Here is a 104,064-nt window from a genome sequence, read left to right as displayed (position 1 = left end):
CTCCGGTGGATGTGGTCCTGCCGCTGCTCCTTAACCTTGCTCAGTCGGTGATGCAAACAGTTCCAGCAGATTGAGTGCGCTCACGCGTATGCGCGCGAGCACACACACACACACACACACTCCTCCGCATCCATCCTCTGCACATGTTCTTCCCACCCCCTTAGTACTGGTGGATTGCCTGGGCAATTATAGATCTGACATTGTCCTCACCTACAACAGTGATTCAACCAAGTGGTGGGCATCTGACCTGAGCTGCAGGACCAATTCATTCCTTGGGATGAATACAGGGAACCTCAAGAAAGGAGCTCTCTCTTTCCTCTGGGGTTCTAAGCAGGGGCTGCCAGCAGCCATTCCCTCTCAGATATTTGCAATGGTAGAGAGCAAGGTCGACACACAAACAGAAGCAAAGACAAGCAGAGAGAGAGCCAACATCCCCGTGGCAGGGTCCCCAGTTCTAGGCCCTAGGGTCCTGGTTCCTGTGGCTAATACTTTCTGAGTCCTTCCTAGTCTCATAAGCCGTGTGTTCTCTCATCACAACCAGAAGTATCTTGACGAGCCCTCCCTCTTTCCAAGTGCATTCTTCTGGTACCGCCCATCCACCTCTTTGGCTGAAGAAATCCTTTTCATTCTCTGTGCCGTAATTTGCATAGCTCTAAAATGGGGAGAATGCATCTTGTTCCCAACCTCTCTTCACTCCAGGAGCTGTTAGAGGAACAAGAGGAGACTGGACGGCCTAAAAGGCCTGGAACTCAGGAATGTGTCACAGGATTCAGGGAATGACAGAAGTGGTTCATGTGAAGAGAGGTGAAGAGTCAGAAAGGACCCAGCCCACAAAGCTGGCCTGAGGAGGCAAGACAGAGCTGTGTGCCACCGCACCCGGCATTGGTGGGGGGGGCTCCTCCTGGCACCACCAGCCACTGCCAGGCTGCTGCTAACAAAACAATGCATTCAGTTGCTACACAGGGTGAGAGGGCAGCCATACCACTCCCACCCTCCTGCCCCAGCTTTCTCCTTTTCCTGAAGATCTCTGTCATGCGGGGGACCCTGCTCGCTGCGCCATTTGTCGTGCGGGGTCTCAGCTCCCGTTCCCCACATAAGAGCAGACATGGCTAGGCCAAAAAGGAACACCCACGGAGCCACAGATGGGGAATCATACCACTACAGTCTCACGGGAGACAGGATCAACACGACCTCCAACCTGCCATCCACTTCTCTGCCTGCCAACCGACCGACTGACCAACCAACCCAGCCACGGCAGTTATACCAGTGGCCAATGGCTCACTGGTTACAGCTGACGGCCAACTAACCACAGCTGATGGCCATCTGCTACCCGAGCCAGCACCCCTCCGCGTGAGGCCGAGAGCCTGGAAACTGCTCTCTGGGGCTCTGTCCCCACAATCTCCCATTAATAGGCCTCAGCCCTGACTTACAGGCTTTACTCTGAATACCAAACAGAACAAGCTCCAATATGTGAGTGTCCGTATGAGTGTGTGTGTATGTGTGCATGTGTGCCTGGAAAGAAGAGGGAAAAGCTTTTAAACAAGTGGCTTAGAAATATCAAATCAGATGTAGTGAGCCTGAGCAAGACCAGCATGATTCACTCAAGAAGGGTTCATGCGGTCGCTGTGCTCTCATTGTCAACACAATATAGTGTTCGTAAAAAGCTTTACCATTCACAAGGTTCTCCCCTAACTTCAGCTGTCTGGATCCTCTCAACAACCTGTGAGGTAGTAAGGGCAGGTATTACGGCTACATTTACCTTTGAGGAATGCACACTTACAATGAGGAATCCAATAGCCAGAAATGTTAAGTGGTTTGCCCAAGTCACATAGTAGCTTGTAATTGGTAACACCTGAACTCTTCCATGAGCCGTCCCATTGCCTCTGCACCATTGCTCTGGTCTGTGTCCTGGAGGCTGGAGTCCTGCATTCCCGGTCTAGCAGTATACTGTACTGAGCAAACAAACTAGTCCCCTCCAGCCGCCTGAGCAGGTGGAGTGGCGGAATCAGCAGTGCTCAGTGATGGGATTTTATAAGCAATCCTAAAAATTCTCTTCTTCCCAAAAATATCTCAAGCGGAGACTCAAGGTTTACGATAGGCACCACAGGTTCCATTAACTAGTAAAACCTGGTTTCCCATGGGGCCAATACTCTGAGTCACGAACATCTTCCTATTTGATGATATGTCTTGATATTCAGGACAACATCCTCAGAGAGACAGTGGCAGGACTCGCAGGTTGGTGGTTTTCTTTTGCAGGGGAGACTCTGGGCTGCCGGGACTCCCCCCTACCTCCACAGTGTTGCTTACAGTGTGTGGTGCAAACAGCTGGCGGCTCATCAACATCGATAGTTACCGGTTTTTACCCTGGGCACTCAGTCAGACTACAATTCCCAGACTCCCCTGCAGAGGAATCTGGCCACGTGACTGAGTTTCAGCCAATTAAATGAGAACAGAAGTGCTCTGGGCCACTTCCAGGCACAATGAAAATCTTTGTGGGTGGCTGAAGACTACAACTCCAGGGCAACCTCGGAAGCCTCAGTTGATAATGGAAAAGTGGCTGTCATATAGGTTCCTGAATGGCATGTAAAGGACTTTCTCCATAGTCAACCTGCACAAACTAGGGTTTTTACTCTTGTTCACTGTTCCAGCACCAGAACAAAGCTTGGCACATAGTATATATCATCCAACTTAGGACATCACTGAATATAAGGCACACCATTATTTTACATACCAACATCTCAGTGGCAGAGTCCCTAGTTCTAGGCCCTAGGGTCCTGGTTCCTATGGCTATTATTTCAATTCAGAATTCTTTCCAGCTTCATAAGCCAATGTGCTCTGTCATCACAACGACAAGTATCCTGATGGGCCCTCCCTCTTTTCAAGTGCATTTTTCTCAGTTACAGAGAAGTTTAAAATACTGCCAATTAAACCATGATGCTATGCTTCCACTAAAAATTTTTATTTTAAACTTATTGAAGGACCACTTTTAGACTTGGTTAGTCACAGGTTTTCATCATAAATCACTTTTCTGCATAATAAAATGGGAAATAGAAGTGATATAACTGGGCTAAGGTATTTCTTGAACTTCTCATTCCAAATCTGCCTCCTCTCTCTTTGACTGAGAGTGACAATGACCTTTTTTCCCCACATGCTGCCATCCCCTGAAGCATCAAGAGTGCTGATGATACAGCATTTCTCAAAAGAATCCATAAAAGAACTGAGTGTCATATGTGCTGGGCTCCTTAAACCAGCTTTACAATTTTGTGGATCCAATCCTCAAGCCCTGCTATGTTGGATTAAGCAGACTTTCAGAAAGGAAGAATTCTCGGGAAACTGTCCATTACCAAGTAGCTGAATCAATCCCTTAAGAATCCATAATGGAAAAGATCTGAGTAGAGATTCTTGGGGTCTATAACATAGAGGAGCTCAATATATTTGTAGAAGGAAAGAAGAAAGAAAGGAAGGAAGGAAAGAAGGGAGGAAGGAAGGAAGGGAGAGAGGGAGGAAGGAAACTAATGTAATTTACATGGTTCATAAAATAATTTAGATATTAATGTTAATCATTTGCATATTTACATATGCTAGAAAGAACACTGGACTTGAACTCAAATACCTGGACCTCCACTTAGAAGCTGTGTGACCTTGGGCAAGTCCCTTAACCTCTGTGGGTTTCATTTATCTATAAATCAAGGAAAAAAATGTTGTGAAGACAAAAAAGAAATCAATGTAAAAGCGCCCGGTATATAATAGATTCTTAGTAAATGATGGTTGAAGCAGAGATTTTTGCTTCATATCTTAAAAGGGAGCACAACTGGTAGATTCAGCACCAACAATGCAGAAACTCGGGTGTCACAAAGCCCTTCCCTTCCTCTGGGAGCTTCAGCTCCCTTTCCCACTGGAATTTGCTGGCCCAGCTCAGAGCATGCTGCCATCTGCTGGGAAGAAGGAAGAAGTAACACCAAAGCGTTCGTTAACACATGGCCATTATGAGGAACAACGTGGAAAAAGCAAAGCGTAGGACCCAACTCGTCTTCAGCTATGACTCTCTTATCCTTTAAGACAGGTAAGACCCTCACCATTGGCCAACAGTTTGTCAGAAAAATAAGATTTCAATCAGTTTTTCTTTTTAAAAGTAAATGATAGAATATTATTTAGCTTTAAAAAGGAAGGAAATTCCAACACACGCTACAACATGGATGAACCTTGAGGACATTGTGCTAAGTGAAATAAGCCAGTCCCAAAAAAGACAAATACTGTACAATTCCATTTGTATGAGGTACCTGAAGTAGTCAAATTCATAGAAACAGAAAGTAGAATGCTGGTTGCCAGGGGCTGGGGCGGGGGAAATAGGGAATTGTTTAATGGGTGTAGAGTTTCTGTTTAGCAAGATGAAAAGTTCCGGAGGTTGGTTGTACAACAATGTGAATATGCCTTGCATTATTAATCTGTACACTTAAAAAATGGTTAGAATGGTAACTTTTGTTATGCATATTCTACCACAATAAAAAAAAATCCATAAGTGATAGGGATAGTAGGTGCTTGACTTCATGCAATAGAACATAGTAGGTGCTTGACTTCATGCAATAGAATTATGATAAATATTTGTTGAATGAAGATGGAAAGAAGTCACAGATGGCCTCAGCCACCAGGGTAAACATGAGAATGGACATCTTTCCTTTGCGAGGACAACTTTCCAAGAGACCTTAATTAGTCACAATTACCTTGTGGTGATAAACTGATTATGGTTCCTGTTCTCATCTCAAAACTAAAATTTTCTTTTTTCATCCCATCTGACAATGGCACGGCACCAAGTTTGGCCTGAGCCAGAACATTCTCCCAGAGAATTGTATCTTCTTGATGAGCATTGGCAGCAGCAGCCACTTTTCTGTCGATTCCATGGCTGCAAGTTCCCAGATCACAGAACTTGAGAACTGCAAGGGCTCTGAGCAGCCTCATGAGATTTAAGAGATTTATCACCTACCTAATCAAAAATATATAAAATATTTTAAATAGTGACTTTACAAAAGCCACAGAGCCAGGAAGTGGCAAAGCCAAGGCCTGACCTTTCACAATCTTAGAACCCCACCCCTCCCATCCCCCCAGCCTCCTTTCCACCTGCAGCAGCAGGCACATTGGGGGGCAAGTTCTTCCTCTGGACTTCTACAAGGTCACTGCTCTGCAAGAAGAAAGGTTCTCCTTGTGGTCAGTGACCCTCAAGGCCCATCAGCCACAGGATAAAAAAGGGCAGGTTGAGCGTTCACAGCAGGACTCTCACCTCCAAGGCAGGTGTCAGATCCACTAGGGAAAGCAAGGCAGCATGCAAGGAGTGCATGCGCCCCCAAAGGCTCCGGGAGCTGGTTCTGCAAGGACCTGGGGCTAAGCCTTTGAGCAACCTTGACTCCCCCCAACTTCCTTGCCTCACCCAGTCTTCTCCAGAGGGACAAAATGCCAACCGTACAGAAGCATTTGGTGACAGCTGCAGATAGAATTCACCACAAGGGGATTTAGTTGATTGACCCCCACCTTCAGGATTCTTAGGCTTGCAGTGCTTCCTAAACTTCCCCTGAACACCTCTAACTCACCGTGTAGAGAGAGGAGCTTCTTTCTGGGTCACAGAAGTTGGTAGCCATGAGTGGAAGTCCAAGTCCAGGGGTTGGAAGGAAAATGGGATGTGCAGAGTCAAGAACTGAATCTGGAACGTTTGGTTACACCGCACCCGTTCACACCCACTGGGAAGTTTGAATAACCAGCTTCTGCCAGTTGCTTTGGATGTCTGGGAGCGGATTTCTGTTTCCAAGAGTTAAGAACAACCACTGTATCCTCTCCCAAAGTCTTGCAAAGGACATCCCTTCTCTTTACCCTTGATCACCAGGGATGGGGCAAGATAAGTCAGCGACCCTCTCCTCCCCTCTCCCCCGAAAGACACAGGGTTTCTGACTTTGGGGATCCCTTATAGAGACCTTGCAGCGGCTTAGGGGTCTGAGCAGCTTTATCCTGGCTCATTGCAAATGCACAAGTTTCCCAGGGGCTACTGGCCTTTATCTGAGGGCTCCAGAGCAGCTCCCGTGTCTGGTGGGTTTAATAACTAGCTTCTGATTAGACAAAATTTGACACACCCTCAGACTTGAACAAGTTTCTGTTTCATGATTTATCATGGGCTCCAAATTTCACTTGGATTGCACCTGAGCACACATAGTTTGGCCAGGTCACGTGGATCTGGCAGAACAGGATGGGTGAGGACTAAGAATTACATCCTTCAGAGGCAAGAACAGGCAGTGGATCCTTCCCAGGGGCTGGGAGCTGGAGGGGAGGGGGGAGGGGTCAGAACCTGACGGTGTTACAGATCTCCTGCTTCACCTTTAGCTTATCATGGGGGAAAAGCATTACAACCAGTATGTCCCCAGAACTATCATCCAAACTGGGTCGCTTATGATAGCAAAAGTGGACGCCATTAATAATTCTGCGGGAAACAGCACAAACCAGGACAGTCCCAGCTTGATGACAGCTCATCCATCCCAAGAGGAAACAAACCAACTAGGAGAATCCGGTCATTACCAGTTCTTGCTCTTCCTGTGTAATTGTGCAACCAAAGCATAAACTTCTCCTCATAAGAGCAAGTAAAACTGTCGATTTCCATGGGGACAAGGAAACTAGAAGGTCATTAAACTCGGTTCCAAACTTTGCCTCCCTGAGGTTACTCTCAGAGTGGTCTGCTCTCTCCCTTTGGTCCATGCCCAAATCAGAAGAAAATCCCGCTGGTAGTCCTTATTACATGGGATGGCCAGGGCCTCAGGGCGGGAACACAGATTTTTCAGTTAATTATTAAGAAGCCACTCCCAGGAGGTTCAGCAGTGGAGAGGACTTCCTCATATGTAGAGAAACCTGTGTGCTTGTTAGAGTACAAGCAGGCAATCCTATAATTCCACATTTGGCCTGCAAGGGGCAACATCTGTCTAGCAATGACCACACCACACACATACTGCAGGAAACGCATTTAATTGGCCAAGGAATAAGGGTTTTGATTTTTTTCTTAAAAAAAAAAATCAGATCAACATATTTCCAGATCAAGCAATTCCCACTTTTACATATTTTCACATAAGGATTTTGCTCTTTTTCTATTTACAGTGCTAGGTACATAATGTTTTTAATAAATAAATACTTATGAACTGCCTGAGGCATGGTAAGTACAGGGCAAAACAGGAGAAAAGGAACTAGGGATTAGTGAATGTGCATGGAAAACACTTTCCTTTCTGGTTAACAGCTTGCCCAGAAAAAAATGCATTTGAAAATTTCCAAAAGATCTTTCTCCAAGAGTAAACCATTATTACTCTAATTCTTTAAAAACAAAGAAACAAAAAAAATAAACCAGTAATCTTTTTATAAATCTTTTTATAAATCTTCCCCCTCATGTCACAGTCCATCCTACATACATGTGAGATAAATGATTTCCAGGCTTATGCAGGCTTCTATAATACATGTTTAAAGGTTTTACATTTAGACTCGTCCCTGTCAGATGCATTGATTCTGAAGCACCTGCACCCGTCCTCACCTAGACCCTGAAGAGACTCGCTGAAGCCATCATCTACCTATCACTGAGGAGGGACTGTGGAGACTAGTTTTACCGGGCAGGTCTGAGCACAGAGCAGTGAAGTCCAGCCTAGTGGCTAGTCTAGCAGTGGACACGCGTGAGTTTTGAGTCATCACCACTGCTCTACCCACAAAATAGTCACATGCAAATCCCCAGGGACCTACGCCTCTGCTGGGACTTAGCCTGCAGCCATCTGTCCATCTATCAGACTCGGCTCTTCACTGTTTTCCAAGCAGCAGAGAGAAATCAGCACCTTTAATACCACTAGTGTGCCCGAGCCTGAGCACCCTGATCCCAAGTAGACACCCTTTCTGAAGAGACCAATAGACCCAGGCAGCTTCGGAGGCTGGACCTAGAGGGATAATAGCTGGGCAGACTGTCTGTCTATGAGTGAGGGGCACACCCCACAGCCCTCAGCCCCACGGAGGGTGGTGGTCTGCCACAAAAGCTGCAGAGACATGTTTCAGCTTCACCCTTGATGACACGGAGTCAACAAATGACTACTGGCCACTTTACAGGTCCCGGCCCTCATCTTCCAGGATTTGTGGTCACATTGCTTCACGGGGTAAAGCCTCTGCAGGGAGAGGAGGCAGCAAGGCGACTGGAACACAGGCAGCTGGAAGACATCTGTGACCCCACAGACCGGCAAGGTCATGGTAGCCAGAGGGAGCCGCCTCCCTGCCCAACCAGAAGAAAACGCAGGAGCCAGGGCCATCTTGTTCCACTCCCTGACTTGTTTTGCGTCCTCTGGGAGAGCTCTCAGCATCGCTGCTGCCCCAGCTCCCAGCCAGGGCCCAGGGCCCTCGGTACATATGCAGGAGGGATATGGGTGGTGGCGGCGGGGTCACATTGCCCTCATAGGGTGCTGAGATTGCAGGTGGCTGAGCTCACCCGAGGGGAGGAGTAATCAGGTGGTGTCATAGCCAGGGCCCAACCTCAGGAAAGGTGGAAGTGGCTGTATGGTGTGCTGTGAACCCAGAGCTGCTGTGCTAGGTCCCTTTCTTCCCTACCCCATAATGTCGTCAAAATGAGGGCCCTTGACTGAGGGATGTCTATGAGTCTCTGAAGCAAACAGGGGGTTAGGAAGCCCCTGAGGAAGCAAGTGTCAAGGTGGGGAGGGGAGGCCTTCACACACGAGGACAGGCAGGGTGGCACTCACAGAGAGGTACAGCAGGCACAAGAGAGGTGTGTGGTTCCTGCCCGCCCCACTCCCCAACTGAAAAATAGTGTCTACATGCAACCAGGCCCTCTCTGGGCCTCACCATGACAACCAGGAGGCAGCCAGCTTGGGCCTGCATGGGCCTAGTGTAGACACCCAAGGGGAGGGTCTGGGGTGGGAGTGAGGGAGGTAGCGTCCCTGTCCTTCGAAGGTGAGACTGGCTCCGGGGGTGGAGCTCCGGCCCAGAGGAGACCTAAGAGAAGCCAGGTAGACTCAGCCTCCCCCTGCTGTCCCTTCGCAGCCTGACCCACAAAAGATTTGGGAGGCAGGAAGGAAAGCCCATCATTTTCCACCGCGGGGAAGCGCCGAGGGTGGTCCAGGCTGAGTCACCATGATGTGGTAGATGGATTCCCGGAAACGCTGGTCTCGGCTCAGCCGCTTGGCCACCTCCTTCAGCTCCTCCATGTTGTTGGCTTCCAGCTGGGACGTCATGAGGGACTGGGACGGCTTCACTGGGGAGATGGTGGCCCCGCGGGCCCATGAGCAGCCCTCCCTCTATCAAGGCTTGGCCCTGTCCCCAATCCCCACCTTCCTCACTCACCATCCTACCTGCTGTTGAGCTTCTCCCAGCTCCTTCCGGGGAGAAGCCCTAACGCTGGTGGAGCTGGTTCAAGGCCACACTGTCTGACCTCAGAGCTGGGCCTGCCCTTCCCACTTCCCACTCTGCCCTTTTCCTGCCTTGTCACCGACAGCCCACTGGGTACTCAGACAGCGACACTCACTGTCATTCCAGGAGGTGCTGGACCGACGCCGGTGGAAGCGGCAGCTCTTGATGCGGCGAGTGGCCGCCTTGTGGATGTACACGGAGTTCTTCATGATGACCGGCATCTTGGCCTCCAGCTCGGCATTCCGGATGCACTCCTCGAAGAACCCTGCGGCCGGCCGCAGTTCAACAGTGTCCCTCTCTCAGCCCTACCCCTGCCCCGCCTCGCTCCGCCCCTCCCAGGAATCCTAGTGGGCTTGTGTGAGAAACACGTTGACCCCATCCCTTGGGAGACCAGAGCCGCCTGCTGGAGGGGTCAGACATACAGGCTTTCTCCCCTACCCCCAACCCAAGATCCAACAGCCAAAAGGAAGGGGCACAAAGGAGATGTCTGCAGGCAGGAGTCTGGAGAAGAAACTCCATCGATATCTATGAACATCTAATGCACATAAGGCCTTGTGTGGGGTTCTAGGTCCTGTTCCAGCCCCACGGAGCCTGGACTCCAGCTGGGGCTGAGCCCCAGGGCTGAGGGACCCGGCACTGGAGGGCAAGGCTTACTTTTCAAATGGCTCACGTCGGCTCGCATCCTCTCCTCCTTCTCCTTGTTCCGCACCTTGGAGTTGAGCCCTTGTTCCAGGCTCCGCAAGGCCCCCTCTGCCTCCCGCAGACGCCTCTCCAGGTCCATTCGGACCTTCACCTCAGCCTGAGGGGAGAGGGAGGGAGAGAGAAGTGGGCCCTGGGGAGCCGCTGCCATCTCCCCTGGAAGCCTTCCCTGATCACCTGTGGCTCAAGTAGGCTTTCTCGCCTCTGGATGTGGATGGAAGTTACCACCTCCTGCCTCAACCAGATGGCCTGAACTCGGCCCCACACCCAGCCATGATGTCCCACAGAAGTGGCAGGCCCACGGCTTCCCCTCAGGGTGGCTCCATTGCCTGCAGCTGGCTGGTCAGATTGGCAGAGATAATTCAGGTAGCTAGCCCAATAAAGTGCAAGGAAGTGAGGGAAGTCTCCAGGTAAGGAAACGCACCTTGAGCTCCTGCTCAGCCTGCTGCTTCTGTGCTGTCAGCTCCTGAAGCGAGTTTTGTAGTGCCTGGGACTGGCTGGAGTAGAACTCACGCTCCTCTTCCAGGGCCCGCGAGCGCTCCTCATTTTCCTTCATTCTGCCCAGGGTGGAAGAGGCACTCAGTCAGAGGTCACTCACCAAACAGGGTTTCCAGTGGGTGGGCAGCCCCTCGTACAGACCTGGCTAGAGAAACCCTGAGACTCAGGCTTCAGGAACCCCAGAACCTTCTGGGCTCTGCCACTCAGGTGATAAGAGGGGTGCTATAGTCAGTGAGGGGAGCCCTAGCCTTAGAGTCAGAAGACCCAAGTCCTGGGTCCAGGTCTTGCTGGTTCTGTGACCTCTATAACTTCTCTAAGGCTCAGTTTCCTCTGTGAAAAGAGGCTAAGAAGACCTATCCAGCCGGCCACAAACCATTGTGATATGGACAAAATGACTGTATAATTCACACCATTGCAAGAGATAATGATAAGTCAGCTCTGGGTAGTGAATGTTCTCTTTCCATTTGCCTGGTGAGGAAACTAAGTCCTAGGCAGAAGGCAGTGAGTGACCTATCTGGTCAATGCCAACTAGAACCCAAGAGTCCAAGTGTCCAGTTGAAGGAAAGTTACCAATCCTCAATGCCAATCATGGACTCCTAGGCTCCTCACCGCTTCTCGGCCAGGAGCTTCTCCTCCAAGAGCTGCTGCATCTTCTCCTCAATCTGCCTTAGGTTGCTATGGAGACCCCCACTGGGAGAGGGCTGTTCACTCTGATTAGCCAGTGTCTGCAGTTGGTTCTCATTCTCCTCCAGCATTTCCAGGGTTTTCTTCTTCTCTATGGAGAGTTCCTGGCATGGAGGGAGGAAAGAAAGAAGAGAAGGAAGAGAAAGAGCCTAGTTTAGGATCCTCACCATGGCTGCCCTCACATGCCTTCCAATTCTAGGCAATGATGCCCTCCTCTCTCAGTCCTCTATGAGGAACACCTGTAATGTCTTCATTCTTCCCTTGAAGTAAAGAGCCAACCAAGATTTCCTTCCTCACAACAAGGCAAGGACTACCCCTCTACTGAGGGAGTCAAGAAGGAGCCCAATATAGTTTCCAGTGGAGGTGAAACCTACAACCAGGGCCCACGACCCAAGGGCACCATGACCTTTTGAGGTCCTTATTACTCCAGAGGCAACTGAGAGACTGTGTTGGGCTCATGCAAAAAATGCCCAACAGGAACAGCCTCAGAGCAGATTTACATTCTCCCTTCTTATCAACAGGGATCTTGCACTACCCAGAAATTCTGGAGTTGAAACTATCCATGGGAACCACCTCCCATGATGTGAAATGGAGAAAGATAAATAAATAAATGCACCACAAACAAAGTCCCAGTTCAGAGAGAATAGAAACCCTTGCAGTCTGACAGGCAGTTCATGAATTCAGTAAACATCATGATCCCCACGACATGCCGGGCTCCCTCTCGGTGCTGGGCTTGCAGAGACTTTAAGACACAGTCTCGTGAAAATCATTGTTTGGAAAACACCACCTAGTACAGTAAGTGCCATAACAGATGTACAAAGTGCTGTGGGAGCTCACAGCTCAGAGCAAATTCCTGCCTCAAAGAGTCAGGAAAGCTTGGCTAAGGTGATGTCTGGGCTGAGTCTTAGAAAAGGACGAAAGAGTTCTCCAGCAGAGAAGTAAAAGGACATTCTGTGTAGAGTGAACAGTATGGGAAAAGGTGTGGAGGATGAAAGAGTCTGGCTTCCTCGGGGCACATGACCTCAGTGGTTTGGAGTAGGGGTTGGGGTGTCTGTGTGGGGTGCAGGGGAGAAGCAGAGGGAGAGTGGGCAGCAGGGGAGGAGAGGCTGGGGCCAGAGTCATTGGTATGCCATGCTGAAGAGTTGGCACTTTGTCCTTGACACATGCCACCTCCTCCTCCCCGTCACAGTTTCTGTGGTATCAAATGGAGGTGACCTGGCAGTTGATTTCCCTTTGTGCTCAGTTTTCACTTTGGAGCAGCTAAGTGAATGAGCCATAGGAAGGAAGTGGCGGGTGGCCCAGCCACCCACCTTAATCAATCCTCCATGTGGTACAAAAATATAAGCACTGAAGAAGGTGGATTTCCTGAGGTCACGGTCATAGCAAAGGCAGACTTGACTTTGCCCTTCTGGGTCTTGCTTTGGGTCTTATATGTCAGCTGGAGTTCTCAGTGGTCTAGAGAAGAGGCCCTTAGATCAGTGCTTCTTAGTACCCATTCCCCTCTGGGAAACACCGTTGGAAAAAACAGTATCATGTGACACAACTAATCCGCCTGCCTCCCAGTCAACCATCCCACCAGTGGCCCCTCACCTCCAGTGTCTGCTGCAAGGACTCCGTGAGGTGTCGCAGCTCCTTTTTCTCTTGTTCCACACCCTTGAGGCATCTTGCAGTCAGTTCCAGCTCCCTGCAGAGACAGAAGGTACGGGTATGGCAGTGCCCAACCCTCCCAGTTCCCTTCGTACACAGAATAGTTTCTGCTTCACCTCCCAGTAAGGCTCAGAGCAGTCCTTGGAAGACAAGGCCCCTCTGTGTGGCTACACCCTGACAGCAGCTGTAGGGGCCAGGGCTGAAAGAGATCCCAGCCAAGCGGGAAGTCACTTGCTCCAGGTACTCGTGCGTCTGTCAGTACAGATAAACACAGGGCTGCCCCACAGGCAGAGAGCAACACTGGGGGAACAAGGAGGTCCTGGCCTCACGCTGCCTTCCCTGGACACCGCCTGCTAGAACCCACACTCACTCTGACATGGGACATGACTGAGGACCTTCTGTGGGGTGACAAACTCCTTGCTGCTTTCTTAGCAAGCTTGGGCCACTTCAGGCCTTTCTTTACACCTGCTTGGCCAGTGTCTGCCCCTCCTCCTGCCCAAATTTTTCATATCCTACCTATCCTTCAAGGCCCAGCTCAATCTAACCGCTGTTCAAGCCCACAAGGATCAAGCGTATATCTTAATTCCTGTAACACAGGGAGTCTGCCCCTGCCTCCTCGCACCTGGTCATATATTATTGTGTTGATGTTTCCTAGGTGTGAGTCTGGTTTTCCCACCCAGATCCTCAAGGCAGAGGACTTATTTTCTCTATTCCAATGTCTGGCACAATTCTGGAAGTGAGCAGGCGCTTGGTATTTACTTGATAAGATCTTCTGAGATTCTCTCCCTAAAATACATGTCTAATGATGTACTTTATAAGGTTGTTGCAAGGAAAGTCTTCCTGGGCTATCCTTGATCATAAATGCTGCTGAATCCACACCGCCAATAACAGTACCCAGAGCAGGAATCGCCAAATTCCTGGATAGGCTGCATCAGAACGACCTGGGAAGCTTTTTAAAAATACAGATTTCTGGACCCTACCTTCAGGAGATTCTAATTCTGTTAAGTGATTATAATGTTGAACTGGTTTCTAAACCATACACAGGACTAAAGATCCCAAGGGACATCCTTAGCCACAATGAGAAGGTACTGTACAGGACAGACAGGAAATGTTGGGGGTCTTGGCTAACGGCACCTCCAGACCTGCTCGGTCCTGTCTGCGCTGGGTAAGGAGGGTTTGACATGCAGGCAAGAGGGCTTGTTGCTTGGGGGGGATGCCTGTCTGTACCTGCCTATGCCTCATGCCCCAGTGGAGAGAAGTGGCCCATCTGTGGGGTCTACACCTGTTGTGGGCACACCCCAAGGCCTGGAGCAGTGGGAAGACAGACCAACCACGTCATCAAGTGAGGATCCCCTGGGCGGAGGCCTCTTCAGGCCTGGCCGGGAACACGGCTTCTCTGTGCCCTAACCCAGGTGCACCTTCCTCCCTCTCCCTTCCCGAGCAGCACCACTACCTCTTGATCTGCTCCTGCTCCATTCTCAGCTCCTGCACCACCTCCTCAAACTGCTGCTTCTCAGCCTCCAACACCTGATTAAGGCGCTCAAGCTCCTGCAGAGAATCAGACAGAAAAGAGTCATGGGCAGCAAAGGGAACCCCTACTCTAACCTGGGGGGCCCTCTGGGAGTCAGCCCCACAGTCTGGGGCATACACTGGACCAGATCTGAAATTAAGTCCTGTAGTCTCTGGCCCCCTCAATGACACACAGTCGCAACACAACTGAAGTCTGTGAAGAGCTGAGCTCACTTCAAATACACTTAGCGAGCTGAAGGCAGGGTTTAGAAGTGACCCCCGCATTATTTCCTGCAACTGGATGTGGTAATTCTAGATGTCACTCACACCCTAAGGCATGTCGGCTGGCCCTCAAGCCCTGGTGGATAGGGTGGTGAGTGTATATTTCCATTAAAGATCCCTGGAGTGATATCTGTTAGAAGTGACAAAGAAAAGCCATTCCCAGCTCAAAAGTCAAAGAATAAGGACTCTTTTTCTAAAGACATCTGGGAAGCAATGAGCATGAAGGTGGCTGCAGCTTCCTCTATACTCAGTCCCAAGAGAACAGGAGAGCCAGAGAACCCAGGACAGGCTGGCCCAGGGGACCAACCAGTCCCTTCAGGAATGCCAACAAGCACAAGGGTTTTCCCAGCCAGTATGTGCCCTCCAGGGGTCCTGTTTTCCTGGGGTTCAATAGCAAGTGGTGTTGGGGGTACACTTCAAGTGAAGCTTGGCTAGAAGCATTTTTGTGATGACTGCTTTGTTCCTCCACATTTTACACTGTGGGAGGATATTATTTCTAGATCCACCTTCTTATCTTCTAGCTCCAAATTACATTCTCATTTTCACCCGGGGGCTTTTCTCTCAAGGATCATGAAAACCCTGCCATGGAGAGTGGCTGCCTGAAGGGAGAAGTTGCCATTGGCTTTGAGGAGCTGCAGAGAAGGAAAAAAAACCTGAAGGAAAGGGAAGAGTCTGATTCCAAACCCCATGCCCTCCCACTCTAAGCTTAACCCAAATTTGCCCTTTTTTTCCCCTTCTGATCATTTTGGCACTTTTGATGTGACTCACTAATGGTCAAGGGGCACAATGATGCCCCACCGGCACACGGCATGGCCACAGTATACCTGCAAAAGCTGGGGGACGGGCGAGAGCCATGGGACTGGCTAAGGCAAACAGAATGTGAGCAGAAGTATGTCACTTCCAGGCAGATGCATTTAAGAGATAGCATGGCATGCTATGTTCCCTTTTCCCTGCTATGACAGCCAGTATTGCTGCAAATGATCCAGGTTCCATTAGCCTGGATCCCTGAGTAGAGATGTGGAGCAGAGCTCCAGCTGACCCATGTAGCTGAGTGAGAAATAGATGTTTGCCATTCAAAGCCACTAATATTTTGGGGTTGTGTGTTATTGCAGTAGACATAAACATATATAGATATAGTATAAATGTAATTAAAATTTTATTCTTATAGACCCTCCCCTTTTTAACAGAAGAAAAGTTCAGAGTTTTAAAAAGTTTGAAAACTTCTATTTTAATACATTCTCAGTAGCTGATGATATTGCTAATGATGATAAACCTCTCTGTGCCCTCAGATGAAAAAAAACCCGCCTTATTTCCTCTCTCTGATGACCTCTGCCTGCTGTGGCAGGGCTGTTCAGGGGACTGGGGCAGTTATAGGCTACAAGCATCCCTGAGCTTAGACCTGAAAAATTAGAAGAGCACCTGGCTTCTGCTGCTTCAGAACAGATCACCCATGATCTAGCTGGAGGATACCATCCCACAACCTTGAATTCTTCCTGGAGAGCTTCTTTCTCCAACTTGCAAATATTTCCCTGTACTTACGATTACACTGGGACATCTTTTTGCAATTGAAAATGGAGAAAGTAAATTATTAAAATGCCATGGAAATGGCCGTATGCTGCTGGTGGGAGTGTAAATTTTCTGGAAAGCAATTTGGCAATATGCATCAGGAATCTTAAAAGTTCTTGCATTTTGACTCAGTGATTCTACCTCTAGGAATCTATCCTAAAGAAATAATTAGAAAGTAGACCAGGATTTACGTACAAGGATGTTCACTGTGGCATAACTTATGATAGTGAAAACAGCCTACGTGTCCAAGAATAGAAGATTAGTTAAATGAAGCATCACATATGACAAAACAGTACACGGTCACTAAAACTAATGTTTTCAAAGAATGTTGAACGACACGAAACATTGCTGAAGGTACAATGTTAATGAAGGTACAACAAAAGGTGTGATGAAAATGTAAGCTATAAAACTGAGTATCTGACATGATCCTGTTATGTTTTAAATACATATAAGAATAATGTATATTTTTAAAAGACCAAAAGAAAAATACCAAAAAGTTAACAGTAGCTTTCTGTCAATTGTAGGATTAAGGATAAAGTGTGTTTCCCAAGTTTTGTACAAGGAGCACGATTTCTACCATTAGTAAAAGGTTGTGTATAAAAGAGGAAAAAGAAAGACAATGTCCTTCCTGGTTTCTCACTTCTTTTCCACCTTTCATTTCACCTGCTTGATTCTTAAATAAAGATGATGTCCAGGTGTAGCCTGAGAATGCTGATTAGAGTGGAACCTACAACCTATAAACTTGGAGCAGCCATAACCTCCAGTTCCTGCAGCCCAGGATAGTAGGAATGTTTATAGCGACCCTGCCACAGGCTGGGGTCAGTCAAGACCTGCTTCAGCTAAAGCCTGTCTTCACCATAGTCCTTCTGACTCTTGAACCTGATTGAACTTGCTGTGTAGGGTTGGAAAGAAATCACCAGAAGGCCAAGTCCAGCTCAATCAAAGGAAGAGCTTTCAAATAGTGCAGCAATAATGCAAAGGTTACCTCCAGAAATAATGAGTTGCTCATCACAAAATCAGAATCAACATCCATCAGGAAGGTCAGCAAAGAGTGTCACCTCGAAGTAAAATCTTCTTTCCTACTCCAAGAGTCTGTGTTCTGACTGGGAGCATCCTAGGTGGCAAGAACCCTGCCTGGCTGGCCCTGGGCATTTCTGATTTCCCCTGTACCCACCCACATGCAAGGCTGAGCTCTTACAGCTCAGCCAAAATGAAAGGTGGGCCGGCTGCCCTCCTCCGGGGTATGAATAAGATGAGGAAGCCGGGGATACTTGAGGTACCTGTGCCCAAGGAAGGGCATGGTCTTCTGGCTCCAAGCAGATGAGCTGCCCCTGCACTCTCTGCTCGTGCCCCAGAGTCCCGGGCCCTTTCTGCCACACGGAGCATGTCAGAGCTGCACCAACACATAGTGCACAACTGCATGAGTCTTGCCAAGTTCACAAAGCGCTCCCCTGCATTCTATTGTATTGAGCTTCACAGCCCCCAGGAGCTAGGCGAGCACAACTATGACTCTTAGCAGAGCATCACAGATAGAGAAACAAGCTCGGGAGAGGTTAACTTGTCAAAGGCCACACGGTCAGGGACAAACACTCTAACCTGGGTTTCCTGGTGCCAGACTCCGAGGCTTCCTTTACACCAGGCTGCCTTTTAGACACCAGAGAAGCTTTACCCCATCATTGGGCCATTTCCCCAAATGCCTTTCTAAGTGGCCCACGGCACATTCAGACAATCTCCATGACCTGGAGTGGAGATGGGAAAGGTGCAGGCGACAGCCAGACCCATTATATGGATGAGCAAGTTAAGGAAAGAAAAACCTTAACAGAATGACTCAGTTCTATTCCTGATCTGGAACAAGCAGCTGACACAGGAACGTGAGCCTGGGCCAGTCCTCTCCCTCCTGTCTGCCCAGAGCAGCCTTCACCGCGGGAACCCGCTGTGCCCAAGTGAATCTCTCACATTTTGTACCATAAACCCAGGGAGTTCACAGCTGACAGGCTTCTCTCCTTCAACACGCTATGGCTTTAAGCAAGGCCTGTGTGCAGTGGGTCTCCGCTGTCCTCATTTCCTGGCTAAAGACCTAGATAGAGCGTCTAAATTTTCCTTTGGCTGACTGCTGCCCCAGATTTAGCCTCTCTGATGGATAAGCCTGTCTCTCGCTCTGACACTGGCTGTGTCTGTCACTCCACCCCATCCCCTGACTTCCTGAATTACCTGTCTTTAAGTTGCTGACAACCCACCAGAAGCCTCACTTCTCACAATGTACAGAACTGTATGAAAAAAAATGTCAGAACTCTAATGTAGGACCTCGAATGAGAGCCTGGAGACACAGGAGTGCTGGAATGCTGCTGGATGGCAGAGGGCTCTGTGCTGTCACTATGCCAAACCTCAAATCCACACAACCCTAACACAAATCCTCAACATGTTTTGGTTTTTCAATTTTATTTATTTTTTATTGTTGTTCTTAGTTTACAAGATGATGCTGAAATTCAGCTAGAAGAATAAATGGGCAGGAATGTCTGATAAAATTTTGGAAGAAGAAAAATGAGGGTGGATTTGTCATACTGGATTAAAATCAAGATGTCATGTAAAATTACAAGGATCAAAAGTGTTCCTTCATTGAGTCATTCCACAAATATCTGAAGTGCTCGAGCTGGACCAGCTGCTGTGCCAGACCCTGGGAATGTCTGGGGGACTACGGGGACATAACTGTAGGGCCTGTTGCAGAGCCCAGGGCAGGGCTGCTTGGAAGGAAAGGAATTAGCAAGAGTCGGGTCGAGAGGCAGGCACTGAGCCAAGGCTGATGGCCCCAGCTCGGTGATTTGCTGGGGAGAAGACAAGGAAAAGCAGCCGGGCAAAGAGAAGGGGGCCCCCTCAGTGGGCTCCTCTCTGCAGCTTCGGGCCTCACAGTTCATGTACAGTATGGGCCCATAATAACAACATGATTGTAATACTAACAAACACAGCTTCCTTAACATGTACTACGTGCCAAGCACTACTATATGTAACATTTCATTTAATCCTCACAATATCCTTAATAAAATGGGTTAAATTACTGTCCCCACCCTTCGTGTGAGAATATTGATGCTTAGAGAGGTTAGGTAACGTGCCCAAGGTCACACAGCTAGAAATGGCGAAGGCCCAACACAAACAGAGGCAGCCTGGCTCCAGAGGCCACACCACTAACCACTACCCTATCCTGCCCTTTAAGGGAGGTAATGAATAAGCAAGGCCCAATGCTACCTGGAGATTCCAAATGAAGTAGACTTCAGCAACTCCCTACCCTCAAATGAGGCAAGAGTTTCCTTTACTCTGCAGGCTGCCTCAGGCCAATGCTGGCTCCCTTAGTATTTGTATTACCTACAGACATTTAGAAAATGAAGAAACTGCTGAGATCATCCAACCTTATCACCCTTTTAGTGCCAGAAACCCCTCCATGAATAATAGAGGCCATCCAGCCTCATGTGAGTATCACCAGCGGCAAGCAGTTCGTTACCTACCAACAGAGCTTATAAAATGATTGGATAGTTCTTTCTCTAGAAGATGCTTTCCTGCCCTTTTTAGTTTCCTCCCCAGGATTGGCAAGGGGAAATATAGTTCTTGCCAAGAAGCTACAGCAAGTCCCAAGCACTATCCTCTCATTGGCTTCCCTGCTCTGCCCATGAGATTTTCCAGCCAGTTCTCTGGGTACCCAGCTCCCCCACATCATTCCCTAAGGCCAGAAACAAACCAGTACACCTCGGCTGTTCAGGGGCCCACTGGGAGGGAGGTGGTGGGGAAGGGCAGCAATTCCGCGTGGCCTCAGTGTGAGCCTACCTCTCTCTGTTCCCTCTGCAGGCAGAGCTCTTCAGTTTCTTCCATCAGTTTGTCTGCCAAAGTGAACACACACACACATTCTCACAAAAAGCTCACTCCAGATCCGGTCCCAAGGGGGTGGTGCCATCCACCTCTGTCACCCCTAAAGTCCCCCAGGATGAGGTCAGCTGTACTGTGCCCAGGCCAGAGGGTGGGGGCAGCCCCTGAGATAGAAGCCACCCTGCAGCCTGAGTTGCTACCCTTCTTTCCTGTCACTGTCCCTGCTTTGTGCATTCACAAGGCAAGAACGGCATCATCCTTGGAAGCTCAAGTGTGTCTCTGTACCCCCCCAAGGGTGCTGTTAACCTCAGCAGGGGAGGGCAGGTCCTGTGGGAATAGGGGTGTCTGGTGTAGGTAGTTGGGGCCCCAAGTGTCTAAGGGGGGGGCAGGACAGAGGGTCCCAGGCAAAGGACCAAACTCCAGATGCACATTCTTCTTCCCCAAACAGCATATTAACCAGTCAATCAGAGCCAGTGTCCTGCAAACTTGTGGTCAGATTTAAAGGGGGCTGCGGGGGTGGTAGTTGGGGGCAAGCCCGGCATCTGGGGGCCCAGGGCAGGATAACATCAACTCCGTTTACGGAGTCCTTATGGCATGCCTGAGACAGTGCTCACAGACATTCCCACTTCTCCCAATCCCATACCACCTCCAAAAGCTCTTTTTGTCTCCATTTTAAGGATGAGGAAACTGAGGGACTATTTTTGTCTCCATTTTAAGGATGAGGAAACTGAAGCTTAGAGAGGCTATGCTGCCTTAAAAAACATACAGCTAATAGGTAAGTGTCAAAGCTCCTAACCGCCTCCTGTCATGCTGGCCAAAAGAATATTTATTACACCATAAGGCCCTCCAGACTCTAAGCTGGTATCTGGCTCTTCATGGACTGCTAAGCTCCACCCAAGACACCGCCCGCCCCTCCCCACCTCAGTCCTCCAACAAGCCCCTGGCCCTGAAGTGCTACCATCAGGGGAGGTCAGCTTCCAGCCCATCCCTCCAGCCAACCTAAATACTCCTGCTTCTCCTTGGCCAACTGCAGCCCCTGGGCCTCCAGGCTTTTGATCATGGCTTCTCCCAGCTGGGCGTTCCTCCAAGTCCTACAGAGGGAGGGCAGATGGACAGAGGAGAGGAGAGGAAGAAGCACAAAATCGTGAAAAGAGAAGGGGAGAGGCGAAAGTGCATGTTTTGTACCTGCCTACTTCTCTCCAGGATCCCAGCTCGCATTCACTCTGGCACCCCTGGCTCTGGGCATGCCACCAGCATTGATCAGTTACAATCCCTAGAGACCGGCCCAGGCTGCAAAGTGGGACAACAGCGCTTTTGGAGCAAAGAAGAGATTGCTTCCTGGCTGCTTTCTACACCACTGAACACTCACCACTCGGCATGAGGCCTGGCACAGGCCACACATTCAGTGTTATTTGTTGGGCTGGAGGTTTCTGTGATCAGGACTCTGATTTGTAGAGCGATGGTCTGTGCTAAGATTAATAATGGGCCTGGGGAGGTGAGATGGGGGTCGGGAGGCCGCCAAATCCTACTAGTGACACTGGATTCTCTCCCGACAGTTGCAGACAAATGGTGTCCACATCTGCCACCTGTGATTCTAGACCAGCAAAGCTCATTTTGCTCAAAGCTCACTGAAGACCCCTCATGGACGCTATAAACATGGCCTATCTCCTCTCGCCCACCCTGTGCAGCTCCCACACCTTGTCCTCAAAAAGGTTCAGACACTGTCCTCCCTCCCCTGCCCTCTCCTGGGCTCCTCAGTGCACGCCGGGATCCCAGCAGAGAGACAGGGAGATCAGGGTCAGCCCAGCCCGCACCGCTTCCCTTTCTGGACATCAGGCTGCCCCCTCCTGCTGGGAGTACTTACACCTTCCCCGACTCCTGCAGCATCTCGAGCCACTGCGCCTGCTCAAACTCAGACTCCGCTGCTAGCAAGATGTTCCCCTGCCAGGAAGAGGGGCCACGGTGTACCTGAGAGAAGGCCGCTCTGAGGACTCGGAGCCGTCCCCAGGCCTCTCCAGGCCCAGCTCTGCTCTCCCACCCCACATCCCAGTGGCACTGGCACCCTTATGGCCAGGCCGCTGAAGGGGTTGTCCCAGGGATCTGGGGGTTCCCAGGGAAGCTGCTCTACGCTTGCTGAGCCCAGGCTGAGGGGACAGCTTCACTCACATGGAAGTCCTGGTGGGAGATTTTCATGGCGTAGGGCATGCTGGGCTCTTCCTTGGCCTCCACCAGGCAGCCCCCCAGAGGGATGACGCCCTGAGAAAGAACAGAAACAGGCAGCCCCCATCTCAGGTCACTCTAGGCCTCTGGGAGCCCTCAGCCATAGCCAGGTCCTGCTGAGGGCCCCAGGCTGGGAGCCAGACCAGAACTCTCCCTGGGGGGACAGGAAGGGCCAGTCAGGCTCTGGGTCATAGGAGGGTGGGGGCTCTGCCCAGGAGGGGCAGTGAGTCTTATGCCCCAGGATTTGCTCTCCAGACTCTTTGTAGACCAGAGCAAGAAAAGGGACAGTCCCTTATCCTCACAGGATACCCTCTTCTGTTGTCCCCAGAGTCCCCCCCCCCACTGTGGCCCTGGGGAGAGGTCCCCTCACCTTAGGATGTATATTGAAGTATTTATTGGTTTCAAAGCTCTTTTTTTCGCTCTCAGAGTAGTAAAGAAGAAAGCTCTCTTTGATGATGAAAAACCTGTAGCGGGTGGTGGGGAAAGAGGGACAACCAGGAGAGAAGGGTGAGGTTTCTCAAGACAACAAGAACATCCTTGGGGGCCCTGCACTCACATGGGGAGCCCAAGGGGACACCAGCTCAGACTCGTCCTCACCAACTCATGCTCCACAACTGGGCAAAGGCCTCAGCTGGCCAGCCGCCCACTGCCACAGGCAGCCGAGCCTGGCTCCACTGGGCTCACAAGCGGCCTCCAGGCCTGGCTCCTCCATCTCCCCTTAGCTGATGCTCTCGGCACAGCTAAGGAGGGCGTCTGTCGTCCTTCCCCTCAGGGACCTTCAGTCCCTTGAGCCATTATCTCCAGTCCCTTAGAGTCTACCTCAGGAGGGGTGGAAGGAGGGGAGAATGACACAAGATTCCAAGATGGGTCTTGTGACGAGTGATCGTGAAGGCTGGCGATCAAACGGACTGTGGATACCAGGCTGGTGAGGCTGGGCCTGGGGTCTGCATGTGACACTTGCACTCCTTGAGGTCTCAGACTGCTCGACTGCCTTCTTCTGGACTCAGGTCTAACTTTGGATCCTGCTGCTTCATGACTGTTGGAGACCTTGATGCCCACATGTGGAGCACTTGGGCCCACGTTGTGACCTGTACAGGACTAATGACTGGAGCTGACTGGGGTAAGACGATGCCATTGGGCCTCACAGCCCGAAAGCTCCAGGACCCCCAGCGTGGCTGGCTCCTTCCTCCCAGGGCCCCTGCTCATGCCGCTGTTGTGATGGGAAGGGGGGCACTGGAAGCAGGGCTTTGCTGGAGCCGGCTCCGATGGGCTCACGTTAGCTAACAGTGCGACTCTCTCTCAGCTCTGAGTTCAGTGACATTGTGTTGGTAGCTTGATATCAGTCATAGTGGGAGTAGTTACACACTGTCCCACCTGACGCCACCCCTCTCTCTCGTCTTAAAAACAGTATTTTTACTTCTAGATTAAGGAGCATTTACGAGGTGTCAAGACATATCCTTTGCTAAGTGTTTTAATGAACACATTATCTTATCTCTTACAATAACTCTAGGAGGTGGAGATATTTGTTTTTCTATTTCACTGGTGAGGAAACTGAGGCACAGAGGGATTAAGCAACTAGTAAGCGGCAGACTTAGAACTCAGCTCTGTCTGCGGGCAAAGCCCATGTTCTCGCTTACTGTGCTGTCCTCATTACCTGGAGTCGTTGTGACTGCAAGCTCCTGGTTAGCTCAGGTCAGACAGCATTAACTAATCACCTGGTACAGCCTGTGACTATGCTGGGCCTGGGCCTTGATGACTCCCTGCCCTCAAGGAGCTTATAGTCAAATGTGGGAAAGAGAGTATAGAAATCAATAATTTAAAAAGTAACTAATGTTTATCGAGCTCTTTTGTGCCCGGCCCTGTTCTCATAACATCGTTATGTGTTAACTCATTCACTCCTCACAGAAGCTAGGTGAGGTAATGAACACAGAGAAGTTAAATAATATGCCCCAGATCACAGAGCTGGTAAGTGGGGAGCTGGGATCATTATAAATGTTTACTGCAACATTGTAAAGCACAAGGGTCCCCTGTGACGCTGTACGTTTGCATGAGATACAGGAGGAGTGCAGACCAGGGTGGAATGAATTGTTTAGGTGTCTGGCCATGAGTTCTCTGAGAGGAGGTGACAACTGAGCAGGGTTTTGAAGAATGAATAGGAGTATCTTAGGAATCCAGGAGGAAGGGGAAGAGGAGATGCCTTCCAGACAGAGGGAACAGCATATACAAAGAACCGTGTGTTCAAAGTTATCAAAATATGTCTGGTATTACTGGCAGATATGTGCAAAAGGAGCGGGCAGGTGGTGCGGGGGGAAGGGGAGTAGGGATGAGTTAAAGTCAGAGAAAGAAGCAGGGACCAGAGCAGGGCAGGGGGAGAAGGCTGGGCTTCTTCTTGAAGTTGAGGGGAGCTGCCAGTGGGTTTCAAACAGGGCACTTGTGAGGTCAAATTGTAGTTTTAAACATGGGGAGGGTGGCTTTGAGGGCTCCACAACAGGCAAAGGGGCACATTAGAGTTACTGTTGATAAAAATTACTGCTCATTGCTGACAAAAATCAGCAGGGCTTATTGAATAATGAGACAAGGGTCGGGAGAGCAGAGTCTGGGATGATATACAAAGGCCAGGACTCTAGCTTAGGTGACACAGGTGCCATTCAACACAAGCTGGGGTCCCAGCAGGGATTTTCCCAAGCTGTGCTCCCCTCCCCAATGTTCTGAATACAACAAAGGCTCAACCAGAGCTTGAAGGTCAACATTGGCCTCACAACTGACTCAACTAGAAGTGAGAGAAAATGCTACTTGGACCCACAGGTACCTTCTAAGTTGGGTGGGACCTGTTCAACAAGGCCTATCCCCTCTGCCTTAATGTTTGGAGATACAGAAGCCACACTGGGGAGTAGGGGCTAGAAAGGGCCTTGCATCATAATGAGAGGAATTTGGAGTTAGGGGACACCCTGGGGGAAGTGGGGAGGGAGGGGAGAGGAGAGTGCAGAGGAGAGTGGATCCAGGGACGATGCCAGAGTCTGGGTCCTACAGCGTCAAGAGACAGTGGTGAACAAGCCCCTCTCCGGCGGTGGAAGGCGGGTGACTGGAAGGCGTGAGAAACCTGGAGCTGCCACTCAATCAAGTGTTTGCACTTGTGTGATGTAAATGCCTCCTTGCCAAGCCTTCCTTCAGCATAGACTACTAGACTCACTGTGTGAGAGTCTGTGTATCCACATGGGGAAGGGTGGGCGGAGAGCGAGGAAGGAGCTGAGTTCCTCATCTGCCGGCACAATGAGGACAGCCTACAGTGGACAGGGAACGGAGCCATAAACAAGGAAACTCGTTCAGGGTCTCTTGGGGATTAGCAGACCCCCTGGTGCAGGTTTTAGACTTCCTTGGGATGTGGGATTAGACCTTGGGCCAAATTTATCTCACGCTCAAGAGGGCAGTGAGAACCCAGTGGACACGGGAAGTGCCCGTGGGTTACATTTCACAGGAAGGAGAAACATGCAGCCTGGCTGCCCTCCTTCCTCAGCCGTAAGCTTCTAGACTAGGACCCTGCCTCCCTTGTCCCCAAGCCCCCTGGACACTGAGAATGGGTATGTGTGGGTTGGAGCCACCAGCTCCAAGCTTCCCCTGGCACTTAGTGAACACTGTGAGTCAGCACCCTGAGGCAGGGACCCACCGACGTTCCATAAGAGGGAGCCGTTGCTGGGCTGGGCGCAGGGCTCACTGACCACCTTACACCCCGGGAAGCAGACAACCCTGCTGCAGGAAGAACGTGGCTGGGCCCTTCTTGTCAGGGGCTCTGGCCTTGGGAGCAGAATGCTAGGGAGTAGAATGCTGGCCTTTCCAGAAGGGATTTGGAGAAGGGAGTAGAATGCTGGGGACCCCACTTTAAACCCTGGGAGAGTTCATCTGCCCACTACCAGCCCCACCAAGGGACTGACACTGGCTGAGGCCGAGACGCTCCACTCCTTTCCTCCTTTTCTCTGAGCTGCTGAGGTCTCTGCCAATAGCACCCGTGCCTCCACTGGCCACAGGCTACAGGGAGGACAGTCATCAAACTTACCCTCCCTTGTCTAGAGGGTAAGATTTAGAGATTCTGGGAGAATCTCTCCCGGGTTCTCTTATCTCTGTGAAGAAATGTTTTTGATTTCTTTCTCTTGTCGCCCATGGAAAAAAAGCTGACCCTGTACCTCAAGGGCACCTTCCCAGCCCTGGGAGGGGTTGGAGGCACATGGCCTGAGACAGACCCTGAGCGGAAAAGGTTTTATGGAACCCAGCTGGCCACAGCCGGTTCCATCCTGCCCATTTGTTATTTATGCAATGCAGGAGCCTTTCCAGGCCCCCTCTCCTCTGCGGCCCAACTAGGGCATCGATCGCCCTAATGGCATGGCTCTGTGGTAGCAGGGCTGAGCTGCCCCCTCCCCAAGCCTTTTTGTGGCTGCTAATTAGCTGAGGTCCAGAGTCCATTTCACAAATGGGGAATTGGGGCCCAGGGGGCTCTGCTGGGAAGTGAGAGGGGACTAAGCTTAGCATCATGCCTTTCTCACCCCTAGACCCTCTCTGGCTGGCTCTGTTGCTGACTCAAGGCTAAATTGTGTGTGTGTGTGTGGGGGGGGGTTCTACAAGTGTGAACATAGACAGAGGCCAGAGTGAGTAGGTGGGATGTTAGTTTTTTCCTGAGTCCCAGAGGAGGGGTAGTCTTTGCACAGTGACAGCTCCATAATTCTTAGATTGGGTGGGCTTTTGAATGGCTGTGAGGCTACTGAGGGAGATTCTTGGGGCAGGGGGTGCTACAGCTTTCCAAGCCCTCCTTGGCTCCACTACTGTGCTTTTGGCTGGGAGCCTTTGTCCCTGACACCAGCCAGCCCTGGAATCAATTCTGGATGCAGGGGCCTGGTCCCCACAACTGTGGGTTAAAGGGGCTTAGGGACATACTTGGGGGGGGGAGGGGGGAGGGGGGCAGTCATAGGCTCCCAGCATTTACTAGCAAGCAGTTGAAAATGCCCGGCAGAAGTCTTGGATGACAAGACCCAGAGGTAATACCAAGGACAGCAGCCAGGCCCAATGGAGGAGTGTTGCCTGCCTGGAGCAGCTGAGGCAGAAGAGAGAAGGGTAGGGGGCATTGTGCTAAGGGTATTTGAACCTACAAGCAGCTTTCCCACCCCTGCTCAAGTGCCCTAGACAAGGCTGCTCCTGGCCCTCGGGAACTGTAGCTCGGACAGCACAACCCTAAAAGCCCCTCACAAGATGCTCTCCATGCTGCCCCAGGACTCCATTTAGGGGATCAGAGATAAGCTTAATAATGTTGGAGGAACTCAAGGAATCTACATCCCATTGAATCCCAGAGAGAAACGTGGCAGGGCTAACAAAAGTACATGTGTGAAACCAGCTATGTAAAAAGTGAAACGCCATCCACAGCTCCATTTGTACTGTTGTCCCGTAGAAATATTATTCACCAAAATAGAACATCAGAACCGAGCCGTACCACACGGGCTGGTGATCTGTGGTCCTGGGAACATCTGAAGCCCCGCTCTCAGGGACCAGCTCATAGTGTGGGATGGGAAGGGACTTGTGGACACACTCCTAGTTTCTTGGCAGGGCGACACCTCCAGGCAGGGGACAGATCAGGGTCTAAGTTCTATAGGTCGTTCCAGTAGCAAATTTTCCAACTGAGATTGGCTTGAAGGCGGAAACTGTCCACTGCTCTTGAATCCAGCATTGGGAGTTTCCTGCAGGCTCAGGGCTGTGAGCTCCCTCTTCCTGCAATACCTTGCTGCCTATTTTTAAGTGGAAAGTGCCTGATATCTGGGGAGTGGCCTCTGAGTTGGGGACCAGGAAACTGGTGCTGAAAGCCGCGGGGGGTTCGGGGCTGCTCTGATCCTCCCCATTACCCTTTCCAATGGATCGATTCATCAGGCAGCAGCAATCCATCACCCACCCCCCTCAGCCTCTGCTTTTGTCTCCACCCCAGTTTAGTCCCTCCTTTCAGTTCCAGCTTCCCTGCCTAAAGCACTGGAGAATCTTTTCCCTCTGCATAGATTAAAAAATAATAATAATAAAATTCAAGGGCCAGTTGAAAGGGTTGCCAACATGGACCCCACCCCGGCTGGGCTGGGCGCAGACCCTTCCTGGTCCTTCCTCACTCCCCCGGCCTGAGCCTTTCAGATACTCCCTCAGTGTGCACTGACGGGATAGGCAGGAGGGTGGGGGTAGGACGCCCGTGCCCCACCTCTAAGCCCGTTCCGCGAGCCCTGGGGAGGGGTGTTGTGAAGGTGACAGAATTGGCAGTGAGGGTCCCAGGAGGATAACGTTGGCTGGAGATGTAGCTTCTCTCCCTTCAGGACAGTCTAGCCCAACCTAACCCAGCTGGGCTCCTACCATGGCCACGATCTCTTCAGCCAACACCCAATCTCCCCACCCGGACTTAGACCCATTGCACAGAGGATTCATCACCCCCCCCCCAGGCCAGTGGTCCCATCCCAGCTCCACCAGCCCTCGGGCAGATGACCCCAGCCCAGGCTGGGATTCACATCTTCCTGGGAGAGTCAGCGTGGAGAGAAATGGGGCGAGGCCAGGATCACAAAGGAAGGCAGAGGCAGGACTGTAAGGAAGGGGATGGGAAGGTCTCCGTAGGCCCTGGGCTCCCCGCCAGCCGGTCCTCCCCGGGCGCGGGAGGCGCACTCACCGCCGGGACCACTTGGCCGACGGCCGCCCGAAGGGCCGCTTCCACAGCACACCGTAGAGCTGCACTTTGGTGCTGATATCCAGCGCGTCCGAGTCAGCCTGCTCCAGGGACGGCGAGGGCGACACCGAGTTGGACTTGGACATGAACATCCTGCCACCGCAGGGCTGCCTCCGGCCGGGCCCACCCACTCCCCGGGCCGGCACGGACGCTGGGCTCCGGGCGAGGGCGGGCGCCGTCGAGGAGCGTCCCGGCAGCGGAGACGTGCAGCGGCGGAAAGCGGAGCCGCTGCATTAAAGCGCGCGGGCCCGGAGCGCGGCGCCGACGGGGCGCGGGGCGCGCAGCCTGCGGCTGGGGGTCGGGATTGGGGTGGGCCCGGCGGGGACCCGGCAGCCAGCCGGCAGTGTTCCGCCACCCCTCCCGGCGACGGCCCCGATTCTGGTGGCCCGGATTGGCTGGGTGGGGCGGGTGAGCCGGCTGGGGGCCAGCCGCGAGCGCCAATCAGTGCGGGCGCCGGCTGGAAGGCCGGGCTCTGTGCGTCCCGAAGGTCCCGGCGGGTCGCTCTCCGGGATGCGGCCAGAGCGCTTACCCACCCCCACTTCCCGCGCCCATCTCTCTCCCGGGTTCTGCCTCGCGTGCAGCGCCTACATCGGAACTGGGGACACGTCTGCTTATGATGGGCTTGGAGTTACCCCTGCAGAGCCCTACTTGCCTCGGGGTGGGAGAGCGCAAGGAGCAAGGGGTTGGGGTCCGACAACCGGGCTTGGAACCCCAACTCAGACCTTACGTAGCTCCGTGAAGTTGCGGTGAGCTTTGGGTTTCTCTCCTGTAAAGCGAAATGTTGACATCTCCTCGAACAGGGCGGTGGCCAGGTGAGACTCAGGTAAGCGTCGGAAGGCCCGCCCGAGAGGAGGCTCTATCTGGGCCGCGGCCGCTCCCTCCCCGCCCCGCCCCCTCAGGTGGGTTTCATTTTGCACCGCCGCCTGGCGGGCATCAGATTTCTTTTCCCCGAGCTTGGCTGTCTGCGTCGGCATTTGGCTTTCAGTGCCAAACCCGAACAGTCAGTGCAGTTGGGTCTGTGATTTATCTGCGCGCCCGGCCCGTGCTTCCTGGGGCCCGGCGCTCCACCCACTTCCGCTCCTCTCGGTGGCTCTGGGTGACAGTCTCATTTTCAGGCCCTGGCAGACGTCTGTCGGGCCCCTGGGGGCGGCCCGCGGGAAGGCTGTTTTCGCACCGCTGCCTGCGGGCCCCGCTCCAAAGGCAAGGAAGTGTTTGCCCAGGAAGAGGCTGCGGGCTGGGCCGCGCTGCAGTCGTCCTTCCCAGGCTGAGGAGCCGCTGGCCATCTCAGGGTTCACCACGCCCTTGGGAAAACCACTTTCCCTGATTCCTCGTGTGTTAGAGAAAGAAGTCCAATCGGAACAGAATTTGCAGATGGGTAGCTAGAGAGCCAAGTCAGTGTATAGACAGACTTAAGATTAACTTTCCCAAGTAAAAAAATGAGGTATAATCAATACATAAAATGCACAGATCTTAAGTATTTGTTTGATAAAGTTTATCTGATGAATATATACACCGAGTAACCACCACCCAAAGCAAGATGCAGACATTTCCATCACCCCAGAAAGTTCCCTCATGCTCATCTAGTCAACTCTGTATCCCTGTCCTCCCTTCCAGGCAACCACTTTGATTCTTAAAGTTTGCACGCCTTTTTTTAAATTAGAAATTTTAATGCCTAAAATGTCATTCTCCATCCTTTGCTTAGCCTGCTTCCCTCTTATTGCTTGCCTGGCTCCCGCTTGTACGCATCCCACTTTGTATCCTTATTGGATGCTTCCTCAGGCCTTCCCAGGTCTAACGTTTTATGACTGGTTAAGAAGGGGCCTCCCAAAGGACTCCACACCCTGGTTCCCTTCCCTTAACCAGCTCTGGGTTCCCAAGCCCAGGCAACACCCCTTGTTGCTTACGGTGCAAAGGGGCCCATCTGAACTCTCTGGTGTCCCTCATGAGGCATGTGCCCCTGCAGGACATGTCAGGCCCAGCCCTGTGTTAAGACAGGGCCAGGAAGAGGATGCCAGCCCAGGTGCAAAGTGGACATTTCACACGTGTGGCTATTTTTGACACATGTAATGCTCGGAAATTTCCCAGCCTGGAAGTCCTGCTTTTCCCAGACAGAAAGTAGAAAACTGTGTTAGAAGCCTGTGGTCAGGAGTTCACTTCTCAGGGGCACTAGGGACAGGACTTTTGAATTGCAGGTGACAACCATGAGGAAAAACATACCAAGGCATCGGTTTTCTCAAGGGAAGGTAGTACCAAAGGCATCTGACTTGCTTTGAGGTCAGCTGTGGCTGCAAAGTTGCGGTCGCAATGCAGCAAGCAGCATTTGCACTGGCTGTGGTGGCGGTCACGAGTAGGCAGGCTCCTGGCTGCACACAAATAACAGCATCGAGTGCTTGGTGGCAGCAACAGATTCCTCAGCAGGTTGCTTCTGCAGCATGGTTTTGGGTAGCATTCCTGGAAGCTTCACCTCTGGTCAGGCCTGGTTTGCTAGCCCTACCAATATCCTTTTAATAAATTAATTCCTTTTCTGCTCAATCAGGTCCGTACCAGCTTTGGCGGACTGTGATCAAGGACTAATCATGAGCTCGTGAGCCATAGGTGGGAAAAAGGCAGGATACCTGGAAAAATCATTCTTAAGAAGTCCTTCCCAAGGAGAAGGACTGGGTGAGCCCAGATGGTTCCGGGAAAGATTTGGTGTCTTCAGTGGAAGAAACACTGAAGTTTCTTTAGTGGCAAAGAAAAACCAATCTTCGCCCATCTCCTCTATTTATAGGTCATCTAAACAGACCTTAACTAATGGCAGGTGGAAAGACTCCCCTGAGACAGACAGCACGAGTTTGGAACACTAGATACTTAAGTGGCTTCTGCTTCACTTGACTAACCAGCCCAGATCATGACAAGTCAGCCTTGGGAGAAGCTGCTTCTGCTTGCCTTGTTCTCTCTGCGTCAGCTGGAGGGAGTGCAAAATTCCCGGCGGACACTTCTGTGGAAGACAAAACAATCTGGGTGCCAATCCAGTGCCCCAGGCCAAGTGAAGGCCAGGGCTGCCCAATCTCATCAGAAAGTAAGTGAGACCAGTCAGGGACAGAAACTCAGGGTCTTAGGAGTCCTACTCAGACACAGAGCTGAATATGTATATATTTCTAAATACATTATTTATAACTTACCCATTTAATTTTTGAAACAGCCCCATTGAAGTACTTATTACTTTGAGTTTTCCAGATGAAAAAAATGAAGTTCAAAAAGATTATCTAACTAAGGTCACACAGCTAGTTATTTTGTAAAACATGATTGGCCCTCAAATATGTGTTAAATGAAAGTGGCTGGATCAGATATAGTTACTTGATTTGGTCAGAATCCTAAGTCCGCACCTGTCACACTGCAGCAGTGCCATGTGACGTACAAGACTACCTACTCAGTCTTGCCCTTTTTTTCTAGTAATTTCTCTCAATTGCCAACTCACCTAAAGTTCAAAGTTCTTATAGAACTGAAGATGCAATTCTATTTGCACTATAAAATTCCAGCCTCTCAGCTGTATGTAGGGATAGAATCCTAATAATGAACACAAATTTTCTTCCTCCTCCCCAGCTTTATTATGATTGAAAATAAAAATTGTATATATTTAGGTTGTACATGATTTTTTAAGGTGTACAATGTGATTTAATATATGTATACTTTGGGAAATGCCTACTACAGTCAAATCAGTTAACACACCCATTACATCACAGTCAGTTTTTTTGGTATGTGTGGGGAGAACACGTAAGATCTACTCTCTTAGCAAATTTCAAGTATACAATATTAACTGTACATTAGATCCCCAGAACTTACTCATCTTATAACTGAATGCTGGTACCCTTTGACCAACTTTCTGTTTCTCCCCCACCCCCAGTCCCTGGCTACCACCATACTACTCTCTGATGCTACGAATTTGACTTTTTTAGATCCTACATGCAAGTGAGATCATCTAGTATTTGTTTTTGTGTCTGGCTTATTTCACTTAATGTCCTCCAGGTTCATCCATGTTGTTGCAAATGGTAAGATTTCATTCTTATGGTTAAATAATATTCCATTGTGTGTGTGTACCACCACATTTTCTTTATCTGTTAATCCATCAACAGACATGTCGTTTCCGTATCTTTGCTATTGTGAACAATGCTGTGATACTGATTTCATTTCCTTTAGATATGTACCCAAGAGTAGATAGCTGGATCATATGATAATTCTATTTTTAATTTTTGAGGAACCTCCATACTGTTTTCCATAATGGTTGTACCAAGTTACATTCCTACCAACAGTGCACCAGGGTTCTCTTTTCTCCATTCCTGCCAGCACTTCTCTCGTCTTTTTGATAGTAGCCATCCTAACAAGTGTGAAGTGCTGTCATTGCGGTTTTGATTTGCATTTCTCTGATGATTACTGATATTGAGCGTCTTTTTGTGTATCTGTTGGCCATTCGTATGTCTTTAGAAATATGTTTATTTCCAAATTCAGGAATTCAGGTCCTTTGCCTGTTTTCTAATCAGGTTATTTGTGGGGTTTTTTTGCTATTGCATTGTATAAGTTTCTTATATGTTTTTTATATTAACCCCTTATCAGATAAGTTTGCAAATATTTTCTCCCATTCCATAGGTTTTTTCCATTTTCTTATTTCCTTTACTGTACAAAAGAATGTATATTTTTATAATGTTACTTTTATCCAGTCTGCAGACTCATGTGATAGTCACCATTCTTCCATGAAACGGGTATTATTAGCATGGTCATTTTATATGACTAGCCCATGTCAGTTAAATGGGAGTACTGACTAGGATCCAGCTCTCTGATCTTACACTTTAGAGTGAGTCAGTCTTATTTAACCCACTCCAGCCAGGAATGGGCAAGATGACATTCTCAGACAGGAAACAGTGACAAGAATCTCCCTGGAGTCACATCCTGATTGGGCTTCAAAAGCTTCCAGCCACGTGGACAGAAGTGGCTCTTCCCACAGTACCACCTCCTCGGCTCCCAGCCCTCTCTGTCCCTGGCCCCAGGCCATGTAGGTGCCAAGTAAAGGCCCTAGGAATGTTCCCGCTCTAGGCTCCCTGAGCTGTCCTTGCACCCGTGACAGTCTGATGGCTGGGCCCAGTACAAATATTCCTGTTGAGCCAAGAAGCAGAAGAGGCATAAAGATCCGGGCTCCAGCCACGCCCTGCTGCAGCATCAAATCTCTTCCATGGGAAGTCTTTCCCTTCTCCAACCTTAATCCCACCCGTCAGGCTCCTCTCCTGGATTCCACAGGGAAATGCAGCTGAAACTACATGGTCCTCATGGATCCTGTAGAACTTTGCCCATCCTTCTGTTCTAAAACGTGTCTATTGCCTTGTTGGGAGATTTTCTCTGTGTTGTTTATGTCCCTTTCAGATGGGCTCCTTAAGGACAGAGCCCAGGGCATGTAGCAGGTGCTCAACAAATGCTTATGGAATTCTTTTTTTCCCCACTCGGCCCCTGTTCAGATGCTGCAGTTTCTTGTTTCAGTTTGCCAACCAAATGGAGACTGCCCTCTCAGGCCCTCAGCTTTCCCTCATCTATAAAACAGAATCTGAGAATCTTTAGATGGCAGACTTGTCACCTGCTTTTCGTGTTAAGATGGGTTTAAGTCCAGCTCTGCCATTAGAAGTGTGAACTGAGGACAATCACGACTTCTCTGGCCTCCCAAGTTGCCTCGTATAGTCTCCGTTTTCCACTTGGACTATGCAATAGCCTTTTCAAATGACCCTCCCCTTTGCAGCAAGGCCCCCAAGGATTCCCCACTCCCACCAGCATTCATGTGACCTTTTCAAAGCCCAGAGCTGATCGTGTGAGCCTCCTGTTTAAAACCTGTGGTTGGGTCTCCTGAGCGTCGACTGTTAACATCCTCCACAATCTGGTCCTGCCCTATTGCCCAGGTTCACCCCACGTCACTTCCCCCACCCTCTGCTCCTAATATTCTGAGAAGCCACCATGCTCTTTCACATCATTTTGTCACTCGCTGTTCCCTCAGTCTAGAATGCTTTTCTTCTCATCTTCCCAAAACCCTACTTCAAGATTCAGCTCAAATGACTCTTCTTTAGTCAAGCGTCTTCCGATGCCACGCCTTCCTTTCTGCGGATCAAAACACATTTCTTTTTGAATTGTATTGAACCCGAGAGGGAGGGAGGTGGGGTAGAGGACACCACATGCAAGTTTGAAGCCAGTAGGCCAAAGGACTAAGAGGGTGGGGGAGCAAAGGAGAGCATGTGTGGTCACAGGCCAGCTGCCCTACCCCGGGCAGTCCCCCATTCCAGATGTTCTGAGAGGAGTCCCTTCCACTAGGCACTTCTTTCTCATCATCAGGGTCAGCCTCTTGCCAGGCTTCTGCCCTCTCTCTGCCCAACAACTGCTCACACCCGAGGTTGCCCACGTGGAAGTATTTCTGGAGGTCGCCCAAGGACCACATTGCCTCGCCAGACATTTCACAGCACTCACATGGGCTCTTGGCGTCCAGGGCTGCTCCCTGCTCGGAAACACTTAAGGTATTCAGTGCTCCCCCTCGTACGTAATGTGTGGATTAAAATGTGCACATTAATTTGGCTTGTAAGAGCAAGTATAATATTTCATTGGATGGGGCACGTATTCAGTCTGATCCGTATGCCCAAAGCCATTTATTGTTACAATTTCACACTCTCCCAGAAGGTCTGAGGGAGGGCCAGCGTCCTGGTTTTCCATCTAGAACAGAGTTATAGGACCAGGTGACGGGCTTGGCTGGAGTGGGAGGAGCTAACTAGTGTCAGCTGCATCTTTACTCAATGGAAAGACCGTAGGCAAGGTACTTTGAAAGCCTTGTGGCTTCATATACCAAAAAAGGCCCTTCCAACTCTCAGCATCACAATATTCTTGGAATATATTTTCCAGGTTGAATAGCATGTTCTTTTCTGGTTTGTCATAGTACCAGGCAGGCTGGAAGCAGGGACAGAAGAGAACAACGGGTTTTACTCACATTCCTGCAGCCCTCCCACCCCGACCCCCTGCCCTCAGCCCAGGGAAGACCCAAGTCACAAAGGGGCTGGAGGGTTGGAAGGAAATAAGAGGTGGAGGATGGAGGCTTTGGTAAGACAGTGATAATATGTGGGAGGGACACTTCCTCTGCCAGGACACGTCCCCTTAAGTAAAGGAGAGCAGAGTACAGGAGTGTTGGGACAGAAGGAAGACTGGGCACCCCACCCAGGCCAGGCCAGGTCCTCTGTACACAACTGTTAACACAGGTATTCAGCAGTGGAGCAAGGGGAGTCCTTGGGCCCCAGCCACGAAATGCAGGAGACAAGCAGAGATGAGGGAGGGGGAAAGTCACCAAGAGCCACTGACTGGAGTGCAAGGATCTGGAAACTTCGGACTACCATATTCATGAGTCATCTGTGCGGTGACAGGAATTCAGGCCTCCAAGACTGCACCTGGGAAGGAGTCCCAGTTGGAGTTGAGGCAGGAATGGCAAAGACCCTTGCCAGGCCCAAGTATCTGTAGACTTAAATCTGGAAGCTCAGAAGCCATCTAGAGACGTGTCTGGCACACCACCTCTTGCCTCCCCTCTCCTCAGCCCGTGGCATTTCTATGCAGACTCCACATTCTTGTGTGCCAGCAGGCCTTGGCCCACGTAGGTTTTCCTGATCAGACCACCTTTCCCACCGTCACTAACCCATTCCGCTCAGGTCTCATCTCCCCCTTGACATTCTCCCTGAAGCCCCCACTGTGGGTTCCTTGCCCCCATGATCTCCGAGCACCCCTCGTCTCTCAGTACTTACCTCACTATCAGCAATTGTGTCTTCCTGTTTGACTCCCTCACTGAACCACAGTCTTTAAGGACTGGCACTGACCCTTCCTCCCTTTTGTACACTCAGCACCTTAAGAGTGCCTGGGCCTGGTCCATAGGACCGGCTCAATTCACTGAATAAGTGGAGGAGAGGCAGGACTCAGCTTCCTTCCCATTCTACCCTCTGGAGAATATAGCTGCCGATATAGCTGCCGATGGTTATCAAATTCAGCCCCCAGGAGCCTTCCAGATATAGGTAAACAGTAGTTCTTTCCATCCCCTCCACTGGGCTCCCTCCTCTGGTAACTCTTGAATTTGTCAGGATCCCTCTATAAATGAGGCAACCAGAGTGAGACTCATGCTTTTACTCACATTCCTGTCCAATATTTTTTTAAACTGGGCTGTGACTAACACTGCAACAGAAATCTGAGCCAGAAATGGGATCCAGCTTTTCAGATCCCTACATCAGTCACACAGTACCTCACTAAAGTTCCTTAGCACTGGATTAGTAACCTGAACCCAGTTCATTTCCCACCTGTATATAGTGCCATGTCTTCTCTGACTCCGAGCCTACCTCCCACGCAGCCTCACCCCAGTGTGAGACAAAGGCCGAGCTACACAGAAGGCCAGCAGCTGGTTCTGCCAGGAATCAGGGCAGCAGCTGGTAGCGGGCAAGGGGGTGGGGTGGCGTGGCGGAGGGTGCAGCATAGATTAGGAAGAAAGTGTCCCCTCAGGGCAGACCGATTCATTTAACAATATATTTACTGAAAACCTAGCTTCCTGGAGTTTATATCTTAGCGGGGAAGAGGGACAAAGTAAAGACATGCTATATTATGAAGCAGATTAAAAGGTGATCAGTGCTACAGAAAAAGAACTAGAACAGGGTGAGGAGCTTTGGGGTGTGGGTGCGGCGGATTACAATTTTAAAAAGGGCAGTCACTGATGGCCTAATGGAAGGAAACTTTGGATCAAGACCAGAAGAAGGGGAGGGAGCTAGGGGAGGGCGTTCTAGACACAGGGACAAGGCACAAGGTTGCTTGTATCTTATGTTATAGAAACCACACTAGGACGCAGGTCTAGCTTAGCAGAATTAGAAACAAAACTAAACAGAATAAGGATTGCTGGCTATTTGGGCTAAACCCACATATTGTATATGGATAACGAAAAAGGAATACAAGTCACGTTTGACTTTTGCAATTATAAGAGGTGTTCAAAGTGGTTACCATCAGTGTAATTTTAATAGATTTTTCCCTTTCTTAAAATGTGTATACATTTTTTTGGCATCCTTTGTATTTTGATCTCAAGGCAGCTTCGTAAGATTTCCAGGGCCACTGCTCAAGGCAAGGAGGGAGCAGGCACATGACCTGAAGGCTCCTGGAAGAGATGGCAGGAATTGTAAATACACATCCCTTTTGTCTGTTTTTGTCATGATGAGGAGAGGTGTTCTGAACATATGTAACACTCTGGAAACAATCTTTGTGACTTGCTGTAACACATGTGATACATTTAAAAAAAAAAATCAGCACAAAGTTGACCAGTAATAAATAATGAAATCTAATGACTAAACATACAAACTACGTATTTAAGTGATACATTGTTGTATGTAATGTTTATCTGTAGATAAGTTAAAAATGAGCTCCAGTACTAAAGTCCACAGAGGGAGAAACCATTTACCAAATTTACAAACCGCATTTACACATAAATCTGTATGACCAGGGTCAGCTGTCCACAGGTTCCCTATACTCACCTAGCAAGTAGCTCTGCCCTTTGAAATGAACCCGTGACTGGGATTTGTTGCCTGCTTCTCTTTTCTCGGAGTAGATTGCTACCTCCATAAATAATATTTGCTAACAAACAATGGCAAAGCAAACAAAACCATTAATGAATTGGTATATTTTGGGGCAGATGGCGTATCAAGTCCTTAATCTGCCCTCCTCCTTTCCTTCCCTCGTTCTCTAAAGGATGTGCACATAGCAGGCACATCGTTCCTCGGCCCTTCAAAATTTTTCATGACCTCTGAATGTTCAAATGTAGGACAAGTCCCATTATCAAACAGAAAAAAAACTGTTGAGAGGACAAGTAATGAGCCATTCACATAAGGTATGCACTAATAAAAATTTAATATCATAAACAAATCAGAAAACAGCAAAAAAAAATTTTAACCATTCACAAAGGGGAAAGAGACAAAATTATAAGGCAGCCGTCCATGGAATGATTTCATGTTTACAAAGGATCCAGAAAAAGAGACATTTAAAATCACTATTCAGGCTACTGAACCAGGAGAACTGCAGTGTTATCCCATGAGACTTCCAACTTGCTAGAAGATGCTATTAGAAAAAAGATCAAAGCCAATCTCTTTATGTTAAGCTGAGCACATCTAGAGAATTCCTAATGGTTGTCTAGTCCTTTGCCACAAGCCACAGATTTCCCTCAGGTGGATCTAGATGTCTCAGCTACAAAGGGGCCACATCATTGGTTTTAATTTCACAGCATCCCCAACAGTGTTCTTTGAGTCGTGTGGACCATTCTGTATTGAGCAGACATTTTCTAATGCAAAGAAGGTTCCCCTGAAGAATACCCGGCACTGTAGCAGTTTTGGAGGAATCTGGTCATTATTCTTGATCTCCCAAGGGGCCCAGGAGCCCCAAAGGTAAGAACATCCTTTGGGTGCTTTTGCTGTTGACATATAGTTCCTGTGTTCAGTACCCAGCTACCATATGTCTGAGGGCTTAATACACTCTGATGCTGGTGTGTCTTCCTAGTTCTAATTCTTGAAAAAGAGAAAAACCAGGCAGTGACACATAGAAGAAGGCCAGTAAAAACCACGATTACATTTTCTCCTTTCTACAAAAAACTGACCACTCAAAATGGTCACCTCTCTTTTTTTCTAATGATTCAAAATACAGGAACAGGGTTAACTCAGCTGTTTTGAATAGGGAAACAAAAAGGTGATGGGGATGAGGGGTAGGAAGAGAGAACACGTAGCCTCTGTAGGTGGTACCATTTCCAACTCTCTACACTCCGGTGCAGAACCTTTGCATAAAAGAAGGACCTTGGCAATGGCATGCACAGGAAAACTGCCGGTCCTGGACCATCGCTGTTTCGGGGAAATGGATGGATAAGTGATTCCCTGGAGAACAAGTGAAGGGAATGGATCAGTAATATTTTTCAACTCAATTTGCCATTTATGAGAATACTCGGGATCTGAAGAAAGTATATCCCTACCAAGGAAAGGGAGTCAAATTACAGTCAAGATTAACTTTGGTCATGAGGAAGAAGGACCATACTTTTTACTATTAATTGCATCTCTTTGGTCGCCAGTTATTCCACTTGTAATAATGGCAGCGACTTCAATATTGCCAATGTGTTCAAATGTGTGAGAGCATTAAGGCATCCACAGCTACGGAGGCAGTTTTAACAAGAGGAAATGGAAGTGAAATGTGCCAATAGGTGACCATCGATGTGGTCTCTCCTGGGACACTGCCCACCGTGAGCAAGTTCTTCCCCCAGTGAAGGAGGCCTCTGCCGTGCTGCTTGGTCCCCTGCCACCTGAAGATGCATTTGAGCCCTATAAGGTTAGTATGGCTATTTCTGCCTGCTGACCAGGAGAGAAGTGAGTAGTTCCTGAGGCAGCAGCTTTAAAATCTGGGAAAGCCCACAGCTTCTGAGAGTTGATAGGCCCTGAAAGGTTTGCCTGTTACTGTGAGGTCCAGAGGGGAAGGCAAATTTGGAAGTTAACAAGGGTCAATCCTTGCCAGAGTTCAAGGCCATACCCAGCAAGAAATTCTAGCCAAACTTTTAAGCGTGATGTCAAGGCACTGCTGAAAGAGGCTTTGGCCAGCAGAACAAATCTCTCATCGTTGCACACAATATGACAGAAAGTGCTACTATCCAAACCAAACCAGACACTAAAATGTGGTATTCACTTAACGAAGTTAATTTCCAGGGACAATCTATGCAACCATGTCATTTTGAATGACAGGTGAACCCTCTGACTCTCCTAAGTCAGAGCTGTTATCAGGAAAGTCACAGGACTTTCCATACTCTACCTTCTGTTGGTTTTAATATTGTACGCAATGGTTGCCAGCCAGTATACAAAAGCAAATCCTATTTATGCTATTTTGGTCTATAGCCAGCAGAGGGCTTGCAAGTTCTACGTCCACAGCTGCTGACCCAGTGACAAATCTAGGAACGAAATAAAGAAATCACTGGCATCTGGCATATGCATCATACAAAACATTTTACAAACTCCTAAATCCACTGCTCTGAAGAAGTCTTGGTTCCCTCTTTATGTAACATGTTTTTGAAATGATACAGAAAATCAAAAATAAATTAACAACACAATATTATATACTTATTTGATAACAAAAGATTTACAGGGATTTTGGCAAATACAGAAAAATCATCCTAGTTGGTTAAAGACTTTTACTATCTCAGTTGTTTAAGTTACCAGACTATTAGTGATTGTGTCATCTCCCATATGAGGAAGTGATATTGTAAGGGCTTAAAGCTGCATCTGACAAAAAGGTAACTTCTCTGAAGGGAATAAAGAAGAGAGACAACACTCTCTTCATCATCCAAGTTCAACAAGTGGTTGTCTTGATGAGAACTCAACTCACAAATATTAACACTGCCACCAGCAGTAAGCTGCAAATGGTAGGGAGGAGGGGCTGGCGGGAGAAGTAAGGAGAAAAGCAAGGAAAAGATGAAGGGACAAGAGACATGATTTCAATAAGCTTTACATGAACAGGCAAACACTTTCCATCTGTGTATACGCCTTGACTTTCTTCACTGCTACAGGTGCTTATGTGACACGGACCTAGCACTCCCAAAGGGACACCAAGTACTTTGTCAGAGGAACTGCTGGTCTGCTAAGCTGAGTATTTAAAAAGAAAAGAAAACATAGGTTTTGGTAATCTTACTTCTAAAAAGGTTATTACAAAGATGTAACTATCCAAATTCACTTAAAATTTAACACCGCTTTATTTCCAAAGATACTTTGGGATCTGACTGTTCTTGAAGGAAAGCTAGGCCTGAACCTACGAGAACTCGGTTCCTCTGTAAGAATGTGTTGGCGGCAGGTGTTCTGCAAAGGCAAACTTGAAAATAAACGCTACCGCAAACTAGTCACCTTAGAAACCAGTCCAGCTCTGTTGCTCCACTTGGTGGATGGGCAGGCTCCGGTCAGAGGTACGTGCAGAAGGAGGTGTTAAGTCCTCCAGATGTCCCCTTTTCAGTGGGTATCTCTCTCTCTCGGGTATAAAGTCAACTTTCAATGTATCTTGCTATCATTTTCCTGACTAGCCCCAAATTAACTACAGTTATCTTTAGCATCTAAGAGGCGGGCATTATGACCTTCTAACAAGGCGTATGCATAGATGCTAAAGCACCAGTCTTACACGGTGAGAACCATGTTAAAAATCAATGGATAAAGTGACAGAGCCTCTAAACTAAGAAAGAGATTTACCTTAATTACACAACACTGTACTGTCATAATTACCATTTCATTGTGAGTACGAAGTTCTCTACTTTTCCTTAAAACCAAATTCCACCTTCCCTGAGAATAGGGTTAAGAGAAACATCAAAACTCAAAATGCCCAGGGCCCTTTAAAAGACAACACAACGGAATGTCTATATTCAATCGCAATGTGTTGTTTCTACTCTAAAAGCTTTCCGTTACTCCAGGTTTTCATCTCACCTCCCTGCAGACTCTAGGAATACAGGTGGAGATGGGCAACATGAGACAAGAGACTGAGGAAATGAGCAGCTGTCATGTGCCGGGCTGTTCTCACTGGATGGCAAATGGCCATGGACTGAGGCTGGAACCTGAACATTAATGCTGGTGTCCTATTGACAGGATGAGTGGGATGAGGCAACCGAGAACCAGGGCCGCCACCTCCAGGCGGCTGAAGCCTCTCCCTCCAGTGGGGTCAGGTTTGTGACTGTGCCCCATTCCGCCCACCTCAGGGAGGACATGTACTGTGGCAACATAAAGAAATGTCCCAGCAGAGAAAAGCATGGCCACTCCAGTGGCATTGACCTCTGAAAGGGCTTCTTTACTGCTCTGTGAATTCAGAGAGAGAGAAAAGAAAAATTAAGTCAAGAATAATTCAGGGTCAGAAAGAAGTCCAAATAAAAAACACTCACTATTCACAACCGGGGCTATCTGGGACACTGGGGTCACTGGCCATCACAGCCATTCTGTTATTTATAGGAAGCTTCCAAATAAGGGTTTGAGACTATTGCTGATATTCACAACTGTGTTTTCAAGCAAACTTCAGTCTGGCTCAACAGGTTTGGCCTGTATTAGTCTTTTTTTTTTTTTTTTTAATTAATTTTATTGGGGTGACAATTGTTAGTAAATTTACATAGATTTCAGGTGTACAATTCTGTATTACATCGTCTATAAATCCCATTGTGTGTTCACCATGGCCTGTATTATTCTTAAGATGGAATCAACAGCATTATTAACACAGATATTAAATTTCACACATTCATTCCTTTAGGCTACTAATATTTAACAAACATTGCCTATAAACCAGGCTGTAAGCCAGGTGCTTGAGATACAGTGGTAATCAAGATGCAGTACCTGTTCTCATAGAGCCTAGAAACATTTCATGAGCTAATTATTACACAAATTTTCTATTAAAAAGGTGGACCTATGGACTAAGACAATTACCATTTTAAGAAAAGAACATGCCATAAATCTAATTCCATGCCCCCAGAATTATCATACCTTCTTTTCAAAAGTTCTAAAAACTTATACTGATTAATGAAGTGATAAATAGAATGGCTCAGTTGATTAGAGCACGAGCTCTCAGCAACTAGGTTGTCAGTTCAATTCCCACATGGGATGGTGGGCTGCACCTCCTGCAACTAAAGACTGAAAACGGCAACTGGACATGAAGCTGAGCTGCGCCCTCCACAACTGGATTGAAGGACAATGACTTGAAGCTGATGGGCCCTGGAGAAACACGCTATTCCCCAACAAAATTTTCTAAAATATATACATTGCTCACTGAAAGAAGATAAGGCTCTTCAGGTGAACAGAAAGAGATTTTATAGGACCTCATTTGTTAGCAATCCAGATCAACAAACTCTTGATTAACAGGAATTTAACCATTCTTTAACCATCTCATTTCTCATATGTTCCTTTTAATACAAGTTTTACTACATCAAATATGAACTGGACAACACTCAGAAGAATCAGTTACCTTCAGAGAGAATATGGGGGAAAGCAGTTCCCTTGAACTAGCCCTGAGTCAGTTTAGTTCTAATTTTCTTCCTGTTGCCTGCTAGTTGACATTTAAGTAAAACGGGGAGGGTTGCTGCTAAGAACTGTAGCCCTAGTAGACAGAATTATAAGGTATAAAAGGTCCTTTTAGAACAGCAGGGTCTCTGAGCTGACAAATGATTGATGCCACTGCAGGTCTGAAGTTATGTTCAGTACAATGATAAAGAACTGAATATTTATTTTTATTTAAGTATAGTTGGTATACAATATTAGTTTTGAGTGTACAATATAGTGATTTGACATTTATATACCTTACAATGTGATCACCTTACTAAGTGTAGTAACTGTCACCTGCAAAATTATCACATTACTGACTATATCCTCCCTCACCCATCCTCCCCGCCCACCCTCTCCCCTCGAGCAACCATCAGTTTGATTTCTGATTCTATGAAACTGCTTTTCTTTTGTTTGTTCATTCATTTTGTTTTTCTAGATTCCAAGGAATTGGGCATTTAATATTTGGTGATATGGGAGCTGGGAGTAGAAGAATCTGAATCTTAGCTGAATATAGACATCTCCGCTCATCCCCTACTCTTCTCAGAGCTGCTGCATGCTTGTCACTCATGCTTCATGTGCCTACTTAAACATTAAATATGTATTGTTATGACTTATTATGTGTCTGTCAAAAAAAGTTAGCATGTCTGGTTACGTTTAAGTTATATTATTTTAAAGACCAAATATTTGTGCAAATATTTTTGGAATTAATGGGAAGAAGTCTTCAAATTAAATGAGTAAGGAAATGCTCTAGATTTATGAAAGGATTGATTTGGAATTAAGACATTTACCTTGTATAGGTTTTTACTCCTAATTTTACCTTCAGTTTGTGGGAATAATTGAAAAATTGATGTAGTAAGCGACTATAAATTCTAGTAGATCACAAAAGAATCAGACACTTGTCTAGGTAAGCAAGGAATGAGTTAGACTTACCTTACTTAATCCTAAGAATGTCACCATGGACATAACTGGTGCTGCCAGTGCAAAGACCAGTAAGTGCTTTCTGATTCGGTTCCGCTCTAGGCCAGCATGCATTAAGAAGGAAACCAACCCAAAAGCAGCTGGTGCCTGGAAGAGAAAACTTATCCCTTATTATTGCTCCACAGGTATGGATTGCTTCTACATTAAGAAGTACATGTTGGGCGGCCGGATGGCTCAGCTAGTTAGAGCGCAAGCTCTGAACAGGGCTGCCGGTTCAATTCCCTCATGGGACGGTGGGCTGCGCCCCCTGCAACTAAGATTGAAAATGGCGACTGGACTTGGAGCTGAGCTGCGCCCTCCACAACTAGATTGAAGGACAATGACTCGGAGCTGATGGACCCTGGAGAAATACACTGTTCCCCAATAAAATTAAAAAAAAAAAGTACATATCATTTGACTGAATTTTCATACAAAAAAACAAGCATAGTACCAAAACTGACTCAGCCTTTTATGAATGAATGTTCTAAGCTAAGAAAATATCCTATTGTGTGTGTGTGTGTGTGTGTGTATGTGTGTGTTTCTTGGATAGTAGGAAAAGAGAAATAGTCAAGAAAAGAGAATAAGAAAAATATTCATAAACAAAAGTTACTATGAAACATAGACATCTGTAGAGAATTTAAGTTTGTGTAAATGACCGTTAAAAAAAAAAAAACCCTTCTAGGAAAAATTGAAGAAAATTATAGCAAAAAAGCCCAGCTATGAAACCAACTTACTAAATTCTCTAAAATGAATAGGAATTATAAAAATAACTAAAAAACATTTTCCCATTGCAGAAAAACATTAATGACTAAAGAGAAATTTTAATTATGAATACATTCAATATTAAATTTTACACCAAAATTTTGTTTACCTTATGTAGCATTATTGCCACAAACACAATTAACTGGACACTAGTCTGTGAAGTAGAAGCTGCCGCTCCCAATGCAACACCGTCAGCTAAATTTGAAAAAAGCGAAACACAAAACACTATAAATAACGATGACTATAATAGTGTAGTAGTTGAATGTGTGAGCTTTAGAGTCAAGTAGAGCTATATTTGACTCTGGGAAGGTTACTTAACCTTTGTGAACCTTAGCCTTCTCATCTCTAAAATGGGTTCAATAAAATATACTATATTCTTAGGGTTTTCATGAGGGTTAAATGAGACAACATGTAAAAAAGAGCTTAGCACCTGGTCCAGAATATTTAATATGTCAGTTATTACTGTTGTTATTGGAAAAAGTATGAAGCTCAAAAAACCACTGATTAATCAAACTGTAATGACAGAAATAGCAAAGAATTTCAAAGGAAGTATCTCTGTATCTTGCATATGAAAAAAACAAAATAAAGACACTAGAACTCTGCATAGATGACTTACACGTAATGGGTAAAAGTTGGCTGAATGGATGAATTCTTTGTTAGAAAAGGATGTCATACTAGAAAGGTCCAGATAATAGTGTGCTACCTTTCACAGTCTTTGTTCGTCACTGACAGAATCCTACAACTAGCATTGGCTTTGGGCTGTGACTCTAAGGCATGCCCAGTCATAACGCGGAGACTTCGGCACCCCCCGCTGCCTAAACTGACACTTTGGGTATAGACTGGGCAGCAGGGCTGTTCAGTACAAAAGTGCTGTGGCTCTTTTCCAAATGAGATTGTTGAACAGAGATCAGCAAACTTTTCCTAAAGGGCCAGATAGAAAATATTTTAGGCTTTGCAGGCCACTTGGTTTCTTGCAACTACTCAACTCCATCACTGTGTGAAAGCAGTCACAAATAATATGTAAACAAGTGGGTATGGCCATGTTCCAATAAAATTTTACCTATGGACACTGAAATTTGAATTTTATGTAATTTTCATGTGCCATGAAATATTTTTTTTTCCAACCTTTAAAAAACCATTAAAACCATTCTGAGCTTGTAAACCCCTCACACTCAGTACACGAGGGCTTGTGCTTGTGTTGGAGGACTTACTGAAGCAGCCCTTTCCCTGGAGGCCAGCCCAAGTACGGTTCATGTGGGTGGTCCCTGTGATGCACACAGAAAAGAAAGGGGTTCCTGCATACCTGCAGCATGGACGACCAGACCCAGCGTGGTGGTGATTTTGGAACTGCTAGGCCTTGCTGTTTCTGGATCTGAAGTAAAAATAAGCACGGCAGCCATTAAACAATGTGAAATAGAAACTGTTAGAACATTGACCTAGAGGTGGAAGAATTCTTTGAAAACTCTTAAAGTAGAAGATTATTTTTCTCACTACTGGTTTTCTTCTGTTTCCACTACTTAGAAGTTTCCCCTATCCTGAAGAGGTGGGCAGAAGGAAACTCTTCCTTTGACCCAGCCTTTCCTGAACAGGTGATATGTAACCCCCAGCTGTCCCCACTGCCTCATACCTCTCAACCCTCTACCTCTCCATGGAAAGTGCTCTGTGGCTCTGATCACTTCTCTCCAGACCCAATTGTCACTGCCTACCTCATCTTCCCCAGCCTCCTGCAACTATTTCTTTATTCTCACATTTTCCTTTCTCCATTTTATTGCCATCATCAACTCAAATCTAAATTAGCAATAGGCTCCCAACTGGTTTCCCCTTCCTCTCATTTCTCTGTACTCTAAACTCATCTTGCACAGTCTTGTAGGATTCATCTTTCTGAAACACCACCGTTCTGATGTGTCGGTTAACCAGTTGAGAATCTGCTGCTTTTCAAATTCAGCACCAAATGCTCTATTCAGTAGGTTCTTAAGCCCTTTATCAAATGGTATCATCTTTTTCTCACTATCTAGTCCAGTTCAACAAGTTTAACACTCTAACAAAACATTCTCATTTTCCTTTCCCTAAATCTCCTCAACCCTAATTCTTGGCATGTACGGGACATCTCATCTTATCAATCCAAAAACTAGACATTGTTCAAAGTCTAATTCTAGGACCACTTCCCTCAAGAAAGATTAATTCCAGCTCAGAACAACTCTCCCCTTGCCTAGAAACCTACAGCTCGGTGCGCACAGGCTCTATGTGCTACTTCAAAGTTTCCTCTGCATCACCACCTGAGTTATAGAAAATTGTTTTCGTTTAAATGTCTTATCCCAGATTGACTGTAAACTATACAGAATTAAATTTTCTACTTCTTTCTACTTCTTTTTTACATGTCTTACAGAATGCAGCACAACACTGGCACCTAATATTTGCGTAACAAATCCTTGTAGAAGAGCAGAAAAAAAGTATTTATCTGTATCACATGAATGCTACTGCTATTATAGGAAATATACAGGCAAGCAAAAATGTCCAAAGTTAAAAGATGGGGACATCAAAGTGCCAGGTGAAATGACAGATGGACATTAGTCAAATAAATGTCAAGGGATTTAATCTGGAGGAGCCCAGCACACTTGTAATGCTATGTAAATAATTGTTATACTGTGTTGTTTGGGGAATAATGACAAGAAATAAAAGCCTGTACATATCCATTACAGTTGTAACCATTATAGAAATAACTACAAAGTACACATCAGCAACAACATAACATTTCGCATGTTTTCTACAGTTGGTTGAAACCATGGATGCAGATTCTGTGGATACAGAGGGCCAACTGTACTTCAGCATAAATTTAGTAAGTGGGTTAACTTTTACCGATATTTAATTATAAAATCCTGTAGATAATACGTAAAACTAAATCATCAGATAAATGAAAGCCAGCAAAATCAATGACCTCAGAGATAAAACAGGAGGAATAATAAAGTGACACAAAATGGATTTTATTTGGAAACTGATAAGGAAGAGTCGCAAGAAAAAATGTCATAGATGCTACTGTGCGTAACTATGTAATACAGTTGGAGCCATCCGACAGAGGGTGCTTCTCACTTGCTATTTGGAATAAAGAACATGAATAAAAACTATTTACTCCTTACTCAATTTTCCAAGATAAGACTTTGTTATTTTAAAAAGTCTATGGGGAAAAAAAAGTAGTAAATATAAGGAGATTAAAAAAACCTTTCCAGGGACGGCCCAGTGGCTCAGGTGGTTGGAGCGCTGAGCTCCTAACGCCAAGGTGTCCGGTTTGATTCCCACATGGGCCAGTGAGCTGCGCCCTCTACAGCTAAGATTGTGAACAACAGCTCTCCCTGGAGCTGGGCTGCTGTGAGCAGTCAGAGGTCAGCATGGGCTGCTGTGCTGCGGTGGGCTGCTGTGCTGCGGTGGGCTGCTGTGTGCTGCCAGTGGCCAGCATGAGTAGCCGTAGGCTGCTGTGTGCTGCCGTGGGCTACCGTGTGCTGTCAGGCTGTCAGGAGTGGCCAGCGTGAGTGGCCGTGGGCTGCTGTGCACTGCCGTGAGCCACCATATGCTGTCAGGAGTTGCCAGTGGCCAGAGTGAGTGGCCAGCAGCCGGCCAGAGCTGCTGTGAGCTGCTGTGAGCGGCGGACCGAGGACTGGTGACTGACTATCTCAGCCGGGGGAGCGCAAGGCTCAAAACACCAGCATGGGCCAGGGAGCTGTGTCCTACACAACTAGACTGAGAAACAACGGCTTGAACCAGAGTGGGGGGCGGTGGAAGAAGGGGGGAAAAATCTTTCCACATCAAGGGTATTTTTAATTTAAGAGTAATCTTACAATTTTTAAAAACCTTTAATTTGGAAATAATTTTAAATCTTCAGAAAAACTAAGAATAGTTTAAAAAACATTCATATATCCATTTTTCAGAACAACCCATTATGTAACATTTTGCCCCATTTGTTTCATTTGTGCTCATGCTTTTTCTATCCATACTACACAAATATACATATGTATACATTTTTTTCATTTTAGAGTAAATCACATACATCACACTATGTACCCCTAGATACTTCAGTGTGTCTTTTGTAAGAGAAAGGATATTTTATTATGTAATCACAGTAGTTATCACCTTCAGTCAATTTAACATTGATACTTCTTTCTAATCTCTCTTGTAAATTCTAATTTTGTCAATTGTCCAAGAATGTCTTTCAGAGCATTTTTCCTATCCAGGAAGGATCCAGTCTAACATCACATAGTGTACTTAGTTGTATTTTTCTAGTCTCTTTTAATCTGGAACATTTTCTCTGTCTCTGACATTTGTGACATTGCTATCTTTCAAGACTACATTCCCCTCCCGGTATCTTTCTTGTTTTTAATAGAATGATCTTTCCTTTTGGGTTTGTCTAATATGTCCTTAGGTTGTGCATTCTTAGGTGGAATATTATATAGGTAATGCTCAGGATAGCACAGCTAGATGCCTAAGATGTACATCTGCTGCAATTCTGAATCATATCTGGGACAAGGTGAGTATTTTCTTATGAATACTCTGGATTCTATTATAGTCCTCCAAAGAGTATTGATTTTTTGTTTTGCTTTACATAACTTGGTCTGGCTCAAACTACAAACTGTCTGATTGGCGAATGCTCAAATCTCGGTTTAACTTTCATCTTTAGCTGAGTTGTCTGGAGTCTGACCAGTAAAGCATCGTTCAGGGCTCAGAGACTTAGGCAGAGTTCATACATAGAATTTGGGGCTGCGTTTCTCTGTCTCTCCTAAGATCCTCCCCTTGCTTTCCAGAAGTGTTAGTTACACTGCCTTCTGGTTCCTCAGGCCACAAAGACTGGGTTTTCTATCAGAGTGTTAGCTACCCCACAGATAGCTAAAAGTAGTAAAAATAAGAATCACTCTGTTTCAACTGTTGACTCTCCTCCAGAATTTGCCTGTTTCGGTAACGTTCCTGTGTCTTTAAGTAGTTGTTTTTAAAATTTTGTCCAGAGTTTATAGTCATCTGTAAGGAGGTTGGCCTGACAGGAACTTACTTGCCCACACGAAAGCAGAACGCCAATGCCATTCATTTGGATCATCTAGTCAAGATACTGTCCGATTTTGTTTAGTTACTTCTTTTCCCTTGCAATCAAATCAAAATTTAGCCCCTACATTTAACATACATTGATGACTCCTGCGTGAGCCAATTTTTATGATGAAGGTTGCAAAAATGATGGTTTTCCAATTCCAGCACTCCTTCTACAGTATTCTACGGTGAGCAAGTGCCCCTCCCTTCTCTTACCTTCCTTTCTCCCCTCCCTCTCCAACCACACATAACCCCCCCACCCCCCTGCCTTGGACAGGCTCATCGATTCCTATTTTCTCAATGCTTTACGCTTCATTACTGTTCTTTATGATTTTGGTACTCAAGCTGTCTTATATCTGGTCAGTGGGAGCACCTTCAAGCTGGTTCATATACTGTGACACATTTCCAACTTTCTTCTTCCTGCTTTTGTTGAGCACTAGATGCTCCAAACTCATGTTGTACCTACCCTGCCCATCCTAGAATCAGCCATTTCTCTGAAGAGCCCTGGTATGCTCATTGCTGGGGTGGGAGGGTGTGGGGGGTGTCTTTCCTTCTAGGTCTTCCCTGAAGACAGAGCTACGACATACATACATGTTTATACATATATATGTAAATACACATGTATATACATATATATACACATATACATACCTATACACATACAAGTTTTAGAAATCACGAGTCCAAACTGCTCCAATTCCAATCCATCCCTTCAAGGGTTCTTTCTTACCTTATCTCATTCCATATTTGTACATCCCTTCTTCCACAGTGAGAAAGAACCCTGGTTCTACCAACATCAACACATTTACTCATTTGCTCGATCCTATAATACATCTGGACAGTTTTAGAATTGTTTTGCCCACACCATTACAAAAAGCAAAGCCTACGAATAAGAGTTCATTGTTTATACTTCTTCCCCAAGTCCACCCAAGACTAAAGGTGTATAGGCAAATATTACAGTCATAAATTACTTGTGTTCGTTTTTTTGTTAATCCCCTTCAGTGTAACTGTGTCATTCACGTAAAATACAATTCATCTGTTTCAGTTAGCTCCCTTATCCTTGTTGATTTCATTTTATTTTTGAATGTGGAGAATATCAACATGTTTCTAAAAATCAAAACTATATCAAAAAAGCATGCCCAGGGAAGTGTCATACCCTCCTAAAACCCTCTGCACTATCACACCCCATGCTCCTTACAGGTAACCAGCTTTGTCTTCTCATTGATCTTTACATTTCTTTTTTTATTTTGTAAAAACAAACATATATAATCTCATTTTCCCTTCTTTCTTACATAAAATACAGTATACAATAGAAGCTAATTTATATTTTTGCTTTTTCCTTAACACTATCTCCTAGAAATCTCTCCCTATCAGTTCACAGAAAACTGATTTCATTCTTTTTCAGTTACATAAAACTCCATTATTTGTACACACTACACTTCGTTCAACCAGTCTCCATGACTACACATAAATAGTTGTACAATGATAAATAATACTGCATTGAATAGTCCTGTGCATAAGTATTTTCATATTGGAGCCATTATTGTAGAAATAAATTCCTGAATTGGGAATGAACACATATGTAGTTTTGTTAGATATTGCCAAATTCCCCTTCATAGGAGCTGTACCAATTTGCATTCTCACAGCAATAGATGCTCTGTTTCACCATAGCTTTGCCAATAGAGTGTATTGTCAAGCTTTTGAATTTTTACCTGACAGGTGAGAAATGGCATCTCAGCATTTTTGATTTGCATTTTTCTTATTTTAAGTAAAACTGATCATCTTTTTATGCTTAAGAACTATTTTTATCTTTTTATAAGTATCTGTTAGTGATTTTTACTGCTTTCCTACAGTTATTTTTAGGCCAAGGATTCTTAACCTGAGGTCCACAGGAGAACATAGGTAGAATACAGGGGGCATCTGTGATTTTAACTTGGAAAAAAATGCATTTTTGTTTTTACTAGCCACTAACTGAAAATTAGCACGTCCTTTAATTATGAATGTAGACAATAACCCACAAGTCATACTAGCACTACCTATACTTTATCTGGTTTAGAAACCAGATAATTTCACATTATGTTACAGGTGAAGATACCTTGATATTATTGCTTTCAGTCACCACTACGCTAAATTAGGGCTTACAGAACTGCTGCCACATTGCACGGTTAGCCTTCCTGCCTGACAGAGCTAGGCAGCTATGAGGCTTCTTTCACCCAACAGTCATTCCAACCACCAAACAGTGGAAGTCACGGGATCACTGCCCATTGGGGACCAAGATATCCATGCTGCTTTCTAGTAGTTTCTACCTGCAAAGTTCTCTGTCAATGTATTTGAAAAGAGATATCTGTAAAGCCCTATGTCTATTATAACTCTTTCAAATTTATTTCTATCTTTATGGCTTCGAAGTTGTTTCATGGATCAGAATCCTTTATTTACCATAAATCATATCAAAGATGTTGACCTCCCCAAAGATGAATTCATTGATCTTAAGGCAAAAAAGTTACTATGACTGGAGTTAAATTTTAAGTTTTGGAGAATTCTAGTTGTTCTTCAGAGAAGCTTACCTTTCCTTGATAAGCAACCTACAAATGTGCTTAGGTATATTTGTAAGAAAATATCGTCCTGAATTAGGATTTTCTAAACTAGTAAATATCAAAACAAAAACCCAAATGAACTAGATGCTCAACTTGACATTCACGTTGCCTTGTTGAAGGCCGTCTCACCATTGAATGTTCTTAGTCCAGCTGAGCAACAGTAGCTGTCATACTGATGTCTGAAAAAATAAAATTTAACCTTGCTTATAATTTAAATGTACTATCTCATTATTTAATGCATCAATAAAAAGGACATATATTATTATATCAGATATTTGTTTTAATGTTTTGGTAACTAAATTTCAATATAATTGGTTTTCTCTGTAATCCTACGCACTATGCTTTACATATTTAAAAATAGTATTCAAAAAAAAGGTTCGTCTATAGGCTTTAGACTACCTAAGGTGCTCCATGGCACAAAAAGGGTTAAAAACTTCTGCCCTAGACTTGTAACTAAAATGTGACAGCTTTAAGATAACATGGGTAATACCCAATAAACACTCTCTTGAGCCACATGCCACAACTCAGTAACTCCCCCAACTGAATAAAATGTTCAAGGAAACCTGAAGAAGACAAGAGTTTTAGCAATAAATCAGGCCAGTGACATACACTGAATTATTCAATCATTTGTGATTTTCTAAACTGCAAATTTATTGCACTGCCCAGAAAGCCTTGGGGTCACTTACCATCAGTAGAATGCACGTGGGAGCTGCCAATCTGGTCCACCAGCAACATAAAAACGAAACCCAGTACAAGAGAAACACCGATGTAGGCATGCAGCTGTGTGTGGTCATGGTTGTGCTCGTGTTCATGAACAACTGGTACTTCTGCTGCTTTGTCCGATGCAATCACATTCTGTGTTTCACTCGCTTGGTGGTGTTTTCCTAGAGCAGAATGAACCATAAACAGAAAATATGTTTTCCCCTTAAAACATTTTTCACATGGAAGCTTCCATTCTTCTGTATTTCAAGCTCTACTTACTTTACTGCAAAATCATGCATTTCCTATATTGTAATCCAGCCAATCACAAACTCCTTAAAGTTCATGATGAAAAAATTCTCAAGTGTCTTCTCTTTCTGGCATGCAGACCTTTAAACTGCCTAGTATTCTCAAAACCTAGTAAATGGAAGCAAATCACCAAGCAAGAAAGCACTCATATTCCCAAGGGATATCATCCCCAAATCTTCCTTTGTGGCTGAGAAATTCATGCCAATCTTATCAGAAACCATTGTAAGTTTTATTCTGATGAAAACAGGCGAATGAAGAGCTGCAACAATAAAATAATTACAATCAAATTCATCTAATTTTATACCTAAGTTGATATAAAAATTGCAAATAAAGAGCAAATCAAATATAAAACTTTTAGCTTTAGAAAATATCATGGGGCAATCAGTAACTAGAAACCAAAAAGGGAGACCAGTTTAAAAGAGGCACATCCTGGATCTAAATTCAGTTCTAGAATTATCAAATTGTTGGGAGATTATGAATTACAGTAAACGACATCTGGCCAAGTAATATGACTAGTTTATAGTCACATATTTGATACTCAAAATATAAATGCTTCAAGGCCTGACTCCTTATCTTTGTATTTCATGAATAGAAACTAACATACTAGACATTTATCATTTATAATTAGATTAGGTACTTTTACCCTTGATCAAAGAAATTGAACAAGTCTGTTGTTATATTTTAGACTCTGCCTTAATTCTTTAAAAGTCATTTACGAGGGGCAAAAAAATACACGTCAACTGAAGATAATAAAAACTTGTATTTTTCTAATCCTGAAAGGTATTTTTTATTTGTTTTCATAGCTTTTTTTAAAATGATAAATATACATAACATAAAATTTACCATTTTAACCATTTTTAAATGTATAGTTCTCTGGCATTAAGTACATTCATATTGTTTTGCAACTATCACCTTCACCTAGCTCCAGTCAGGACGGTATATAATAAGTGGTAAGTGCTCACTACATGTTCAGAAACATAGTTATATATTAAATGGAATTAATTTGGGAGATTCATTTTTAAATATTTATGTTAAATATTTGACCTGAATATCTGGTCAGATACAATACTGAGCAAATAAAACAATGTTGGAGAAAAAGAGGAGTGTGCATAAAAAAAGCAGACGCCAGATATTTTAGCAGACAACATAAAAGAGGAGATAGATCTTATTAGTCCATAATTATCCATGTTTCAGAATTCTGAAAGTAAAGTATAAAAAGAGTATTACAGATCCTCTTTTTAATGAATGATAGGGTAAGAGTTAATTAATATAGTAGCAGGTATAACCTTTTCCTTTTATTTAAACGTAGAACAAAACAACAGAGAAAAGCTGTTAAGATGGTAACTGTACCTCTCTAAGAATCTGATATGTGGCATTCTTGGAGAAGTCAGCAGGAAATCTATATTGAACCATTCCTGATGACAACAGTTTCAATAATTTTCTAGCTATGAATATATAACATTTCTATTTAGGTCTTTGACCCAATAGCATGCTTTCCTAAACATATCAATTCTCAAGTTCCAAAGAATTATGGTGATTTCAAATTTTAGCTCCACAGTAAACAAGCACTGTAATAATACTCAATAAACTATGTTCTTAAAACTTGTTTCTATAGAAAGAGTTTTTTCACGATTGCTGATAATCATTTAATTCCAGTGATTTTAGAGCTATAATTATAAAAGAATATGTGAGAGTCTCCTTTTTACATTAGTATTTACCGGGTTTCCCTGAAAATAAGACCTAGATGGACAATCAGCTCTAATGCATCTTTTGGAGCAAAAATTAATGTAAGACCCAGCCTTATTTTACTATAAGACTGGGTATAACATAACATAATATAATACTGGGTCTCATATTAATTTTTGCTCCAAAAGACACACTAGAGCTGATGGTCCGACTAGGTCTTATTTTCGGGGAAACACGGTAATAGTGCTTTTTAAAGTATCAGAGCTCATAGATACACTGAGCTCTAAAAAGTATCTGTTAATTATCATAATTGCAAAATCAATGGAAGAATTAAACCAGTTTGGAGTAAAGTTGGTTTGATCTACAAATAGAGGAAAAGGGTCGGGGAGGAGAAACAGGTAAAGCAGCAGAAACTAAAGTGATTGTGACTAAACTCATCAGTATGAAGAAAAATGTGGAAAATTTGGAGACAGCTTAGTTTAAATAAGTTAATATCATGGTTGAGCTATCTCAAAAATTTTTAATCGAGTGGAGTATTAATATTTAGTTTATATAAAGAATGATGGGGACTTCTGGTGCTGGCAAAGATGAAGTAAATCCACTATAGCCTAAATCATGCATTGATTAACTTTTGCTGCAACAGTCGGATATATTCAAACAAATATTTCCCTTCTCTGTGGATGGAAACTTCCAGAAAGGAAGTTTAGAAAAGTAGATATACAATTTTCTGTATTTTTGCATTTTTCAAGAATCAATAATAGGAATTTTTTATACATAAAAATGTCATTTATATACAAAGCTCAAATTGTTATTATTAAATGCATAAAATAGTCCAAATATCAACTTTTTGTTTTTTGTGGATTTCTGACACATTTTGAAAAAAAACTTCAAATCAATTAACGCAGCAAAAGCGTTAAAACAAAAACTCTGTTCGAAACACACAAAATATATCTAACTACTTGAGGACTACAAAAAGTAAACAATAGCAAGAGGAGAGAGGGCAGCAAAAACTTCAAAAGAAACCCTGTCCTCTGGCCAAAGGACCAGAAAAGAGACTGCTGAGAGGTGCTGGTGTGGAAGTCCCCAGTCCCCTTTTTTTCTTTTCTCCCTTTTTTCTTTCCCAGCCCTAATTTGAAGGCAGCCCCAATTGCAGAACAGCATGGCAGTAATGCAGGCAATTAAAACCCCAAGGAAAACCCCATCTTTCTAGCCACAGTACCTGGGAAAAGCACCCCAGTGGTCTGAAAAGTGTGGAGAGAAATCTAGTTATTCCATTCTCTCTCTTTTCTCCTGTCCCTTTGCCCTGAGAGCAGCCCAAGATACATGCAACTAAGCAGTGACAGCACAGGCAACGAAAACTCCTAGAGAAACTTCTTTCTGGCCAGAGGACCAAGGAAAGGGTCCCCTGAGAGCAAGAAAGTGTGAGAGGAATACTGGAAAGAGCTGGGGAAGGTCCCCTAATCCTGTGTCTAAATGGCACAAGTCCCACTCACCTCTGAACTCTGCAGGGACAAGACACAAAGAGCCGGCCTGGTGGCTCAGGTGGTTGGAGCGCCATGCTCCTAATGCCGAGGTTGCCGGTTCGATTCCCACATGGGCCAGTGAGCTGTGCCCTCTACAGCTAAGATTGTGAATAGTGGCTCTCCCTGGAGCTGAGGTACCGTGAGCAGCCGGAGGTGCTGTGAGCTGCCCTGCCATCGTGAGTGGCTGGCAGCCAGAGAGAGCTGCTGTGAGGGGCTGTGAGTGGCAGACCAAGGACTGGCAGCCGACTGCCTCAGTGGGGGGAGCGCAAGGCTCATAACACCAGCATGGGCCAGGGAGCTGTGTCCTACACAACTAGACTGAGAACCAATGGCTTGAACCGGATTGGGGGGGGGTGAGGCAGAAGAGGGGGGGGGAAGACACAAAGCAGCATTGTAAAGGCCTTGAAAACTAAACTAAAATTGGAACCATCACCCAAAAAAGGTAACACAGAATTGGCAATCTGAACCCAACCAAGTTAACTGTCTGCTAAAACAAAAGAAACAAACATTATCCAAAGGATTTTGAGAGGACCTAGAGTCTCAAATTATAATATTCAAAATGTCCATGGTATAATCCAAACTTACTTGACATACAAAGCAAAAGAAAAATATGACCAAACACCAAGGGAAAAGACAATCAACCAACCCCAAGATACCTCAGATACTGGAATACTCAAAAGACTTTAAAGCAGCTATAACTATGCTCTCTGAGGTAAAGGTAAACACATTAAATGTGTTTACACATTTAAATGAATGGATGTCCTCTGCAGAGAAATACAAACTATCAAAAGGAACCAAGTGGAAATTTTAGAATTGGAAAAAACATTAATAATATGTGAAACAGTTAAGTTCACTGGATGGGGTCAATAACAGAATGGAGATGACAGAGGAAAGAATTGGTGAATTTGGCTACAAGGGTAGAATTGAATAGTACCAACTGAGATCATGTGGATCACAAAGTCTAAAATATTTACTATCTGACCCTTTATGAAAGAAGTTTGCCAACCCCTGATCGAAACACATGAATTAGAAAACAGAGATTTTAAAAATAAGATCCATGCTAGATGGGGAAGATGGGGAAGTTGAGGGGATTAGAAAGCACAATCGGTAACCACAAAATTGTCATGGGGATACGAAAGTCAATTTGGGAAATGTAATCAATAATGTAAAGATTTTGTAGGGTATCCGATGGACACTTGTCTCATTAGGGAGACCAATTCAGGGATGATGTAGATGCCTGATCACTGCACTGTACACCTGAGGCTGAAGCTGAGCAAGAATGAATGTCAACTACAATTTTATATATATATATATATATATATATATATATGGTTATGGGACGTGGAGTACAGCATTAGGAGTAGAGGCAGTGGAAATATAATGGCTGTATGCAACGTCAGAAGGGCAGTAGATGGGAGAAGGGGGGTTATCACTGTGTGAAGGATATAAATGATAAACGTTTAACTGTTATATTGGTTTGTACACCTGAATTTAAAAAAAAAGAAGTACAAACGTCCAGTTATAAAATGAATAAGTCATTGGAATGTAATATACAGCATAGGGAATATAGTCAATAATATTGTAATAACTTTGTATGGTGACAGATGGTAACTAGACTTACAATAGTGATTACTTTGTAATGTAGATAAATATTGATTCACTTTGATGTACACCTGAAACAAATGGGGTATTGTATGTCAACTACACATCAATTAAAAAAAAAGGTTGTAATTTAGCATCTACAGATTGATAAATTAGACTCTGTAATTTCAGAGTTGGGCCCTAATCCTAAAAAAAATATTAAAAAAAATATGATCCAACTGTATGCTGTTTACAAGAACCCTCTTTATACATAATGAATCACATAGGTTAAAAGTGAAAAGATGGAGAAAGACATGTAAACACTGATCAAAAGAAAACTGGAATGGCTATGTAATAACAGATAAAGTAGACTTGAGAACAAGGAATATTACCAGGAATAAAGATATTACATAATGATGAAAAACATCAATTCATTAAAAAGACATAGCAATCCTAAATGTACAGGCACCAAAGAGCTTCAATATGCATAAAGCAAAAACTAATACAACTGGAAGGAGAAACAGACAAATCCACAATTATACGTGGAGATTTCAATACTCTTATCTTAGTAATAAATAAAAGGAGAAAACCAGCAAGGATACAGAAGACCAACATTATCAAACAACTTGACCTACTCAACATTATCAAACAATTGACCTAATTGACACTTATAGAACATTCTACCAAATAACAACAGAATACATACTCTTCAAGAGTGTATGGAACAGTCAGCAAGATAAGCCATATTTTGGACTATTAAAAAAAGCATTTACAAATTTGTAAGCATTCAAAAAATATACGATGTTCTTTGACCATCGTGAAATGAATAATACACTTCTAAATAATACATTGGTTAAAGAAAAATTTTGAAGAGAAATTAGAAAGTATTTTTAACTAAATGAAGATAAAAATATATCAAAATTCCTGGGATGCTACTAAAGCAGTACTTAAAGGGAAACTTATAGCATTAATGCTTTTACTAGAAATGAAAGATCTCAAAGCAATAAGATTCCACTTAAAGAAATTTGAAAAAGAGCAAATAAAAGCCTAAAGTAAGCAAAAGGAAGAAAATAATAAAGAGCAGAAATTAATGAACTAGAAAGCAGAAAAATCAACCAAGAAAAAAAAATCAATGAAATCAAACATGGTGTTTCAACCAGCAGCATTACCAACGTAAAAAAAGAGAGAAGACAAATTAGCAATATCAGGAATGAAAAAGAAGAAATTACTACAGATATTAAAAGGATAAAAGATTACTATGAACAACCTTATGCCCATAAATTCTTTACCTTAGAAGAAAGGAATCAATTCCTTGAAGGACACAAACTTCCAAAGCATACTCAAGAAGTAGTAGATAACTTGGATAGTCTAATAGCTATAAAAGAAATGCAATTCATAGCTAAAAATCTTCCAACGTAAAAAATTCCAGTCCCAGATAGTTTCACTGGTAAATTCTAACAAACATTTAAGGAAGAAATATTTTTGATTCTATGTAGTCTTTTCCAGAATACAGAAGAGAGTATACTTCCCAACCTTTAGAGGCCAGAATTACTCTGATAACAAAAACTATACAAAGACATCGTAAGAAAGCCACAAGCCAATATTGCTCATGAACAGAAACACAAAAATTCTCAACAAGGTATCAGAAAACTGAGTCAAGCAATATATAAAAAATACAATACATAACAGCCGGGGGTTAGGGTGGGGAGAGTGGTATATCCAAGTCTCGTTCAACATTTGAAAATCACTATAATTCACCACAATACCAGACTAAAAAAAGGATTTGACAACATTCATTCAAGATTAAAACTCTCAACAAACTAGGAACAGAAAAGTTCCTTAACCTGAAAAAGGAATCTATAAAAAAACCTACATCTCACATCATACTTAATGGTAAAAGATTGAATGAGAACAAGGCAAGACTGTCCACTTTCATTCCTAATTAACCTCATACTGGATGGTGTAATCAGTGCAATAAAGAAAGGGGGGTAAAAAAGCATATTGGAAAGGAAAACATTAAACATTATAATTATGTAATAAATCCCAAAGAATCTACAAAAAAGCTGCTATAACTAACAAGTGAGTTTAGTGAATTTCTGAATACTAAAATACTGGAAATTGAAATTTTAAAAAAGTGTCATTAACAATTGCACAAAACAATGAAATATTTAGGTGTAAATGTAATAAAATATCTATAGATCTGTATGCTAAAAACTACAACACTGATGCTATACAGTGTTCATGGATTAGAAAACCACAGTATTCTTAGGATGTCAATTCTCTCCAAATTAATCTACAGATTCAATTCAATCTCAATCAGAATCCCAGCATAGTTTTTTGTAGATACTGACAAGCTCATTCCAAAATTGTAGAAAGGCAAAGGAACTAGTTTAACCAAAATAATTTTGAAAAATAAGAACAAAGTTAGAAGGACTCCACTATCTGATTTCAAGATTGGTTCTAAAGCTAGTCTTCAAGACAATGTAGTAATTGGCATAGGATAGGTATACAGATCAATGGAACAAAATAAGAGTCCAGAAATAGACCAACACAAATATAGTCAATTGATTTTAACAAAGTGGAAAGACAAACAGAAGAAGGATAGTCTTTTCAACAAATGGTTTTGGAACTATTGGACCTCTATCCATATGCAAAAAAATGAACCTTCACTTTGTATTCAAAATTAACCCTAAATGGATCATAGACCTAAATGTAAAACCTAAAATTATAAAACTTCTAGAGGAAAACAAGAAAAAAATCTCTGTGAACTTGGTTTTAACAGAGGTTTTTAGATATGACACCAAAAGCACAATTTGTGAAATAAAGAACTGACAAATTGGACTTCATTAATATTAAAAACAATTCAGTGAAAGATGCTATCAAGAAAATGAAAAGATAAGCCACAGACTAGGCGAAAATACTGGCAGATCACACATCTGATAAAGGACTTATATCCAGAATACATAAAGAATTCTCCAAATTCAATAATAAGAAAATTCAGTTAAAAAATGGGCAAAATATTTGATATCATCAAAGAAGAGACAACAGTGGCAATCAAGCACAGGAAAAGATGTTCAACATCATTACCTATTAGGAAATTGCAGATTAAAACCACATTAAGATACCACTAACAATCTATTAGAACGACTAAAATAAAAAACCAAAAACAGACACCACCAATGACTGGCAAGGAAGGGAACCAACTGGAACTCTCATACATTACTGATGGGAATGCAAAATGGTACAGCCACTCTGGAAACGAGTTTGGCAATTTCTTATAAAGTTAAATACACACATGCCATATGACCCAGCAATTCCACTTATAAGTATTTATGCAAGAGAAATAAAAGCTCATGTTCACACAAAAACCTGTGCACAAATGTTTATAGTGACTTTATCTATAATATAATACATATTATAATATAATATAATATAACCCAAACTGGAAACAACCCATGTCTTTTGACTGATAAAGGAATAAACAAACTATAGTTCATGCAAACAATGGACTACTATTCCGAAATAAAAAGGAATAAACTATTGATACACAGAACAATATGATGACTCTCAAATGCATTATGCTAAGTTAAAGAAGCCAGACCCAAAGGCTGCAAGATTACATTTGTATGACATTTCAAAAAGGCAAAACTATAGACAGAGAAAAAAGATCAGTAGTTGCCAAAGGTTGGGGGTAGAGGAAAGGTTGACTACAAAAGGTAGTATTTTCGTTTTCTTTTCTTATTTATTTTTATTTTTTTAAACATGAGGTAGTATTTTCTGTGTGATGGACTGTTCTGTATTTTGACCATAGTGGCGATAACATAATTTTACACATTTGTCACAACTCATAGAGGTGTACACCAAAAAGAATGAATGTAAAATATATAAATGAAAATAATAAATTTTAAATAATGTCAGGGCTGGAGATTAATCTATGATAAAAGGTTCCAGAGACCAGAATGCTTATTTTTGGAGAAGCAAGTTTATAAAGAACATTCTATTTTCAAAGGAATTCACAGAAGTATTTTGGATCAAAACCCAGGAAAACTGAAAATAAAGAAATGCAATCCAACACACAGTAGCTGAATTTAAGCTTAAAACTATATCTAAAATACAGTATGTGAATTAGATCTCAATAAAACTGTTATTAAAAAAAAACAGAAACAAAACTATACCTTCTTTCCCGTACCCCAGTATTTCCAAAACTTGTCTAATACGAATCATTTGGCAATTTGTTAAAAAGATATTCCCAAGCCTTTCCCCTGGAGATTCTGATACTGTAGTCTAGGTTAGGAAATAATATTTTTAAAATGCACCCCTCCCTCAAGAACCTTTTATTATCAGACAAGTTTAGAAAACTACTGCCACCCATAATTCTTTCTGAATTACAAAGACAAGAAAAAAATGTAATTGTCTATTTAATCATGGTTTTGAATGCCTTCTAGTATACTAGGATAATGATCTCTCTACAGTAGAATAATCACACCCAGAAAAATTCAAGATGATCCACTGGGATAAGAAAGGAAATATTAATCTATACACATTTACTTTAAATGACATAGTTCAAAATTGTCCATTTTAGGCTGTTTTATCATGTGCAGAGAAAATAAGTAAAATAGTACATGTATATTTTTTTACCCCAATAGGATATATGATCAAAAAGAACAGAAACCAGTGCTCCAAGGCTCCTGATTTCTTACTTTTCTCCCCTTACAGCTGAGCAATTCTCTCAGCCTCTGCCCTATTTTGCATTAAGACCTCACTCTTTACCATTACGCCCATATTCATACCCCAGGCATAAGAGCATCACCACTCTGGATAACGGACACAGGTTTCTTCCTCAACGGAGATCTGAAAAATGATTTGTTTATATTGCATCTAGTAAAAAATTTGGAAGGCCGTACCTCTTTATACTATTCTTAAAGTCCAGTAGGCTCTCGGCACTTGAAGATTCAGCTCACCAATTTAACAGCTGTGGTTTCAATCCTTCACAAGTATCTGTTAAGTTTCACGACAAGTAGTAATCTGATTTTGCTGAGTCACAACCTTGAATCAAATATGTGTGCGAGCTGGTGTGAAGGACCAAATTATTTAGCAGGTAAGTGAACCAAGCTGACCAACCAGCATTTACTCTTACACCACAATACTGTTCTCTTCTTGCTATTAGCGTCAGGAGAGGCCTCTTTAGGTTTTTTGTTATCCTTTACTGCAGAGGTCCTCACTAATTATCTACAAAGTTTACTATAAAGAGTCCTTAAATCCAAACATGTATATTATACATTTTTCCATTAAAGAATAATAAAAATACAATCATCATCATGTAGAATTTGGGAAGTTTTTGAGAGGGCATTAAAAAAGAACTGTCATACTTTGAAAGACTGGAATTCATGTATTATTGCAAATAAATCTTAAGTGGTATTCATGCATTGAGGCATTCAAATCACAACCTGCTAAGGATGTGTTCAGTGTCAAAGATGTCAAAAGATATGTTTTAAGGACTTTTCTCAATGTAGATTTCTACGCCAAACATAAACTGAGTTCAGAAAAAATACCATTAAGCTTCTTTCAACTCTCCGTGTGAATAACATATCTCAAAGAAGTCCCTTCTCTCTCTCACCCTCAAGAATATCTTCATAAAGTGCGTGGACTCCTTCAGGCACGATGACCGCCAGTGCAGTTCCACAGAGAAGGCCAGCACCCAAAACAGTCACCAGCTTTAGTCGCTCCTGGAAAGAAAATATAACTGTTGAAAAGACTGATGAATGAATGAGAAAAAGTTTCTGAAGTATTTATAATCACGACTTTGAGCTGCTCATTTGTGAGACCAAATCTACAATGGCCAGAACATGAAAAAGGGTCAGCTTCATGAATAATTAATGCTAATTAAAACATTTTTAAATTTAGCAGATTGGCAATGATGTGGGAAAACTTGTCTGCTAATCCATGATAGGGAGAAATGAGCACACCTGACACTGCTACAACCTATCTGGACCATAATTTGGCAATTTAGATTTAAAGTCTCAAAAATGTGAATTCTTTGATCCAGCAATTTCACTTCTAGAAATCCATCCCAAGAAACAAAGAACTATGCAAAGAAGACCACTGTACTTATTAAGAGTGCAAACCTGAAAAGAACTTAGATGTCCAAGAAAGGAGACTGGCGAAATAAACTATAATACTTCATCACAGTATCACAACACTCAGCCATTAAAAATTATGATGTAGGTCTATTTATGGGCATAGAAAGTCATAACTGACTGCTATAGAGGAAAAAGCTGGAGGCAAACATGTTCTTTGGTTTTTGGTATGTCTTATTTGTAATAAAAGGTATACATATAAGTAGAATAAGTGTAAAATAAACTAACAAATTTCTTACTTTATAATTTATAAACATAATATAGCATATGTAATTTGTAACATAACTTATTAAACATTTATAATTTATCTAAAATGACCATGTATTGCTCACAATAAAAAAATGTGTTTAATTCAATACTAAAATGTTCCATGGTTTTTTTTAAAAAAAAAACTTTATTGAGGTATGATTGACACACAAAAAGCTGTAGGTATTTAATGTATACAACATGCTGTGTTTGGACAAAAGTATACATCTGTAAAACGATCATCACAATCAATGCCATAAATGCTCTATGGTTTTAATCCAACTTAATCCAACTGTTTTTTTCTTTTTAACCAGATTTCTCTGAGAGACCATCTCTTGATATACAAGATATAAAGGATTATGTTTCAAAATTTCTTGAAGCAGTGATGTACCCTATGGCTTCCTGGAGTCTTAACAGTATAAAAAAAATCCTAAAACCTAAAAGGGATAATTATGTTGCTTATGAAAAAGTTTCAATAATTTAATGGTGTATCATGTACTTCACTTTTCTGTTTCAGTTTCCTTTATGAGATTAGCAAAAATACTGAACTTGTGCCCACGAGGCTGGGGGTTACATGTGGTCTCTATGGGAAAACGGGTTCTTAGCTGAAAGGCTGATTGAAACATTACCCCCTCTTTGGGAAGAAGGAAGGGACCTATAGCTCATCGTGTCTCTACAGAAAACGAGAGAACTCCAGCTGCCATGTCAGCATTAGCCAATACTTGCCATATAGTAAGTGGGGAATTCCCGCAATCCGAGCACACAGGCCAGGTCAGCCCTTTATGTATTTAGGACGGTCATTATTAGCAACTTACAAACTGAGAGTATTCTGAACGCATCCAGTGGTTGGGGCACTGGCTTGGGAGGTAGAGCTGACTCCATGTCTAAATTGGTTAACAACTCAGTACCTCAACTTTTCTTCTGTAAAATAAGAATATTTCTACCTGTCTTATTAAGACACAAGAGGAAACAGGAAAAAGTGACTGAAACATTTGGAAAAATGACATCAAACAACTGGTGTTACTATTTTAATGTTTAATACTGAGCTACTATAAGTCTGTCTTTTCCAAGTTATTAAACTCACCAAAGTGCTGCTAATCCAGCATTCGAGACAAATTGTCAGAGCATGGAGAACACAAGATGGAGAAATAGCTCTATTGTGTGTAGAAGGTGACAGGGTAATTAATTAATCTTTTCATCATTCTCTCTAATCAATTCATAAAAGTGACCTTTTAAAAAAAATTCATGAATGTAAAGTATTCCTCCTAAGGAAGGACAAAAACAACTGTAAAACTGAAATGGACTGATCATATCATTCCAATTTAGAGACCTGGTTTCAGAACTCTACAATTCAAACTAATGAATAAATTGCTAGAAAATTGTCCAGTCAGCATTTGGACTATGCTCTACTCTGAGAAATGGAAATGAAAGATGCCCCTGCTTTGCAAATTAAGGGAAGATGAGAAGTGATGATATACCTAAAAGAGAAAGAGAGCTGATTGTCCTCAAAAATTACTTGGGTGGTAGCTCACATCATACACAAAAATTAATTTTTGATGGATTATGCACCTAAATATAAAACCTAAAACTCAAAAGCTTCTAGAAAATGTAGAATATCTTTGCAATCTTGGATTGGCAAAATTCCTTTCTCCGTTCTTTCCTTTCTCCTTCCCTCCCTCCCTCCCTCTCTTTCTTTTTGAAGATCTAATTGGCTTTATAGAGCAATTCACAAGTCAGGGAAGCACCCCATCAAGCAAGTTGAGAGGAGCTCCCTTGGGTTGTTAAAATTTCTTAGCAAGGACACAAAAACACAGACCATGAGAAAAAAATTCAATATCAGAATTCAAAACATTTGCCTAGGGCGGCCAGTTGGCTCAGTTGGTCAGAGCGCAGTGCTCATAACACCCAGGTCACCGGTTCAATTCCCACACAGGCCAGTGACCTGCGCCCTCCACAACTAGAGTGAAAACGACTTGACTTGGAGCTGATGGGTCCTGGAAAAACACACAGATCCCCAATAAAAAATTTTTAAAAATAATAAATAAATAAAATATTTGCTGAGAGTTGCCTACTGATGGCTCAGAGCTGAGTTTCTCTGAGGAACTGAGCCTGAGCCCAAGGGAAGTGACTAACGTAAGGCAATCCTCCCTCTCAGGGCAGTGCAGTCACTGACTTGTGGGGAGTTGTGTGGAGGGAGGTATGAAGCCCTATGTCCTTGCTTCAACTCAGGACATTTCTGAAGAGCCATCCAGCTTCAGAGCCTGCTGTGGGGTGAGCTGCTGCCTCTGCTGCAACTGAATTACAGTTCAACTTCTCCATCTACTTAATCCTGCTCATTCCTTCACCCTTGTTCTTCCCAAGAGCACTCTCCAACAAACTTTCTACAGCAAATCTCCTTCTCAGAGTCTGTTTTCTGGGGAACCCAACCTAAGACTCTGACAAAGCGCTTGTATTTGAAATACAAAGAACTTCTACAACTCAACAAAAGACAAAAAAATATTCAGGGTAAAACACTGAATAGACACTTTACAAAAGATGTACAAATGGCCAATAAACCCATGAAAAGGTATACAATGTCATTCAGTCATCAGGAAAATGCAAGTTTAAACTACAATGAGATACTTCTTCATACCTACCAGAAAGACTAAAATTAGAAGAGTGACAACACTAAATGATGGCAATGACATAGAGCAACTGGAACTCTCAGAAGTGCGAATGGAAGCACAAAATGATACAACCGTTTTGGAAAACTGGCTCTCTCTTATAAAGGTAAACCACAGATTCCACCTTTCGGTATTTATCAAGAGAAATTAAGAAGTATGTCTACACAAATAACTTGTACAAGAATGTTCATTGAGGGCCAGCCCGGTGGCTCAGGTGGTTGGAGCTCCGTTCTCCTAATGCCGAAGACTGCCGGTTCGATTCCCACATGGGCCAGTGGGCTCTCAACCACAAGGTTGCCAGTTCAATTCCTCGAGTCCCGCAAGGGATGGTGGGTAGCGCCCCCTGCAACTAAGATTGAACACGGCACCTTGAGCTGAGCTGCCGCTGAGCTCCCGGATGGCTCAGTTGGTTGGAGCACGTCCTCTCAACCACAAGGTTGCCAGTTCGACTCCTGCAAGGGATGGTGGGCTGTGCCCCCTGCAACTACTAACGGCAACTGGACCTAGAGCTGAGCTGCGCCCTCCACAACTAAGACTGAAAGGACAACAAGTTGACTTGGAAAAAATCCTGGAAGTACACATTGTTCCCCAATCAAGTCCTATTCCCCTTCCCCAATAAAACCTTTAAAAAAAATGTTCATAGAAACTTTATCAATAATTGCCAAAATCTGGATTGAGATGCCCACCAATAGGAGAATGGATAAACAAATTGTGATATACTTACACAATGGAACACTACTCAGTAACAAAAAGGAATTCCTGCTAGATACAGGAACATGAATGAATTTCAAAAATTATCCGGATGTTTGAACAAAAGAAGCCTTATACAAAAAGAGTATGTCCATTTATATGAAGTTTTAAAAAAAGCAGGCCAAACTAATCTATGGCAACAGAAATCAGAACAGTGGCAAGAGGGTTGAATGGGAAAAACGCCGTGGCAGGGCTGATTAACTAGAAAATGGCACCCAGTTATTTTACTAGGATGATGGAAATATTCTAAATCTTATTTGTGATGTGAGTTACATCTCATACATTTGTCAAAATTCATCAAACTTAACATCTGTACCTTTTACTCTATAAAATTACATATATATATATATATATATATATATATATATATATATATATTTTTTTTAATTACCTGGGTAGTAATTTACTCATCCAGAACCACTGAAAGGATTCATTTTAGAATTATTCAATTTTAACAAAGTTTCTTCATGGCAGCTCCTTGAAACCAAGCTCAGAGGTCTATGTAAAATAATAAAAGGCACTTCAAAACCTTTTCCTTTTTTTACCCATAATTACATTACTTATTTACATGAACCAAATTTCTGAATATTATCTATTGCAACAAATTTTGTACGAATTTTCCAAAGGTCCTAGCAAGCTAGAAAATATTAATAGTTTGTGGTCACACAGCAGCCTAGCCGTTTGTCCCCCCCCCACCCCCCAACCTTTCCCAAAGGAAAGAAGAAGTTGTGGGACTGTGCCTCTCTGGGATGGAGTTTATAACATCCTGAGTCTCTCCATCTGGTTTTCAAGAGAAGGGTCTGCGGTCAAAGAGGAGTAAGATTCCTCGTGGGAGGGACAACTCAAGCCAGACGGGACCCCGCTGAGACCCCAATGAGCTGTTACAAGAAATAATATGAGGGAGCCTTGCCCCTCCTTCCTCTTGTTCTTGTGGGAAGCTGCTGCTTGCCTCTGATACTCCCTCTCACCTTATTGTGAGAGAGGCCCCTTAGAGCGATAAGATTAAGCTCTTTCTGCTCAGCTCATGGAACAGTTTCACTGCGAGACTCTCTCCTCCAGGGTGGTGCATAACGCACCTTAGTCATCTTGGGACGACATGCTTTGGCTGCTTTGGGACAAATAATTGGGTATTGAAATCATTTTTCTGAAGTGGTGTAAGAGTTTCACAGACCCAGCCTCTAATCATGTGATGTTCACTGTTTGTAATCAATAAATACTGTCAGTGACCCGATTCGGGGCTCCAGTCTCTTGAGACTGCAAGTCCCTTGGTCCTCTGTGATTTAACTGTATATGAGTCTCTGTCTCTTTATTATAGTTCAACCCTCGCCGCCTCCCTCACCTTCCCACGGCTTGTGTTGTGCAGGTCGCAACAATATTTGAATCTCTGTGTGCAGCTAATGTCCTTACGAGGAAATCATGGTTAATATTTAAAGCACACAGTCATGAAATTACACTCTTTGTTAATCATGTATGAACAATTAAATGCTCTGAGCTGAAGGACATGAACAGGAGCTCGGTCCAAATTTTTAGAAAGACACAGTCAACATTTTTATTAATTTTTAGACACATAATTAAAAAAAACTGGATACTAGCTAAGTTGCTAACACAGAATCCAAGTTTAAGAACTGGAAAAAAATGTAAGAAATGATCCTCTCTCAATATATATGTGGAGATGCAGGTGCCAAAGATGAGAAATGATGTACCTATGATCACACAACTGGGTTACCTAGTGGCAGAGGCATAATTTGATTTGATACTGTACTCTGCTGCCCTGTACATCCCAAGACAATGTCCATCATGTGGCACAACACAGACAACGCATCATACAAAATTTACCTCTGAGAAAAGATAACAATCATACAACTTCTTTAGTGTGAGTCAGCAGAATCCCTTAGCAACATCATGAGGAAAACCAAAATTATAATTAGTGAAATTGTTCTCTATTAATAGTTTCTAAAGGTCCATGACAAAATACAAGTAATAAGGACAATGAAATGTGCTTTTCCTAAGATTTTATTTCTTCAAGGCAGAGGACTACTCTTTATTCTGAGATTATGTCCTGCCTACTTTTTAGTCTTAAAATATCCTTTCTTTTACAAAATGATGGTGATGATAGTTTTTGTTTTTATTTTTAATGTTCTTACTTGGCAAAATTAAAAGCAGGCATTCCTGCTTTTATCAATTTATCAATTTTAACTAACTCCAAAAATATTAGTGGCCTGCGAAACCCCAAAGCTTGGAAACTCCACATCTATGGTATAAGCATGAGCTCTGTGTTATAATACCATAAAAATTCCAGAAACAAAGAATTTGAGAAACCACTCATGTAGAGTGTAAGCGTGAGCTCTATGTTATGATACTATAAAAAATTTCAGAAACAAGGAATTTGAGAATTCGTAGAAAGAGATTTTAAGGTGAGTCTGAGTCAATCATCTAGCTTTATAATTATTTCCCTGGAGGAAAGGCAATGTGAGCTAAAATTACTGTATCATATTTTCAGTTCACTTTGAAATTAAGTACATTTATTTACCAAATGAAGTTTAACATCCACTGAATACTATGTTTGCATGGCCCTGTAACCCCTTCCCCCAAGATTGTAAGTTTTGTGAGGGCAGAAATTTTTGTTTTTAATTTACTGCTGAACCCTCAGTTTATAGGACAGTATGTGGCACTTAACAGATGCTCCCTAAATACTTACTGAAAGAATGAATTAAATGCCCAGTGACATGCAGGTCCCCAGCACAACTTGGTGCCAGGGACTCGGTACCCACCACTTCACTGGCCCTACTATCAACAAATACTCGAACGGAGTGGAACTTCTTTAGAATACCTGTGCTGGGAAATGGGCTTAACATTCCTTGTAAGTGTAACCATATCTAGAATTTTCAGTGGTTACTTGCTTTGGAATTTATGCTTTGGCTTAAGGGGTATCCAAATATACGTAATAAAGCCCATCTTCAGCAAAGTGATATAAACATTATATATCCTACATAACTTTTATCAGCTTGGTAAGCGTCTAAGCGCACAGAGACCAATAGTACAGAAGCAACACTTTATGAAAAAAGCAGTAGTCAAAAAAATAAGCAACATTGCCATGGATTGTCAGTTCAATTTCTCTTTTTTAAAAATTTCTACCTAAATCATTTAGGATGCAATCTGATTTGTTTTAAGTACTAGAGATGTGGCTCCATGTATTGTATAACTGTATTCTTTCACACAACTTCACAATTTGGGATTCAATCTCAAAATTGTGTATATGTCAAAGTTAAAACGCTGAGAGGTTCTCTCCTTTGCTTATGGTAAATCACTAAAAGGGTGTATCTGAAGAAGAACTACAAATTCCAAGTGTAGTTCAAAATGAAAAGTGAGTTCCCAAAGGGACAGTTTCTGTCAGAGAAATGAAATATTTGCTCGAGAGGCATGAATTACGGAATGCCATTGGTTTTATGTTGTCTCATTTTACAGTTTCACAGCTGTAGCCTGAATGAGACAAAGGATTGACCAGATGTACTAATTAAAACAACAGCTTGTACTCAATGTCATTAACTATCAGAGCAAAGCTTTGAAGTCAAGTTTAATTTTCCTGGCAGACACCAAGGTAGTTAAATGGTTTTTCTTTCCTAGCTCATAGAAACAGTCAATACATTGTTTGGTTCAACTAAATATTAGCCAATAATTTTTAAAGCTTTTTAACTTGAAAATAGTTTATTTCAACCCCTTTGTACCATGCTCATTTTAGTACTGAAATCATCAACTATAGTCGCCTAAAAAATTAAAGATGCATCTCTTCTTATAAAACTAATCCCTTCAAAGCTCTAGGCACTGAACAGATGAAATAGAAGGTACCGAGTAACTCTTATTCCAGTAACAAAGGCTTTCTCCATATTCTTTCTCCACAACAAACCTGCTTCAAGGAGATTCTTCCTAATGCCAATTTAACTACTATAAGTGTAGATAACAGGTAATGAAGGAAACTCAAAGATGAACTTTGTTCTTCAAGTTCTTACAATTGAGTCAAGATGCTAAAAAGCTTCCTGCCTCTACCTAGCAGCTGTGTAACCCTGAGCAAGTTCAGTGTCCTCCACTGCAAGAAGGAGATGCAATGATGACTGTTACTACTACTGTCAGGTAGGAGTGCGACATCAGGACACTTGGCGCAGAGTCACTCGTTATTACTGATCTTGACCATCACCAGCAGCCTGCAGAGAAAGCCTCTAAGCTCCTCCTCCACAAGAACGAAGCGAAACCTGGAAACTTGGATAAAAGTTCAAGTGAGCAATCCTGATACCTCCCATTTTGCCAGTGGCATATAGGCTTCCCCTTTCCTAATTCATTTGACATAGAGGTAATAACAAGCAATATTTTACTAATGCCACTTCCTCCAATCTTGGAAAACAAGACTAATCTGTTTTTCCTTTTGTATTAGAGTCTAACTATAAAAGAACTAAACAAAAATTGGAAATGCCATAAGACTGTTCAATGTGAGTACAAAAACAAAAACAAAACCCACTGGAAAAGAACCTGGGAAAACACTGGCAATAATTATATTATTATTAATATATAAGACGTTCATCTGAACTGAGAAAATTAAAATAATGAAAATACATTGTTCTCTACCAAATTAGCAAGGTTTTAAAAATTAACAATGATACTACTCAATGTTTGTGAGCACATAATGTCATTTACATTTTGGGGAAAAAATGCATCTGAGAAAAACTGGTAACAAAGAGTGAGAATCTTTTTAAAACCACTCATGCCCTTTGACCCTCTCATTCTACCCCTGCAGAAATTATCTGAAATATGGTCATAGCCTCAGACATAAAAATATTCATTCAACACAATTATGGCAAAAACTTGAAAAAAATTAAATGCATAATAAGAATTTCTGCATATAAAATAACTTAATGCAAGGTATGGGGAAAGAATGTGGCGCTTCCATGCCCTCTTCAAGTGGGAAAACTCTCCTAGACTCTCCATGTGGTCATCAACCTGAAAGCTCTGTGAACCCCACGCTTTGGGCTTTTTATGGAGGCTACATTACATGGGCAAGATTGATAAATCATTAAATGATTGAGTCAACCTCCAGTCCCTCTTCCCATCCTGGTGGGAAAGTTTTAACCCTCCAATCACCTGGTTGGTTCCCCTGGCAACAAGCCTCACCCTTAGCTTACCTAGGGGCCTTCTAAAAGTCATCTCATTAACATAACAAAAGACACTATCCCAGCTTTTCTCATTTAAGAAATTCCAAGGTTTTTAGACACTCCATGCTAGAATCAGGGATGAAGCCCAAATAAATAGTTCTTATTATAAACCACAATGTCACAGGCAGAGAAGTTTTTGTGGTGCCACCCTGGTGGAACTTGCTGGAAATCTGCACTCTAGAGTGTTGGGAAACGCTGTCTTACTGGGGAGACTCTCCTCTAACACTGCCCAGGGGCGGTGCCAGAGACGCTGGAAGTTCCGCAGGATTCTGGAGGCTGGAGAAGCCTCCCGCGCTGCAGGAGCTGCATGGGGAAGCTGCACAAAGGAGGCTGCCTGATCACCTGGGGCCCAAGAAGTTGTCTAGGAGCCTGCTGAGCAAGCACGCCAGAACCATGGAGAAAAACCCCTTCCTCTTACAAGTTGAAAAAGCTCAATGCTGTGCCAGCTGGCAAAGGAAAACTATTTAAAAGATCCAGATTCATTTTTACAGAGCAGTCAATGGTGAGTGAACGTGGAGCTGAGAGGCAATAAATTGATAACTGGCATTCTGGCCTACTAGAATTACATAGAAAGATCCCCAGGAGCCGAGTGAGTACCAAGGACAGTAGAGAGGAAGTCAAATGCTTGCTCTTTAGGCCATCTGTTTACCTAATCAGAGGCTTTTCTGGCCCTTTAGATTAATGAGGTTTCTGGAAGGACAAGTTCTACACAGAGAGGAGCTATGAATATTCTTCTCTTTCATCTCTATAATAACTAATATTTACTAAGTACTTATTATGTCAGCATGTTCTATAATCACTTTACATATATTAACTCAATTCTATGAGGCAGGTACTTCTATTACCCCCACTTTACAACAGAGGCATAGAAAGTTGAAGTAATGTCACCAGGCTCACATACCCAGCAAATGGCAGAGCCGTGACCTGAACCCACACGGTCTAGCTCCAACATCTCTTAATGAAGCACTACGCAAAACGTTTTCTCTATAAAACCCATTTGATGAGTCAGAAAAGAGTAAGAACGAGTCTGGGAGCTAACAGGAATAGGCTTAAAGATTAACCAGTTAGCTCTGAGTTCTCCGCCTAGCACTCCACCTGTAGGCTGACAAACACGAGGACAATTTTCGGAGGAAGCCAACTTTAGAGATAACAGTTCTCAAAAGGGGCCATCAGCAACAGTAAACAACTGCAAGATGACTAGCCCCCGGCGTCCTGCATAGAAAAATACGTAGAAAACCCCAGCTAAGCAGCAACCTGCTGCAGCTGTCCACTCTCGACTCTGCCCCCACCAACTCCTCTGCCGGTGCTTCTCTCCTCACTACCAGCGGAACCCGCTTAAATCTTTAGATACTGCCCCGGGCACTCTCTCTGCCGGACCTTCAATAAAACTTTCCTTGCTTTCCTACTTTTCTGAGTCTTGTGAATATTTTCACACTCTGCAAACGACCAGGGGTATTCTAAACCAATACTCCATTCATTGTTTCATTTTTTGGCTTTCAGCACCTGTCTTCTTTCCCCAATTTGCCTTTGTCAAATGCATAAAGAATTAATGAGAGGAACATACAAGATGCAGAAGCTAGCGTAAAAATTTTTGGTTAATAGAAAATTGACCCCAAGATAAATACAGGGTTTACAACAGATAGTTTGAGGTAATTATCTAGTAGTTAACCCCAAGACCCTGTCACTTAAAAATCCATGTTATTGGGGTAGAAGAATTTCCAGAACAACTGATACCTATTTTTATTTTATTTCAATAAAGTTAGACATTGAATATTAGTATTCAAGGAGAATTGAGATTTCTAGAATTCCATCATAGGTTTTAAGAAATACCTGTACTTATGTAATGGTGACACTATACCTTCTATTCTGAGATTTAAACCTCTTGCATAATTCGATTTAACCATGCAGTTTAGCTTGGGACTCTTTTGAAAGTTTTTCTTTTCTTTGCTTCCCTCCCCTCCCACCAAACCTTAATGACTTTTCACTATACATTTACTGTGCAGACCAGTTTCAATGGTTCTGCTTGCTATGCATACCTGGCTCAATGACTTGAAAGAAGTTTTTACATATCTGCATAGATCCACTCCTATCCCTGAAACAAACCAGCCTCTGGGAAGCGCTTTTCTCCTTTCCTAAGTGCTGCCTCTCCTTACGTGCCTGTGAACTCTTTGGGCGATACTAAGTGGGAAGGCAGTCTGTAACAAGGAGTCCACCTAATGCTGGCATTTTGGAATAAACCTGCTTTTCTTTCTACCAACCTCGCCTCTTGAGTTTTGGCTTTCATGTGGCAAGCCTCTGGGTCTTTAGCACGGTAACACATTTAGAATTAACACTTGTTACCTGGAATTCCAAAATAAGTTAGACGATCTTAAACTTCGTTAGCATTCAACACTCTTACATCTAAATTCTTTAATTAAAGGAAAGGTTAAGACCGTCACATACATTAGAATTCTGAATCCATTTCAGGTCTTCTCCCGTCAAAAAGCATGTCAATTCTTGAATGGCACACTTTAGAATTGACAATCTATGAAGATATAAAGTGTGAAATTAATCTTGCATAGTTCAAAACAGGAACTGTTTCAGCTTCCGATTTGTCAGGTGTTCATTTAAAGGGCATCTAAGACATATTTGGCTCTTCAAGGTTTCAATGGTATTTGGAGATTGTTCACCTCCGTAATTTCAATTCTGCTACACTGACTAAGCACAAGACATGAGATGTACTGTGGAAGGTAAAATGTAAGTGATGTTAAGGATATTCCTAATTTGGGGAGCTAAAGGTACGAATTTAGATCCATTTCATTTCTTCTTTACACAGTGCTCATTTGGAAAAGAAGTACCATTTATTGGTCAAGTGCTTTGGACTGGTAATCAAACACCTCCTCCACCAGTGTTTGTGACCTCTCCACGCCTGTGTGCTCATTTGGAAAGTGAAGTTGAAGGGTACCTATCTCACAGTCTCATCCTGAGGTTTAAGTGAGCTAATACATCAGTGCCTGGTACACAGAAGGAGCGCAATAAGCAATAACTATTACTAACATTATTGTGCACACAAGTTTCAATGATGTTTATCCAGATAATATCCTAGAGAAAACAGTTTTTCACCAATAACATTGAATCAGATTGTATCGGGATTTTATTTGAGCCAAACCTAGTTTTATCAAGCAAAGATACTTACGAGGCAATAACTTTATAAGACAACAATCTGAGGAAAGACAAAGTATGCCTTTCATGTGTGGGTAAATAATAGAGAATGTAAAATTTTAAATGTTAGAATTTAGAAATGAAATTCCAAAAAGGCTTAAAATCTATTGAATTACCATACAAGAATAAAAGGTTAATTTAACAGACAACGCAAAAGTCCTTAAAAATGCAACTTTGTCAAATCTATTTCCAAAAGAACCACTGTCAGAGAAAAAGCATACTGAATGGATGTGTTCTTTTAGACACAAACCTTTGATTTGGGAGCAACTCAAAGCCCCAAACATATTTATTATGAAAGAGTCCATTATTATAGACACAAAAGTTTAACACATGAAAAACAATGCTTAAAATGAGATTATAATGAAGAAAAGTAAGTTAAATACTAAGAAAAGTACTGTAAGGCAGAGAGACTAGAAGAAAAGCCCTGGCCTCTCCAAATGGAACATTCATGGTGAACAGGAATGCCAACCCCCAAACAAGACCATTCGAATTCCAAAAAAATAGCTGAGAAGTTTCCATGTTTTAAGGGGGTTGGAGAGTTTACCGAGTATTGGAAGTCTGTTCCAAAAAAAAAAGGTTTAAAATTATAACTTAGAACAAAATCATAAAAATGAAAACCTTAAAACATTTTTGTAATCAATACTGAGAATAATTCTCAATGATTTCTAAAATCCTTATTATGTTCTAGATACAGTGTTAAGCCTTGTGTTTGTATTATTTCATTACATCCTCACAACAATCCTATAAGGTCATTTAACAGAAGAGAGTTGGACATTAAATAGCTTGCTCAAGTAGTGACACTGATTTTGAACACACCACCAGTCTCTGAAGGTCCTTTTGAAATCAGTACATTAATCATCTTAAATTCTTTATTGAAATAAGAGCATAACTACTTCATCTGCATACCTACGGATTTATACCATTTTAACACATGAAACATTATAATCTAAACTGACCTGCAATGAGAAAAGTGCAAAACTGAGAGAAAGCTCTCCACCCATTTTTTAGCAATATGATTATTACAATGATAGGAATAATTGTCATGTCTCTTAAATCTAATAACACTACATTTGGGATTGTATTTTGTATGTTGTTTTTTTCCCCCCACTTCATTTTCTTAGTATTTCATTTTTGCAAATATATTGGTCTGCAATGGAACAGAAATTTAAAAAACCAAAAACTAATCATTTAGCAGAGTTAGAGGAGCATTACCCCAGAGCTCTGGTGCAAACACAGCTGGCTCTCTGTCACCAGCTCTGTGACAAAAAGACACACTCAGGTAAATAACAATCCTCAGATAATTGATCTAAAATCCCAGTTTGGCCGTCATTTATATCTTAAATTCATTCATCAATCTGAGCACCTGCTAAACTGAGTTTATACTAGATAGTTAAATTGTGGGCTCTCAACCTACAGATGCATTTCCATTTAGAGCCAAGAAAACTGCTCATTAAAAACATAAGATAGTAATAAAACCACATAAATATGGACAGATAATTTTTGACAAAGAAGCTAAAAACATACAATGGAGGAAAGACAGCCTCTTCAATAAATGGTGCTGGGAGAATTGGATAGCCATGTGCAAAAGAATGAAACTGGACTGTTATCTGTCACCATGTATCAAAATTAATTCAAAATGGATCAAAGATTTAAGCATAAGACTTGACACAATAAACTGCATAGAAGAAAACACAGGTACTAAACTTATGGACCTTGGGGTCAAAGAGCATTTTATGAATTTGACTCCAAAGGCAATGGAAGTAAAAGCTAAAATAAACAAATGGGACTATATGAAACTTAAAAGTTTCTGCACAGCAAAAGAAACCATCGACAAAATAAAGAGGCAACCGACTGAATGGGAGAAGATTTTTCCAAACAGTTCCTCCGATAAGGGGCTAATATCCAAAATATACAAGGAACTCATGAAACTCAACAACAAAAAAACAAACAACCCAATTGGAAAATGGACAGAGGACCTGAAGAGACATTTCTCCAACGAGGATGTACAAATGGCAAATAGACATATGAAAAAATGCTCAACATCACTAATCATCAGAGAAATGCAAATGAAAACCACAATGAGATATCACCTCACCCCAGTCAGAATGGCTTTCATCAACAAGACAAATAGCAACAAGTGTTGGAGAGGCTGTGGAGAAAAAGGAACCCTCATACACTGTTGGTGGGAATGCAGACTGGTGCAGCCGCTATGGAAGGCAGTGTGGAGGTTCCTCAAGAAATTACGAATAGAATTACCATATGACCCAGCAATCGCTCTCCTGGGTATCTACCCCAAAAATTTGAAAGCATTTCTCTATAGAGACACGTGTACGCCAATGTTCATTGCAGCTTTGTTTACGGTGGCCAAGACATGGAAACAACCAAAATGTCCTTCGATAGATGAATGGATAAGGAAGTTGTGGTATATGTACACAATGGAATACTATTCGGCGGTAAGAAAAGATGATACAGGAACATTTGTGACAACATGGATGGATCTTGAGAGTATAATGCTAAGCGAAATAAGTCAGACAGAAAAAGCAGAGAACCCTATGATTTCACTGATATGTGGTATATAAACCAAAAACAACAAAAGAACAAGACAAATGAGAAACAAAACCTCATAGACACAGACAATAGTGTAGTGGTTACCAGAGGGTAAGGGGGTGGGAGGTGGGAGATGAGGGTAAGGGGGATCAAATATATGGTGATGGAAGGAGAACTGACTCTGGGTGGTGAACACACAATGGGATTTATAGTTGATGTAATACAGAATTGTACACCTGAAATTACGTAATTTCATTAACAATTGTCACCCCAATAAATAAATTTAAATAATAATAAAAAAAACCCATAAGATAGTGCTAGTGTGTCCAACTCCTTTACCAGACAGGACTTCCCTCACTTGTGTAAAGCATGCTTTGGCCTCCTTTACAAGTTCAGTTTTTCTCCTTCCCATGTGCTGAAGAACAGAGCATCTTGATTATCAGTTACTTATAAAGGCACTTGAGAGTTCGGAGATTTTTTTCCCTTTGCTTTAAAATGATTTATGCATGAAGGTACAGTCACCAGGTCAAAAGGCAAGGAAGAGGTTACAAAAGCAACAGGAAAGTTGCTTTGGGGGCAAGGAATGTTGGAGAAAAATGACAGAAAAATCAGTGTCACATAAACCTGTTGATGGTCAGAGATGGCGGGTAGACACCTTTGCTACAGCAGTTTCAGACTACTTGATTTTAATCAATTTCTAAATACTAATCTTGCCCTAAGTAATGGCTTTATTGGTCTTTTTTCCTGCTGAGAAATTCTAAAGAAAAAAGTAATGAATGACAAAGCAGCAGCTAGATTAAGAGCATGAATAAAAAGAGTATCTTTTCATGTAAATAAAAGTGAACTGTAAAATAAATCCGGTTTATTGATCCTTCTATGTATAGTAACACTAGTACCTAAGAAAAGCTAGACTTTAGCCAACGTAGGAATCTGGGGAGCTATTTTCTAAGGGTAGAAATTGTGCTTCTCAGCCTCCATGAATGAAGTTTAGTTTTACAAATTTATCATCTCACTAGTTTCACGATACTTTGGTTGGTAATAATAATATAACTTGCCTAGCAGAAAAATGCTTAATTCGTAGGAGATAGAAAACACCAGTTAAACTGTAAAATGTCTTGAAACTAACATAAAAATAAAATTAAAATTAAAAAAAAATTCTAAAATGTCTTTGTTAAGTTATATACAACTTCTCTTTTTATTCTAATAGCTCCAAATGCATTGTTCCTGCTGTAATGATAAACAGATATTGTGAATGCCGATTTATAGCATTTTAAGACCTACAGTTGGAAAAGACCACAGGACCATCAATTTAGAAAGCCATAAATGACATGTCGTACTAATTATCTTATATTAATGACCTGGTTAAGTACACCACTCATGTACACGTTTCCTGTCAGTGAAAAATAAAATAGCATATGTCTGCATATTGCAAAAATCACCCAAGACAGTTTGAGAAAATATTGAAATAGGAAAAGTCCTAAGCATTTTACAGAAATAAGAAGTTTTATCAGTTTTGTATTTGAATTAACTATAATTTTTGATAAAAGTCACCTCAATAAATGTTTAAATATACAAACCAACTTAACCTCACAGTCCCACTAATGTCAATTCAGTTCTGTAGTCATAAGAAAATACGGTTTTTGTCAGAGGAAAGACAGCAGGCTCACAAAGCCCGGTGGCCAGGTAGCCGAAATGAGGTCAGTAGGCTTCACACGTACCCAAAAGGACAGTGACGGTGTACGGCCACTCAGCTCTAGCTGACTGTTGCCTTGAAGGAATACAGACAAAAACAGTAACAGTGATAAAAATAAAAGGTCTGCTAATCTAACAAATTAAGTCTGTGGGCTGGATTTGGTACAAAGGCTCCCAGTTTGCTTCCTTTGCCACAAGGGACAGAGTAGCTAACAATTGCTGTGAGAGAGGAGAACCTGGATTTAAGAAACAATTCTGATTCTAACGTACTTCATGACCTTACCCAAGTTACAGAATCCGCCTGAGTCTCAGTTTCCTCATCTGTACCTCACTGACTCTTCAAAATGAAGTTAGGTAATGTACATGCTCAAAAAAATGTAGCTCAATGTTGGCATCAGATGCTGAGAAGCACAAACACAAAAGGTAAACAGAAAGGGAGCAGCAGCATCTGAAGCCTCCCTCCAGCCGGCCGAGCGCCGCGCTGGTTCCCAAACTCGCAGGCCCAGCGCCGCCTTCCTCCCACCCCCAGGCTTCTTCCTTTACCAGCCAGGCCTCCTTTCCCCAGGTTTCTTCAAGGCCTTCCTCACACCTCATCCACACCTTTCTTTTCTACTGACGGTCTCCTCTCCCCCGTCCCTTCTTTCAGGACTGGCGGCGACACGAGGCCTGCTTCACAGCCGAACCGCAGGGCGTAATAATGAAACCCTGTGCCCCAGGGTAGTAGCTTTTCCTCCCTAAACCTCCGAGTACTGAGAACACAGGAACTCTTTATGACAACCTGAAGCACCCACCCGCGTTTTCATCGAACAACGCTTGCATCTATGTTTCCTCCCCGTTTATTTTTGTTCAAGTAATGACAACCAAACACATGAACCAAAACGTCAAACAGATTAACAAAAAATTAACATCTAAGCCAACCGATTTGAAAACAACTTCGAACCTTCAGTCCAATGCTCTCCTTCTGTAAAAGGAAACGAGTTAAGGATCTGAGTTTTTTTTTTTTTAAAACATGTTTGTTACTTCATTCTGATTAATACGGGCGTCTAAAACACCCTTTCTCCAAACACCTTTGCTTGATTTTCTCCAAAACAGAAGTTGTATTGATTTCCACTGACAGGAACAAATCACATTCACTATTTCCATTGCTTTCGGAGCCATCTGGTACCGTCATTCCTTGAAACTCTGCGAATCGAAGCAATGTGACGGTCCCCCTCCCCAGGAAAACGCAGGGCCCCAACTCTCGGTGCAAACTGTGTAAATTGTGTACGGAGGGCTCCAGGATCTGCAGGGACGGGGACCCACCCACCCGGCCCATCTTGAAAACACGGTCTCGCTTAGTAAGACCTTTCGCCCCGAGATTAACCGGGGAGCAGCGTCCCTCGCAGCCGTGCGGACAGCTAGCCCCGACGTGAGAATGTCTTACCTCGGAGAAATTAACAGCCAAGGGAATGATTCCGGCCACGTAACATCCCACCAACATGGCGAGAGACAGCAGACTAATGGAGATGAAATCATCCATTCTGCCCTCCTTTAGCAACCTACCACCAGCAGACTACAAATTCTCGGTGTCTTCAGAGGGTGCGTGGGTTCTCACGCGCGCGTGGTGATTCCAAGGGGCCAAGCGGCCTCGCCAGTTCCTGCGGCCTCCCCACCCGACGTTCGAGGCACCTTGCTCCGGAACGTACCTGGACACAGCCCCCCTTGGCGGCTATTAGCCCCGGAGAAGGTCCCGCAGGCTTAGGTCCTCGCCCCTGGGTTTTCAAGCGCCAGTCACTGGATTCCGGTGGGTTAGCGGTTAAAGAAAAAGCAACGGGGGAAATACGCGAACGAGCGATGTCTTCACCCGTCGGAATGAGGAGGGCACAGTGGGCCCACTCCGTCCACAGCAGTGTCCCAGGTGGCAGCCGGAAACGGAGGAAACACCCGAGCAAACTCGTTCTCCCGGAGCCCCGAGCTCCCGGGGGCACCCTGCTGGTGACCCCCGCAGGCTGGGACCAGCCCACCAGTGCCGGCAAACTCTCCTCCGCGTCTAGAATAAGGAGACGAGTCCTACAAGTCTCTAGCGACGGGTCTTAGGGATTCAGCAGCGAAGCCGATACAAAGCTGTCTCTGCCCTCGGTCCGGTGCTGCCCATATTACTCCACTCTGGTGGGCTCTGACCCGCAGCCACAGACACTACAGCGGCCATGGCCGCCAAGTGGCACCCCTTCACTGCGTTCACATCCGGATTTCCTCACCGCCCCCTCCTTTAGAAGGATACTTCCGGGTTACAACCGCCCTTTGGCCCGGGATTCCTATACTGCCGCCATTTTTGAGTCGGGCTAATGAAAGTTGACGTGTGTCACTGTCTACATCGGTTATCACGTTAGCCGTATATCTAATAAAGAGAGTACGGAAGACAGTCTTGAAAAAGATATATTTTTCTTCAGGTTCGGAAGAATTGCCTGTGTATCTCATCGCCCTTACTCAAGATGGCTGAAACAGAGTCGGTACCTGCTCTGGCCACCGGAAATACGTGCGCTTCTATGGTCCAAAGGCTCTTTCGCGGTGCCCTTCTGACGACTTCCGGCGGCTATTCTCGCGGGGATTGGCTGTTGGCGGCGTTGTGGCCAAGCTCGTGTGCGGCGGCAGTGTCGGTGGCGGCTTTCGCGAAAGAGTTTGGCGCGATGGTAAGAAAGGCCTCGGCGGCTCCCTGAGTCCCCAGCCTCCGGGTAACTCCAGCCCCGTACATCTTTTTCCACTTCCTACAGCCCGAGCGTGCTGCTTCTCCCCGGGCCCTCAGTAGTGGATCGACCCTTCCCCTTCCCGCCGTGGAGACGCTGGGCCTGGCGCTAGGCCCCAGAGCCCGGGTCCGCCCTGCGGTGGCGCGCCCTCCTGCTGGCTCGAGGCGTGTGCTGCCCGGGATGCGCTTTCTTCCGATTGCGCCTCGGTAAAGGCAGGCGTGGGGATGCTGCTGTCTCCCCGCAAACGTTCTAGACTGCTGTAGGAACAATGGCCGGGGAATGCCAGACAAGCCTGCTCCCAAAGCTGACAGTTGCATCGTATTGCGCCCAGCGTGTGGGCCTGGTCAGCTTTGCTTTGCAGTGGCTTTCTCAGCTATCCCTCCCCTCCCCCGATGTTTTCTGCGCCCTGCTCTTTAAGTACCTAGATACATAACTTTTTTTCTCTTTTCCAGGACTCCTGGATGCCTGGTTCGGCATTAGTCTCAGCCCCCAATCTTGTTCTTACCCTTATTTATGTTCTCGTGGGATTGGAGGCTGGGGGATAAAAAGGCTCAGCTGAGGGTCACGTTTCCGTAGACTCAGACCCGAGTGGGAGTGTAATGGGTGGGTTTTTTGTTTTTTTTTAATCCACAGAAAGGAGATGCTTGTAGGGGGATTATGAGGAATCAGGGTTCATTTCTTGGTTGCTGCGGTAACTGTTACGTTACGCAGCTATCGTTGAGAAGGCACCTTTTCAGGTTGAAATTTTCTGAATTGAGATACTTGTGTGTTTAATCTAAAACAGTCTCCCAAAGAGGAGTGGGAATTAGAAAGTTGGGTTTCCGGCTCCCGTTTGGTCCAAACTAGCAACGTGACCTTGAGCAAGTCATTTTACCTCTTCTTTCTCTGCCTTTCGTGTCGTTGTTTGGTATTGTGTAAAAATGCTTGGTAATCTGAGACAAAGTGACAGCAGTTAATAACAACTACCCATTCGTGTTGGAAATAGGTCAGTGATTCTAATTCCTTATCTGTCCAAGTAGAATTTAAAAAATTAGAATTTGTGTTTAAGGCAAACAAGTATTGATTCAGAAGTCTTAAATACTTTTGCTTTGCTAGCGATGCAAGCTTCAATTTCTTTCAAAGCTAATGAGCAAATTGTACGTACGGTATTATTTTTGCTTCAATAGAATGACTATTCTTAGGGTTCATGTTGGTGAGACTGAAAAAATTAACAAAGCCAGATTAACTATTCACTAGGGTGAATCACAGCTGCTTGGTAATCATAGAGAACAGGGATTTTTATTAAGGTAATTCTGTGCAACTTTTTCTATAAATATATATACCGAGGGTGCCAAAAAAATGTATGCACATTTTAAGAAAGGAAAATATTAAAATTGTAATACAGTGAATGGCACTAGTACTCATTTGATTAGTGCCATCTTTAGAGAGAACATCATACCACACATTGCTACGATAATTCAACTTGAAAAGTACTACACAGGTAACATCTCTTAAAATGTGTGCCCTTTTTTTTGGCACCCCCAGTGTGTGTGTGTGTGTGTGTGTGTGTGTGTGTGTGTGTGTGTGTGTGTGTGTGTATGCCTAAGGGTACTTATATTTTGTATGTCTGTATGTTCTTTTTAATTATTTTTTTAAATATATATTTTGTGCTGGTCGTTCCCCTTGGAAAAAGGACCACAAGGAAGTCAAGGACCGAATCTGTCTGGAAAAAGGAAAAGACTGATCCAAACATATTTGGATTTTTAATAAAACCAAAAGCTTCTGAAAATAGCTCCAATAAGAGGAAAGTGACCAAAACGATGTGGGAGGTATTATGATGTAAACTTGTAACAGGAAAGCACTGCCACTTAAGAATAATAACCATCTTGACTACAGATTTGTAAATTTAGTCGGTTTTTCTTAGTCATTTGTGATCCTTGTCATAGGGCAATAAGTATTGAAAATACTGAAAGTTGCCATGAAGGGTTTTATATCATACTATGAATTTCTCAAATATGAGTTAGACACTCACGTTGAGGTCATGTTTGTCCCCTGTAGTCTCACACCATTTTGCTGGTACAGCCGACCAAGAGGCCAGAAGGAAGAACTTACGCGGACTACGAATCTGTGAATGAATGCATGGAAGGTGAGTTTAAACACTAAACAAGGGTTAGAAATCCCAGTGGTTTTCTTCCCCCTAACATTCAATTTATCTCATTTAGGAACTGGGTTTGTTTTTTCTTCCAGATTTCTTGGATTGTTCCTCTGAGCAGGGGAAGTAGATATTTAAGAATGTTTTAGAAAATGAAAATTAGCTCAGAGAATAAAGGGAATGGAACCAAATCAGGATAATTTGTGCTTTGATAAGTGGACACCACCCTGAAGGGAACAATTAGCTCTTAATGTTTCTTTACTCAGTGAACTATTAGATGAGAGCACATAGATTGGATTGTCACAAATTGCTTTCATCTTTACATTTAGTTATTTCACCAAGTAAACCAGTTGTGTATGCCCTGCACTGTTTCTAGCAAATTGTCCATTCTTTATTCATCTTCCTATAAAGATGCGGTAGTCGCTGTTTTTGCTGCTGGGCGTGACTGAATTTGTTGCTATCCAAAGCTAACTGGATTAGACTTAAAATCTGTTCTTTTAAAGCCACCAATGGAAAGACATGTGAAAAAAAGCTACTTATAATTAGAGACAGCTTCTGGGTACGTGGCATCATGTCTCCCTAGTTGCCATCCAGCTCTGCTCTGATTTTTTAAAGAGAAAACTTCATTTCTAGAGCAGTTTTAGGTTTACAGAAAAATTGAACAGAGTTCCTGTATGGTTCCTCTTCCCACGCTCTGTGCAGCTCCCCGTATGTCTAACACCTTGCATTGGTGGGGTACCTTGCTTTACTGTGGATGAATCAGTGCCTCCATAGGTTTGCCTCTTCCAGAATGTCATATGGTTGGGATTATACAACATGTAGCTTTTTCAGACTGGCTTTTTTCATTTAACAGTATGCATTTAAAGTTCTTCCAAATCTTTTTGTGACTTAATAGCTTTTTTCTTTTTAAATTTGAAATGGTTATTTATATACCTGAAACTGATACAATGTTGAATGTCAACTGTAACTGAAAAAAATGTAATTAAAAAAAAGAAATGATGGTTTATTTTCCATTTTTAAAAAAGTTAAAAGGGAATTACTGAATCAATTCTCACATGGTGGTTGCCAAATGGTAATTTTTTTTTAATTTTTCTCTCATAGTAGTGAATATTCCTCTGGAAAGCAGAGCTTTCCCTATTTGCCCCACGCCTTTCTTAAATTAATAGATTTTATTTTTTGAGTAGTAATTAAAGTCCATAGTTTACATTAGTGTTTGCTCTTTGCTTTGAACATTCCGCGGGTTTTGATGTATGTGTAATGACATGTATCTACCATTGACTGCCCTAAAAATCCCGTTCTTCACCTTTTCTTCTTCCCATCCCCCCAAACCTCTGCTGATTTTTTTAATGTCTTCGTAGTTTCACCTTTTCCAGAATGTCATTTGGTTGAGATTATACACTATGTAGCTTTTTCAGATTGGCCCTTTGACCTAGTACTATGCTTTTTAGTTTCCTCCAGGGCTTTTCGTGGCCTGATAGCTCATTTCTTTTTATCACTGACTAATATTCCATTGTAGGAATGTACTAGTTTAGTTTGCCATTCACTTATTGAAGGACATCTTGGTTGCTTTCAAGTTTTGGCGATTATGAATAAAGCTGCTATAAACAATTCATGTGCTGGTTTTTATGTGGATTATGTTTTCAACTGGGGTGAATAGCGAGGAGTGTGATTGTTGGATGATACGGTAAGACTATGTTTAGCTTTGTAGAAAACTGACAAACTGTCTTCAAATGGGGCTGTATCATTTTGCATTCCTATCGGCAATGAATGAGAGTTCCTATTGCTCCACGTCCTTGGCAGCATTTGGTGTTGTGAGTGTTTTGGATTTTTGCTATTCTAATAGATGTGTGGTGATATTTCATTGTTTTAATTTGCAATTTCCTAATTGCATGATGCTGAGCATCTTTTTATAACTCTTACTTGCCATCTGTATATATTCTTTGATGAGGTGTTTGTTCACATCTTTTGCTCATTTTTTAATTGAGTTGTGTTTTAGGAGTTTTGTGTATTTTGGATAACAGTCCATTATCAGATAATATGTATTGCAAAGATTTTCTTTCAGTCAGTGGCTTGTCTTTTCACTTTCTTGATAGTGTCCTTGAAGCACAAAAGGTTAAAATTTTGATGAACTCCAACTTACATATTGTTTCTTCTGCTATATGTAGTTTTGGTGTCATATCTAAGAAGCCATTGCTTTATCCTAAGTCATGCTTATATTTTCTTCCAAGGTTTTATAGTTTTAGCTCTTACATTTAGGTCTCTGAGCCACTTTGAGTGAATATTTATAAATGCTATGAGGTATGGTTCCAACTTCATCCTTTTGTATGTGGATATACGGTTGTCCTGGTACCTTTTGTTGAAAAGACTATTCTTTCTCCATTGTCTTGGTGTCCTGGTCAAAAAGCAGTTGACCATAAATGTGAGGATTTATGCGTATTTGTGAACTCTTCTATGATCAACTTTCTATTCCATTGATCTGTATGCCTGTGATTATGTGTAAGCATTACCACACTATTTTGATTACTGTAGTTAGTAGTAAGTTTTGGAATGCAGAAGTTTGAGTCTTCCAACTTTGTTCTTCAAGACTGTTTTGGCTACCCTAGGTCTTTTTTATTTCCATATCAAATTTAGAGTCATCTTGTCAAGTTCTGCAAAAATAGATTGAATTTTGATAGAGGTTGCATTGAATCTATACATCATTTTAGGGAATATTACCATCTTAATATGAAGTTTCCCAGTCCATGAATATGAGATATCGTTCCATTTATTAAAACCTTTACTTTCAATGACTTTGTGTAGTTTTCAGTGTATAGCTTATGCTTTTATTAATTTCTAAGAGTGTATTCCTTTTTGATGCTATTATACATGGAGCTGTTTTCTTTCATTTTCAGATTGTTTATTGTTAGGGTATAAAAAATACAATTGATTTTTGTATATTGATCTTATATCCTGAAATCTTGCTGCATTCATTTATTAGTCCTAAGTTTGTGTGTGCGGTTTGTTTGTTTGTTTGCATTGTATCAAAATTGAAAAGCATCTGTTTGTCATCGATCATTCCCAAATGTGGTGTTTTTCTTTACTCTGAGGCCTTAGGAATGTCTAGTTTTTGAAAACCTAAGTCCCACAATGTTATCACTTGTTTGAACCATCGTATGACAAGTCTTTAAAGTCCTTTTAGATCCAGTGGCTCGAAGTAATCATTTTATTTTAAGGCACAAAATACAAACATTTTGGTGAATTTATAAAATTTTTATGAACTTGCTAATAGTAACAATTAAAAGTGATCAACTTAGTGTCCTTTTCCCAGCCCAACTTTATGAAAATAAGTTTTATAATATCAACGTACAACACTGTTTATATTTAAAGTATAAGCAATTTTAAGATCTTGGTTTTCCCTCCTAGGCGTTTGTAAAATGTATGAAGAACATCTGAAGAGAATGAATCCCAACAGCCCCTCTATCACATATGATATCAGCCAGTTGTTTGATTTTATTGATGATCTGGCAGACCTCAGCTGCCTTGTGTAAGTATTAACCACTATGGCTCTTACGTTGTATTTTTCTATTGTTTACTCATCTGTTTGAGGCGATTTATGGTTTGGGGAGTTCACTCTGTGCCTGACTGAACTTTGCATTTTGACTACTAAGTATTAATGTATTTCATCTACATATGGCTCATAAAATCAATTGGCAACATAAAGCTAAAGGCATAAGAAAATCTTAAGAACTTTGCTAACTGATGCATTTAGTAGGAAGAGAGCATACTAAGAATTTCAGTCCCAGTTCTCTGTTCCTTAAACTGATCTTTTTCTTGTTTTTTTCTTTTCCCTTATAGTCTTTGTCTCCAAAACAATTGGCTTTGGATTAAAACTAAGATTATTCTGCTTTCTTGACATTATTTTAAAAATGTACATATATGTAGGACTGAAATGGAATTTTAATCCTACCCAGTGTTAACCATGTATATTTTGGTCTGTTAGTGAGATTTTTTGTTTTCTATTCTCAGAAATTTGTCAAATTAAAGGTTTTTTCCATGCCAGACACTATGCTAGAAGTAAATATGTTTTTTAGTGGTAAAAAACATATCGGCCCTGATTATTTTAATATGAAAAGCTCAGAAAACTATAAGAAGCCAACAAAGCTGCAGATATTATGCTAATGGGAAAAGAGAAATTGTAAGCAGACAGCTTTTTTGAAGAATTTAGCTAGAAGGGAGAGCAGAGAAATGGAAGAAAACGCTTTTTTTTTTTTAATCTTTTTTAAGGTGGGAGGAATAATGTTAAGTTTGCAGGCTGATGGTATGTATGAACTAGTAGAGAGGGATAAATTGATGGCTTTAGATAGGATTTTGAATAGTTCATTAATGGAAAAGTAGGGAGGGCAGGCAGATGTGGTGGAATCTTGGGAATGTTTTCTGGTTGTTTTAGTTATCTCTAATAGGAGGCAAGGGCACTATTTGGAGTTCAGTGGGAGGGAGGAGGTGTTGGAGGTTTGTGAAAAGAGGTAAGAAATAATCTAGGAGATTAAAGGGGTTAGGGAAATGTGTGATTTATGAGGTACCTGATGATGAATTTAAAATGAAATTAGTCATTGTGATGGTGGTTTTTTCCTAGTCACTCTGGTTTCGGGTAGAGAATTAGCAAAGATGTTAAAAGTTGAGGATGTTTGCAAGGGAGTATTGTGGAAGGGACTGAATCATCATGAAATATAAGTGGGGGTTGCAGTGGCGGGGAGACAGGTATTTAGTTCTTGGTTGCAGTGGCGTCAAGGGATTATTGAATTTGGGGTATTGGGAAGTAGTAGTAATCCGAGAATGACATGCTTGAAATTGGGTGATTGGAGTGGCTGGTAATGACACGGTATAGGGATCTGGCCAAGTAAGGACAGGAGACAAGATCCTTGGAGGAGAGGAGTTCAAGGAACTGAGAGGCCCATGTGGAGAGAATCATGTACTGGATGTGAAATCACCAATCACGTATATATTTACTTTCTAGAATTTAATCTGAGAACAGGGAGCTTTGTTTTTATTCACTGCTGTATCCCCAGTGCCTGGAAAAGTACATGGAACATAGTTAATATTGAGTAAATACTACTTGTATAAATGTATGTCAAACATGTATGATTTGAGGCATAGCTTTTTAAAATTGGTGGTAATTTTCCCTTGTTTACATTACAGAGCTATATTCTTGAATTGATGTAATGGTTAAACAAAAGTGAAAGAATCTGACTTCTGTCATGTTAAATTTTGCAATGTCCGACAGTTCATATTCGTATCCTCACTTCATTGTTTAAGTGAACTACTGGCCTATTAAAAATTAGTAGCTGTTTTTCTGATTTTATAAAAATCAAGGCATGAAGTAGCTAATCCTGATGCTTTGGATGTGGCACACATTCTCAACAGATGGGGAGCTACTTGAGGGCCAAGAATCGTGTTTTACTCGCCTTGAGAGACTATGGTTAAGAGCTAGCTGGAGTTTCAGAATTAGACGTAACTGAGACTGATTCCTGGCTCTGTCATTTGGTGGCTGCTGTGGGCAAGTTAGTTTAATGTTGCTAATTCTCAATTTGCTCATTTGGAAAAATTAGATAACTTCACCTCAGAGATGGCCTGTGTGGATCCAGTGTTTGCTTAGCACAGTAGTATTGCCTAGGGAGTGGGAACTCCTTTTTAACTAGATTGACAAAGTCAAGGCAGAGTTTTATTTTTTAATTACAATGAGTAGATTGGTTCTTTAAAATTTGCCACGGGTAGAATTATAAATTTCAAGTTCCACAAGTGAGTTAAATTGTACTGTTAACTAATAAAGAGGTATTATGTTGAGTTTTTGACAGTGAAGATTACAAAGTAAAGAGACAAGATGGCAAAGTAAAGAGACAAGGATGGCAATAACAGAACATAACATTTCTAACTTTGTGCCATTAAAAGTAAACCAGAAACTACATCTAGTCTGCTAAAATGATTTCTAATTGAATTATTACTCTGAAAAACTGAATTGTAGCTTAATGTTTCTGTCTCTGATGTTGAAACTTTTTTGGCCTCTGAAAACTTTCAGAATCAAATTTAGGATTTAGAACCATTTTGTCCATGTGATTTTGTTTTGTCCCTTTTGTTATTTGAATATTCAGGAGAAATAAGGTCTTGTTTCCAAAGAGGCCACCTATTGCCGTGGTACTGCACCCTGCCCCTCTCAATCAGCAATTGTGCCTTGGACTGTTACTCCTCAGAACAGGAATTAAGTCCAGTTTTGGTTTGTAAATTGCTGTGTACTTGTTGCTTCTATTAAGTTTACATGGCAATGACATAGGACTGTAACCAGCATAGGAAGAAATGGAATTAAATAAGATTATACTTTGTGATACAATTAAACCCCGGACAAAGTAACAATGCGTTAATAGTAAAATTTAGGCACGGAGGATTTGTAGTTCATACATTTGAAGTGTAAGTACAAATTCTTTGCAGTTCTCTGATCTGTTGGGGTTTTTTTTTTAATAAGCTTTTATTAAGATTAAGATAATAGTCTTTTGAATATGTAGGCTTTCCTTGTTTGCTTAAGAGACAAAAGGGACGTTTTCATCCTTCGTTATTGTAATGAGGAGGTACTCCCAATCAGAAAGACCACCTGGTAACAGTGACAACACTGGCTGATTTCACAGCTCAGTCCCCCATCTTTTGTTCTTGTATAAACCTGCATTCATTGACCATAACGTAAGGTTAAAAGATTCATCTGTGCTAATAGCTTGGGATTTTGTAAATGTACCTAACATTTACTTGTTTCATTTTCAAGTGCCACTTAACAGCCATCAATGTGCAGCTTTCCAAAAAGAAAGCATTATTACTGTTTCTTGAGTTGGAAAATAGCATGCAAGTTGATGGACTCCTAAATGTTCACGACCAAACTGATCTTGCTGGGAATGGTCTAAACAAGGCTGTCCCACCCAGATGCTATACTTCTGAAAAATTCTGTTCCTTTTTTAGTGTTAGGAAAAGTCCAGCGTTAATATAAATATTGTCTATTTTGCCAAAATAGTCTATTCTGCCATACCTTGAAGTAGACCAGATTAGCCCTTATTCATTAGGAAGCATGAAAAAGGATAGTCAAAGAAACTTGTTTTCCTTTTTAGAATATTTCTCACTGTGACAAAAGGACATTAGTGAAAAGCCAAATATTTCTTTTTATTTTCTACTTTTTGTAAAAATAGAAAGCTTGTGTGTTCTTAACGAACCAGATTCTGACCTTACTATTCGGGAAGGATATGATAATGGTATAAAGCATTCCTACTTTGGAGTTTGTTTCTCTTGCCAGAAACAGGAGCATATAGGTCTCTAGTAGCTCAGTGGTTAACAGTGAAGACTGATCAGAAATGTTTAAGTTTCTACTTCTGGCCCAAAGTCGCATAGCTAATAAGTTGCTGTACTTCTTTGAGCCTTGGTTTCCCCCTTTATTAAAAAAAAGGGATAATTTTATCTACTCTCACAGGGTTATAAACAAGATTGAGTTCATTCCGATAAGCACTTAAAGTTATACCTAGCAGTTGATAACTTATTAATAGGTATTTATGTAATTTTTTGCTGAGAAGGTAAAATAAACTGATGGTTAAAGTAAAGCAATAATTGATAAATTAGATCTTTTGTTTTCCTAGGGTATCACTAAGGTATTTTTCTTAGGCAAACCGCATCTGTGCCTCTCTTGGATGTCATGCAGTGTTTCCACCAGATGGTGTGCATGGCTTTGAAACACTGTCATGTGCTTTGTATTTGTGCAGCCTCTAGTTACTTACTATCTGCCTTTTTATGCTATTAGTTTTTTACTCCAGAGGTGAATTTATTGGCTAACCAGCTATATTTCAGTTGTAGGTCAAGTGGAATGTCCGTTTTTTGAGTCATGTAAAGATGGCTTGAGTGATTGGCTATTAGGGGACAACTTGGACTCCCGAAACCCTACACTCCTGTTACAGTTTCATTGCTAATGCTAGTCCTTGCATGCCTGGCCCTTCTTTTCTGATAAGAGCCATTTTGGAGCTTGTTATATTTTCTAATAACTCTCCTTTGGCCTCTATCATGATTTATTTTAAAAAGCAAATCCTAAAATACAGCTTAAACTATTTCCTTCTGTTAATAGTTTTCGAGGAATAAATCTTTATGGCACTAACATTTTTAAAGGTTTTTAGTTAATTCAAAATAAATTTAGCAAATCTGAAGTTGGTACTAGTGTTTGATTTTTGTTTTTTAATCACTAGAGGAACCATAAAAATAGTAACTATGTAGGAAAAAGAATACACAGTTTCTGGTCATAATTCTTAAGAAGCAGGTGTATAACACATTGGGACTTAAGATCTATAGGCCTTGGTTTCCTTTTCTGCTATAAGATTGTAAAAGGTGATGTAAAGTTATATCGCTCAAAATTGAAGTTATGTAATCAGCTCTTACATTTTCATTAAGGTCATGTATGAACATGTGCATATCTGTGCCATTATTGGGCAGTTATAACTTAAGAGTTTTAAAAACATGACAGTAATTGACCATTGTAACTTTGCTTATTACCTTTCTGTTCCTCAGTTACCGAGCTGATACCCAGACATACCAGCCTTATAACAAAGACTGGATTAAAGAGAAGATCTACGTGCTCCTTCGTCGGCAGGCTCAACAGGCTGGGAAATAGTTGTGTTGGAAGCATTAAGGGGCTGGGGGTGGGTTTGGAACACAGGTGTGTACAGCGTGCTGTAGTGGAAGTTCTGTATTATAGGAATCCTGTTTCCATTTTGGTACACTCTAGCCCAGGATAAATGTGTTAGATGAAATGTGAGGATCTGGTTCAATCTGAAACCCCCACCAACACCCCCCCCCTTTTTTTTCTTTTTTTTTTTACTTAAACATTTTTATGATTATTTAGATGGAATTTGTTCTTTGTCAGGTAATGTTTGTTCCAGTCCTTCAAAAACTGTTCATGCCTGCTTTATAACATTCACTGTACTAACAGCCCTTCTTCAAGTTGGAGTGGGGGTGGTGACACAGTTTAGTTATGTCCTCAAGTTAAAGTCTTGGTGAAAAACAAATAAATGTGCTTTAGTTATATTTTCCCCCTGTGTGAATTTTTTTTTCTTTGGTCTCTGAACATTGAATTTTCTTGCAAAGAAAGCATCAGGTTCAAGACCAATAAGCTGCTACACAGAATTTGAATTTTGCTGTGGTTTATGTGATGCTAACAAGCTTTTACCTCATTCCTAGCTTTGTATGTGAGTCTCATTTGTAGCTCCAAGGTACCTACTGTTGAATGCAAACATTATGAAAAACTTTCTGGTACATAGATTGTAGTAACAGCCAGGTTCATTCCTTAGCTTTGGTCGTATACTCTGTGGGAACTCTTTTTGCCCTTCTCATAGCCTTCAGCAGCTGAATGCTGATTACCATTCTGGTCTGGAAAGCTATAGGGTGAGGGAAAGACCACAGAAAAGTACACGGTAATCTTGCTTATTTTAAGGTAGGGTTTGGTCACATTGTGACTTGAACATAACACTATATTGTACCTCTAGTCATCAAATATGTGGGTGTTTCCTGATTCTGCTATTATCACTGAGAGCCAGGAATGTCTTTATGTACTATAAGAGTGGCAGTTTTTTTGGAGGCTTCATGACTAGCCTCATATTCCCCATGTCCTCACTCCTACTTCCACATTATGGCCTTAACTATTTTTTTCTTTTATATAGAACCAAATTCTGAGTTAGTATTTATATGTGTTCACTTTTTCTATAGAGTAATTATTTTATGAATGAAACGCCATCACTATCAAAGGACTATTAAAATTAGGGTGCCTTAAAAAAATTATGTAGGGCGGCCTGTTAGCTCAGTTGGTAGAGTGCGGAGCTCTTAACAAGGTTGCCAGTTCAATACCCACATGGGCCACTGTGAGCTGCGCCCTCCATAACTAGATTGAAACAACTACTTGATTTGGAGCTGATGGGTCCTGGAAAAACACACTTAAAATAAAAAAATTATGTATAGCTGTAGTTAGTATTTTATGTGTATCAGCCAAATTTTAAAGCTAAAATGTTTTTACAGAAAAATAGATCCAAAAGTAAGTTAGATTGTTCCACTTTTCATTTGTCCTGTCCTTTTAATATAGTTTTATTTCTCTAACAGATACAATCTTGGCTTCATATTTTTTGAAAAATACTCTAGAGCACATCTGGAGGGAATGGGATCCCGTGATTCTTAGATGCAATAGTTTCTGGTATTGGACTTACAGAGGAAAATAGAATTTTCTAAGGAGAAAACATCTGGGTCCTAGATGTTGGGTGATGACAGCAAAAAGGAGGGGAGTGGTATTTTGAATCATATTTTAGAAGGCTTAACGAAGACTAGGACTGGAATAAATATGAAGAGATTCACGTTTAACTGTAGTATTACACAGAAAAGGAGAAGTAGCCTTTTCCTTGTTAAATTGAAGTCTGTGATGAAACTTCTTAGTGGTTTGGCCAAGCTACAGCCACTGTTTCCACATTATTAGATAGTTGGAGTATTGATTGTGTGGCCCTTACCCAACCACAAGCAAAGGAGATTTGATTTCTCCTTATAAAGTGATATTCTTTATACTGCTATGTAAAGGTAAAACCTACCAGACAAATAACAAAATTCCTGATTTTCTAATCCACCTTATTTTATATACCTGAGAATTTCTAAATATTTCTGGACAATGCTGCTTCCTTTTAGCATTTTGATCTAAGAGGTCCCAGGAGTATAAAAGGGAAATTTTTAACTATCTCACTTCACTTGCAGTTCTTTGGCTGAAAGTATTTCTAGCAACTCACTAAATGCCTTGGGCAAAGGATGAGCAGACAATTTTACTGTCCTAAAAGCAAAACAGACTTTCGGTTGGAGGAAAAAGGATGGGGCAGAGTTAGTATGGCATCAGCTTCTTATCACTGTGGCCCCTCCTTTATCAAATTGTTTTTTACTAATTTTTGGAAGATTCAAATGAAAATCAGGATTAATATAATAATATGAACTGTTTAAGCAATCTTGCGTAGTAATACATTCCATCATTTTTCGTTAGGAACAGAGCTAGAGAGTTAACCCAAGGTCAAATTTGTCCATAGAGCATTTGTTAATCCTTTATGCACAGATATTTAAGAAATGTGCGATAGCACATCTAGCTGACTTCATGAGGGAGGAAGCATTTGAGCTGGGCCTTAAAGAATGGCTAAACTTTGAAAACAGGAAAATAGGACAAGAGTAATATAGAGGTGTGGTAGTAAAGCACTGGGGGTGTTTGAAGAACAACAAGTAAGTCATCATGGCTGGAATCAAGTGAATATTTAGGAGGTTGGTGGTCTAAAAGCCAGGAAAGCTAGCATTACAGTGCTTTGAACATGAAGCTAGAGTTCAATTTTATAGGCTGTGGATAGTCTTTAAAATTTTTTAAGGCATAACCTGTCAAATCTTTGCATTAAGATTAAACTCAATGTTCTGTGTAGACTAGATCGGAAAACGAGAATATGTAATGTCCAAGAAGCTAAGTCAGAATTTTTCAATGAGACGGGTAAAATCAGGAATTATAAAAAGGCTTTGGATTTGGAATTTAGGAAGTCTTTTAGTAGTATAATATGAAGATGAAAACCAAATTTTCTGGAAAAGAGTAAAGGAAATGTGGTATGTATAGGCAGGGAAGTCAAAGTTCATTGGAAACTAGGAAAGAAGAGTGGAACAGTAAGTTGGAAGGACAGGTTTTTTTAATAAAGGCAATTTGATCATATGTGTAAGTAGAAGGATCTAAGGTAAAAAATGTATTATAATTAGATAATTGATAGTGAAAAATTGCAGTGCCAGTTGAAGAGGATACATGTTTAGGTGTACTAATGGAGTAATGCAGCTCAGAAGAGAAATTGAGATGGAAAGTTGAGAGTTTGTGTTAGAGGGTCTCAATCCATTAAAGGGGTAAAATAAGTCACCATCTTTGAAAAAGTGGGGAGTAGATCTATGAAGGACCTTGAAGATGGTGAGAAACGTTTGGAACAAATGTGGGGAATATGGGGAGATAACGCATTTTTAGTGGAACTAATCAGCACTCTGACTTTCACCAGAAACACTCAACCAATGAGAAAAAGAGCAATATTGAGGGTCTTATTCAATAAAAATAATAATAAAATAACCATTTATGGTGGCCAGCTCTGTACCACACAGCTACTTTACCTGAATGCCTTATCTCTCATCTTCATTCCTGCATATCAGTTATTATTTTATAACTATAGAAATAAGACTTAAAAGGAGTTACCTAAGGTCAAGAAGTAAAATCCAGGTTTCTCTGGCTCCAAAGATCACATTCTTCCCGCCACAGTAATGGATTTCAAATACTGTCTACCAATTGATATTGAGATGGCTACACCACAATCACTTGGGAAGCTTTTTAGAAATCAGGTTCCCACACCCTTCCTCTGGATTAGGGGGTCAACAAGCAACTTGTAAAGGGTTCAGTAGTGAATATTTTAGATGTGGGCCACAAGTGGTCTCTTGCACATTCTTCTTTATATTTTTTATAACCCTTCAAAGATGTAAAAACCATTCTTAGCCTGCTAGCCATGTAGAAAGACTGTAGGCTGGATTTGGACTGTGGGCTGTAGTTTGCTAACCCTGCACTAGAGAATCTAATTCAGTCCATCAGGTTTAGGACCTGAGAAAAGGAGAATTTTTAAAAGCCCCCCAGGACTTCTAGACATAATAGAGTAAGGACCAGATTGAACAACTGGAAAACTGGACAAAGTTAGTGAAGGGACTTCTTCATACATTGGACAACAGGTAACAGAGAACTATGAACCCAGAGAAAAGGCAAATAAAACAGGTGAGCCTTACAGTCACCCCAGGATTCAGCCTGGAGATATGTTTCTGGAAGGCAGAATAGCAAGGAAAGGGAATTCAAATAGAGCCCAACTGCCTTGCAGAATTGAGGAAACAGAGTTTGAGGGAGACTGAGGCAGCTGGGAATTGCAGGGCAAAGTTCTGGAAAGGAGGGAGCTACCAGAAAATTAACAATAGAAATCTGCATGTGAATTCCCTCACATTGCTGAGTACCAGGGTGGGCATAGAATGACTGGAGAGTCAGAAGAACAACTCCCAGAGCCCACAGCATGGAGAGACATAGAAATTTGGACTAGCTAGAGAGTCTTGGGTATTCAGGGCATTCATTCACCCAGGGAAGACCCCAGAGGTCTTAACCCTTAGTGATAAGACTGAATGAAGTGTCCCTCAAGTGAAGGCTACTTAGACCTACCCTAGCAAAGTTTTATCAACAGGGCTTGAAGGGCTATACTGATGAAGACATAATTGTGTGCCAAAATAAAGCCCAACACTCATTAAAGATTAATGATAACCAAATGCAACCAAATGCTGAAGGGAGTCACATTCACAGTTGTACTGCCTTCAAATTACTGGCGATGAGAAACAGCAGGAAAACAACTATCAGAGACTAAAATCAGTCAGTAGAAACTAACCCAGAAATGACAGAGATGACAGAACTACCAGACAGGGACATTAAAACAGCTATTACCAATATTAGAAATTAAAGGAAAACAAATAGAGAATAGAAGATATTTTTTAAATGGAATGTCTAGAGATGAAAAATACAATATCTGAAATGAAAAATTTACCAGATGGGATTAACAGGTTAGACACTACAGAAGAAAGGTGCAGTGAACTTGAGGATAGAGCAATAGAAACTTAAAAGCTGAAACATAAAGAGAAGATTGAAAAATAATGGAGAGTTTCTGTGACCTGTAGGACAACAGCAAGTTGTCTATAACATTTTATAATGGAGAATCAGGAAAAAGAATGATGTGGAGAGAACAAAAAGAAGTTGAAGACATAATGCCCCAAATTTTCAAATTTGATGAAAACTGTAAACTCAGGTCCACAAAACTAAACTAACCCCAAGGATGATAAACAAACAAAACACATATCATAATTAAACTGATAAAAACTAGTGATAAAAGAGAAAATCTTAGCAGCCAGATAAACACATTACAGAGGAACAAACATGAGAATGACAGCGGACTTGTCCAGAGCTATACAAAAATGGAATGACATAGTATTTTAAATACTGAGAGAAAAACTATCAACCTAAAATTCTATATCCACTGAACATATTATTCAAAAATAAAGGCAAAATAAAAGATTCTGCAGATAAACAATCTGAGATAATTGGTTGCTAGCATACTTGTACTACAAGAATTGTTAAAGGAAGTTCCTCAGGCAAAAGGAAAATAAAACATGGAAACTTGGATCTAAACAAGTAATGTGAGAAGCAGTGGAAATGGTAAATATGTGAGCAAATACCAAAGACTTTTCTCATTTAAAAAAATTTTAAGAGATAATTTACTGTTTAAAGTTAAAATACTGTGGTTTATAACGTCTAGATTTAAATGTATGACAATAATGCAAAGGACAAGAAAAAATGGGAATACACAATTGAAAAGTTTTTAACACTGAGATGAAATGTTATATCATTTGAAGATAGACTGAAAAGTTAAAGATACCTATTTGTAAACCTGAGAGCACTTGCTTAAAAAACAACAACAGAAAAAAAACCCTCAATCCAAAAGAAGGCAGGATAATGTGGAAGCCTGGGATGGGGGGGGAGGGGAGTCATGCTATCTCCCCCCCCTTCACCTACAGGCATTTGTTGTGGAGTATCCTCTTCTAGGACTCCCACAGCAAAGAACAGGTAGGCAAATAAATAAATAGCAAGATGGTAGATTTAGGCCCTGTCAAATTGATAATTACATTAAATGTAAATGGTCTAAACCAATTAGAATGGGATTGTCAGACTGGATTAATAAAGACACAACTATATGTTAAACCCACCTTAAATATAAAAACAGGTTAAAGTAAAAGAATGGGGAAAAAAACATACAAACAGCAAGCATTAATCATAAGCTGAAGTGGCTATCAAAGTAGACTTCATAATGAGGAATGTTACCAGGGACAAAAAGGGACATTTTAATAATCATAAAAGGGTAAATTTACCAAGAGACATAAATGTATATGCACCCAATGACAGAACTTCAAAATATATAAAAGGCTCTTCAGGAGATTCTGATGTGCATCAAACCACTATTTCTCATTCTGAATGTTGTACACCTGGGTTTTTGTTAAAGTGCAGATTTAAGTTTGAAGTGGACCCTCACCTTCTGTATTTTTAACAAAGTTCCAGGAGTCCATACTTGGAGTAGTAGAATATCCAATACCACACTGCTTTCCACATCTAATAATACCAGGAAAGTACCTGGCATTGATAGATTTGCACTAGTGACTGAATCTGCACGGTAACATTACAAGGTACATAACTGACTACCAAAATGAACAAAGAATGATGTCAGGCAGTGTGGATCTCACCATCAAGTAGAGGGTAGAGAAGAGCATCACTTTAGTGCAAGGAGCAATATGAAAGTGTCATGGCACGGAATGCAGGGGTGGGGAGAGTGTTAGGGCAGCAAGGAACCACAGGCAACAGGCATGATACAAAAGGCTAAGGAAGCTCTAGGCTAGACACAAAGGCCCTAGTCATGGGCTAAGGCCTAAGGAGGGAGCGGAGAGACTGAAATCATGAGGACCCTTAGCGGTCCTGTGTCAATTGACCTGGCACATTCCTTTTTGGTAATTATGTGCTTAACTGGATGTTCAATTTGAGTCATATTGTGAAGAGCTTGGTTTAAAAGCCTCTTCTGTGCCAGAGATAATTTTCTTCATACTTTTCAAAAGACTAGGGAGAAGACTAATGAGGACAGATTACATCACTTAACTGAGACAGGCTCTGTATCTTTGTAAACAGATGTTTGAATTTAAGGTGTCTGGACTGTAATTTAAGAGAAGTGGGATAGATCATTGTTTCTTCCATGGAAGCCTGAGGTTGGAGGGGTTGCCATGGTAATGCCAACTCCTACCTTCACCTACGCACATTGGTTGTGGAGTCCCTGCTGTGTTCCAGGACACCCAACCCCAGGCTTGGCCAACTACATTGCCCCTCTAGTCTTTGAAAAAAGAGTATGGTTATTCTTTTAGCACCTGCTCAGGGTAAACAGTTTGAAGGGCACCTACAATGTTGTGTCTCTTCTCTCCAATGGCCCTGGCCCTTCCAGAGATTGTTTTGTCCTTCACACTATCAGTGAGCCCAGGTGCCTATTAGAAGCATAGTCACCCCATTTCCTTCCACCTACCAAGCAATTCCAGGAAGGATTATCACAATGCTCTTTTCAGTTATTAAGCAAATCCCACTGGGAGATTGCAGTTGTCGTGACAGGGTGTGTGTGTGTGGGGGGGTGTGTGTGAGTGGTGCCTCACTCATATTCCCTTCAGAGGAGTGTTATGAAAAGATTTGAAGGTGCAGGTACTAAAAGCCTGTAGAGGGCAAATGTTCATTAGCATGAAGTCCTGATGCAGCCTTTAGGGATTTAAGGTCAAAAGCCTTGATACCCCACTTGGCATCTCTGAGCCAGGCTCTTGAGCTATTCAAGTACTGGGATTGAGAAATCACATCTTTCCTTCCTGTAAAAAGCTATTGATCACTACTTAAACAACAGAGGATATGAGGCCTAGGTGACCTGGATGCGAACAGTGACCATCTGTGTCATATTGCCCAGTAACTCCTGCAACTGACCAGCCTAGACATTGGCATGATACAGTTTTTAGAAAAGATTCTGTTATCACCACTGCAGTGGGCGACCCAACAGGGAGTCAGTGTTGGTGCTCAACATAGTGTGCTGTCCTGGAACCCGCCGATCGGAGGGTCCCCTATGTGGACAGCCTCCCCACCCAGCCACCTTCTGCTTAGACATCTCCCCCTACTTGGTCCTCCGACTCCCGGCTCCAGGCCACTCCTCATGGAGACCCCTTCCCATCCTGCTCCTCCACAGAGATGATTTCACATGGTCAACATTCATGACTGGCTGTGCTCAGAGCAGTCGGGCTGCTCACATCTCCTTTTCAGTGTTTAACTTAATCTTCACAAAGGTAGAGCTCAGTAAGTGATAACTATTATTACAAAATAAGTAAATGTTAGTATTTTGTGTACTTTTCTACATACATGTTATACTTGAATAAAATGTATTTCCCCAAAACATTTAATACTGTCATTAAAACAACACTACCAGAAAGAAGTCTAAAAACTTCCTGTCACCGTGAAGTTACCCCTGCACCTTGGCGGAGGCCTAGGACCCCCCCCAGTCCTGCACCAGCTGATCCGACAAGGAATCTTCACCTCCTGTTACTTCTGTTCTCTAAGGGGTGGTCCTTGTGACCTTGGGAAGTGCCAAAAGGTCATCGAAAAGGTGAGAGTTGCTGGTTTTGGTTTTAGTTTGTTTTAACTTCTCTATTAGACTACTTCCAGGAAAGTTTTGAACACATTACAGTCGCTCAGCCCGTCAGTG

At 42.6% G+C, this 104,064-nt stretch overlaps 3 protein-coding genes across 5 annotated transcripts; 1 reads left to right on the top strand and 2 right to left on the bottom strand.

Annotated features, from left to right (window-relative positions):
- Window positions 1–6,977: 6,977 nt before the first annotated feature.
- PLEKHD1 (pleckstrin homology and coiled-coil domain containing D1) lies at window positions 6,978–29,466 on the bottom strand. 2 transcript variants are annotated; one of them, XM_081048307.1, is made up of 13 exons: window positions 29,045–29,466; window positions 22,742–22,835; window positions 22,318–22,407; window positions 22,016–22,119; window positions 21,151–21,242; window positions 20,113–20,165; window positions 14,396–14,490; window positions 12,886–12,979; window positions 11,221–11,399; window positions 10,538–10,670; window positions 10,069–10,213; window positions 9,530–9,679; window positions 6,978–9,259 (listed from the first exon to the last, which is right to left on the bottom strand). In XM_081048307.1, exons 1-13 carry the CDS (start codon window positions 29,191–29,193, stop codon window positions 9,090–9,092), a joined length of 1,548 nt encoding a protein of 515 aa, XP_080904433.1. In that variant the 5' UTR covers window positions 29,194–29,466; the 3' UTR covers window positions 6,978–9,089. The 2 variants fall into 2 exon arrangements, with proteins under 2 accessions (XP_080904433.1, XP_080904434.1); XM_081048308.1 differs by having other exon boundaries at window positions 22,016–22,092.
- A 9,533-nt stretch (window positions 29,467–38,999) lies between these two features.
- On the bottom strand, window positions 39,000–84,331 carry SLC39A9 (solute carrier family 39 member 9). Of its 2 annotated transcripts, none has more exons than XM_081047737.1 (7): window positions 83,223–84,331; window positions 64,980–65,088; window positions 54,251–54,448; window positions 47,210–47,278; window positions 46,016–46,101; window positions 45,118–45,252; window positions 39,000–42,960 (listed from the first exon to the last, which is right to left on the bottom strand). In XM_081047737.1, exons 1-7 carry the CDS (start codon window positions 83,316–83,318, stop codon window positions 42,730–42,732), a joined length of 924 nt encoding a protein of 307 aa, XP_080903863.1. In that variant the 5' UTR covers window positions 83,319–84,331; the 3' UTR covers window positions 39,000–42,729. The 2 variants fall into 2 exon arrangements, with proteins under 2 accessions (XP_080903863.1, XP_080903864.1); XM_081047738.1 differs by having other exon boundaries at window positions 83,485–84,043.
- A 31-nt stretch (window positions 84,332–84,362) lies between these two features.
- On the top strand, window positions 84,363–95,729 carry ERH (ERH mRNA splicing and mitosis factor). Its single transcript, XM_081047736.1, has 4 exons — window positions 84,363–84,468; window positions 86,560–86,647; window positions 90,056–90,176; window positions 95,210–95,729. The coding sequence occupies exons 1-4, from the start codon at window positions 84,466–84,468 to the stop codon at window positions 95,310–95,312; spliced, it is 315 nt and encodes a 104-aa protein (XP_080903862.1). The 5' UTR covers window positions 84,363–84,465; the 3' UTR covers window positions 95,313–95,729.
- The last annotated feature ends 8,335 nt before the right edge of the window (window positions 95,730–104,064 follow it).

The sequence above is a fragment of the Rhinolophus hipposideros genome, assembly GCF_964194185.1.
Source record: "Rhinolophus hipposideros genome assembly, chromosome: 5".
Classification (NCBI taxonomy): Eukaryota; Metazoa; Chordata; class Mammalia; order Chiroptera; family Rhinolophidae; genus Rhinolophus; species Rhinolophus hipposideros.
The sequence above is the reverse complement of the archived record's forward strand: the minus strand, read 5'-3'. Positions and strand labels throughout refer to the sequence as shown.

What these genes read in the sequence shown, in the direction of transcription:
- PLEKHD1 (XM_081048307.1), bottom strand. Translation starts at nt 29,193, where the DNA reads ATGTTCATGTCCAAGTCCAACTCGGTGTCGCCCTCGCCGTCCCTGGAG. An exon ending in TCTCCCACCAGGACTTCCAT is followed by an intron (nt 22,120 to 22,317) that starts GTGAGTGAAGCT and finishes GCCTTCTCTCAG; the next exon opens with GTACACCGTGGCCCCTCTTC. An exon ending in TGCAGAGGGAACAGAGAGAG is followed by an intron (nt 14,491 to 20,112) that starts GTAGGCTCACAC and finishes GATTCTCTGCAG; the next exon opens with GAGCTTGAGCGCCTTAATCA.
- SLC39A9 (XM_081047737.1), bottom strand. Translation starts at nt 83,318, where the DNA reads ATGGATGATTTCATCTCCATTAGTCTGCTGTCTCTCGCCATGTTGGTG. An exon ending in TTATGAAGATATTCTTGAGG is followed by an intron (nt 54,449 to 64,979) that starts GTGAGAGAGAGA and finishes ATTCTGCTCTAG; the next exon opens with GAAAACACCACCAAGCGAGT. An exon ending in TCTGGTCGTCCATGCTGCAG is followed by an intron (nt 46,102 to 47,209) that starts GTATGCAGGAAC and finishes TTTCAAATTTAG; the next exon opens with CTGACGGTGTTGCATTGGGA.
- ERH (XM_081047736.1), top strand. An exon ending in TGTGAATGAATGCATGGAAG is followed by an intron (nt 86,648 to 90,055) that starts GTGAGTTTAAAC and finishes TTTCCCTCCTAG; the next exon opens with GCGTTTGTAAAATGTATGAA. An exon ending in GCAGACCTCAGCTGCCTTGT is followed by an intron (nt 90,177 to 95,209) that starts GTAAGTATTAAC and finishes TCTGTTCCTCAG; the next exon opens with TTACCGAGCTGATACCCAGA.